At 43.7% G+C, this 144,179-nt stretch overlaps 4 protein-coding genes across 7 annotated transcripts in view; 3 read left to right on the forward strand and 1 right to left on the reverse strand.

The window, feature by feature from the left end:
• The first annotated feature begins 2,518 nt into the window (after nucleotides 1-2,518).
• Nucleotides 2,519-10,349, forward strand: LOC124023107 (protein lifeguard 2-like). 2 transcript variants are annotated; one of them, XM_046337652.1, is made up of 12 exons: nucleotides 2,519-2,771; nucleotides 3,792-3,912; nucleotides 4,017-4,126; nucleotides 5,803-5,867; nucleotides 6,599-6,652; nucleotides 6,743-6,793; nucleotides 6,917-6,956; nucleotides 7,123-7,160; nucleotides 7,560-7,647; nucleotides 7,807-7,902; nucleotides 8,159-8,212; nucleotides 9,817-10,349. In XM_046337652.1, the coding sequence occupies exons 1-12, from the start codon at nucleotides 2,757-2,759 to the stop codon at nucleotides 9,967-9,969; spliced, it is 885 nt and encodes a 294-aa protein (XP_046193608.1). In that variant the 5' UTR covers nucleotides 2,519-2,756; the 3' UTR covers nucleotides 9,970-10,349. The 2 variants fall into 2 exon arrangements, with proteins under 2 accessions (XP_046193608.1, XP_046193610.1); XM_046337654.1 differs by having other exon boundaries at nucleotides 4,020-4,126.
• A 5,047-nt stretch (nucleotides 10,350-15,396) lies between these two features.
• On the forward strand, nucleotides 15,397-38,340 carry LOC124032263 (sentrin-specific protease 1-like). 3 transcript variants are annotated; one of them, XM_046344523.1, is made up of 17 exons: nucleotides 15,397-16,028; nucleotides 16,430-16,494; nucleotides 16,629-16,840; nucleotides 17,108-17,192; nucleotides 17,320-17,515; nucleotides 17,760-17,910; nucleotides 18,298-18,416; nucleotides 23,823-24,103; nucleotides 25,131-25,194; nucleotides 25,282-25,320; nucleotides 25,507-25,591; nucleotides 25,817-25,960; nucleotides 27,636-27,767; nucleotides 35,846-36,049; nucleotides 36,288-36,452; nucleotides 36,562-36,657; nucleotides 37,233-38,340. In XM_046344523.1, the coding sequence occupies exons 1-17, from the start codon at nucleotides 15,886-15,888 to the stop codon at nucleotides 37,293-37,295; spliced, it is 2,244 nt and encodes a 747-aa protein (XP_046200479.1). In that variant the 5' UTR covers nucleotides 15,397-15,885; the 3' UTR covers nucleotides 37,296-38,340. The 3 variants fall into 3 exon arrangements, with proteins under 3 accessions (XP_046200479.1, XP_046200481.1, XP_046200480.1); XM_046344525.1 differs by having other exon boundaries at nucleotides 23,823-23,962; XM_046344524.1 differs by lacking the exon at nucleotides 27,636-27,767.
• A 3,580-nt stretch (nucleotides 38,341-41,920) lies between these two features.
• Nucleotides 41,921-76,615, reverse strand: LOC124032264 (RNA-binding motif, single-stranded-interacting protein 2-like). Its single transcript, XM_046344527.1, has 13 exons — nucleotides 76,491-76,615; nucleotides 63,132-63,304; nucleotides 54,406-54,464; nucleotides 53,817-53,908; nucleotides 49,274-49,431; nucleotides 48,820-48,899; nucleotides 48,507-48,616; nucleotides 47,041-47,087; nucleotides 46,831-46,924; nucleotides 45,018-45,071; nucleotides 44,711-44,821; nucleotides 44,455-44,535; nucleotides 41,921-44,352 (listed from the first exon to the last, which is right to left on the reverse strand). The coding sequence occupies exons 1-13, from the start codon at nucleotides 76,560-76,562 to the stop codon at nucleotides 44,296-44,298; spliced, it is 1,188 nt and encodes a 395-aa protein (XP_046200483.1). The 5' UTR covers nucleotides 76,563-76,615; the 3' UTR covers nucleotides 41,921-44,295.
• A 36,324-nt stretch (nucleotides 76,616-112,939) lies between these two features.
• The window catches only part of LOC124032265 (low-density lipoprotein receptor-related protein 1-like), a 265,328-nt gene continuing 234,088 nt past the window's right edge, over nucleotides 112,940-144,179 (forward strand). The window contains exon 1 of the mRNA XM_046344528.1: nucleotides 112,940-113,507. Coding sequence (XP_046200484.1) covers nucleotides 113,411-113,507 — 97 coding nt within the window. The 5' untranslated portion in view covers nucleotides 112,940-113,410. The remainder of the gene's footprint in view (nucleotides 113,508-144,179) is intronic.

Genomic DNA, 144,179 nt, shown 5'->3' on the forward strand with positions numbered 1-144,179 from the left:
TTGTTCAGGGTGTACCTCTCAGCCAGGGCAGAACAAGGCTTCCATCACTAGTACAGCTGCTTGCTCCAGCAGAAATATCACCCACTCTAATATCACATAACAAGTACTTCAGTGTATCAATTCAGTTTCAGCTGTAACTTTGCAATCAATTGACATTACACATTGTCAGTGTAAGGAACATACACTGCTCAAAAAAATAAAGGGAACACTAAAATAACACATCCTCGTTCTGAATGGATGAAATATTCTTATTAAATACATTGTTCTTTACATAGTTGAATGTGCTGACCACAAAATCACACAAAATGATCAATGGAAATCAAATTCATCAACCCATGGAGGTCTGAATTTGGAGTCACACTCAAAATTAAAGTGGAAAACCACACTACAGTCTGATCCAACTTTGATGTAATGCCCTTAAAATAAGTAAAAATGAGGCTCAGTAGTGTGTGTATGACCTCCCTACAACGCCTGGGCATGCTCCTGATGAGGTGGCAGATGGTCTCCTGAGGGATCTGCTCCCAGACCCGAACTAAAGCATCCGCCAACTCCTGGACAGTCTGTGGTGCAACGTGGCGTTGGTGGATGGAGGGAGACATGATGTCCCAGATGTACTCAATTGGATTCAGGTCTGGGGAATGGGCTGGCCAGTCCATAGCATCAATGCCTTCCTCTTGCAGGAACTGCTGACACACTCCAGCCACATGAGGTCTAGCATTGTCTTGCATTAGGAGGAACCCAGGGCCAACCGCACCAGCATATGGTCTCACAGGGGGTCTGAGGATCTCTTCTCGGTACCTAATGGCAGTCAGGCTACCTCTGGCGAGCACATGGAAGGCTGTGCAGCCCCCCAAAGAAATGCCACCCCACACCGTGACTGACCCACCGCCAAACCGGTCATGCTGGAAGATGTTGCAGGCAGCAGAACGTTCTCCACGGTGTCTCCAGACTGTCACGTCTGTCACATGTGCTCAGTGTGAACCTGCTTTCATCTGTGAAGAGCACAGGGCGCCAGTGGCGAATTTGCCAATCTTGGTGTTCTCTGGCAAATGCCAAACGTCCTGCACGGTGTTGGGCTGTAAGCACAACCCCCACTTGTGGACGTCGGGCACTCATACTACCTTCATGGAGTCTGTCTCTGACCGTTTGAGCAGACACATGCACATTTGTGGCCTGCTGGAGGTCATTTTGCAGGGCTCTGGCAGTGCTCCTCCTGCTCCTCCTTGCACAAAGACAGATCTAGCGGTCCTGCTGCTGGGTTGTTGCCCTCCTACGGCCTCCTCCACGTCTCCTGATGTACTGGCCTGTCCTGGTAGCGCCTCCTGCTCTGGACACTACGCTGACAGACACAGCAAACCTTCTTGCCACAGCTCGCATTGATGTCCCATCCTGGATGAGCTGCACTACCTGAGCCACTTGTGTGGGTTGTAGACTCCGTCTCATGCTACCACTAGAGTGAAAGCACCGTCAGCATTCAAAAGTGACCAAAACATCAGCCAGGAAGCATAGGAACTGAGAAGTGGTCTGTGGTCAACACCTGCAGAACCACTCCTTTATTGGGGGTGTCTTGCTAATTGCCTAGAATTTCCACCTGTTGTTTATTCCATTTGCACAACAGCATGTGAAATTTGTCAATTAGTGTTGCTTCCTAAGTGGACAGTTTGATTTCAGAGAAGTGTGATTGACTTGGAGTTACATTGTGTTGTTTAAGTGTTCCCTTTATTTTGAGCAGTGTATATTATGAATGGTTTGTTGTGGAGCAATATCAGATAATTTCATCATGATTTCCTTTTTTTTCAATAGCTGTTATAGAAACAGAACTTGTATGGGGCTTGTCAGACCTGAATACATCTTGGAGAGGCATTGGTATTTGCCTTATTCTTAAATCCTTGTCCTCTAGAACCTTCAGTAAAACAGGACATGTTGTAAATATCTAATAAATAAGATTTTAATACCCTCTGACATTTTGTGGTCCTTTGAATTGCAGTGATGATGTGGGTTAGACTGATTTGTCATCATCCACATAGATAACATCAATACATATTCTACAGTCTTACATGAATGTTTTACAAGTAGGAGATTCTAGTATTTTCATGAATGTAGTAGTCGTTCAGGAATGAAATGTAGGGTGCTGAATCATTGCATTACCTAAAAATAGACCATTTTAAACTTTGTTTTTTTCTTGCTCTTAATTTACTGCAGAAAAATATGAATGCTGTTTTTATTTATAGCCTGCTGCTATAAACTGCTTCTGACAGGGATGTAGAGGGTCAACACAACTTTCAGAACATGTAATACCATCTACGTCATCCTATATATATATTTTTTTACTGCAGACCAAATATTCCAGTTCTCTCTGGCCCTTTCCTCACTTGACTCACACAATGATACATCTGTACCTTCCCCTTTTTGCCAAGCATATTGGTACAGTCCAATCTTCCCACAGCACTGCTGCTTCACCTGGATGTTGCTAGAATGTTCCTTTTTGGGTAAGGGGAGGGGGGGGGTCTGTGAGAATCCTAACTGCGTGGCTGTTGGATTAAGAAACTGCAGCATCAGAAAGGGTTTAATCTAAGAGAAGCAACAGCAAAGCGCGACCTAGTGTCAGTCCTTTTATTTTGACTGCAAGTACGACTGGGCAACAAGGATACATATAAGAGGATACAGTAACAAAAGGAAAGCAGAGCTTCTTTGACTGGAGCAGAGAGATAAATAAACCATTGTTGTATCTGCTGCAGACACCAAACACAGCCATTATGACCCAGGGCAAGGTAAGGGCCTTACAGACACATCCTACAGATCTCATTCTATGCTCTATTCATTCCATGCTCATTCTGCTGCAAAAATATAGTAAAATAAGTTTCTTGGCTTCTTTCCATTTTAATGTGTTTGGTCCAGTGTCTTCCATTGTCATTGTGGCAGCATGTACACAGGCTGTGTGTCTCTGCCATCCTCGCATGTGCCTCTATTCAGGAGCTCATCTCATTGTGTTGCGCAGTAATGGTGCAAGGTCTGTTCCGCAGCAGATACTAGTATTGTCATCAGAGAATGAATAGAGGAAAATAAAATAACAGCTATTAACTAGATTGTATGGTGATAGAGACAAAGGTAGTCTTTAGCCTGCGTCACTACCTTCATTCAGAGACGTACTACTCCTTTCTCACGTTGCTATTTCTCTCACAGCCAAGTGCTAAATTTCAAATCTGAAATGTTGCTGTTATGCATTGACTGGAGGCTGATGAAATTATAGAAATATATTTAGCCTACTTAAACCAATTACTGTAAACTAGCTCATAAGACTGCTAATTGTATTTCTTTGCAGGAAATATGGAGGTACAGAGAGACAGAAGTTGGATATTCATATTCTTTGGTACATTAGCTCAGGGCCAGATAAGCCATCTGGACAGTTGTGTAATGTCTAATTTGCTGATTCTGGAACAGTCTGGGGTTCTGGAGCTATGCTACAGCAGAGGGCTCATCTAAGAACTGATCACAGTCCACATCTTACAGTCAGCAATCAGAGAATCAGATAAAATTTCAAATTCACCTCAAATTGTGAATGGAAATTATTTGTGTTTTCTGCTTAAAATGTGGATTGTTTTTGTTGTTAAAAATGTACATTTTCAAAGCAAATTCAATGAACTTGGATTCACAAGTTGGGGCTAATTTCAGATCAAGTATCACTTCTTAGTTGGTTAGATTGGCTCATAGGAATTCTCTTTCAATTATTAAAAAGTATTTACAGACAGCTATTATGTCCTGATTGGGGATCTTATGTTATTTACCCCCAGCTTTCAGTCGCAAACAAAGCTGCTGAAGCAGGAGAGAAGCAGTATGGCACTTCAAGTGGAGAAGTAGGAGGGCCACCTGCCCCTCCCACCTATGAGGAGGCCACTGGCACAAGTGAGAAAGGTATGTTTGTGTCGCAAAAACAACCGCCGTCTCTCCACCCCTCTATCAATGAAAGCGAGAAAAATAACTGCCCATTTACTGTTTGTGTGTGTTGTTCTTGTCAGCAGGCCTCAGCGGCAGCCCCTGTTACGGTAGGGCTTGTCCTAGTGAGGAGGAGATGCTAACAGAATTCAGCTGGAGTGATAAAAACATCCGGCGGATCTTTATCCGCAAGGTAGGCGATAATTAAAGCTATTCCCACCACATTACTACCAATATTACTACCAATATTACTACCACATTACTACCAATATTACTACCACATTACTACCAATATACAGAAGATAGCCCTGTTTGGTAAAAGACCAAGCCCATATTACGGAAAAAAACAGCTCAAATATGCAGAGAAAAGACAGTCCATCATTACTTTAAGACATGAAGGTCAGTCAATCTGGAAAATATCAAGAACTTTGAAAGTTCCATCATGTGCAGTCTCAACAACCATCAAGCGCTATAATGAAACTGGCTCTCATGAGGACTGCCACAGGAAAGGAAGACCCAGAAGTACCTCTGCTGTAGACGATAAATTCATTAGAGTTAACTGCCCCTCAGATTGCAGCCCAAATAAATGTTTCACAGAGTTCAAGTAACAGACACATCTCAACATCAACTGTTTAGAGGAGACTATGTGAATCAGGCCTTCATGGTCGAAATGCTGCAGAAAGAAACCACTACTAAAGGACTTGCTTGGGCCAAGAAACACGGGCAATGGACATTAGACCGGTAAAAATCGGTCCTTTTGGTTTGATGAGTCCAAATGTGAGATTTTTGGTTCCAACCGCCGTGTCTTTGTGAGACGCAGAGTAGGTGAACGGATGATCTCCGCATGTGTGGATCCCACCATGAAGCATGGAAGAGGAGGTGTGATGGTCTGGGGGTGCTTTACTGATGACAGTGTCAGTGATTTGTTTAGGATTCAACTTACACTTAATCAGCATGGCATCCACACCATTCTGCAGCGATACGCCATCCCATCTGGTTTGCGCTTAGTGGGACAATCATTTGTTTTTCAACTGCACAATGACCCAACACACCTCAAGGCTGTGTAAGGGCTATTTTAACAAGAAGAGAGTAATGGAGTGCTGCATCAGATGACCTGGAGTGCTGCATCAGATGACCTCCACAATCACCTGACCTAATAATAATAATAATATATGCCATTTAGCAGACGCTTTTATCCAAAGCGACTTACAGTCATGAGATGGTTTGGGATGAGTTGGACCCCAGCGTGAAGGAAAAGCAGCCAACAAGTGCTCAGCATATGTGGGAACTCCTTCTAGACTGTTGAAAAAGCATTCCATGTGAATCTGGTTGAGAGAATGCCAAGATTGTGCAAAGCTGTCATTAAGGCAAATGGTGGTTACTTTGAAGAATCTAAAATATGAAATATCTTTTGATTTGTTTAACACTTTTTTGGTTATTACATGATTCTTCCATATGTGTTATTTAATGGTTTTGATGTCTTCACTATTATTCTACAATGTAGAAAATGGTAAAAATAAAGAAAACCCTTGAATGAGTAGGTGTATCTAAATTTTTGACTGGTACTGTCAACCTATTGACGCTTCAAGAATATAACTTATCAATGCCTCATGAGCTTATTTTAACTGTTTAACACCCCATCAGAGCCCAAAATAAAAAAAGCTTGTTTTACTCCAACATTTGTAAGCATTGTAAATGTGAACAACTACTATATAGCCTCAAAATATGCTTAAAACTATCATTTTTGATATCTTGCATGGTCAGTTCTTGCATCCAGAGCTCTGTCTATGACTGTCATAGTGGTTACATTTCTCCATACCCATCCTTCAGCTTTTACCACAGTTGTGTTTTTTTGGGGCCTCCTTTTAGGTTTACTCCATCTTGATGATCCAACTTCTTGTCACTCTTTCCATAGTGGCTCTCTTCACATTCTGGTAAGTCTTCTAATACCTCTGAATATGGATGCTACTTTTCACCCTTCAATAGTTCTATCTGGTCAGGCCTGGTCAGTCCTATACTTTGATACAGTAATGCTCCATCACTCTGTGAACCAGACATTAACCATTCAGAATGCTCCATCACTCTGAGAACCAGACATTAACCATTCAGAACACTCCATCACTCTGTGAACCAGACATGAACCATTCAGAACACTCCATCACTCTGTGAACCAGACATGAACCATTCAGAACACTCCATCACTCTGTGAACCAGACATGAACCATTCAGAACACTCCATCACGCTGTGAACCAGACATGAACCATTCAGTAATGCTCCATCACTCTGTGAACCAGACATGAACCATTCAGAACACTCCATCACTCTGTGAACCAGACATGAACCATTCAGATCACTCCATCACTCTGTGAACCAGACATGAACCATTCAGAACACTCCATCCCTCTGTGAACCAGACATGAACCATTCAGAACACTCCATCACTCTGTGAACCAGACATGAACCATTCAGAACACTCCATCACTCTGAACCAGACATGAACCATTCACAGGAACTAGATAGGAAGTTGCAAGTTTTGAGATGACTCATATGGAACGTTTAATATAATAGGAAGAAAACACATATACCAAACACTTTGAGGGAAATGGACTGTAATACAGCAGACAAACGTCCCATATTTACAATTCTTTGTGCTTCCTTCATCAGTGAACCAGTGAAGATCTACATTCAGTCCAACCCTGGATGGTACTGGGCTTCTTAGTAAGTCACAGCTTTGACCTTGCGTACATCATCATTACTATGTTGATTTCATTCTGAAAGTACTAACATATGTTTTATTTCTTTACACAGTGCTGTATTCTTTGTCACATACATTACACTCATCTGCTGTCCTGGACCAAGGTGTGTTTAACACTTTAATGTGTGTGATTAACGCAACTTCAGTTATTACGATAATAGAGAATGTATCATTTTAGCAGAATGTAGCGACGGTACTTACTATGTTTTATTTTCTATTTCCGATAGGAGACAGTTTCCATGGAATCTGATCCTGCTCGCCGTCTTTGTAAGTATCATGTAGTGTTTGAAACAATAACATTTATACACATTTATACACATTGTCTAAAGACAATACCTCACATAATTCAGACTCACATGCTTTTCCTTTGAGTGTAACCTACAATAGGTTTTCTCAGTAATGTCTCTTTACTTTGTAATCTCTCCTGTTGCAGACCCTCTCTCTCTCCTATATGACAGGGATGCTATCCAGGTACAGTCTTTCATAGCTGTGTCTACAGTTGGTTTGCCTCTGCTGTCTTACTTCTCACTGTGTCTGTCTCGTCCACTATGCTATATGGCTAGAATGATGGCTAGAATGATGTTTTTTGCAGCCAGGTAAACTGCTCATGTAATATTAAATCCAGCTAGTCAAGGTCTTGGTGAGCTAATCAGGTATACTAAATTAGGGTTGTACTGAAAGGAATGTAGATCTCCAGGAAGAGGGTTAGGCAGCCATGCATGAAACTGTCAGTGTCAATCAGTTATGCCAAAGGTATACATGGTCTTACTAACAGGGACTTGCCATATGTCAACATATCACTGTTGCACTGTTGTAGGTAACTAAATACTTGTCAACTCATTTGTCTAACATATATTTCCCCTTTAATAGTTACTATAACACCAAGTCAGTGGTGATGTGTCTGGGTATTACTGCTATGGTCTGTCTTACGGTCACTCTCGTCAGCTTCCAAACTAAGGTCAGTCTGCCTGAACGTTCCTCCAGCGAAAAAGGAACTTCTACAATTTAAAATAAAGATACTATGAATGACAAATTGTTATTTTGTAAGTTGTTATTTTTAACTCGTGAGCAAGTTACCTTCTCTTTTCTCTTCTATCTTCTCTTCTGTCCTATTCAGTTTGACGTGACCTCATGCCAAGGCGTATTGTTTACCTTCTGCATGGTCATGATGGTGTCTGGACTGGTCTTGGCCATCGCCCTGCCCTACAAATATGTAAGATAATAATACACTTTCTTTGTAGAGCACATTGTCATACAGGAAGACTGCTAATCAAAGTGCTATACATAGTAAGAAGTTAAACTACCCTAATCAGAACCTATATAATGAATTAGATGAATAAATTAATGCAGATGGAGACTAACATGAGGAACTAGACAGAGGTCTCTACCAAGCCTAAAGCTGGGTCAGATGTAATTGAATGTGTTGGATATGATATTTCATAGATATAATATCACGTCATGTGCTGCAGGTGCCCTGGGTGCATGGGGTCTATGGTGTCTTGGGAGCGTTACTGTTTACCATGGTAAGTGTAAAACCGATATAGTCTGATTTACTACACAGTCTATCAATGACAACTATCAAAGAGAGATGTACAGTCGTGGCCAAACGTTTTGAGAATGACACAAATATTAATTTTCACAAAGTCTGCTGCCTCAGTTTGTATGATGGCAATTTGCATATACTCCAGAATGTTATGAAGAGTGATCATCTGAATTGCAATTAATTGCAAAGTCCCTCTTTGCCATGCAAATGATATGAATCACCCAAAAACATTTCCACTGTATTTCAGCCCTGCCACAAAAGGATCAGCTGACATCATGTCAGTGATTTTCTCGTTAACACAGGTGTGATTGTTGATGAGGATAAAGCTGGAGATCACTCTGTCATGCTGATTGAGTTTGAATAACAGACTGGAAGCTTCAAAAGGAGGGTGGTGCTTGGAATCATTGTTCTTCCTCTGTCAACCATGGTTACCTGCGAGCTGTCATCATTGCTTTGTACAAAAAGTGCTTCACAGGCAAGGATATTGCTGCCAGTAAGATTGCATCTAAATCAACCATTTATCGGATCATCAAGAACTTCAAGGAGAGGACCGTCTCCTAAAGTTAATTCAGCTGCAGGATCGGGGCACCACCAGTACTGAGCTTGCTCAGGAATGGCAGCAGGCAGGTGTGAGTGCATCTGCACGCACACTGAGGCGAAGACTTTTGGAGGATGGCTTGGTGTCAAGAAGGGCAGGGTTAGGGTTAGGGTTAGGGTTAAAAAGACATCCTGGACAGACTGATATTCTGCAAAAGGTACAGGGATTGGACTGCTGAGGACTGGGGTAAAGTCATTTTCTCTGATGAATCCCCTTTCCGATTGTTTGGGGCATCCGGAAAAAAGCTTGTCCGGAGAAGACGAGGTGGGCGCTACCATCAGTCCTGTGTCATGCCAACAGTAAAGCATCCTGAGACCATTCATGTGTGGGGTTACTTCTCAACCAAGGGAGTGGGCTCACTCACAATTTTGCCCAAGAACACAGCCATGAATACAGATGGTACCAACACATCCTCTGAGAGCAACTTCTCCCAACCATCCAGGAACAGTTTGGTGATGAACAATGCCTTTTCCAGCATGATGAAGCACCTTGCCATAAGGCAAAATTGATAACTAAGTGGCGTGGGGAACAAAACATTGATATTTTGGGTTCATGGCCAGGAAACTTCCCAGGCCTTAATCCCATTGAGAACTTGAGGTCAGTCCTCAAGAGGTGGGTAGACAAACAAAATCCCACAAATTCTGACAAACTCCAAGCATTGATTATGCACGAATGGGCTGCCATCAGTCGGGATGTGGTCCAGAAGTTAATTTGACAGCATTCCAGGGCGGATTGCAGAGGTCTTGAAATAGAAGGGTCAACACTGCAAATATTGACTCTTTGCATCAACTTCATGTAATTGTCAATGAAAGCCTTTGACACTTATGAAATGCTTGTAATTATACTTCAATATTCCATAGTAACATCTGACAAAAATATCTAAAGACACTGAAGAAGCAAACTTTGTGGAAATTAATATTTATTTCATTCTCAAAACATTTGGCCACGACTGTACTAACGCTTCAATTGTTTGCTTCTCTGTTTAGTTTTTGGCGTTTGACACACAGCTACTGATGGGGAACAAGCGCTACACAATAAGTCCAGAGGAATATGTCTTTGCCACTCTCAACATCTACCTAGATATTATCTACATCTTCTCCTTCTTCATGTCCCTGTTCGGAACAGAGAGAACAAACTGATTCCACATCCAGGCCAGCATCGCAGATCACCATCTACACAGGATCCGTATTCATAGTCTCAAACTGCATTTACACATGTAGCCAAATTCAGATAATTTTTTCACTAATTGCTATTTTGACCAATCAGATCAGCTCAAAAAAATGTCTGATGTGAAAAGATCAGATGTGATTGGTCAAAATACCAATTAGTGGAGAAAGGTCTGAATTGGGCTGCAGCCTCAGAGTAGTAGTGTTGATCAAGGATTTGCCATTTAGATCATCAAATCAAATGTATTTATATTGCCCTTCTTACATCAGCTGATATCTCAAAGTGCTGTACAGAAACACAGCCTAAAACCCCAAACAGCTAGCAATGCAGGTGTAGAAGCACGGTGGCTAGAAAAAACTCCCTAGAAAGGCCAAAACCTAGGAAGAAACCTAGAGAGGAACCAGGCTATGAGGGGTGGCCAGTCCTCTTTTGGCTGTGCAGGGTGAAGATAACAGAACATGGCCAAGATGTTCTATTGTTCATAAATTACCAGCATGGTCAAATAATAATAATCACAGTAGTTGTCGAGGGTGCAACAAGTCAGCACCTCAGGAGTAAATGTCAGTTGGCTTTTCATAGCCGATCATTAAGAGTATCTCTACCGCTCCTGCTGTCCAGAGAGTTGAAAACAGCAGGTCTGGGACAGGTAGCGTGTCCGGGGAACAGGTCAGGGTTCCATAGCCACAGGCAGAACAGTTGAAACTGGAGCAGCAGCATGGCCAGGTAAACTGGGGACAGCAAGGAGTCATCATGCCAGGTAGTCCTGAGGCATGGTCCTCAGAGAGAGAGAGAATTAGAGAGAGCATACTCAAATTCACACAGGACACCAGATAAGACAGGAGAAGTATTCCAGATATAACAGACTGACCCCGACACATAAACTACTGCAGCATACATACTGGAGGCTGAGACAGGAGGGGTCAGGAGACACTGTAGCCCCATCCGATGATACCCCCGGACAGGGCAAAACAGGCAGGATATAACCCCATCCACTTCGCCTAAGCACAGCCCCCACACCACTAGAGGGATATCTTCAACCACCATCCTGAGACAAGGCCGAGTATAGCCCACAAAGTATCATAGTATTATATACAGGGGGATCTGATCCTAGATCAGCACTATCAGCTATAAATGCAGGCTCTGATCTCACCATCATTATGTACTGTACAAAACCCATTGATCCTTGATCCACCACCTCCTCCTACAGTCTCTGCCCCCTCTAGCATGATATGGACCTACACTACTGTACCAGTATTGAGTTTTTAGCCTGTCTATTAAGCTGTTGATCTCAGCACTAATTAATGTACAGCAGTTTTCACCCATAGGGCCACAGATCTATAGATTTACATTGCTCGCAGTAGACAGATGTGAAAGAAAAAATAACATGCAAAAATACTGAGTCAAATCTATAACTGACCGTAGGTGTTTGCGTCATGCAGATGTGATGTAATTGTTTTCTCCTATCTTTTAACAACAGTCATCTATGACACTGCTCTAAAGGGGATCCCCTCTTATCACTCCTGAACACATGAATATCAGTTATGAAAATCAAATTCAACAATAGCAATACTGTTTTCATTTCGACTTTTGCATAAAAAGCAGCTCAAACAAAAAATGTAAAATTAAATATAGCCATTGAAATCTACCATGCAAATATACTGTGCATTATAGGGAAATAATGCACACTCTAGAATGCCCTTCAAGCCAATCGGAAAGGAGACTTTTCACCACCATTTTACTGAATCAGGGTATATTTACATGTATATTTAAATGTAGTTGGCGAATAAAGGTGATTCTCTAATACTAATGGTTTGAGCGTTCTCTGGCACTCCAGGATGGAATTCCACTTGAGTCTTTGCATGTCAAAAAAGATACACGTCAAAGGTGTCAAATAATACTATTGCATTGGTGCTAGCTAGGTACCAAGCTAAAGCTAGCTAGCTACCCCAGAAGCTGCAGTCGAACAAATAATACTATTGCATTGGTGCTAGCTAGGTACCAAGCTAAAGCTAGCTAGCTACCCCAGAAGCTGCAGTCGAACAAATAATACTATTGCATTGGTGCTAGCTAGGTACCAAGCTAAAGCTAGCTAGCTACCCCAGAAGTTGCAGTCGAACAAATAATACTATTGCATTGGTGCTAGCTAGGTACCAAGCTAAAGCTAGCTAGCTACCCCAGAAGCTGAAGTCAAACAAATAATACTATTGCATTGGTGCTAGCTAGGTACCAAGCTAAAGCTAGCTAGCTACCCCAGAAGCTGCAGTCGAACAAATAATACTATTGCATTGGTGCTAGCTAGGTACCAAGCTAAAGCTAGCTAGCTACCCCAGAAGCTGCAGTCGAACAAATAATACTATTGCATTGGTGCTAGCTAGGTACCAAGCTAAAGCTAGCTAGCTACCCCAGAAGCTGCAGTCGAACAAATAATACTATTGCATTGGTGCTAGCTAGGTACCAAGCTAAAGCTAGCTAGCTACCCCAGAAGCTGCTAATAACAGCTGTATCAAAGATATTTGCAAACAATTTTGATTCTAATCTAATTTCAAATGCTCACACAGACGTTTTCCCATTCGGTCGAACAAATAATGACGTATTACCAACGCAGTATTGTACAGCTTTGACAGTGATCGTAATGGTGGCGCTTGGCTTGCACGTGCAAATTCAGCACACACAACATTCCATAATGGAATTGTGTTATTTGAAGTGTCAAATTAAAAGCTTATTTGACCATGTATATTTTTTTGACACAGACCCAAATGGCGTTCCATACTCCAGAGTGAATTTACAAACGCACCCTACATCAGTGTTATTACATTTACATTGAACCTTTATTTAACTAAGCAAGTTAGTTAAGAACAAATTCTTATCTACAATGACGGCATACCCTGGCCAAACCCAGACAACGCTGAGCCAATTGTGCGCCGCCCTATGGGACTCCCAATCATGGCCAGATGTGATACAGCCTGGATACTGGTACTCAAAGCTCTTTACACAGTGGAGAGGAACCAGAGACTGTCGTGACACCTCTTACACTGAGATGCAGTGCCTTAGACCACTGCGCCACTTGGGAGCACATCGAGTACAGATGTAGGATCTTAATTTGATCACTCTGTTGCAGGAGAACTTTCCGATAATGCAGAAAATGTAAAACTTGTAGTGTGTTTAAGTTTTAAAATGTATTTGGGAGTTTGTCATTTGAAAATTAATGTCCATTAATTATAATCCTCATCATAATTCACATTTCCTGTTGCTGCATGACTATTTTACTGCTGCAGCAAACTGGCACCTGTGCACAGTATGTCTGTGGTTTGTTGTTTTTCTAATGCCTGTCCTCCGATCTGTCAGCTCTTAGCCTACTGGTTTAAATCTCAAACGAACATAAGATCCAGAGTATGCAGGCAATTGAATCCAATTCTGAATAAATTTGCATGTGGGCTAATTGCTTGGCTTTCCATGACTGCTTTAAATCAAGTTGCACTTAAACTGGAGATGCAATCCTGTCTATATGATGAGCCATAGTCCAATGATGTCCGTAGGGGTTTCACCACTCAACCCTGGTTGGCTGCTATGAAGTTCTAATTTATTTACAGATGGTCTAAACCAATGACTTCATACCCATTCTTTGCTGAGCATGTTTTGGGGGTCAATCTGGACAACTTTTATGTAGGGTTGTGGTAAATGTATTTGCTCCAGATGTTATATATTCATGACTGAACTTGGTGGTTGTTACTGTTTTTATAGAGACCGAAATATTTGTTATATTTTGTAAAATCATTTTTTTAAATTATTGTAAAAGTTAATCGTTTTGAATATTGTAACTAAAAATAGTTAATCATGCTGGCAACATGTCTGATATGTACATGACAAAAATAATAGCATATTGTATTCGACCTGAAAAAATAGGAAACATACAGTACCAGTCAAAAGATTGGACACACCTACTCATTCAAGGGTTTTTCTTTATTTTTTACTATTTTCTACACTGTAGAATAATTGTGAAGACATCAAAACTCTGAAATAACACATATGGAATCATGTAGTAACCAAAAAAGTGTTCAACAAATCAAAATATATTTTAGATTCTTCAAAGTAGCCACCCTTTGCCTTGATGACAACTTTGCACACTCTTGGCATTAACTCAACCAGCTTCACCTGGAATGATTTTTCAACATTATAGAAGGAGTTCCCACATGTGCTGAGCACTTGTTGGCTGCTTTTCCTCCACTCTGCGGTCCAACTCATTCCAAACCATCTCAATTGGGTTGAGGTCGGGTGATTGTGGAGGCCAGGTCATCTGATGCAGTACTCCATCACCCTCCTTCTTGTTAAAATATGCCTTACACAGCCTGGAGCTGTGTTGGGTCATTGTCCTGTTGAGAAACAAATGATATACCCCCTAAGGGCAAACCCAATGGGATTGTGTATCGATGCAGAATGGTTGGTTTTGCAGCAATTCGACCATGAAGGCCTGATTCACGCAGTCTCCTCTGAACAGTTGATGTTGAGATGTGTCTGTTGAACTCTGTGAAGCATTTATTTTGGCTGCAATCTGAGGTGCAGTTAACTTTTACCAAATAGGGCTATCTTCTGTATACCACTCCTACCTTGTCACAACACAACTGATTGGCTCAAACGCATTAAGAAGGAAAGAAATTCCACAAATTAACGTTTTACAAGGCACACCTGTTAATTGAAATGTAGTTCAGGTGACTACCTCATGAAGCTGGTTGAGAGAATGCCAAGAGTGTGCAAAGCTGTCATCGAGGTGAAGGGTGGCTACTTTTAATAATTTCAAATATAACATATATTTTGATTTGAACACTTTTTTGGTTACTACATGATTCCATATGTGTTACTTCATAGTTTTGATGTCTTCACTATTATTTTACAATATAGAATAGTAAAACATTAAGAAAAACCCTGGAATTAGTAGGTGTCTCCAAACTTTTGACAAGTACTGTATTTGCTTACATAACACCCTGAATGGTTCATATATGTGTATGAAATTTGTGGCCTTGGAATAGTCTTATTTGCATGTGTAAATATGTGCCTCTTGGCTAAGTGCATTGTGTGTTATTCCATATGAATGTGTTAGAATTATTATTATTTATTTTTACAATTCTTGCTGTACATAATACATATGTATTTATTAGAACGGGAATGTGAATGTTTATTGCATTTACCTCTAAAATAAAATTTAAAAAATGGACTCACCAATCTTCCATTTTTTTTGTATCTCAGACTCTAAATAGAATACAACAGAAAAATCCGTGTAGAATATAATATGCGTGTCGAAATCTGTGAACATCAAAATTGCGCCATAAAAAAAGCAAGCCAATCAGCCAATCACGTTTCAGAATACTTTGATCTACTCGAGATGCTCATCCAATGAAAACGTTTCATGGTACAATTTCGAGCTCAGCCATGTTGTGGTTTTGAATGAGGAAGAAGCGGGAGAGGTTATCGTTTAGTGAGTTTATACACCGTATTTTTGTATTTGAAGTATTACATTGCGTTATTTTTGGCCCCTTGATTAATTAAGAAACATCAATTGCATTGTAGAATGTGGTACTAGTGATTAAACTCAGTCAAGTGCGGATTAAAATCCTAGTAGCTAAAGCCACATACAACAAGCTTGTTAGCTAGCTAGTTTAGCTAACCAGTTTTCAACCTGGTTAGCTGTGCGAGCTAAATAACTAACTCATTTCAAGGGAAGGGGAAGGTAACCTGATTAGTAGTGTTGGTCAACTAGCTACGATTTACTTGCCCCGGCCGAATGACGTTGGGTGGCTTTATGTGCTTTTGGCTGCGCTGGCAGGCAGGTTGGAAGCAACCATATGGATACCTTTTTTTCGCGGGCGGGAGGTTTTAAACTTCTCTAGCTAAACATGTTCAATAAATTTTACGAATGGATTGGAACGGGCTTCGCTAATCTCCGCTACGGTCTGCCAGCTCCCGACCAACAGGATAACGTTGATACACATGGAATACAACAACGGCGTCCGATCAGGAGAAAAAGACCCATCGAATGGTAAGTTAAGGTTAATATTAGCTATAATAGCTGACTAACGTTATCTGTTATTATATTTGTTGTTTAGAAAGTTAGTTAAATAATTTAGTTTAGTTTCAGTTGGTGGTGACAAGGGATGACCAGTCAGTTTGTTTTATGACAACTAGTTGTCTGTTAGTTATGTCTGAGTTGTAAATTTGCTGTCTAGTTCATTAGAAATTGTGATGAGATGCTAGCAGGTATGGCACACATTGTCTGACTTGCTTACTCAACAACCCCTATGTATGGAGTGGATTGTAACAGGTCGCTGTCTAATGTGAATGTAGTTAACTAGCTATGAGAGTTCTAATGACAATACCCGCTATCACTGACTGGGTCTCTGGCTTATTCTCATTTTGAATGTTTTCCCCTTTTTCTCAAAGTTTGGAGGACAGAGAGGCTGTTGACCATGATGACCAAGCCCTAGCAGTGAAGAAATTCCAGATGGGTAAGCTTTGCTGCAGCCATGGCCATGCAGTCATAAGCATATATCTTGTCTAACATGTTCTTGGCACTGTGTATACTGTGATCTATAAACAAACCATGGCTCCCTGTCTTAGACTGCATGTATGTCTATTACAGGGGATCTTGTTGATACAGTAAAGACTGCGGCTGAAGGGGTGAAGAGCCATAGTGCCGATGTGGCTTCGTGGGTACGGAACAGTGTGACCCCTACCTTGAGGAACATACTGCCTGCTTCCCCTGGTCCTCTAGAAGAACACCCAGGAGAAGAGCCCCAACTGGAGCCCTCAACCTTTGCACCCCCTCCCTCAATTGTCTGGGAAGAAACTGAGGTATTGGAGCTCTGTTTCAGGGCCCATAATTTGCAAACCATCTCGGAGTAGGGTGTGCTGATCTTGGATCGGCTTTGACTTTTAAATCATAATAAATACGAGGGGGGACCTGATCCTAGATCAGCACTCCTTCTCTTAAGATACTTTTTAAATATAGGCCTAGTAGTAGATTTCTACGCATTCATTACTCCAGTTTACTGCAGTCCAGAACTTTGTTATATTCATATTGAACATTAATATCCTGTGTTTTAATGGTGGTGTTTTCAGGTCCTCGAGGTGAGGAACTCTACTCCTCTGGATGGGACTGTTGTTGCTCCCTCAACAACTCTGAAATGGAAAAGCTCTAAATCAGGCAAGACTGTTGTACATTTTCTAAACTCTATTCTAAGAATGTCTTTGCCGGCTGGAAATGTCACGAATGTCGCACTCTATGCACTCACTCTAAATGGACACTCTATTTCCTCCTTTCTTCACTGCAGAGTCCTATATATTTGAGAAGTCGATGGTGGGATCGACGGTCTGCAGACGGAAAGTTTCCATGGCTCTTACACATCGTGAAGCACCCAAAACAAATGGGCACTCTGTCAGTCAGCCTCCTTCCTCCAGCAGCACCTCTAAGCCATGTCCCTCTCCCCACCTGGGAAGGACCCACTTCAGAACACCTACATCAAATAGGTATGCTCATATTGTCCATAGATATAGGCCTTACTTTTTTCATCAGTGAGAAATTAATTCTGCTATTAATTAATCAAGCATTGTATGGGTGCTTGAAAACCTCAAATTAGATTGATTTTGAACCGTACCATTTCAAGGTTGTGAAAGTGTTTGAGTTTCAGAAAGTGCTTAAAAGTGCTTTATTTTCTGTGTGTGATAGTGTTCCATTCACAATAATGTAATTGAATTCTTTGTCTGTCCACAGGCGGTTTACCTCAGCAGGGTTAGGTACAGGAAGCGGCTCCATCACCAGCATGCATGAGAAGACCTTCCCTATCCGCGTGGTGCAGAGTCCTTCACACGGCAGCTCCTCCTACCGCCTCCTCAGAGCCAGGGCTCGCTGCACTGCACAAGAGGTCAGATACCACCTACCAGTATTTTTATGGATCCCACTCGCTGCACCGTTTGCTGAACTTTTGCTATTGGGCTGTTTTGGATGAACTTTTGCTATTGGGCTGTTTTGGATGAACTTTTGCTATTGGGCTGTGCTGGATGAACTTTTGCTATTGGGCTGTTTTGGATGAACTTTTGCTATTGGGCTGTTTTGGATGAACTTTTGCTATTGGGCTGTTTTGGGTGAACTTTGTTATATTACTATTATTCTGCTTGTCAGCCAAGATAAACCTGGATAGATACAATATAATAACTTTCCCCAGAGGGAAGTTTGGTTAAGACGTAATGTTGCATCTTTTCCATATCAAAGCCCCATTTATAATAGTTTTGGGTCCTCTGGGTGTCTCCAGTCTGTCCGTGAGGAGGAGAAGGAGGTGTACAGACAGCTACTGGCCATGGTCTCAGGTGGACAGTCCTCCTCGTGTCACAACGGCAGCTCCCATGGCTTTCCGCACTCACACAGAGACTTGTGAGTACAACAACCACAAAGCCAATACTACAGTCCTCTCACTTCCCTAGTCGACACAGACAATTTCAAAGCCAATGTTTATTGGCCACATATACACATTTTTAACAGATGATGTTGTGGGTGTAGTGAAATGCTTGTGTTCCTAGCTCCAACAGTGCAGTAATATCTAACAACTCACAACGATACACAAATCTAAAAGTAAAATAATAGAATTAAGAAATGTATAAATATTAGGACAAGCAATGTCGGAATGGCATATTCTAAATTACAGTAGAAATAGAATACAGTAAACATATGAGATGAGTAAAGCAGTATGTAAACATTATTAAAGTGCCTAGTGTTTCATTAAAGTGACCAGTGATTCCATGTATATGGGGCACCAGCATCTAAGGTGCAGGGTTGAGTAACTGGGAGGTAGCCAGCTAGTGATGGCTATTTAACAATCTGAGGCCTTGAGATAGATGCTGTTTTTCAGTCTCTCAGTCCCAGCTTTGATGCACCTGTACTACGTTCTAATATTTTTTATTGAACAGACAAGAATGGTGTATAGGTATAAAAGACAAGTATGCAATTCTTATTTAAATATGAAAGAGCGGACAAAAACAACAAGAGTTCTAGGTACAAAACAAATAATACAAGACATGCAGAACCAGGACATGTAGAAAGAAAGAGGGTAGATGTCACCCCTCTCCAACTGCTCAGGTGCCGGGGCAAGCACATGCTGCCCAAAGGTAGATTAAAATATTACAATTGAGAGTGCGTTAAAATGTACAAATTCACAGCGCCGACTGGTCCAAGCAAGAGAGAAAAGGCTGTCAGATTTGATAAAATGTTGATAAGTTATTGTTCAGAATATCTGTTGGTCCTTCTGTAGCTCAGTTGGTAGAGCATGGCGCTTGTAACGCCAGGGTAGTGGGTTCGATCCCCGGGACCACCCATACGTAGAATGTATGCACACATGACTGTAAGTCGCTTTGGATAAAAGCGTCTGCTAAATGGCATATATTATTATAAATGGCATATATATCTAATTCTTTCTAAGTGTAGACTGTTTGCCAATTCGCTGAGCCATAATTTGGTAGAGGGAGCTTCCCTCCTTTTCCAAAACTGCAAGATAGTCTCATTTCGGCAAAGAAATGTAAGTGATGAGTTGTTTTGGGGGTTTGGTTAATCCGTTTTGGGAATCAGACACTCTCAGGATTATCAGAAGCGGGTCTGGGTCTATTGAAGTCTCTAGAACTTCAGAGAGGATCCTAAAAATTACACACCAATAACCATACAAGTTAGTTAGAGCATAAGGCAAAGCAGTGGAGTAGTGTACCCTGCGCAGCCTGACATTTATCACACATAGGGGATGTATCAGGAAATATCCTATGCAGTTTAGTTTTGGAATAGTGTAATCTGTGTAATACCTTGACTTGTATGAGACGATGTCTGGAGTTAATGGGAGCAGGTGTGTATATACTCCAAGCTCTCTTCCCAGTCTGTCACAGAAATGTCCCTAGTTCTTCCTCCCATTTTGCCTTAATGGCATCTGTAGGTGTGCTAACAGATTGAAGAGTGTCATATTGACCAGATATCAGTTTGTCTGAGGTGGGGCATATTTTTATGCATCTGTCAAACATGGAAGGTTTAGCATTCCCAAATGTCGGGAGCTGTTTTCTAATTTAGTCTAATCTGTAGGTATCTGAAAAAGTTACTTCTGGGAAGAGTATACATTTCCTTCAGCAATGGAGGCAAAGGTCCCTTCTATATATAGATCCCTTATGGTATTTATCCCTAGCTCTCCCCGTCGCTTAAAGGTGTTATCAAGGTTAACGGTGGAAAAGGAGGGATTCCTCGCAACAGGAAGCATGAATGCTATTGGTCTAAGATCAAAATGGACTTTAATTAGCTTCTAGATTTGGACTGCTATGTATATTATGATTGTTACTATAACGTGACATCTCCAAATTGACAGGGGACAAAATCACAGCGCCAATAGAGAAGGGGTGACACTCCTCACGCTCCATACTAAACCAGCTGGATGATGGCAGGATACACCTGTACTGACCTCACCTTCTGGATGGTAGCGATGTGAACAGGCAGTGGCTCGGGTGGTTGTTGTCCTTGATGATCTTTATGGCCTTCCTGTGACATCGGGGTGGTGTAGGTGTCCTGGAGTGTAGGTAGTTTTGCCCCAGTGATGCAGACCTCGCTACCCTCTGGAGAGCCTTACGGTTGTCGGCAGAGCAGTTGCCGTACCAGGTGGTGATACAGCCCAACAGGATGCTCTCGATTGTGCATCTGTAAAAGTTTGAGTGTTTTTGGTGACAAGCCACATTTCTTCAGCTTCCTGTTGCACCTTCACCACGCTGTCTGTGTGGGAGGACCATTTCAGTTTGTCCGTGATGTGTATGCCGGGGAACTTAAAACTTTCCACCTTCTTCTTTTACTGTCCCCATCTATGAGGATAGGGGGTGCTCCCGCTGCTGTTTCCTGAAGTCCACCATCATCTCCTTTGTTTTGTTGACCTTGAGTGTGCGGTTTTTTTTCTGACCCTCACCACCTCCCTGTAGGCCGTCTCGTCGTTGTTGGTAATCAAGCCTACCACTAGTGTCGTCTGCAAACTTGATGATTAAGTTGGAGGTGTGCATGGCCACGCACTCATGGCTGAACAGGGAGTATATGAGAGGGCTGAGAACGCACCCTGCTATGGCCGGCTATGGTTTTGTCTGCAAACTTGATGTTACGAGTTGGGGTGTGTGTGAACATGGAGTACAGGAGGGGGCTGAGTATGCACTCTTGTCGGGCCCCAGTTTTGAGGATCAGCGAAGTGGAGATGTTGTTTCCTACCTTTACCACCTGGGGGGGGGTTGTCAAGAAGTCCAGGACCCAGTTGCACAGGGTGGGATTCAGACCCAGGGCCCCGAGCATGATGATGAGCTTGGAGGGTACTATGGTGTTGAATGCTGAGCTGTAGTCAATGAACAGCATTCTTACATGGGTATTTCTCTTGTCCAGGTGGGATAGGCAGTGTGCAGTGCAATGGCGATTGCATTGTCTTGTGGTTATATTGGGGCGGTAAGAAAATTTAAGTGGTTCTAGGGTGTAAGGTAGGGTGAAGGTGATATGATCCTTAACTCGCCTCTCAAATCACTTCATGATGACAGAAGTGAGTGCTATGGGGCGATAGTCATTTAGTTCAGTTACCTTGGTGTTCTTGGTTACAGGAACAATGTTGGACATCTTGAAGCAAGTGGGGACAGCAGACTGGTATAGGGAGTAGAAGTCGACCGATTATGATTTTTCAACACTGATACCGGTTGTTGGAGGACCAAAAAGGCCTATACCGATTAATCGGCCGTTTTTTACATTTTTATAAATATATTTGTAATAATGACAATTACAACAATACTGAATGAACACTTATTTTAACTTAATATAATACATCAATAAAATCAAATTAGCCTCAAATAAATAATGAAACATGTTCAATTTGGTTTAAATAATGCAAAGACAAAGTAAAAGTGCAATATGTGCCATGTAAGAAAGCTAACGTTTCAGTGCCTTGCTCAGAACATGAGAACATATGAAAGCTGGTGGTTCGTCTTACCATGAGTCTTCAATATTCCCAGGTAAGAAGTTTTAGGTTGTAGTTATTATAGGAATTATAGGACTAGTTCTCTCTATACCATTTGTATTTCATATACCTTTGACAATTAGATGTTCTTATAAGCACTTTAGTATTGCCAGTGTAACAGTATAGCTTCCGTCCCTCTCCTCGCCCCTACCTGGGCTCAAACCAGGAACACATCGACAGCAGCCACCATCGAAGCAGCGTTACCCCTGCAGAGCAAGGGGAACAACTACAAGAAGGCTCAGAGCGAGTGGCGTTTGAAACACTATTAGCGCGCGCTAACTAGCTAGCCATTTTACTTCGGTTACACCAGCCTCATCTCGGGAGTTGATAGGCTTGAAGTCATAAACAGCGCAATGCTTGACGCACAACAAAGAGCTGCTGGCAAAACGGACGAAAGTGCTGTTTGAACAAATGTTTATGCGCCTGCTTCTGCCTACCACCGCTCAGTCAGATACTTAGATACTTGTATGCTTGTACACGATATCTAGTAATATCATCAACCATGTGTAGTTAACTAGTGATTATGATTGATTGTTTTTTATAAGGTAAGTTTAATGCTAGCTAGCAACTTACCTTGGCTTACTGCATTCGTGTAACAGGCAGTCTCCCTGTGGAGTGCAACGAGAGAGAGGCAGGTCGTTATTGCGCTGGACTAGTTAACTGTAAGGTTGCAAGATTGTATCCCCCGAGCTGACAAGGTGAAAATCTATCGTTCTGCCCCTGAACGAGGCAGTTAACCCACCGTTCCTAGGCCGTCATTGAAAATAAGAATGTGTTCTTAACTGACTTGCCTTGTTAAATAAAGGTATAAAAAAATATATATATAAATCGGTTGCCCAAAAATTCCGATTTCCGATTGTTATGTATACTTGAGATCAGCCCTAATTAATCGGTCGACCTCTAATAGGGAGAGATTGAATATGTCCATAAACACACCAGCCTGCTGGTCTGCGCATGCTCTGAGGACGCAGCTAGCAATACCGGCAGCCTTGCGAGGGTTAAAACGCTTAACTGTCTTACTCACATCAGCCATGGAGAACAAGAGCCCACAGTACCTCTGGGGCTCTTGTTCTCCAGGCCGCGTCGATGGTGTTGTGTTATGCTCAAAGTGGGCGAGGAAGGTGTTTACCTTGTCTGGCAGCAAGACATTGGTGTCCGTGACATTGCTAGTTTTCCCTTTGTAGTCTGATTGTCTGTAGACCCTGCCACATGTCTTGTGACTGAACTTTTGAATTGCGACTCTACTTTGTCTCTGTACTGAAGTTTTGCCTCGTTGATTGCCATTGTTTGTATTCAACCATGTTCCCAGTCATCTTGCCATGGTTAAATGCTGTGGTTCAAGCTTCCAGTTTTGAGCGAATGCTGCAATCTATCAACTGTTTCTGATTTGGGCTGTTTTTAATAGTTCCAGTGGGATCAACATCCCCTATGCACTTCCTGATGAACTCAGTCACCGTGTCTGTGTATACATCAATGTTATTATCCGAGGCTACCCGGAACATGTCCCAGTCTGCGTGATCAAAACAAATCTTGAAGCATAGATTCCGATTGGTCAGACCACCATTGAATAGACCGTAGCATGGTTATTTCCTGTTTGAGTTTCTTTAGTCATGCTCAATGACATGTACTGGCAAGTTGATGCAAGTGCACATGTTTTCTACTTCTCCTTGGGGTTTATAATCCTACTTTTAGTCCATACATTTTTGTGTACTGGTGCTCCATTCTAGTATTCTCCTCCCCTTAGTTCTGACCTGTGTCCGTCTCTCGCCCTCACTCACTCTCAGCACCAGCTTCCTGAATACCAGCAGACGTCTGGTCCAGTGTTCGTCCCCTGCCGGGTCAGGCGATGCCTCACGGGGCCCCAGTCGACCCCCAAGCCCCCGTCCAGAGTCCAGCCAGGGGTACAGCAACGTCCCCAGCCCAGGTGAGGGCTCCTCCAGTGGGGCAGGGGACCAGCCATGGGCCTCTGACTCAGACCTCAGCCCCAGGGGACAAGAGCCAGTACAGTCTGCCCCTTTCCCAGTTACCATACTGGACACCTGTTCTCAGGACTCACAATCATCAGGTAATGCATGAGACAATCATTTTTCACTTCCTGAAAATGGGAAAATATATCCATGCGCCACTTCAACCAATTGTTAAACGTGAACCACATTAAATGGGGCCTAGGTTGCAATACCTACAGCTTCCACACGATGTCAACAGTCTTGTCATTTGCCTACTATTTGTTTCTTGGTCAAACAGACACAAGGCAGCACAGTTCTTCCAGTCTCCGACCGGATATTTTGGTTGAGATTTACCCGGACATTATTTCCAGACGTACAGCTATAGAATATACATCGCCTCGTGATCAATTTGATCGCTTATTAACGTTTACTAATACCTAAAGTTGCATTACAAAAGTATTTCGAAGTGGTTTGTGAAAGTTTATCGTCGACTTTTTTCATTTGAAAAAATTACGTTACGTTATAAAACGCTATTTTTTTCGTTGATCACACAGTCTTCATAGATCGATATCTAGGCTATATATGGACCGATTTAATCTAAAAAAAGACCCAATAGTGATGTTTATGGGACATCTAGGAGTACCAACAAAGAAGATGGTCAAAGGTAATGAATGTTTTTTATTTTATTTGTGCGTTTTGTGTAGCGCCGACTGTGCTAATTATTTTGTTTACGTCCCCTGCGGGTCTTTTGGGGTGTTACATGCTATCAGATAATAGCTTCTCATGCTTTCGCCAAAAAGCATTTAAAAAATCTGACTTGTTGCCTGGATTCACAACGAGTGTAGCTTTAATTCAATACCCTGCATGTGTATATTTTAATGAACGTTTACATTACATTACATTTAAGTCATTTAGCAGACGCTCTTATCCAGAGCGACTTACAAATTGGTGCATTCACCTTATGACATCCAGTGGGACAGTCACTGAGTTTTAACGAGTGCTATTAGCATTTAGCGTAGTGCATTTGCATTTCCAGATGACTAGATGGGACGCCTGCGTGTCAGGTAGGAGCAAGAGGTTAAACTCTACCTGTTTGTCTCCTCACCGTCATGTAGTTGTGGTCACCTCTTGTCTTGTTCTGTACAGCTCATGATGGGGACTCCATAATCATTGTGAAAGAGCAGAAGGGCAAAAGGCCAGACAGTTCAAGGTAAGCATTTTGAATAGTTTGTTTCTATTGTGTGTGTGTGTTGTTGTCCCCATCTAGCCTGGTTACTTTCTATCTCTTTCTCTGCAGCGTACCATGCTTCCAAGCTGAGCTCTGGATCAAAGAATTGTAAGTTCCCCGATTCCTTACACTCATGATTGGTACTGTTTTTGTTTCTTGGTAGATTCATAGTTAGCTGTATATCGCCATGCACCAGTGCATACTAGATGCTACGTAGAAATAAAAATGAAACTCTCTTCTAACCCATTACAGAAGTCCTTTCCTCAAGTCAATTTGAGTGTCTGTGTTTCCCAGGTCTAGCATGTACGACTTCCGTGCCCGGGAGAGACTGAGGCAGATAGAGGGGCAGGAGGCTCTAACTGCTCAGCTGCTGCGACAGGTACTTTCTCTGTCCTTCTCATTGGTCTGATGTCGCTCGTCATTTCAATACATAATCCTACACATACCTCAGCCGTGGTCCACAGAAATAACTTCTCCCTCTAGGATTTATTCATCATTGCATAAGAATATGAAATGAGATGCTCTTTTACCACTGAAATAAACATTCACCTCTGTGGCGATAGCTCTGAACCTAACCCTCTTCTGCTGTGGTCTGGGGGTCCAGCGTATCTCGGATGACGGCCAGCTGGGCCACAGGGCTGTGGAGCTGCATGTTAGAGTCCCTCTGGAGAAGGAGGTTCCTCTGGCTCCCTTCATAGAGGAACCCAAACCCACAGAGGAGAAACCAGAGTTCCCTGAGCTCACTGAGGTACATTCACTGTCTTTTAGTTTTGTCTATTGTGCGAAAGAGCATTGCCAATAAAATGCAACTTGTTATGGCTGCAACCCTTTGTTCTCAATTTCCGCCTGAAGACATACCCAAATCTAACTGCCTGTAGCTCAGCCCCAGAGACAAGGATATGCATATTCTTGGTATCATTTGAATGGAAACATTCTGACGTTTGTGGAAATGTTAATTAAATGTAGGAGAATATAACACAGTAGATCTGGTGGAAGAAAAGAGAAAGAAAGAGCATACATTTTCTGTTTTTTATTGTTGTAGTACCATCTTTCACATGTACTAGAATAGCCACACAGTCAGATAGGATGCTGGAGATAATTGTGATGGATAACACAAGAGGGCAACTGTAGGTGTGCAAAGTTTCAGACTGATAACTTCAGGAATGGGTGGAGCTACATGACATTTAGCATGAAGTCACCCAGGTGTCCCACACAAGTTGCCCAAATGTACCCAAGTGGCCGAATTGGTGAAATGACCTATAACTATATACAGCAGTGCAAATAACTATATATAACATATCAAAAAGCAATTCTAACACACACACACAAAAATGTTTTTTTAAATATATATTTTTAAACTGTACACACCCCTTGGAAGTCCTCGTCATAATATTTTGCTGCCTGTGCCATGTCCCATAGCAGTCTCTTTCTGATGTAAAGCAGAGGCAAACTGAACAAGTGGTGCATTTCATGCGACACAGAACACAACGACGCCTCCATGCTGTGCCCTTTTGGCAGCTTGGCACCGGGGCCTCCCAGTCGGAGTCGCTATCACTGTGAAAGAAAACATTAAAAAAATATTTGTATTGTATGAGCCTTTTATTATCACATAAAATAAACATATGTATTGATTGTATAGAGCAGAGGGAACAGTCACTAAGGTGTTCCATTCAACTCCGGCCATTTTTGTGTATGTATATGTATATATATATATATATATATATATATCTCAACACACACAAACTACACATTTCATTGCAACATTTTTTAAATATTTGATTACTCTTCTCAAACAAAAGCAAGGGATTTGTTGTCTGTAATAGCTATTTTAAATTGGAAAACGTAGTTTGATTACCAAGATTCTAATCTTTTGAGGGGTGTAAGACACTTGCATTTTCAAGAATGTTTAATGTTACGAAATTGTATTTTTAGTTGTCACTCTGAAATTTCCCCCGATGTTGATCCCTGTACAGGGACAGCAGCCATAACAGGTGAAGTACATTGAGGTGTTTTAAATGTAATTTCAAATTGACTTGATTGCTGTGCGCATCAGGAATGTACATAATAATAATAATAATAGATTGGATTTATATAGCACTTTTCTACCAACTGAGGTTTTTATTTAATTTAAGTAGGCAAGTCAGTTAAGAACAAATTCTTATTTACAATGACTGCGAAACCTGGACGACACTGGGCCAATTGTGCGCTGCCCTATGGGACTCTCCATCACAGCAGGATGTGATACAGCCTGGATACTGGTACTCAAAGCTCTTTACATAGCAGGGGAAAACTCACCTCATCCACCACAGTGACCATTTCTGTGCCAGAACGCTCACCACACATCCGCTATCAGGAGGTGAGGAGTGATATATGCCATTTAGCCTTTAGCTCATCCGTCTTGATTGTTTGTCCGTGCCATCCAGGATATGGAGGGGGAGGTGGGCCGGGCGCTGACGGTAGGCAGCCAGGATGAGGTGCTTAGTGAAGGCTTCAGACTCACCATCACACGCAAAGACCTCCAGACCCTCAGCCACCTCAACTGGCTCAATGATGAGGTGAGCTCATCACACTGCTTCTGTTTGTCATGCTGCTGCCTGATCATTTTTCTGTGCCTAATGGGAGTTGTTCTTATTTTAGTGTGTGAGTGACAATTGAGTGTACTGGACACGTGTCTGTAGTGTACTGGACACGTGTCTGTAGTGTACTGGACACGTGTCTGTAGTGTACTGGACACGTGTCTGTAGTGTACTGGACACGTGTCTGTAGTGTACTGGACACGTGTCTGTAGTGTACTGGACACGTGTCTGTAGTGTACTGGACACGTGTCTGTAGTGTACTGGACACGTGTCTGTAGTGTACTGGACACGTGTCTGTAGTGTACTGGACACGTGTCTGTAGTGTACTGGACACGTGTCTGTAGTGTACTGGACACGTGTCTGTAGTGTACTGGACACGTGTCTGTAGTAGAGGTCGACCGATTCTGATTTTTCAACTCTGATACTGATTATTGGGGGACCAAAAAAAGCCAATGCTGATTAAACTACCAATTATTTAATTTATTTTTGTGTGTATTTATGCATACAGTTGGAAGTCAGAAGTTTACATACACCTTAGCCAAATGCATTTAAACAATTCCGGACATTTAACCTGTATTGACGCCCAGCCCGTGAACGGGACCGTTATAATCATCTGACACTAATTAGCATAACGCAACGGACATAAATCTTCCTAGAAAATATTCCTATTCATGAAAATCACAAGTGAAATATATTGGAACACATCTTAGCCTTTTAACTTTTTGGATATGGGGTGCGCTCTTTTAATTTATGGATAAAAAAACGTTCCCGTTTTAAACAAGATATTTTGTCACAAAGATGCTCGACTATGCATATAATTGACAGCTTTGGAAAGAAAACACTGACGTTTCCAAAACTGCAAAGATATTGTCTGTGAGTGCCACAGAACTAATTCTACAGGCGAAACCAAGATGAAATTTAATACAGGAAGTGCCCCAGATATTGAATGTGCTGTGTTCCAATGTCTCCTTATATGGCTGTGTATGGGTCACAAATGAGCTTAGACTTTCTATCGTTTCCCCAAGGTGTCGACAGCATTGTGACGTATTTGTAGGCAAATCATTGGAAGATTGACCTTAAAACCTCTTAAGGTTACCCCTTACTTTTTCAAACATTCTGTTAAAAATCGCGCAACATTTCAGCGTCCTGCTACTCATGCCAGGTATATAGTATATGCATATGATTAGTATGTGTGGATAGAAAACTCTGACATTTCTAAAACTGGTTAAATCATGGCTGTGACTATAACAGAGCGTGTGTTTCATCGAAAAAGCGCAAGAAAAACTGATCACGAAAGCTGGGAAAAATATCCATGCGCCACTTACATGTATTGTCTATGGGAAACCAAATTACATGGGGCTGAGATTGCAAGTCCTACAGCTTCCACACGATGTTGCCAGTCTTGTCAATTGCCTGGGCTTTGTTTCTTGGTCAAACGAGTAAGAGAGAGCCCATTCCTTCCGGTCTCCGACAGGATGTTTTGGAGGGTACATTTTCGACCATGATTTCAAGACGTGGAGCTATTGAATACACATCGCCCCGTGATCAATTTGATAGATTATTAACGTTTACTAATACCTAAAGTTGGATTACAAAAGTATTTCGAAGTGTTTTGTGAAAGTTTATCGTCGACTTTTTTAATAAAAAAAAAAAATGATGTTGCGTTTTAAAACAGTGTTTTTTCCTGGATCACACGCTTTTCATAGATCGATATTTAGGGTATATATGGACATATTTAATTTTTAAAAAAGACCCAATAGTGATGTTTATGGGACATCTAGGAGTGCCAACAAAAGCTTGTCAAAGGTAATCAATGTTTTATATTTTATTTCTGTGTTTTGTGTAGCGCCGGCTATGCTAATTATTTTGTTTACGTCCCCTTCAGGTATTTCGTGGTGTTGCATGCTATCAGATAATAGCTTCTCATGCTTTCGCCGAAAAGCATTTAAAAAATCTGACTTGTTGGCTAGATTCCCAACGAGTGTAGCTTTTAATTCAGTACCCTGCATGTGTGTTTTAATGAACGTTTTAGTTTTAACGAGTGCTATTAGCATTTAGCGTAGCGCATTTGCATTTCCAGATGGCTAGATGGGGCGCCTGCGTATCGGGTGGGCTTAAGAGGTTAAGAGACTACATCTACCAGGTGGCCGCTTGGTGTCCTCCGTTGCAATTATTGCGTAATCTCCAGCTGCGTGTATTTTTAGTTTGCTTTGCTGCCACGAATGATTTATCATCGAATAGATATGTGAGAAACACCTTGAGGATTGATTCTAAACAACGTTTGCCATGTTTCTGTCAATATTATGGAGTTAATTTGGTAAAAAGTTTGGCGATGTAGAGACTGCGTTTTCGGATTTTTTTCTTAGCCAAATGTGATGAACAAAACAGAGCGATTTCTCCTACACAAGTAATCTTTTTGGAAAAACTGAACATTTGCTATCTAACTGAGTCTCCTCATTGAAAACATCTGAAGTTCTTCAAAGGTAAATTATTTTATTTGAATGCTTTTCTTGTTTTTGTGAAAATGTTGCCTGCTGAATGCTAGGCTTAATGCTATGCTAGCTATCAATACTCTTACACAAATGCTTGTGTAGCTATGGTTGAAAAGCATATTTTGAAAATCTGAGACGACAGTGTTGTTAACAAAAGGCTAAGCTTGTGAGTGAATATATTTATTTCATTTCATTTGCGATTTTCATGAATAGTTAACTTTGCGTTATGGTAATGAGCTTGAGGCTATAATTACACTCCCGGATACGGGATTGTTCGACGCTAGAGGTTAATCACCCTGTCATCTCAGATTTTCAAAATATGATTTACAGCCAACGCTAGACGAGCATTTGTGTAAGTTTAGCATTATGCCTTGCTAGCAGCAGGCAAACTTGTCACGGAAATCAGAAAAGCAATCAAATTAAATCGTTTACCTTTGAACTTCGGATGTTTTCACTCACAAGACTCCCAGGTAGACAGCCAAAGTTCATTTTTTCCCAAAATATTATTTTTGTAGGCGAAATAGCTCCGTTTGTTCTTCACGTTTTGGCTGAGAAATCGCCTGGAAATTGCGGTCACCACAACGCCGAAAAATATTCCAAATTAGCTCCATAATATCGACAGAAACATGGCAAACGTGGTTTAGAATCCATCCTCAAGGTGTTTTTCTAATATCTATTCGATAATGTATCCGTCGGGACAATTCCTTTTTCTCTAGGACAGATTGGAGTAATGGCTACCTCTGCACTTTACGCGAGAATCTCTCTCGGAGCCACCATGTGACCACTTACGCAATGTGTCCCCATACGGCTATTCTTCAACAGAAATGCATACAACTATGTTACAATGCTGTAGACACCTTGGGGAATATGTAGAAAGCGTAAGCTCGTTTATGGTACATTCGCAGCCATATAGGGAGTCATTGGAACGCAGCGCTTTCAAAACCTGGGGGGGGGCACTTCCGGATTGGATTTTTCTCAGGCTTTCGCATGCACATCAGTTCTGTTATACTCACAGACAATATCTTTACAGTTTTGGAAACTTTAGTGTTTTCTATCCAAAGCTTTTTTTTCAAAAATGAAAATACTGCCCCCTAACACCAAGAGGTTAATCCTAGTAAAAAAAATCCCTGTTTTAGGCCATTTTGGATCACCACTTGATTTTAAGAAAGTGAAATGTCAGAATAATAGTAGATTTATTTCAGTTGTTATTTATTTAATCGCATTCCCACTGGGTCAGATGTTTACATACACTCAATTAGTATTTGGTAGCATCAAACGTGTCGGGTAGCCTTCCACAAGCTTCCCACAATAATTTCGGTGAATTTTGTCCTATTCCTCCTGACAGAGCTGGTGTAACTGAGACAGGTTTGTAGGCCTCCTTGCTCGCCCACGCTTTTTCAGTTCTGCCCACAAATTTTCTATGGGATTGAGGTCAGGGCTTTCCTCACTCATGATGCCATCTATTTTGTGAAGTGCACCAGTCCCTCCTGCAGCTAAGCACCCCCACAACATTATGCTGCCACGGTTGGGATGGTGTTCTTCAGTTTTGAAAGCCTCCCCATTTTTCCTCCAAACATAACAATGGTTATTATGGCCAAACAGTTCTATTTTTGTTTCATCAGACCAGAGGACATTTCCCCCAAAAGTACGATCTTTGTCTCCATGTGCAGTTGCAAACCGTAGTCTGGCTTTTATATGGTGGGTTTGGAGCAGTGGCTTCTTCCTTGCTGAGCGGCCTTTCAGGTTATGTCGATATAGGACTTGTTTTACTGTGGATATAGATAATTTTGTACCCGTTTCCTCCAGCATCTTCACAAGGTCCTTTGCTGTTATTCTGGGATTGATTTGCACTTTTTGCACCAAAGTACATTCATCTGTAGGAGACAGAGCGCGTCTCCTTCCTGAGTGGTATGAAGGCAGCGTGGTCCAATGGTGTTTATACTTGCGCACTATTGATTGTACAGATGAATGTACTTTCAGGCGTTTGTAAATTGCTCCCAGGGATGAACCAGACTTGTGGATGCCTACAAAATGTATTCTGAGGTCTTGGCTGATTTCTTTTGATTTCCCCATGATGTCAAGCAAAGAGGCACTGAGTTTGAAGGTAGGCCTTGAAATACATCCACAGGTACACCTTCAATTGACTCAAATGATGTCAATTAGCCATGTCATAATTTTCTGCAATTTTCCAAGCTGTTTAAAGGAACAGTCAACTTAGTGTATGTAAACTTCTGACCCACTGAAATTGTGATTCGTGATTTTTTAAAGTGAAATCATCTGTAAACAATTGTTGAAAAAATTACTTGTCATGCCCAAAGTAGATGTCCTGTCAGACTTGCCAAAACTATAGGTTGTTTAACAAGAAATTTGTGGAGTGGTTGAAAAACGAGTTTTAATGACTCCAACCTAAGTGTATATAAACTTCCAACTTCAACTGTATGTGTATAGTGGGGCAAAAAAGTTATTAGTCAGCCGCCAATTGTGCAAGTTCTCCCACTTAAAAAGATGAGAGGCCTGTCATTTTCATCATAGGTACACTAGTGAATGACCTGCAGAGAGCTGGGACCAAAGTAACAACGCCTACCATCAGTAAGACACTATGCCGCCAGGGACTCAAATCCTGCAGTGCCAGGCGTGTCCCCCTGCTTAAGCCAGTACATGTCCAGGCCCGTCTGAAGTTTGCTAGAGAGCATTTGGATGATCCAGAAGAAGATTGGGAGAATATGATATGGTCAGATGAAACCAAAATATAACTTTTTGGTAAAAACTCAACTCATCTTGTTTGGAGGACAAAGAATGCTGAGTTGCATCCAAAGAACATCATACCTACTGTGAAGCATGGGGGTGGAAACATCATGCTCTGGGGCTGTTTTTATGCAAAGGGACCAGGATGACTGATCCATGTAAAGGAAAGAATGAATGGGGCCATGTATCGTGAGATTTTGAGTGAAAACCTCCTTCCATCAGCAAGGGCATTGAAGATGAAACGTGGCTGGGTCTTTCAGCATGACAATGATCCCAAACACACCGCCTGGGCAACGAAGGAGTGGCTTCGTAAGAAGCATTTCAAGGTCCTGGAGTGGCCTTGCCAGTCTCCAAATCTCAACCCCATAGAAAATCTTTGGAGGGAGTTGAAAGACCGTGTTGCCCAGCAACAGCCCCAAAACATCACTGCTCTAGAGGAGATCTGCATGGAGGAATGGGCCAAAATACCAGCAACAGTGTGTGAAAACCTTGTGAAGAATTACAGAAAACGTTTTACCTCTGTCATTGCCAACAAAGGGTAATTAACAAAGTATTGAGACACTTTTGTTATTGGCCACATACTTATTTTCCACCATAATTTGCAAATAAATTCATTAAAAATCCTACCATGTGATTTTTCTGGATTTTTTTTCTCATTTTGTCTGTCATGTTGAAGTGTACCTATGATGGAAATTACAGGACTCGTCTTTTTAAGTGGGAGAACATGCACAATTGGTGGCTGACTAAATACTTTTTTGCCCCACTATGTGTAATGACAATTACAACAATACTGAATGAACAATGTCCATTTTTTATTTTAACTTAATATATAAAAAAATATACATAAAATCTATTTAGTCTCAAATAAATAATTTAAACATGCTCAATTTGGTTTAAATAATGCAAAAACAGTGTTGGAGAAGAAAGCAATGATGCAATATGTGCCATTGTAAAAAAGCTAACGTTTAAGTATCTAACTCAGAACATATGAAAGCTTGTTGTTCAATATTCCTAGTTAAGAAGTTTTCGGTTGTAGTTATAGGAATTATGACGCGTCTACGATTTCTCTCTCTCTATAACATTTGTATTTCTTATACCTTTGACTGTTGGATGTTCTAATAGGCACTTTAGTATTGCCAGCCTAATCTAGGGAGTTGATAGGCTTGAAGTCATAAACAGCGCAGTGAATCAAGCATTGCAAAGAGCTCCTGGCAAACGCAGTAAAGTTTGAATGGATGCTTACGAGCCTGCTGCTGCCTACCACCGCTCAGTCAGACTGCTCTATCAAATGTCAAATCATAGACTTAATTATAATATAATAAACACAGAAATACGAGCCTTTGGTCATTAGTATGGTAAAATCCGGAAACTATAATTTCGAAAACAAGACGTTATTCTTTCAGTGAAATACAGAACCTTTCTGTATTTTATCTAACGGGTGGCATCCATCAGTCTAAATATTTCTGTTACATTGAAGGCTGTGCAATGTTATGTCATAATTATGTAAAATTCTGGCAAATTAGCTTGCAACGAGCCAGGCTGCCCAAACTGTTGCATATACCCTGACTCTGCGTGCAATGACCGCAAGAGAAGTGACACAATTTCCCTAGTTAATATTGCCTGATAAAATAAATTAATGTTAACTAAATATGCAGGTTTAAAAAATAAAAAAAACTTCTGTGTATTGATTTTAAGAAAGGCATTGATGTTTATGGTTAGGTACATTGCGAATGCGCTTTTGTTAAATCATCACCCCTTTGGCGAAGTAGTCTGTGATTCGATGATAAATTAACGGGCACCTCATTGATTATATGCAACGCAGGACAAGCTAGTTAACTACACATGGTTGTTGATATTACTAGGTTAACTAATGATTATGTGAAGATCGATTTTTATAAGATAAGTTTAATTCTAGCTAGCACCTTACCTTGGCTCCTTGCTGCACTCTCATAACAGATAGTCAGCCTGCCACGCAGTCTCCTCGTGGAATGCAATGTAATCGGCATCCAAAAATGCTGATTACCGAGTTGTTATGAAATCTTGAAATCGGCCCTGATTTAAATCGGTCAACCTCTAGTCTATAGTGTGCTGGACAGGTGTGTAGAGAATCTCAACCAGTGGGTTGCAAAAAATAATAATATTGTTTTAATGTAAATTACTTAAACTATGTAGAAAGTGTGTAGAAATTATAATGAACTTACATTTAATATATTTATTCAATATGGAGAGATTAGCAGCATTCTGTATGGTTGTTTTGTGGTCTCAAGCCAGTGAGTTTAACATACATCAAGAATATGGGCAAAAGTGTATTATTGACAATGAAAAACTAACCATATAATTTATACATTTACTATCAATATAGCATTAAATTGTTTTCCAGATTGTATTTTGGTGATTCTTTTTCGAAATGTGAGTTGGGTCGTGACAGAGAACCTGGTTGGGTCTTGAGGAAAAACCAGTTGAGAACCACTGCAGTAGTGTACTGGACACGATATTTACAGTAGTGTCTGCAGTGGTGTACTGGACGGGGTGCGTACGCAGTGGTGTACTGGACGGGGTGCGTACGCAGTGGTGTACTGGACGGCGTGCGTACGCAGTGGTGTACTGGACGGCGTGCGTACGCAGTGGTGTACTGGACGGCGTGCGTACGCAGTGGTGTACTGGACGGCGTGCGTACGCAGTGGTGTACTGGACGGCGTGCGTACGCAGTGGTGTACTGGACGGCGTGCGTACGCAGTGGTGTACTGGACGGCGTGCGTACGCAGTGGTGTACCTATGTTGTATTTTCTTCATCCGTTGCCTCTCCTTTTTACTCTGCAGGTGATCAACTTCTACATGAACCTGCTGGTGGAGCGCAGTAAGGATCCCAGCCTGCCGACGGTCCACACCTTCAACACCTTCTTTTTCCCCAAGCTACGCAGCGCAGGCTACTCTGCCGTACGCCGCTGGACCAAAAAGATGGACATCTTCTCAATGGACGTCATACTGGTGCCTGTCCACCTGGGGGTGCACTGGTGCCTCTCTGTGAGTACTGAACAGCAGCCCTGTTATAACTAACTATTATACTGCAACTCTTCTCCAGTCAGCAATGCCTGATTCCATCTAAAGAGCAGAGCTGTACTGGGCTTGCCTGGAACCTTTCTGGAAAGGACGGTGTCAAAACAAAATATCAGAGCCAGGACAGTGTGGTTCAGTTCGGCCCTGTAGTGTGAATCACACGATCTGAAGTGTGATGTGTATTTTAACATCCTTCTCTTCGCAGGTAGTGGATCTCCGTAAGAAGAGTATCACATACTTTGATTCAATGGGAGGGAACAATGACGAAGCCTGCAGGATACTGCTGCAATATCTGCAGCAGGAAAGCAAGGACAAGAAGGGCAAAGACCTGGATACCGCAGAATGGACTGTGCAGAGCAAGAAACGCCATGTGAGTGTTATATATCTAACAGGGATCTCGGTCAACTCAACATTCCTTAACACATCACTGACGGATGTTGCCATCTTTTAACATTTATCTCAAATATTTCTCCCATTAGGAGATTCCTCAGCAGATGAACGGAAATGACTGTGGAATGTTCACATGTAAATATGCAGAGTACGTCACCAAAGACAAGCCAATCACATTCACACAAGTAAGTACTGTAAAACTTCAATAAATATCCCAGGAGCCAAGCTGCCCCTGTGTCTGTTAGAGACAGGCTTGTATTGGAGGCCAGTGTTTAATACAGTCTGTGTGCAAAGCCCGGATCACCCTGTTATGATTCAGTTTTCTCACTCATGTAATGTTCTATCACCAATAGCCCTGTTTGATATTCAGAACACTGGTTGCATATGGAATGCACTGCATCTGTTTCAAACGGGATGAATTGATTAGTATTTTTCACTGGTTACATGGACAGACTTGCGTTTTGACAAGCAGGGATCAATCATTTAGCGTGAGGTAGAGATTCTGAAATTCTACTGGAGCAGACTGGCCTAAAGCGTGCACGCATCGTTTTACAACCGGCACTTGTAAGAGACTGCCGTTTATTTGCTCAAATGTGAAGTGATGGCCGGTTACTATGAGACCGCGACGTGCTGGAGACTCTGGGTTTAATGGAAGTGTTACGGTAAGCATGAGCAGTCCTGCCAGTACAGGAATGTCCTACAATCCAATGACTTGACTATGAGTAACTAACTCAATATTTCCCTTCCCTCCAATTGACAGAAACACATGCCCTACTTCAGGAGACGCATGGTCTGGGAGATATTGAATCGGAAACTGTTGTGATGAAATCGTGGAGAGATTTTTGAACTGATAGCTACAGTTTGCTCAAGGGGAGGTGTCTGCAATGATGATGGTGCCTAAGACGCTGTGGCTGTTAAGCTGGAGGAGGATTCAGCTGGTCCACTCCTGGGTGGGAAAGACTCAGAACAGGGACCTATGACATTAATCTGGTGGCGCTCTGACCCCCTCCCCCCACACACAAGTCCAATCCAGTGGAGGATTTGACTTGAAAGGAGGAATGGAATGGAAAAGCACTACCTCATCTCAGTGCTTTATGTTGTGGTCCACTCTCACAAGTTGGGAAGTCTGGGGTCATTTTGTATCACCCAGCAACGTTTGAGTTGGTGTTGTTTTCAATAACCAATCATACTCATCAGAACTTCTGTCTAGTGAAGTTGGACCAACCAGTATTTTGTCACTGATATTTTTGTAAACGACGTAAGTACAGCTCAAAGAAAGATTGGTGTTCTGACGCTGACACCTTATTTTTCTATAGTGTATGGTTCACACCCATACCTGGTTCACACCCATACCTGGTTCACACCCATACCTGGTTCACACCCATACCTGGTTCACACCCATACCTGGTTCACACCCATACCTGGTTCACACCCATACCTGGTTCACACCCATACCTGGTTCACACCCATACCTGGTTCACACCCATACCTGGTTCACACCCATACCTGGTTCACACCCATACCTGGTTCACACCCATACCTGGTTCACACCCATACCTGGTTCACACCCATACCTGGTTCACACCCATACCTGGTTCACACCCATACCTGGTTCACGGTTCACACCCATACCTGGTTCACGGTTCACACCCATACCTGGTTCACGGTTCACACCCATACCTGGTTCACGGTTCACACCCATACCTGGTTCACGGTTCACACCCATACCTGGTTCACGGTTCACACCCATACCTGGTTCACGGTTCACACCCATACCTGGTTCACACCCATACCTGGTTCACGGTTCACACCCATACCTGGTTCATGGTTCACACCCATACCTGGTTCACGGTTCACACCCATACCTGGTTCACACCCATACCTGGTTCACACCCATACCTGGTTCATGGTTCACACCCATACCTGGTTCATGGTTCACACCCATACCTGGTTCATGGTTCACACCCATACCTGGTTCACGGTTCACACCCATACCTGGTTCACACCCATACCTGGTTCACGGTTCACACCCATACCTGGTTCACGGTTCACACCCATACCTGGTTCACGTTCACACCCATACCTGGTTCACACACCCATACCTGGTTCATGGTTCACACCCATACCTGGTTCATGGTTCACACCCATACCTGGTTCACGGTTCACACCCATACCTGGTTCACACCCATACCTGGTTCACGGTTCACACCCATACCTGGTTCACACCCATACCTGGTTCATGGTTCACACCCATACCTGGTTCACGGTTCACACCCATACCTGGTTCACGGTTCACACCCATACCTGGTTCACACCCATACCTGGTTCACGGTTCACACCCATACCTGGTTCACGGTTCACACCCATACCTGGTTCACGGTTCACACCCATACCTGGTTCACGGTTCACACCCATACCTGGTTCACGGTTCACACCCATACCTGGTTCACGGTTCACACCCATACCTGGTTCACACGGTTCACACCCATACCTGGTTCAATAAACTGGTTCAATCAGAGAACAGATGCGGTGACATTCTTTGATTTATATCTGGACACCCACATTTGATTGTTTTTAGCTAAATTGAAAATATGCAACTGATTACGGTACGTGTACCATTACCTCAGAGTATAATTTGTAAAGTGGTTGCTGTTATATTGTACTTTTATTTTACCTTTTATTTAACTAGATATGTTAGTTAAGAATAATTTCTTATTTACAATGATGGACGATGCTGGGCCAAATTGTGCGCTGCCCTATGAGACTCCCAATGACGGCCGGATGTGATACCGCCTGGATTCAAACCAGGGTGTCTAGTGACGACTCTAGCACTGAGATGTAGTGCCTTGTGCCACTCGGGAGCCCCATAGTTGAGGTGACACGAATATCTTCATTGGTACGTGGACCCCAAAACAGATAAGCTGCAGTGATGCTTCCTTGTTCAAGAGACCTACAGTTCCAAGACTAAATTGTAACTTGAAGTTTATTCTATTTTGCTTAAATAAGCAAAGCAACAAAAAAACAGTTTAGGGCTTTTGTCAGGATATTTTCAACACTGTACGTACAGTTTCTTGGATAATGTGTTTAATATACAGTTTGTACCTCGATCAATATTTTTTTTAAATAAATCAAGTATTGTGTATATGCCTCTGTTTGGAAAGGTGTACTGTACATGAACATACAAAGTAATAAAAGGCAGATGGACAAAAACTATTTTATTTTAAAAAACCACCAAGTTAAAAAACATCAAACCAAAAAAACCTCTTAAAGCTGTGTTTGTCTAGAACAGGACAATTAAGACCTGCTAGTGTGGCACATAAGTGAATAAAAGTACAATCACTAGAACCCACTTCTCTGCAAACCTTCAAATCCTAAATTGCAGCAAGATGTTTCAAGTGGAAGTGGGACTCTTCATGTAAATCACGTGTCACTCATTCCACGGAGGGCAGAGAATCTGCAGGTTTTTCGCTCTTCCAACTTGATTGAAGAATTAAGGTCACTGATTAGTAACTCCTCACCTGGTTGTCATTTGGAAAGTATTCAGACCACTACCCTTTTTTCCACATTTTATGTTTCAGCCTTATTCTGAAATTTGAAGATTTTTTCCTTGTTAATCTACACACAATAACCCATAATGACAGGTTTTTAGACATTTTTGAAAATGCTTTTACAAAAGTCTTCAGACCCTTTACTCAGTAGTTTGTTAAAGCACCTTTGGCAGCAATTACAGCCTCAAGTCTTCTTGGGTATGACGCTACAAGCTTGGCACACCTGTATTTGGTGAGTTTCTCCCATTCTTCTCTGCAGATCCTCTCAAGCTCTGTCAGGTTGGATGGGGAGCGTCGCAGCACAGCTATGTTCAGGTCTCCAGATGTTCAATCGTGTTCAAGTCCGGGCTCTGGCTGGGCCACTCGAGGACATTCAGAGACTTGTCCCAAAGTTCAGTTTGGCCAGGTTTCAAATTTCTTCCATTTTAAGAATGATAGAGGCCACTGTGTTCTTTGGGACCTTCAATGCTGCAGAAATGTTTTTGCAACCTTCCGGTTACTAGTCCAACGCTCTAACCACTAGGATGTACTTTGCTACGTTCATCTTTCCCTCGATCCTGACTAGTCTCCCAGTCCCTGCTGCTGAAAAACATCCCCAAAGCATGATGCTGCCACCACCATGCTTCACCGTAGGGATGGTGCCAGGGTTCCTCCAGATGTGAAGCTTGGAATTCAGGCCAAAGAGTTCAATCTTGGTTTCATCAGACCAGAGAATCTTGTTTCTCATGGTCAGAGTCCTTTAGGTGCCTTTTGGCAAACTCCAAGCGGGCTGTCGTGCCTTTTTAATGAGGAGTGGCTTCCGTCTGGCCATTCTACCATAAAGGCCTGATTGATGGAGTGCTGCAGACATGGTTGTCATTCTGGAAGGTTCTCTCATCTCCACAGAGGAACTCTGGAGCTCTGTCCGAGACACCATCGGGTTCTTGGTCACCTCCCTGAACAAGGCCCTTCTCCCTCAATTGTTCAGTTTGGCCAGGTTTCAAATTTCTTCCATTTTAAGAATGATAGAGGCCACTGTGTTCTTTGGGACCTTCAATGCTGCAGAAATGTTTTGGTACCCTTCCCCACGTCTGTGCCTCGACACAATCCTGTCTTGGAGCTCTACAGACAATTCCTTTGACGTCATGGCTTGGTTTTTGCTCTATCATGCACTGTCAACTGTGGGACCTGATATAGACAGGTGTGTGCCTTTCCAGATCATGTCTAATCAATTGAATTTACCACAGATGGACTCCAATCCGGTTGTAGAAACATAAAGGATAATCAATGGAAACAGGATGCACCTGAGCTCAATTTTTAGTCTCATAGCAAAGTGTCTGAATACTTATGTAAATACATTTTTCTTGTAAAAATCTTTATTCACTTTGTCATTATGGGGTATTGTGTGTAGATAAGGAAAACATGTTAATGAATCCATTTTAGAATAAGGCTATAACGTTGAAAAGTGAAGCGGTCTATATACTTTCCGAATGCACTGCAGGTCTTAATTGAAAGGAGAACCAGCAGACGCTACTAGGCCCTTAATGGAGTGACACTGACACTCCTGAATGAATATCTGAACTATGGAAAAGAGCGTTTTGACATTTCAAACTAAGGCTGAACATTTTGAGTTAAACAACAATCTGGAATGATGACGGCCTCAAAATAAATATGACGGATAGTTTATCAAACATTGAATTGTGGTTTCCTAAAACTGATACTAATCTAAGAAAAGTATTCCTGTTTATCAAACATTTGCAGACAATGGATGAATGTTTCCAGATAGTAATGTAGTGTGTAGCACTCTTTAAATCACCTCTTGATGAAATCTAAGGCATTTCTGTGATTCTTACTTCCTACCACAAATGAATGAATGATTCATAGAGATTATTACTAGTGTCAACAAATCAATGGAACGGAACAAGATAAAACAAATGACAGATTTATTCTACAGCATTGATCACTTAGAAGAAGTGTTCAAATACCTACCGGAAGTCGTCTTTGGTAACAAACAAAACAAATCTACCAATATTTGGTTAACCAACAACAATAAGGACCCTATCTGGCTGGACAAGGTAGTCTGTATCCCATTGTTAGATGGTGTGAGGCCTTTTGCAAGATAGCTGAGGGATTTGCTCCAATCTCATGAACCATTCCCTTTTATGCAGCCATCTCACTGTCATTAGATGAACAATGAGGCTGATAGTCGTACAACTAGAGGTTTTGGATTAAGTTCAAGTCAAATGAAAGCCACTGATAGCAGAATGATACATTTGTGTTTCAAAAGTCACTATTGACAAACAGTCCATTGTTGTCACCTGAAATAAGTATTGCATTATTGTAAACAATAAATTAATTGCATAGATCACTGGCCATTTTGAGAAATAAAAGTCGGATTAGAGGTTTGACTTTGGATGGTGGCCTAGTTTCTGAACATAGGACAGAAGAGTGAGGATATGGACACAGTACCTGCTGTGACTGCCGCCTTGAGAACCATGGAAGTTGTGACCTCATAAAACATCTCAGAACCTTGCACATTAACATTGTGCAAGGTTCTACATTGCTCTAGGAGGTAATATAACTTTTCAGACACTGCATTCCCTAACCACTGACTGAATGATTACAATTTGGGACACATTCGGAAATGATTTGTAAGAGGTATAACAGATAATTATCTTGGACTGATGAGCAGTAAGCACACCAGTGTGAAATTGCCAAAACCTGTTGACACAGATGGATTGGAAATCTCAAACATTTAAAGCCTTTTCCATGTGATTGAAAATAAAACCAGAGATGGATGAAAAACAAACACACAGTTCTCACTAGCAGGAGTACTGCTATGACTGGAAGTGCCTTCTTCCTATCAGGTTAGGATCATTATCGTGGCGGGTTAGGGGTTAGGAAAAGGGTTAGGGGTTAGGAAAAGGGTTAGGGGTTAGCTAAAATGTTCTAAGCTGCTAGGACAATTCCGGCCGTAGCTGTATTCCTTGTAGTCACAACCCAAAACACAAACGACAGTAATGGTAGACACTATTTCAAAAGAAAAAGACAACATATATGTTTTTTACTTGAATCTACTGTCCAAAGAAACAAGTACCTACTCAATGCACACTACCAAAAATAACATTGATCAATCTTAAAAGTACAAAAAAAACATTTTTTTTTTTTAAATCAAGAAAACTTTCTTTAAATAAACAAAATTTTCACTCATCAAAACAAACAAACAGAAACAGAGGAATCACCAGACCGAGAGAAAGCTGGAATCAAAAAGACACGGCAATGTATCTCAGTACTGGCCATACTTTTTGGATCTCTAATTTACTTCTTTAAACTACTAGCTCAACACTCAATGATATGAACTCCTAAGAACAATGTTGGGTCTGTTTAAACGGTAGCAGCTTAACCCACTAAAACCAAATTGAAAGACTTATGTTGTTGAGTAGCATTGGAGCAATACATTCACAAAATATAACCAACAACTAAATTACTCTGTCAAATTTTATTGTGCGTATATTTTTCATTTTCCCTGTATAATTTTATTATAATTAGCCAGAATCTGGAAATAATTATTTCAATATATTTGATTGTCTTAAGCGTTCTTTCTAAATATCTATTTAAATTGTGACAATTTTAACAAGGGACCCAAGTGCTAAAAACAGTAAGACCACTTTCAATAATGTTTCATTCTCCTGCAATACTTGTCCCTTTAGAGAGAAAACAGGTGATACCACCAGATGACACACATCTAAGTAACTTGAGCAGTTTGTTCAGCCTTCTCTCTTCAAACAATTAAAACAAGCAGCGTGAAGTGAACAAAAACAATGGTATTGTGAAATTAAGAAACAAATCATTGATCATTTACTTTTTGAATCTGTGCAACAAAAACAAACTGATGAAAAGCTTAAAAATAACATGACCAAAAAAAATCTGCATATAAAAAATGTCAAACTAAAGGACGACGACTAAAATGACACATGGTGGTGTAACTTATATTGCTGGTTTTCATTCTCCCCAGAATAGTGTGAGAGCTCATTTAATACGTGCACAGAAAATAATGTGTGGTGTGTTTTTCTCTTTCTTCGACAAAAGTCATGTTCTGTTATTAAAATAGATGTTCCACGTGTCCAACAGTTTACCATAACCTCTGATTTGAAAATATCCTTTTGTCTTTAGTGTGACAGTCTGGTCTGTATTCGTCTGTCTGGTGTGTACTGCCCAGAGCCACTATGAGCTGAGCTGTATGGGCGGCAGGTTGCCCAGGAGACAGACTCTAGTAAACCCACCAGTGTCTCCTCTTCACTTGCTGTGCTGGTAGGAGTAGTCTGGGTGTTCTGTGGGCGTCTCCAGGGCAACCTGTTGTAGGACGGCAAGTTCCTGTTAATATATTGAAGAGGTGAGGAGGATCAATCGATCATTGAACCGTCAGTGAAGTGACTGTAGGAGGGCGTTTCTTACCTCGACTGAAACGTTGCTTTGAGGCACTTGGGTGTACTGAGGGATGTAGGTCCCTTGCATTGATGTGTTTGCCGGCATATACTAAAATACAGAGGAGAAACATCTTAGAAAGTCATAATTTTAGAATCTATTCATGTGTCTGAATAAAACTGTCTTTATGGGGGGATGGAAATTGGCATTAGGAATTACACTGCGAACACAATGTCTTTGTCCAATGTATGCATCTGTGTCTATGGTTGTGTTCTGTGGGACTGACCGTGCCACTGCTGCCCATAGAGAGGTGGCTGAGCTGCTGTGTGGGAGGCCCCATCATAGAGGTGGGCTGGATGGACATGGTGTGGTCCATGCCCTGTGTCAGGAGTTGGCCCTAAAGACACACACAGAGTTGTCATACACACAGTCAAACAGAAATGCATGTATGCACAGGTGTCTCAGCTCAAACATCACAGAGAGCATTTGTTTATCCTTAACAGGTGTGTCTCTCTCAAACAGAGACGGATCACACTGATTCACTAATAGGCAGTAACAGACCCACAATAACAGTAGCGGTGGGTACAACTTACTGAGGTCTGCATGAGGTACGACTGATGATGCATCCAGGACTGTGGACTGTGGATCTGTAACAGAGTGAAGACACAACAGAAGATTGATTTTTGCAGATTTTCAAAATAAGAAATAGAACAGACTGTACTGATCAAGTAGTTATTTACAGGAGAAATACAACAGACTGTGTACTGACCAAGTAGGTATTTACAAGAGAAATACAACAGACCATGTACTGACCAGGTAGGTATTTACAGGAGAAATACAACAGACCATGTACTGACCAGGTAGGTATTTACAGGAGAAATACAACAGACCATGTACTGACCAGGTAGGTATTTACAGGAGAAATACAATAGACTGTGTCAGGGGCGTAGCCACACCCACCACTGGGGAGCCAGGGCCACCCAATCAGATTGAGCATTTTTTTAATGCTTTTTATTTGTCAGTGTTTTACCTAAACATGCAAACACCATCAGACAGATTCCTAGCAAGCAGGGCACTGGGTTGGTCAGATATATATTTAATCATAACAGAACAGTTGAACTGGAGTGACATTCACTTTCACAGTATTGGTTGCCAAAAAGAACTAACTGAAAGCCAAACCCATAATAGCCACTAATATGACCACACTGAGACATATGTCACTGTGCTTCTATTGCTATCTGCACCATGCCACTGCCTACTTCAGTTGTTCATTTAGCAAACAAGACCGTTCATGATCCAGTGCCTTTATCACAGTCAACACACCTATATTTAAGCTTTAATTAGCTTTACAAATGCTACATTTTCTCTCAGTCTTATGTACAAATGTGTAGAATAGCAGGAAATTAGGTTAAAACAACATTTTCTCTCTGCCTCATTGCAAAAAGTGTAGAATAGCATGAGATTTGCTATAAAACAGCACATTTTTCTCTTTGACCCAGACCCATGTAAAAATGTGTAAGATTACATGAAGTTAGCTGCTTCCCTCCCCCAAAACAGACAGTGTACAGAGCTTTTGTGTATTTATAGGGGAAATACATACACATTTTATTCATTTAGCAGACACTCTTGTCCAGAGCAACTTACAGTAGTGAGTCCATACTTCTTTGTACTGGTCCCCTGTGGGAATCAAACCCACAACCCTGGCATTGAAAGCACCATGCTCTACCAACTGAGACACATGGGACAACTGACAGTGTACTGACCTGGTAGATACAGTATTTTCAGGAGAGATACAACAGACTCCTGACCTGGTAGGTACAGTATTTACAGGAGAGATACAACAGACTGTCCTGACCTGGTAGGTACAGTATTTACAGGAGAGATACAACAGACTGTCCTGACCTGGTAGGTATTAACAGGAGAGATACAACAGACTGTCCTGACCTGGTAGGTATTAACAGGAGAGATACAACAGACTGTCCTGACCTGGTAGGTATTAACAGGAGAGATACAACAGACTGTCCTGACCTGGTAGGTATTAACAGGAGAGATACAACAGACTGTCCTGACCTGGTAGGTATTAACAGGAGAGATACAACAGACTGTCCTGACCTGGTAGGTATTAACAGGAGAGATACAACAGACTGTCCTGACCTGGTAGGTATTAACAGGAGAGATACAACAGACTGTCCTGACCTGGTAGGTATTAACAGGAGAGATACAACAGACTGTCCTGACCTGGTAGGTATTAACAGGAGAGATACAACAGACTGTCCTGACCTGGTAGGTATTAACAGGAGAGATACAACAGACTGTCCTGACCTGGTAGGTATTAACAGGAGAGATACAACAGACTGTCCTGACCTGGTAGGTATTAACAGGAGAGATACAACAGACTGTCCTGACCTGGTAGGTATTAACAGGAGAGTGCATGTAGGGGGGGAGGGAGGTCTGAGCGATCATTCTGTTAGGGGCCATACTGTAGGGAGCTGAGTAGAACCTGGAGACACACACAGACAGAGAGAAGAAACCCATCAGTATCCAACACATACTGCTTCCCCTGCAGTACATATGTCTAGGATTATCTCTGAGGTTTAGTGGAGTATCTGAACTCACCCATTCTGTAAGGCTGTGGTGGGGTCATAGGTCAGTGTCATTCCTCCCTGTGGTCAAACAGATACATGCAGTAAGCACACATACATTATTACATTATATATTTTCTTTTCTTTAACCTTTATTTAACTAGGCAAGTTCAGAACAAATTCTTAATTACGATGATGGCCTACCCAGGCCAAACCCTCCCCTAACCCGGACGACGATGGTCCAATTGTGTGCCACCCTATGGGATCAAATCAGGGTGACACCTCTAGCACTGCAATGCAGTGCCTTAGACTGCTGTGCCACTTGGGAGCCCCTGCATTTGACTGAGAAATACCTAACCAGATAGAAGTTGGAACAAGACAGACATTTTAGCTTTAACATTATTGTACTTGATAGAGTAGAAAATGACCTGAATAGCCTTGTTAAAATGACCTGAACAGCCTTGTTAAAATGACCTGAATAGCCTTGATAAAATGACCTGAATAGCCTTGTTAAAATGACCTGAATAGCCTTGTTAAAATGACCTGAATAGCCTTGATAAAATGACCTGAACAGCCTTGATAAAAATGACCTGAACAGTCTTGTTAAAATGACCTGAACAGCCTTGATAAAATGACCTGAACAGCCTTGATAAAAATGACCTGAACAGCCTTGATAAAAATGACCTGAACAGCCTTGATAAAAATGACCTGAACAGCCTTGTTAAAATGACCTGAACAGCCTTGATAAAATGACCTGAACAGCCTTGATAAAAATGACCTGAACAGCCTTGATAAAAATGACCTGAACAGCCTTGATAAAAATGACCTGAACAGCCTTGATAAAAATGACCTGAAGAGCCTTGATAAAAATGACCTGAACAGCCTTGATAAAATGACCTGAACAGCCTTGATAAAAATGACCTGAACAGCCTTGTTAAAATGACCTGAACAGCCTTGATAAAAATGACCTGAATAGCTTGATAAAATGAGAAGCTACGGGGACTATAGCAGACTGTTTACTGTCTCAATGAGAGGCTACGGGGACCATAGCAGACTGTTTACTGTCTCAATGAGAGGCTACGGGGACGATAGCAGTCTGTTTACTGTCTCAATGAGAGGCTACGGAGACCATAGCAGACTGTTTACTGTCTCAATGAGAGGCTACGGGGACCATAGCAGACTGTTTACTGTCTCATGAGAGGCTACGGGGACCATAGCAGACTGTTTACTGTCTCAATGAGAGGCTACGGGGACGATAGCAGGCTGTTTACTGTCTCAATGAGAGGCTACGGGGACCATAGCAGACTGTTTACTGTCTCAATGAGAGGCTACGGGGACCATAGCAGACTGTTTACTGTCTCAATGAGAGGCTACGGGGACGATAGCAGTCTGTTTACTGTCTCAATGAGAGGCTACGGAGACCATAGCAGTCTGTTTACTGTCTCAATGAGAGGCTACGGGGACCATAGCAGACTGTTTACTGTCTCAATGAGAACTCACCGTTTCTCCATCTCTTGTCCAGGGACGGCCATGCTGCAGGTACTTTCCCTGGCTCTGTCTCTTCTTCTGTCCTCCGTCTGCAAACTTACATAACAGGGGTTCCGAGGGCACTGTGGTGGGGAGGAGAGGAAGAGGGTTGAGTGACTGTGGAACTCTGAAGGGGCTATTCTGTGTGTATATTGTTTATTAAAATAGGACAGTGAATCCAGATACTGTGGAAGAGCCTTTCTGTTACTCCTGACCTGCTCCTTAGCTTCATACAGAAAGAAGTGTCTGATTAAAAATAACACCTGTTCAGACAGAGATGTCTCACCTGGAACTCCAGGTGGAGTCTTGATATATTTGCCGTTGAAATGTTGAATGATAGTCTCACATTTCTCTGTTGACTCCATCCTGAAAAGAAAGTGTGATTTTAAAGGATGATGTGATGTACTATCGCCAATGACCAGCAGAGGGTCCAGCAGATAGTTGAGTTCACCTGGCAAGCCAGCTATGCCTTAACCTGACGAAGCAGGCGTAAAGAAACATCTGAGCGAGGTCTACAGAAATCGGAAGCATTAGGTTCTCAGGCTCCGCCTCTTCCTCTATGCTTTTGCCCTAAACCGGGTGCTTCCGGTTTCAGTCGGTCCCGCTGAGGATGGCCACGCGTTGACAAGGCATATGAACCCATAACATTGCATTTGTCACTGTTTAAATATGGAGGTACGCATTACTCAGCACGAGAGAGTCTGTTTATGCTTCTCCTACATAGCTGTGAAATTGTTTACCTGGCAAAGCCCACTCCTCTGCTGGTGCCATTGGCGTCTCTGAGGATGCGTGTAGAGATGACCTGACTGAAGGGCTTCAGCATATTCTCCAGCTCCTGCTCATCCAAAGACACAGGCAGGTTGGAGATGTACAGGTTAGTGGGGTCCTGCTCCTGTTGCTGTGGGGAGAGGGAGAGAGAAAGGGAGGGGGGTACAGGGTTAAATCTGCTCATCCAAAGACACAGGCAGGTTGGAGATGTACAGGTTAGTGGGGTCCTGCTCCTGTTGCTGTGGGGAGAGGGAGAGAGAAAGGGAGGGGGGTACAGAGTTAAATCTGCTCGTCCATAGACACAGGCAGGTTGGAGATGTACAGGTTAGTGGGGTCCTGCTCCTGTTGCTGTGGGGAGAGGGAGAGAGAAAGGGAGGGGGGTACAGGGTTAAATCTGCTCGTCCATAGACACAGGCAGATTGGAGATGTACAGGTTAGTGGGGTCCTGCTCCTGTTGCTGTGGGGAGAGGGAGAGAGAAAGGGAGGGGGGTACAGGGTTAAATCTGCTCGTCCATAGACACAGGCAGGTTGGAGATGTACAGGTTAGTGGGGTCCTGTTGCTGTGGGGGGATGGAGAGAGAAAGGGAGGGGGGTACAGGGTTAAATCTGCTCGTCCATAGACACAGGCAGGTTCGAGATGTACAGGTTAGTGGGGTCCTGTTGCTGTGGGGGGATGGAGAGAGAAAGGGAGGGGGGTACAGGGTTAAATCTGCTCATCCATAGACATAGGCAGGTTGGAGATGTACGGGTTAATGCATAGGGTCTTGTTTTTGTTGCTGGATTACAGACAGAGAGATGAAAGAGAGTGAGAGGCCTTTAACGGCATACACACCTGAGGCAGGGCTAGGCTACAGCATTCAGTTGCCTTTCTATACTTGAGGAAATCCTACGTGGGTGATAAATGGGAGCTGAAGGAGGGAAACGGGAAGGTAGAGGTAAAAGAGGGGGATGAAGTGGAGATCTAGAGAAAGACAGTCTGGCTGGACTTCATCTGACCTCACTGAAGAGAGGGTTCTTTCTCTCTTACCTCTCTCTCTGCCTCTCTTCCTCTAACCACCTCTCACTCACTCACCTCACTCACTCCCTTCCTTCCTTTAACCCCTTCTCTTGCTCTGCCTCTAACCACCCCTCGGCCTCACTCCCTCTCTCTCTGCCCCCCTATCCCTATCCTCAACACGTTATTAGACAGCCAGTCACTGAGGAGAGAGAAAACAGGTCCATTGTGTTAGACTAGCTGTGTTAACAGGACAGAGGGTTCATGCATCTGTCAGGTAATATCATATCACAGTATAATTGCTATGCAATGGGCTCTGAGTCTCCACAGATATTCTCTACAATGATTGTGTGATCTTTGGACAGATATCTTCAGATTTGGACAGAGATCTACAGACTTTTGGAAATCATTCTGATTCATTTCTATGGCTCCACACACCATCCTATTCCCAATGGGGATCTGATCAGGGCATGACAAAATGTGTCAGTCACATGCATAATCCTGACCTTGAATTCATATGCTCTTCTGGCTTGCATATATCAGTAAAATTATGGTTACTGGCCCAACGCTCTTCAGCTATGACAAATGCCATCTGAAACTCAGAGTCAAGAAGTCCTCGGAAAAACTGAGTTTTTCTTGAAATACCTGAATTATGATTTTGATTAATTCAAGTGATTTCCACTTCTACTCCGTATGCTACCTGCCTGCCCAAACTACCTGAATTGGAATAACAGCAAAGTAAGATAGCCGTATGATATTGTATCTGAATCTCAACCATAACGGTTTTGCATATTCATTAGTGTGTCGATGTGAATAAAACACTATAAATGCATTTCAGATTAATCTACATCATGAATTATGTATAGTTTAATCACTGTGACCTGTATTGAAGGTGATTCCTCTCAACGACGAACACAGACAGGAACACACACACACAGCCCATGGGGAACACACACACACAGCCCATGAGGAACACACACACACACAGCCCATGAGGAACACACACACACACAGCCCATGAGGAACACACACAGCCCACGAGGAACACACACAGCCCACGAGGAACACACACACACAGCCCATGAGGAACACACACAGCCCACGAGGAACACACACACACAGCCCACGAGGAACACACACACACAGCCCACGAGGAACACAGCCCACGAGGAACACACACACACAGCCCACGAGGGACACACACAGCTAACGAGGGACACACACACAGCCCACGAGGGACACACACACACACAGCCCACGAGGAACACACACACACACACACACACACACACACACACACACACACACACACACACACACACACACACACACACACACACACACACACACACACAGCCCACAGGATCAGAACAAAGCAGAGGATAATTTCACCAGAAATGACTCACGAGGGCCTCCCCAGTGGCGCAGTGGTCTAAGGCACTGCATCGCAGTGATAGAGGCGTCACTACAGACCCAGGATTCGATCCCAGCCTGTGTCGCACCCGGCCATGATTGGGAGAACCATGAGGCGGCGCACATTTGGCCCAGCGTCGTCCGGGTTAGGGGAGGCTTTGGCCCAGCATCGTCCAGGTTAGGGGAGGCTTTGGCCCAGCATCGTCCAGGTTAGGGGAGGGTTTGGCCCAGCGTCGTCCGGGTTAGGGGAGGCTTTGGCCCAGCATCGTCCAGGTTAGGGGAGGCTTTGGCCCAGCATCGTCCAGGTTAGGGTAGGGTTTGGCCCAGCGTCGTCCGGGTTAGGGGAGGGTTTGCACGCTGACACGGTCGCCAGGTGTACGTTGTGTTTCCTCCAACAAATTGTTGCGGCTGGCTTCCGGGTTAAGTGAGTAGTGTGTCAAGCAGCAGGGCGGCTTGGCAGGGTCGTGTTCCAGAGGAAGCACGGCTCTCGACCTTCGCCTCTCTCAAGTCCATACGGGAGTTGCAGCGATGGGACAAGACTAACTACCAATTGGATACCACGTAATTGGTGAGAAAAAGGGGTAAAAAGTACAAATAAAAATGACTCAATAGGTTGTAAACCTCCCAATGAACAATGAGGTTGTAAACCTCCCAATGAACAATGAGGTTGTAAACCTCCCAATGAACAATGAGGTTGTAAACCTCCCAATGAACAATGAGGTTGTAAACCTCCCAATGAACAATGAGGTTGTAAACCTCCCAATGAACAATGAGGTTGTAAACCTCCCAATGAACAATGAGGTTGTAAACCTCCCAATGTACAATGAGGTTGTAAACCTCCCAATGAACAATGAGGTTGGAAACCTCCCAATGAACAATGAGGTTGGAAACCTCCCAATGAACAATGATGTTGGAAACCTCCCAATGAACAATGAGGTTGTAAACCTCCCAATGAACAATGAGGTTGTAAACCTCCCAATGAACAATGAGGTTGTAAACCTCCTAATGAACAATGAGGTTGTAAACCTCCTAATGAACAATGAGGTTGTAAACCTCCTAATGAACAATGAGGTTGTAAACTTCCTAATGAACAATGAGGTTGTAAACCTCCTAATGAACAATGAGGTTGTAAACCTCCTAATGAACAATGAGGTTGTAAACCTCCTAATGAACAATGAGGTTGTAAACCTCCTAATGAACAATGAGGTTGTAAACCTCCTAATGAACAATGAGGTTGTAAACCTCCTAATGAACAATGAGGTTGTAAACCTCCTAATGAACAATGAGGTTGTAAACCTCCTAATGAACAATGAGGTTGTAAACCTCCTAATGAACAATGAGGTTGTAAACCTCCTAATGAACAATGAGGTTGTAAACCTCCTAATGAACAATGAGGTTGTAAACCTCCTAATGAACAATGAGGTTGTAAACCTCCTAATGAATGCCAGGCAAACATACTGAAATAATACATGTGATTTATTCGGTATGCGAGAACTATGGTTGCAAAATAGGAATGCCGGAACAAAGAGAACATCCGGTATCCGCAAATCAAGATTTCTGGAAAATCAGTGAATGTATTGAAGTTCCCGCAATTTTGCAACGCTAGTGAGAACCCTTTTGTGAATGTCAGTGATCCAGCCCAAGCTTCTCTGTGGGGTTTGGCGTGTGACGGTGATGGTGATGGTTGGAACAGTATGTGTGTGGTTTTAAAGTGTGTGTTTGGTGTGTGTGGTTGATGATGTGGCACTGAGGCGGAGGTTGGAGCTGTGTGTGAGAGTTTATGGTTGCCAAATGTGTGGTTTGAGATTGTGCCGAGGGGCTGGCCGGTGGGCCGAGGCTCATGGGCTGGGCCCTGGTGACTGGGCTGGGAAGGCTGGGGGAGAAAGCTGCTCAGACAGTGACGCAGCCTCCTGCCTCACCACCAAGGAGAACAGGCTAGCCCTTTGTACAGGGTGCTGAGGAAGCAGTAGCTGCCTGCCTGGGACACACTACCCAAGCACCTCTCTAAGAGACACACCACTCGGTGCACACACACATACATACATACAAAAGTCCTCACACACACACTCATAGGCAGGAGACGAGTTAGGGAGGAGGAGACGTCCTACCTTAGCCATCTGAGCCTGGACTCCACCAGCCTTCAGTGCTGTCACTGCTTTCTGTGCCGCTGACGGACTGTCAAAGTCTACAAAGCCATAGCCTGCAGACAAAGACAGACATACTTTGATTTGTGACACTGAGAAATACACAATGTGGCAACAGTCTAGGGGCAGGAGTTTTGTGAAAACTTCAGGCACTGATTAGACTGTAGCTAGTGCCCAGAGTTGTTCCTGGACAGGTGAAGGGTCACGATAATGAAAATCTCCTGGCCCTTTAAAGTACTATCTTATCTTATGCCTGAAATCAACTTCTGGAAGCACTACTGTGATGTACCAGGTAAATGTACAGTACGCTTTGAATGGAGGGCAAACAGCAGGCAGGTTTGGGATCATGTTGAAGAACAGAAAAACTCTACCGTGGTCAGATGTGGAGTTATGTAACCAATGCTCCCGCTGTCCAAAGTGGTGTTCTGGTTACATCATGACACACATGCTGAGAATAAACAGACAGGTGCCCTCTGGGACGTTGGAGCTTTGTGTGCCATACAGCGACATGTAGGTGCAGTGTGGGTGTTTGTCACAAAACACCTCTCCTCACCTTTGCATGTGTTAGTGGTCTTGTCCAGGATGGCTTTTGTGGACACAATTTTCCCATACCTGTAAAACACAACGGTGGATGGATGGTCAGGGTTTCTAGGGACCAAACAAGGCTTCTACTCTACAGACCATTTTTTTCATTACTATCATCATATCATGTTAGCAACGTTGACAGGATTGAAGTATTATACTGGCTTTGGGTTGTAATCTAGTTCGAAGTCATTACGGTATGTGAATTGAACAAATCGATCTGTGGAGATAAATGTTTTGAGAGGTGGAATGTGGTAGAGAGTAGAACCAGGGGACTAATTATCTTAAGGAATCCCACATTCTACTGGAATGCGGTTTTAACCAATCAGCATTCAGGATTAGACCCACCCGTTGTATAAAATCCAACATCACTCCATCAATGTCTATGAGGTGCATCATAAACCTGTCATGTCAAGATGGAGAACACAGTGAATTGGAGTATTGTTGTGCTAAAAATGAACAGACATGCAGTCCTGTGATTCAGACAGAATCACAGGACTGCATGTCCTGAATGGAAATTGTAGATGAGCAATGACACACTGTTTAGTTGTGAATATAAATAAACTCATACGATTTCCCTCTGTTGCTGAGCAACCAGACTTTGCTGTATAACTAACTCATCTTACTCATTGCAATTCCATGGTAATGGAAGTACGCTGCCACTCAGATTTTTCACATTAAAAAGTATACCAAACAAAAAACATTGATTTCAAAGTTGAACAAACTATAGAACTCTATGCACAAAGACTACTTTTAACAAGAATCCACAGACATGTTTACTTAACCATCTACATTTCAGGAGGAACATATAGGGTCTGTACATTGCTGTCTAGTAACGTTGCAGACCTACAGTAGCTATACAGAGGAACATAGGCTATATAGCTATTGCTGTCTAGTAATGAATAGACCTAGCTTGTAAAAAATGCATGATTGATCATTAGTTTGTTGTAGTTGGAATGCTGTCTAGTAACTCTTGGTACTGTAGACCTAGCTATACCATCTCCCCTGTTTCTGAGCCAACACTGCAGCAGGGTGCCATCAGCTCCCTGCATCTCTCTAGACATGTGCATGTTCTCCTTGCCTTGCCTTGGCTTGGCTGTGCTGTTCTGGTACATGGTATCTCTCCTTGCCTTGGCTGTGCTGTTACCTGGTATCTCTCTCCTTGCCTTGGCTGTGCTATTCTGGTACCTCTCTCCTTGCCTTGGCTGTGTTGTTATGTGCTGTAGAAGCAACCCTGGCTGGCTGAGATCCACAACCACACTCTCTCTGGGCAACACAACAGCCAGAACAGAGCCTCGTCTCTGGGTCCTACTGCCCCTCTATCTACCTAGCATAGCTGTCCGAGTGCCACTGAAGGGTATAGCAACACATTAACTAAAGGAGTAAGGGCTACCCTTGCTCGCTCTCAGCACCGATTTTACTACAGTAAATGAACATCATACCTGTTAAGGAGACAGGTTTTTTGAAAATCCATATAGCTGATGATGTTATTGTAGGATTGATATAGTGAATCTATGAAGAATAGAACCAGTGGTAGTAGTGTGATAGTCCCTGGGAGCATTTGAGAGAGTGTGATAACCCAGGTGTTGATATACTTGTGAAACAAACCTCTCATTGTCTCTCAACGTGCACTGTGCTAACAGAGCCAGACAGAACAGGAAGTAGAGCCCCCCTTGTCTTTTTATGTAGACTTTTCTCCAACTGTATATATATATATATACAGACATATATTTTAAATATGTTACTAAAATATCCTATTCTGTATATACTACAATGGTGGTTTGATTGAATCAACCCTGTGTCTACAATTCCAAACAACTCTAGAGAATTGGCTAAAGAACATTCTCCAACATACTGTATTGTGTTTTATAGCACATTTGACCTCCAATGTAACATGACTATTTGACATGACATTTCCTGATCTACGCAGGATGCCATCAGTAACATTATTCTTTGGCATAACATATCCATTATGTTCTAGTGACATGAACAATACGTTCATTAGTTCTTTATGGATAAACATACCTTTTTTAATTGCAGCCCCTGTTCATGCAGGGAGCCTTTTGCCTCTTGGTAGTCTGTCATTGTAAATAAGAATTGGTTTGTAATTTACTTCAATTAAGAACATTTAAAAAACAATTGATAGTATTGCTCTGTGTGCACATGAAAAAAAGCTGCATGGGGGCAAGTTAAAGGCTGGTCATGGCTCACATCAATGCCAATACCCCAGAAACCCTAGACCCACTCCAATTTGCATACCGCACCAACAGATCCACAGATGATGCAATCTCTATTGCACTCTACACTACCCTTTCCCACCTGGACAAAAGGAACACCTATGTGTGTCACGTCCTGACCATAGAGAGCACTTGTTTCTCTATGGTGTAGTAGGTCAGGGCGTGACTAGGGGTATTCTAGTTTATACTATTTCTATGTTGTGTTCTAGTTTATATTTTCTATGTTGGTGTTTTGTATGATTCCCAATTAGAGACAGCTGGTAATTGTTGTGTCTAATTGGGGATCCTATGTAAGTAGCTATTTTTCCCACCTGTGTTTGTGGGATATTATTTTCGTTTGTGCATCACGTAGTCACGTTCCGTTGTTTGTTTATTCGATTTATTGTTTTGGCTTATGTTTCACTTTGGAATGAATATGTGGAACTCAATCTCCGCTGCGCCTTGGTCCCGTTCTTACGACAACCGTGACAATGTGAGACTCCTGTTCCTGTTTATAAGCTAGGACAGAGTACAGTGTGAGCAGAGTACAGTGTCCAGCGCCAATGGTCAGCTGGAGCCAGGCCAGAGCCAGTCAGCCACCAAAAGAAGCGCTCTGCAGGAGGCAGAACCCCCAGAGCTGGGTTCAAACAGTATTTTAAATATTTTTTCTGTGCTTAATTAGGCTGGCCTGGTGTAATGGAACCAATGGAAGTCTCATAAGTGCACATCTGGCACAGAATTGGTATGTGCAATCACGCATTCAAATTATTTGGATGAAAACAAATACTGTTTGAACCCAGCTGGGAGTTCTGCCCTAGCCCCCGCAGAGCGCTTCTTTTGGTGGCTGACTGGCTCTGGCCTGGCTCCAGCTGACCATGGGCGCTGTGCTACACTGGACACTGTACTCTGCTCTCTCACACATGGCTGAGTCTCCTGCCCCTCCAACCTCCCTCTCTCCACATTATATAGCTAGGGAGTCAGACCTCCCAGCTGAATGCAATAGTAGACAGACAGACATCTCTCCATTGCGCAAGTAAGGATTACCCCATCAGAGCTCAGAGCGCTTTACCTCGCATGGAGAAACTGGAAAGTTAGTGAGTTATGTCAGCTACACATTGGGGGAGAGGGCTGTGCTTTCTCCTGATAAGCTGTGAGCCCTGTTTCCTGTGGTTTTCACTTCATCATTCATTTCATGACTTTTATTCAGGGTCTTCCCTGTATCACCAAGCTCTCTATGTTAACATATATACAGTAGACATTACTGCTCTCTATATTAACATATATACAGTAGACATTACTGCTCTCTATAAAAATATATACAGTAGACCTTACTGCTCTCTATATTAACATATATACAGTAGACCTTACGGCTCTCTATATTAACATATATACAGTAGACATTACTGCTCTCTATATTAACATATATACAGTAGACATTACTGCTCTCTATAAAAATATATACAGTAGACCTTACTGCTCTCTATATTAACATATACACAGTAGACCTTACTGGTCTCTATATTAACATATATACAGTAGACCTTACGGCTCTCTATATTAACATATATACAGTAGACCTTACTGGTCTCTATATTAACATATATACAGTAGACCTTACTGGTCTCTATATTAACATATATACAGTAGACCTTACTGCTCTCTATATTAACATATATACAGTAGACCTTACTGCTCTCTATATTAATATACACTGCTCAAAAAAATAAAGGGAAAACTTAAACAACACAATGTAACTCCAAGTCAATCACACTTCTGCGAAATCAAACTGTCCACTTAGGAAGCAACACTGATTGACAAATTTCACATGCTGTTGTGCAAATGGAATAGACAACGGGTGGAAATTATAGACAATTAGCAAGACACCCCCTAATAAAGGAGTGGTTCTGCAGGTGTTGACCACAGACCACTTCTCAGTTCCTATGCTTCCTGGCTGATGTTTTGGTCACTTTTGAATGCTGACGGTGCTTTCACTCTAGTGGTAGCATGAGACGGAGTCTACAACCCACACAAGTGGCTCAGGTAGTGCAGCTCATCCAGGATGGACCATCAATGCGAGCTGTGGCAAGAAGGTTTGCTGTGTCTGTCAGCGTAGTGTCTAGAGCATGGAGGCGCTACCAGGAGACAGGCCAGTACATCAGGAGACGTGGAGGAGGCCGTAGGAGGGCAACAACCCAGCAGCAGGAGCACTGCCAGAGCCCTGGAAAATGACCTCCAGCAGGCCACAAATGTGCATGTGTCTGCTCAAACGGTCAGAAACAGATTGATGCTATGGACTGGCCTGCCCGTTCCCCAGACCTGAATCCAATTGAGCACATCTGGCACATCATGTCTCGCTCCCATCCACCAACGCCACGTTGCAACACAGACTGTCCAGGAGTTGGCGGATGCTTTAGTCCAGGTCTGGGAGGAGATCCCTCAGGAGACCATCCGCCACCTCATCAGGAGCATGCCCAGGCATTGTAGGGAGGTCATACAGGCACGTGGAGGCCACACACACTACTGAGCCTCATTTTGACTTGTTTTAAGGACATTACATCAAAGTTGGATCAGCCTGTAGTGTGGTTTTCCACTTTAATTTTGAGTGTGACTCCAAATCCATACCTCCATGGGTTGATAAATTTGATTTCCATTGATAATTTTTGTGTGATTTTGTTGTCAGCACATTCAACTATGTAAATAAAAAAGTATTTAATAAGAATATTTCATTCATTCAGTTCTAGGATGTGTTATTTTAGTGTTCCCTTTATTCTTTTGAGCAGTGTTTATACAGTAGACCTTACTGCTCTCTATAGTAACATACAGTACCAGTCAAAAGTTTTACCAACTCATTCAAGGGTTGTTCTTTATTTTTACTATTTTCTACATTGTAGAATAATAGTGAAGAAATCAAAACTATGAAATAACACATATGGGATCATATACTAACCAAAAAGGTGTTAAACAAATCAAAATATATTTGTTATTTGACATTCTTCAAATAGCCACCATTTGCCTTGATGACAGCTGTGCACACTCTTGGTATTCTCTCAACCAGCTTCATGAGGTAGTCACCTGAAATACATTTCAATTAACAGGTGAGCCTTGTTATAGGTTAATTTGTGGAATTTATTTCCTTCTGAATGCAATTGAGTCAATCAGTTGTGTCGTGACAAGGTAGAGGTGGTATACAGAAGATAGCCCTATTTGGTAAAAGACCAAGTCCATATTATGGCAAGAACAACTCAAATAAGCAAAGAGAAACAACAGTCCATCATTACTTTAAGACATGAAGGTCAGTCAATATTATTTGACCAAGAAGGAGAGTGATGGAGTGCTGCATCAGATGACCTGGCCTCCACAATCACCCGACCTCAACCCAATTGAGATGGTTTGGGATGAGTTGGACAGCAGAGTGAACGAAAAGCAACCAACAAGTGCTCATCATATGTGGGAACTCCTTCAAGACTGTTGGAAAAGCATTTCAGGTTAACTTGTTTGAGAGAATGCCAAGAGTGTTCAAAACTGTAATCAAGGCAAAAGGTGGTTACTTTGAAGAATCTCAAATATAAAATATATTTAGATTTGTTGAACACTTTTTTGGTTACTGCATGATTCCATATTTGTTATTTCATCGTTTTTATGTATTGACTATTATTCTACAATGTTACTATAGATTTTCCTCCACTGGAACTATGAAAAACAGCCCCAGACCATTATTCCTCCTCCACCAAACTTTACACTTTGGCACTATGCATTTGGGCAGTTAGCGTTCTCCTGGTATCCACCAAACCCATATTTGTCCGTCGGACTGCCTGATGAAGTGTGATTCATCATTCCAGATGGTCCAATGGCGGCGAGCTTTACACGACTCCAGTCGACGCTTGGCATTGCATAGTGATCTCAGGCTTGTGTGTGGCTGCTCAGCCATGGAAATTAAAGGTCAGTGAGAGCCAGAAATCTTGCTTTTTTGTAGGTGACCAAATACTTATTTTCCACCATAATTTGAAAATAAATTCCTTAAAAATCCTACAATGTGATTTTCTGGATTTTTTTTCTCCCTCATTTTGTCTGTCATAGTTGAAGTGTACCTATGATGAAAATTACAGGCCTCTCTCATATTTTGTAAATGGGAGAACTTGCACAATTGGTGGCTGACTAAATACTTTTTTGCCCCACTGCATAGTAGACTTTGCTTATCAACATGCATTCCTGTTTTATTGCCTTTTTTAAACATAGCATATTTTCATCTCAGTAATGGTACACAAAACTGTATACTTTTTAAAGCTCTCCCCTACTCAAAAACAAATTTCATGCAGTGATTTGATCTACTCTGTAAAAACCACAGTAGAAACCTAACTACCCAACCATAGCTCCCTATATTCCTCTGTCTGATTATCCCGCCCTCTCTTCCTCCACCCCCACCTCCCTCTCTCTCTCTCTCTCCCCCCCCCTCCCTCTTCATGCCATTGGTCTTGTTTGTCTTTCCTTTTCCCCTGGGCTCGGGGTTTCCTGTAGGGTTGGGCAGCTTCATGTGAGCCATATCTTCCAGACAGCTGTAAAATAGCAGGCCTCACTCCCTTTCCTTCTCTCCTGCCCCAACTCTCTCTCTGAATTATTCCCTCCCTCTCTCTACTTCCCAACCTTTATTGCTCTCTCTCTCGCTCTCTCCCCACCCTTTCTTGTTCTCCTTCATTCACTCTCACCTCCCCCTCTCTCTCGCCTCCTTTGTGGCCTCCCCGCTCTCTCACCTCCCCTCTGTCACTCTCTCGCACCTCCCCCCTCTCTCTCTCGCCTCCCTCTCTTGCTTCCCCCTCCCTCTCGCTCACCTCCCCCACTCTCACCTCCCCTCTGTCTGTCTCTCGCTCTCTCTTTCCCATCCTTTCTCGCTCTTCTTCATTCTCTCTCGCCTCCCCATCTCATATATATATAAATATCTCACTTTCCATTCATTCTCCCCTCCACCCTCTTTCCTTCCCTCTCTCTCTCCTTCCTTCCATCTCTCTCCTCTCAATGTCTTTCTCTCTCTCTTTCCACCATTTTGTTTCTCACCAGGCTCCAGTTTTCAGAAGCCAGCTCATTCATCTTTACCCAACGGTCCCTTTCCTCTGTTTCCCTGAATAACTAACAAACACAGACCAAGTGACTCTGGTATTCTGTTCATGTTATCACTGTTGTGTGTATAATGCATATTGATATATCAAGGTAAAGCACATGTTTGACTGCAGTCATGTGGGTTGTATTATTCAGAGATACCAACCAGTCCAACCACTGGAAGCTAAGTGAGCCCATTCAGTCCAGTCCAACCACTGGAAGCTAAGTGAGCCCATTCAGTCCAGTCCAACCAGGGAATGAGCCCATTCCCTGGTGATGGCAGGACCATCATACAGAGATGAAGCACCAGGGAGAATAGCTAGCAGATGTCTGTGTCCAGTTGCAGGTGGTTACTTTTCATTTAGAAAAATGCTCAGTTATAAAAAATAAATAAATGTTTTGCTCCATGAAGGAATCCAAAGATGTGTACGTGGCCATCTTGTCTATTTCATCATGGCGGCACACACATCATTAGATTCCTTCATGGAGCAAAACATCTATTTATTTTAATAACGGAGCATTTTCCAAATTCAAACGAACCTCCTGCAACTGGTCACAGACATTTTAGAAGATACAATCTTCATTCTCGATTCGGCCAAACATGTATCACCAAGTTAATTAATTGTCTGGGCTACACCAAACAGTACCTATCCTGTAACAGTTAGACCTGCAGTACATTAGCCCATTACAATCTACTAACTACAGGGAGAGAGACAAAACATGCTTAGTAAGCTCGCTGTTGGAAAGTCTCCCCTCAATTCAAGCCATTCACAGATGCTAACTACCTTTAGCGCCTATTGACGATAGTATCACCTGGCCGGGGGAGTTTTGTTAAGAGCCTCGTCGCACTTTCTGAACTTTCAAACGCATCACTTGCGGTATAGTTTTGGAAACATAAGGAACGTATATTTCATATCAGTGAGAAATGATTTCCAAAAAACAAAACACCTGTGTGTAAACAGAAGACAGATGCAGGCCACAAACATGTTGTCACTGAAAAATACTGTCGGCTGCAACTGTGTTAAAACCAGTTAAAACAGTCTACAGTAAGTGTAGATTTTGCATTTGTGAAATTAAAGTAGAGGGGTTTATGTTTGTAGAACCGTGCCACAATTGAGAAGGGATTCATGTTTAGATGGAGTATTTGTCTGTTTTGGCTTCCAGAGACAATTGGCCTCTAAACAGAACATGTAAGGCCCTTGGACAATACGAAGTGGTGCCACTCTGAAAGGTTTGAGGTTGCAACCCAAGCTCCTGTTGATCTTTCCACAGACCACAGACTTGTGCACCCACTTCTTGCTCTTTTCAGCTTAAGCATTATTTCAGGCCCCCATAGATTTATTGTGAGGTGTTGTGTGGTGGAAGAGTAGTTTGTTGATGAGCTACTCACGGCTGACACAGTTTGGCCAGGTCCTGATCTGTGGTTCCCGGGTGGAGGCCGCGGATGTAGAGGTTAGTTTTGCTCAGCTGCTCTCCACTGAGGCTGCCGCTACTACTGCTGCTGGTGGTGGTGTGGTTGGGGCTGGGTGGAGCCATCTGGTGGCTGGAGGACACATACGTCGGCTGGGGCAAGACAGAGACAGGATATGACATCAACAACATGATATGATGACATTGGGTAGTAGCTGGACAGCATGTTACGGGAGATTTGGTTCTGGGTGAGATTAGATATCTGGTGGTAATGTAATAGGGGAGTTTGGTAAAACAAATTTGCGTGTAGAGTAGGCTAACCTTGCTTGAGTTGAGATTTTATGCCTATAGGCTTTAGCTCAGAAGGCTAAGATGGGCATGAGACACAGATTTAAATGCCAAACTGGCACAGTGCAATCCTACAATCCTCTACAGTCCACCATCCTGAAAAGGCACAACCATTAGATAAAATCAGTGCTGTTATCAGTCAACTCTCCAGGGGCCTCATTTATCAATATTGCATAGAAACTATTTAAAAATACTACTTATGAATGGAATTTAGAATGGTCGTACACATAGAAAGTGTAATTTATCAAACAATCCTACGAGCGTCATACACACACCGCTAGGAGATAATCATTGGTAAATACCAATTGTTCTCAGCCTCAATTCTTGTGCACGACCTTTGCTGTTTGCATGTCGAAACACCCCTAACTATCCATATACTGTATGGTCAAAATCATCTCTTTAAAACCTGTGGGGAATATGACTACCGGCTCTCACAGTCTACATCAGAATTAGATCATCCATTTATTTCAAATGTCAAATTTTGAAGTTATTCTACATGTTAAATTTGGAAGAGTTTAAGTTTAGGCATTAACTCAGAATTGTTAAGGTTAAGTTCAGGCTTTAACTCCAAATTATTAAGGTTAGGCATTAACTCTAAATGGTTAAGATAAGTGTTAAGGTTTGGAATAGGCTTATAAGAAAAATATCAAAAACAACTTTGTATTGCAGGAATTGAACTTGCAACCTTTGGAATCAGGGGCAGATGCTTACGTCCATCCCGGTCCACAAAACTGACACCAACATGAAGGTAACAGCGCTCACTATTGCTTCTAGTGGGCGGTTTCCACGTCATGGCCTGACATCCGTAGACATGGATGGACGTTGAATACTGACTTGTATCACAGGTGACGTGGCTGGAATATACAATGCTGTGTCATGAAATACAATGGCGCTAAGAGAGGAAAAACAGTTTCAGAGACTGAAGTAGACGTGCTAGTGTCAGAGATTGAGTACAACCAAAAGGTTATATTTGTCTCACTCAGTTGTGGCCTGACCGGTAAAAAACATAGCTACAAAGAGAGGACCATTAGGACAACTAAAGATGCTTTAGCAATGGCAAAGTATACTTAAAACGGGTAGGTAACTCTCATCCACTCTCAACAGCTCCCTCCTGTAGGAGTATAGGCCAACATTGCTGTTCTGCAGATTGATTGACTTGGGCATTCCACCTGGTCACCACATTCAGCAGTGTCTTTTGTACATCACATAACCTATCACCTACACATTAAGTGTAGAGTCCTATTCTGTTCACATAGTTGAAATCGTTTTGGAATGGTGATTTTATGGCAACGTGGGGGCCATTTGTATTTGGGAACCCATTGATGGCATCATGGTAAAGAAACCCCTGTTGTTCAATGGTGTATGGACATTGTATGTGCTACTCTTCGTTTAGCTGATTTTAAAATTTATTTTAACTAGGCAAGTCAGTTAAGGACAAATTCTTATTTACAATGACGGCCTACTCCGGCCAAACCTGGGCCAATTGGGCGCTGCCCGATGGGACTCCCAATCACGCCCGGCATGATCCAGCCTGAATTAGAACCAGGTACTATAGTGAAGCCTCTTGCACTGAGATGTAGTGCCTTAAAACGCTGCACCACTCTGGAGCTGATGATTGCGTCCAAAACTTTGGCTCATTGAGGGCTGTGAGATGCCGATGGACAAGCTCCCACTGAAACGTGCCAGTTGCCAAAAACCAGAGGGTGGATAGGACTTGGATGTGCACCGGAATGGCATGTGTTCAACTTTTTAAAGTAGGTCTTAAAGCTGCAATATGCAACTTTTTTCGGGCGACCCGACAAAATCTTATAAGATTGGTTTTGGGAAACAATATCTGATGAGCCAATCTGTACTTTCTGCAAAAAAAAGTCCCACCTGTCTCTAAAAAAGCGTTCTCTGTGAAATGCAGCATGTGCCAAATCTAACAACAGAGCAAGATCAGACATCTCATTCGATTTCTCATTATCTCAGACTTTTGTGGTCAGATTATATAGCATGTCAATATGTTGCATCAATTCACAATGGAAATACAATGAACTGATTTGGTCAGATTATATAGCATGTCAATATGTTGCATCAATTCACAATGGAAATACAATGAACTGATTTGGTCAGATTATATAGCATGTCAATATGTTGCATCAATTCACAATGGAAATACAATGAACTGAAACATTCTTATATATTATTGCTCTCACAATTTCACACATTTTCAATATATACAGTATTTTCCCCATTCTACTCTTGCAGTTCCCTTATTTCACCACTTGACACTGTGTGTATGCATAGTCATGTCTGTGAGTAAATTTACCACACTCTCAAGCAAACGTTCATCTTGATAAACCTCACACTTTGCGTGGAAATGATCCCACGCATGGTTTACACATAGATTTGTGTCTACGCATGATTGATGAATGAGGCCACAGGCTTCTCATGGCCCCACTGAGTGTAGCCTAATTTACACAAATCAATGAAGAAAACAATTAGCAAAAAGGCAACATTTCAAAATGGTACCCTACAGCTCTGGGGTCAGGGCTGACAAATCAATAGCAATTTGCTTAGGGTGGTAGGTAGCCTAGCAGTTAAGAGTGTTGGGCCACTAATCAAATGATCATTAGTTCAAATACCTGAGCTGACAAGGTGAAACATATGTCAACGTGCTCTTGAACAAGGCACTTAACCCTAATTTGCTCCAGGGGCGCCATACTACTATGGCTGACCCTGTAAAACAACACCTATCATACTACTATGGCTGACCCTGTAAAACAACACCTATCATACTACTATGGCTGACCCTGTAAAACAACACCTATCATACTACTATGTCTGACCCTGTAAAACAACACCTATCATACTACTATGGCTGACCCTGTAAAACAACACCTATCATACTACTATGGCTGACCCTGTAAAACAACACCTATCATACTACTATGTCTGACCCTGTAAAACAACACCTATCATACTACTATGGCTGACCCTGTAAAACAACACCTATCATACTACTATGGCTGACCTTGTAAAACAACACCTATCATACTACTATGGCTGACCCTGTAAAACAACACCTATCATACTACTATGGCTGACCCTGTAAAACAACACCTATCATACTACTATGGCTGACCCTGTAAAACAACACCTATCATACTACTATGGCTGACCCTGTAAAACAACACCTATCATACTACTATGGCTGACCCTGTAAAACAACACCTATCATACTACTATGACTGACCCTGTAAAACAACACCTATCATACTACTATGGCTGACCCTGTAAAACAACACCTATCATACTACTATGGCTGACCTTGTAAAACAACACCTATCATACTACTATGGCTGACCTTGTAAAACAACACCTATCATACTACTATGGCTGACCTTGTAAAACAACACCTATCATACTACTATGGCTGACCCTGTAAAACAACACCTATCATACTACTATGGCTGACCCTGTAAAACAACACCTATCATACTACTATGACTGACCCTGTAAAACAACACCTATCATACTACTATGGCTGACCCTGTAAAACAACACCTATCATACTACTATGGCTGACCTTGTAAAACAACACCTATCATACTACTATGGCTGACCTTGTAAAACAACACCTATCATACTACTATGGCTGACCCTGTAAAACAACACCTATCATACTACTATGGCTGACCTTGTAAAACAACACCTATCATACTACTATGGCTGACCCTGTAAAACAACACCTATCATACTACTATGGCTGACCTTGTAAAACAACACCTATCATACTACTATGGCTGACCTTGTAAAACAACACATTTCACTGCACCTATCTGGTGTATGTGACAATAAAACAGTTTTTGTAATCTAATTACACTGCCTGCTAGATAGGCTTTCAGTGTAATTAAATGTCTGCTAGATAGGCTTTCAGTGTAATTAAATGTCTGCTAGATAGGCTTTCAGTGTAATTAAATGTCTGCTAGATAGGCTTTCAGTGTACTTAAATGTCTGCTCGATAGACTTTCAGTGTAATTAAATGTCTGCTAGATAGGCTTTCAGTGTACTTAAATGTCTGCTCGATAGGCTTTCAGTGTACTTAAATGTCTGCTAGATAGGCTTTCAGTGTAATTAAATGTCTGCTAGATATGCTTTCAGTGTACTTAAATGTCTGCTAGATAGGCTTTCAGTGTACTTAAATGTCTGCTAGATAGGCTTTCAGTGTAATTAAATGTCTGCTAGATAGGCTTTCAGTGTAATTAAATGTCTGCTAGATAGGCTTTCAGTGTAATTAAATGTCTGCTAGATAGGCTTTCAGTGTACTTAAATGTCTGCTCGATAGGCTTTCAGTGTAATTAAATGTCTGCTAGATAGGCTTTCAGTGTACTTAAATGTCTGCTCGATAGGCTTTCAGTGTACTTAAATGTCTGCTAGATAGGCTTTCAGTGTAATTAAATGTCTGCTAGATATGCTTTCAGTGTACTTAAATGTCTGCTAGATAGGCTTTCAGTGTAATTAAATGTCTGCTAGATAGGCTTTCAGTGTACTTAAATGTCTGCTCGATAGGCTTTCAGTGTAATTAAATGTCTGCTAGATAGGCTTTCAGTGTACTTAAATGTCTGCTAGATAGGCTTTCAGTGTAATTAAATGTCTGCTAGATATGCTTTCAGTGTACTTAAATGTCTGCTAGATAGGCTTTCAGTGTACTTAAATGTCTGCTAGATAGGCTTTGAGTGTACTTAAATGTCTGCTAGATAGGCTTTGAGTGTACTTAAATGTCTGCTAGATAGGCTTTCAGTGTACTTAACTGTCTGCTAGATAGGCTTTCAGTGTACTTAACTGTCTGCTAGATAGGCTTTGAGTGTACTTAAATGTCTGCTAGATAGGCTTTCAGTGTACTTAAATGTCTGCTAGATAGGCTTTCAGTGTACTTAAATGTTTGCTAGATAGGCTTTCAGTGTACTTAAATGTCTGCAAGATAAGCTTTCAGTGTACTTAAATGTCTGCTCGATAGGCTTTGAGTGTACTTAAATGTCTGCTAGATAGGCTTTGAGTGTACTTAAATGTCTGCTAGATAGGCTTTGAGTGTACTTAAATGTCTGCTAGATAGGCTTTCAGTGTACTTAACTGTCTGCTAGATAGGCTTTCAGTGTACTTAAATGTTTGCTAGATAGGCTTTCAGTGTACTTAAATGTCTGCAAGATAAGCTTTCAGTATAGGAATACCCTGATCTGCTAATAGGGCAATATTACCATAAACATTACCATCTTGACCAATAAATCACCAGACCATAGATACACTTCTAGACAGAGAACTCTTCACATTAATCACATTTCACATGAATTATATTTCAGTTGAGTCAGCACTTTACAGGCTGCTATAGCATCAAGTCAATTTATATCAATACTGAGCTAACCGTGCTTTGGAGTGGAAATCAGTTACTGTTCCAACCAATGACAGGCCCCTGTGAATCAATGCTGTCAATTTGGTGGAAAAAGAGATTGCACATACAGTGGGGCAAAAAGGTATTTTGTCAGCCATCAATTGAGCAAGTTCTCCTACTTAAAAAGATGAGAGAGGTCTGTAATTTTCATCATAGGTACACTTTAACTATGACAGACAAAATGAGAAGGAAAAAAAATCCAGAAAAATCACATTGTAGGATTTTTTATTAATTTATTTGCAAATTATGGTGAAAAATAAACTTTTGTTATTGACCAAATACTTATTTCAATCCTTTGTAATATATCCTTTGTTGGCAATGACAGAGGTCAAACGTTTTCTGTAAGTCTTCACAAGGTTTTCACACACTGTTGCTGGTATTTTGGCCCATTCCTCTATGCAGATCTCCTCTAGAGCAGTGATGTTTTGGGGCTGTTGCTGGGCAACACGGTCTTTCAAATCCCTCCAAAGATTTTCTACGGGGTTGAGATCTGGAGACTGGCTCGGCCACTCCAGGACCTTGAAATGCTTCTTACGAAGCCACTCCTTCGTTGCCCTTGCGGTGTGTTTGGGATCATTGTTATGCTGAAAGACCCAGCCACGTTTCATCTTCAATGCCCTTGCTGATGGTAGGCTTTGTTACTTTGATCCCAGCTCTCTGCAGGTCATTCACTAGGTCCCCCCGTGTACTGGGATTTTTGCTCACCGTTCTTGTGATCATTTTGACCCCACGGGGTGAGATCTTGTGTGGAGCCCCAGATCAAGGGAGATTATCAGTGGTCTTGTATGTCTTCCATTTCCTAATAATTGCTCCCACAGTTGATTTCTTCAAACCAAGCTGCTTACCTATTGCAGATTCAGTCTTCCCAGCCTGGTGCAGGTCTACAATTTTGTTTCTGGTGTCCTTTGACAGCTGTTTGGTCTTGGCCATAGTGGAGTTTGGAGTGTGACTGTTTGAGGTTGTGGACAGGTGTCTTTTATACTGATAACAAGTTCAAACAGGTGCCATTAATACAGGTAACGAGTGGAGGACAGAGGAGCCTCTTAATGAAGAAGTTACAGGTCTGTGAGAGTCAGAAATCTTGCTTGTTTGTAGGTGAACAAATACTTATTTTCCACCATAATTTGCAAATAAATTCATTAAAAATCCTACAATGTGATTTTCTGGATTTTTTTTCTCATTTTGTCTGTCATAGTTGAAGTGTACCTATGATGAAAATTACAGGCCTCTCTCATCTTTTTAAGTGGGAAAATTTGCACAATTGGTGGCTGACTAAATACTTTTTTGCTCCACTGTATATACACTACATGGCCAAAAGTATTGTATTAGATACAGTAGAAGGTGAAAGCAAGCAGTGTGTCTCAAAATGGATGAAGCTCAGTTAGCCTAATGAGCTTCATTCCAGCCCTCTGTAGTCACCTCCCACTCTGTTAATAACCCCCAGCTCCACTCTGCTCCAGTACTGACCTTGTGGTGTCCAACTAGCTGGGACCGTTGTTTCCTTTGCTCGTGATTGGTGACCTGCTCTAATGAAACAATTCCTCCTCTTTCCCCTCCTCCTCCCCCTCTCTCTCTAACAACTTACATCCTTCCCCAAACCACTGTTCTTGTCACACCCTGATCTGTTTCACCTGTCCTTGTGATTGTCTCCACCCCCTCCAGGTGTCGCTTGTTTTCCCCAGTGCATTTATCTCTGTGTTTCCTGTCTCTCTGTGCCAGTGTATTTATCCCTGTGTTTCCTGTCTCTCTGGGCCAGTGTATTTATCCCTGTGTTTCCTGTCTCTCTGGGCCAGTGTATTTATCCCTGTGTTTCCTGTCTCTCTGGGCCAGTGTATTTATCCTGTCTTTCTACTCCTCTACCTTTCTGTCTTCGCTCAGTTTTGTATTCAACATGGCCTTCAAAACATCCAGCAGCACCGAGCCTTGAACCCCTCCATAAATCAGAGGAGTTTTACTACCCCTTCATTTATCACTGTTACTCTCACAGAGCCTCTTCTTTCACCATGCCCATTCTACACCTCTAATCTGCCTCTCTTCAGCATCAATAGTAAGCAGTGCATTGTTTGTTTCCTACAATCACAACCTCTTCCTGTCTGGAGACCCTATCAGGAGGGATGCAGCTGCCTGGGTACTGGGTAGATAGGATCTGTACATGGCTGGTGAATGGGAGCTGGGACTGGGGATGGCTATAGAATCTGTATGATACTGGATGGAGATGTATGGAGCCTGGTGGTGGACAGGAATTGTATGTTTAATAGTTATATAATCTGTTTGCTGGAAGGAGCCTAAGCCTAGATGAGGCCTGTCTGGATCTGTCTGTTGGTTGGATGATGGGGCTGGATAGATGGGCCTGGGCCTGCCTATAGGATTTGTGTGATGCTTGACAGAGGATGGAGCCTGGGCTTGGTGCTGAATAGAGCTGTGTGCTGCTGGATGAGGCCTGTCTGGATGGGGCTGGATGGATGGGCGTGGGCCATTGAGACCTGTCTGCATCTATGTGTTGCTGGAGGAAGCCTGTCTGGATGGATGGGCGTGGGCCATTGAGACCTGTCTGCATCTATGTGTTGCTGGAGGAAGCCTGTCTGGATGGATGGGCGTGGGCCATTGAGACCTGTCTGCATCTATGTGTTGCTGGAGGAAGCCTGTCTGGATGGATGGGCGTGGGCCATTGAGGCCTGTCTAATTGGAGATGTGAGCTGGTTAGCGGAAGGCGCTAATCCCTCTCATGTGCTCTCCGGTCAGAAGGTACTGACTCATTAAGGCTGCTCTGCTATGCTATGTTCATTCTGAGAAAAGGAAGATGGCAGAGAATCAGATGGATCCATACCCACTAGGCTCCCACCTGCCCCAATCCTGCCTGTTGCCTGCCTGCCTGCTACCTGCTGCCTGCCTGCCTGCCTGCCAGTTACAGGTATTATCTTCTGACACACAGTACAGCAGGGCTCCCATGAAAAAGAGATAAACAATCCTGACCTGGCATGTGCCTGTGTCCACAATGTACAGTATGTAACTGTACGGCTGCACATGGAGTTTTGCTCAAACAACTCGCACATGAGGTGAAGCTCAAAAGTAGTCTTCTCGATTCCTCGAATCCACTCTACTTGCCTCCTTCTCAAAGCTTCATAGGGAAGCAAGGAAAGCCTTTGAGAAGAAGATCCAAGGAGTGAAACGATCCTAGTGTCATTTATACTCAGTTCTCAATAAAACACACTTTCTAAATCTGTCAACATTTGCCACAAATAAATCAAACATTGCACATCTATTCAATTTCTCCAAAAAGTATTCAATTGTTTTATCTTAGACTTCTATCTGAAAAGGCAAAGGGTTACCTGCTTGGCACAAGTGATTTTCAGAGGCACTGTACAAAATATAATGTTTCTGAAAATACACAAGCTCTCTATTTGCTGCCTGGTACTGTATTCTGCTACAGTGTGCAGAAAAGGTTTTGGGAAAAACAAAAGATGGTGGCCTTCTGATACTTCTACTGCAACCTGCAACCTCACCAACAAGTTAGAGACAACTGGTGAGGCTTCATTCTTCTCTCCCTTTCTAAGTCAATCTAGTTCTACATTCAAAAGTGCAAAAAACCTAAACCAGCAAACTGTTGTTTTAGATATGCAAAAAAGACATTGAAGAAAGACATGGAAAGACACTGAAGAAAGAGGAACACCCAGGGTTTGAGAAAAGGGGTTAACTTCAGTCTGTACAGAGAAAGGAAATATTTGCTGGCTCCCTTGTCCATGGGAACAGAACCACTAACAGCCAAAGAAGTCAAGGTATGTAAAACAGAGTGTGGAAAAAGAAGAAAATGGGAGAAGAGAGAAGGGGAAGGGATTGGTGTGTAATCAAAAGCAGGAGAAAGAAAGAGAGAAAATCTGTGAATTCTTCTCTTTGCTGGACCCTTTTTTCTCGTAGTAAAAAGACACAGAGCAGAGTTTACCACTTGACGTTGGTTTTACAAGTTTTCCCTCGGTAACTTTTGAGCTCTCACAATGAGACTAAACGTTTTCCTGGCAAAAAAAGGCTTGAGTTTGCAAAAGCAGAGTAACAGACACCCCTTCTATCCTGAAATGAGCACATTGTTTGAAACCAGAGGTAGCGTCCCAAATGGCACCCTACTTCCCATGTAGTGCACTGCTTTTGACCAAGGCCCATAGCACTCTGGTCAAAAGTAGTGCACTATAGGGAATAGAGTGCCATTTGGGACATAAACAGAATTCCATGAATTCCAGGTCATTAATCTGAGCAATCTGAATTCCTGCCAACCATGAGGCAGGGAAAGGAATAACACAGCCCGGGAGGAGGGAGCTAGTGTTATGTTTCACAAAAGTTAAACACTACCTAGGCCTGTTTCAGCAATGTTCAGAAACAAGTGACAGGTGAAAACATCAGGATGAAAACTAGGATCACAAAAAAGTTAATTCTAATTCTGAATTGTACAATTACCTGTGGAAAAATATATGCTTTATAGTTTCTTCATTAAAATTCCCTTAATACCTCACCGTCTAACACCTCATATTCAACTTCAGCATTATATTCTGTTCTTTGGATGTTCCATAGCAAAATCATCAGAGTACATCTTTAAAGTGTTAATCAGCAGATGAAACGATAACAAAGCATCTTTCCCACCACTATTTCTGTAAAAAGATGCCGATGAGGCTGGAGAAATGTAACCACCGTCAAATTCATAGACAGACAGAGCTATGGATGCAAGGACGGACCATCCATGATATCAAAAGGATAGTTAAACCATGTTTTGAGGCTATACAGTGTTTGTTTACATTTACTTTGTTTACTAACATTGAAGTAAAACAAGCTTACATTTTGTGTTCTGATGGGGTACGACAGTTGAATTAAGCTCATGAGGCATTTATACTTCAAGAATCAATGGGTATATATAATTAATTTATAAGTCAAGAATTGGATGTAGCACCTGCAGATTGCACTTTTAAATAGTTAATTTTTAAATAAAATACATCTTATCAACTACCAATCAACATCATTATCATTACAAACTGCTTCAGCTGTTGCAAATATGTTACATAATATCCCATCAGCATATTAAATTGAACTATTTCAGTAGGCTACAGTATTTACAGCTGTGCACTAGCATTTTACATTCAGACACCTCTAATGTGGATGCAACATTAGATAATTACTGGTTACTAATGCCAATAGTAGATCTATATACACTACCGGTCAAACGTTTTAGAACACCTACTCATTCAAGGGTTTTTCTTTATTTTTACTAATTTCTATATTGTAGGAAATTAGTGAAGACATCAAAACTATGAAATAACACATATGGAATCATGTAGTAACCAAAAAAAGGGTAAACAAATCCAAATATATTTTATATTTGAAATTCTTCAAATAGCCACCCTTTGCCTTGATGACAGCTTTGTACACTCTTGGCATTCTCTCAACCAGCTTCATGAAGTAGTCACCTGGAATGCATTACAATTAACAGGTGTGCCTTGTTAAAGGTTAATTTGTGGAATTTCTTTCCTTCTGAATGCATTTGAGCCAATCAGTTGTGTTGTGACAAGGTAGGGCTATTAGTCCATATTATGGCAAGAACAGCTCAGATAAGCAAAGAGAAAAGACAGTCCATCATCACTTTAAGACATGAAGGTCAATCAATGCGGAAAATGTAAAGAACTTAGAAAGTTTCTTCAAGTGCAGTTGCAAAAACCATCAAGAGCCATGATGAAACTGGCTCTCATGAGGACCGCCACAGGAATGGAAGACCCAGAGGTACCTCTGCTCCAGAGGATAAGTTCATTAGAGTTACCAGCCTCAGAAATAGAAAGCCTCAGAAATAAGCCCAAATAAATGCTTCAAGAGTTCAAGTAACAGACACATCTCAACATCAACTGTTCAGAGACTGTGTGAATCAGGCCTTCATGATCAAATTGCTGCAAAGAAACGACTACTGAAGGACACCAATAAGAAGAAGAGACTTGCTTGGACCAAGAAACACGAGCAATGGACATTAGACCGGTGGAAATGTGTCCTTTGGTCTGGAGTCCAAATGAGAGATTTTTCGTTCCAACCGCCAATCTAAAATATATTTTTATTTGTTTAACACTCTTTTGCTTACTACATGATTCCATATGTGTTATTTCATAGTTTTGATGTCTTCACTATTATTCTACAATGTAGAAAATAGTAAAAATAAAGAAAAACCCTTGAATGAGTAGGTGTTCTAAAACTTTTGACCAGTAGTGTATATTGATTCAAAAATATAAATGCAACACGTAAAGTGTTGTTTCCATGTTTCATTAACTGAAATTAAAGACCCCAGAAATGTTCCATACACACAAAAAGCTTATTTCTCTCAAATTTTGTGCACAAATTTGTTTACTTCTCTGTTAGTGAGCATTTTTCCTTTGCCAAGATATTCCATCCACCTGACAGGTGTTGCATCTCAAGAAGCTGATTAAACAGCATGATCATTACACAGTTGCACCTTGTGCTGGGGACAATAAAAGGCCACTCTAAAATGTGCAGTTTTGTCACCCAGCACAATGCCACAGATGTCTCAAATTTTGAGGGAGCGTGCAATCGCCATGCTGATTGCAGGAATGTCCACCAGAGCTGTTGCCAGAGAATAGTATGTTCATTTCTCTACCATAAGCCACCTCCAATGTAGTTTAAGAGAATTTGGCATTACATACAACCGGTCTCACAACCGCAGACCACTTGTAACCACGCCAGCCCAGGACCTCCACATCCGGCTTCTTCATCTGCGGGATCATCTGAGACCAGCCACCCAGACAGCTGATGAAACTGTGCCCCTACCCAGTCATGTGAAATCCATAGATTATGGCATAATGAATGTATTTCGATTGTCTGATTTCCTCATATGAACTGTAACTCAGTAAAATCATCGAAATTGTTGAATGTTGCGTTTATATTTTTGTTCGGTATATATTCAGCATTTCTATATCTGTAAGAGTAACTGTTTTATATTAGGAAAACAAAGCCAACGTTCCCAGCCATTTCAAGGGGTGGAGCAAATATTTACGCGTAAAGAAAGCTATTATATTTGGTTAACTTACGTTGTGATCTTTTCAAAGAGAGACCTTATTCTCATCAATATGTAAAACTGATTTGACACATCCAACAATTGTTCGTTGGGTTTACAATTAGCCTTTTGTATTAAACCCGAGAATGAGCGCAAAATGATCTCTGGGATATTCGTAGCGCAAATTTAATCCGTGCATTGACTTTCTCTGTGCCTATCAATAAAGAGAGGAAGAACACTAACGTTCGGATCGCCCCCGACGCATAGACTATAATTAATTAATTATACCGGTATTCTATTCTAATATCTTTTCCCAATCTTATTTGGAGAATAGAAAACAGTTCAAAACAATGTTAAATCTACAAAATAGACTACAGTTAATTTCTATATGGTCCACTTTCAAGGACACTGCAGTTTATAGCCGAGCAACCTAACTGCCAAAGCCGATCCAGGAATGATAGCGGCATATACTATACACTACCATTGGCATAACATTCAGATGGAGTAAATAGAATACAGTATCGCTTTACCTTTTTACTAAGTCTGCTGGTATAGCCGTTGTATGGGTTGAATCCTGTCCTTGGCGGCACAGAGAGCAGCATTTTTACAGCACTATGTCCGGAGCGGAGAGCACGGCCAAGCAGGCAGTCATCAGCTGACGTCAGCCAAGGAAATTCAGATTGGAAACTGACTGGGGTTGTGATTTGAGTGGCGCTCTCCCAGCTCTCAGCCATTGGTGTAGCGGCAGCCTATGTATATGTGCGTTGAAGAGCGCGCTTTTCTGTGTTCCCTTTTCCATGTATGGCTATTTAGTAAACCTGGACACCACCAGACAGATAACATGTAGGCTTTAGACGTAATTACTTTTTAATGTTCCTGTTAAGTATAAATGTCTGTACACACATTTCACTTTCATTTGTATTGTATAAAGGCTTTTATAGTCCTCAACAAGAGTATACACTATAAATACATATCATTAAATGATATCTAACATTTGGACTAAAAGTCTAATAGGCCTATAGGTTACTAATATTGACCATGGCTGATATTTTAGCAAAGGTGCGAGGCATTACACCATCACAATCACTATAAAGTATGGCAGTGGGTCATGAATGATCTCCAAACCTTTATGTCATGTTCAGGACACTGATGTATTGGGTTGGCTCTTATAATTATGTAATGACTGTTTTTATAATCAACTGCAAGTCGCTTGGCAACACAGTCAGTCCCTCAACCCTCTCTCTGCCTTGGCTCCTTGTGTATCTACCCTGATTAGCCCTCAAGGGTGCACAACATGCGTATGCAAGTGTTCACTTTCATCTACATAGTAGTATGAGTGTGAATAGAACAGAACAGAATCAAATCAAATAGAATAACTCCATTTTTTCCAGAGAGAACTTCGGTTGCGGCATTGGGATTAGATAGTAAACACATAACAGCAACAATGAATTAATTCACGACAGATTCAACTACAAATGTTCTTTCGGATACTGAAATACACCGCAACAAATGACAGTTCAAAACTCCTTTAAAGCCCAGTTTAGGCCAGTTTGGACTAGGCAGAACACAGAAATAGGCTCCCATTTATCTCATTGACATATTAGGAAAACTGGGATTTCACCCAGATTTCATCATAGTGTCTAGTCAGACAGAGTAGAAGCAGAGCGGAATGTATAATAAATGTGTTGCGTCTGTAACGTTCAGATTTCATCATAGTGTCTAGTCAGACAGAGTAGAAGCAGAGCGGAATGTATAATAAATGTGTTGCGTCTGTAACGTTCCAGGACAGTGAGAGTAAAGTCACTTATACCAAGTCAAGGAAATGTTGTTACCGGATGGGTGCAGGAGCATTGCAGTTTGATCTGAGTTATAGTTTGGACTTGAATGAACACAGAAACATTGAGCATATTTTAGAGGATATTGTTTTATTTTCATGGGGGGACATGTAGGCAATAACAATTGTAAGCAGACTAATGTTGTTATTACCACAGACAATATAACAATGTTCGACATCTATGGTGGTTAAATTGTAACTACTGGCAACCATGTAAATACACAGGTTTTTGACACCTGTTGTGAGCTGAAGAGGGGCCAGAACTGTAGGTTTGGACACTTGTTGTAAAGTGAGGCCAGAACTGTAGGTTTTGACACTTGTTGTAAAGTGGGAACAGAACTGTAGGTTTGAACACTTGTTGTAAAGTGAGACCAGAACTGTAGGTTTGAACACTTGTTGTAAAGTGAGGCCAGAACTGTAGGTTTGGACACTTGTTGTAAAGTGAGGCCAGAACTGTAGGTTTGGACACTTGTTGTAAAGTGAGGCCAGAACTGTAGGTTTGGACACTTGTTGTAAAGTGGGACCCGAACTGTAGGTTTGAACACTTGTTGTAAAGTGAGGCCAGAACTGTAGGTTTGGACACTTGTTGTAAAGTGAGGCCAGAACTGTAGGTTTGGACACTTGTTGTAAAGTGAGGCCAGAACTGTAGGTTTGGACACTTGTTGTAAAGTGGGACCAGAACTGTAGGTTTGGACACTTGTTGTAAAGTGAGGCCAGAACTCTAGGTTTGGACACTTGTTGTAAAGTGAGGCCAGAACTGTAGGTTTGGACACTTGTTGTAAAGTGAGACCCGAACTGTAGGTTTGAACACTTGTTGTAAAGTGAGGCCAGAACTGTAGGTTTGGACACTTGTTGTAAAGTGAGGCCAGAACTGTAGGTTTGGACACTTGTTGTAAAGTGAGGCCAGAACTGTAGGTTTGGACACTTGTTGTAAAGTGGGACCAGAACTGTAGGTTTGGACACTTGTTGTAAAGTGAGGCCAGAACTGTAGGTTTGGACACTTGTTGTAAAGTGAGGCCAGAACTGTAGGTTTGAACACTTGTTGTAAAGTGGGAACAGAACTGTAGGTTTGGACACTTGTTGTAAAGTGAGGCCAGAACTGTAGGTTTGGACACTTGTTGTAAAGTGGGAACAGAACTGTAGGTTTGGACACTTGTTGTAAAGTGAGGCCAGAACTGTAGGTTTGAACACTTGTTGTAAAGTGGGAACAGAACTGTAGGTTTGGACACTTGTTGTAAAGTGGGAACAGAACTGTAGGTTTGGACACTTGTTGCAAAGTGAGGCCAGAACTGTAGGTTTGGACACTTGTTGTAAAGTGAGGCCAGAACTGTAGGTTTGGACACTTGTTGTAAAGTGGGATCAGAACTGTAGGTTTGGACACTTGTTGTAAAGTGGGACCAGAACTGTAGGTTTGGACACTTGTTGTAAAGTGAGGCCAGAACTGTAGGTTTGGACACTTGTTGTAAAGTGGGACCAGAACTGTAGGTTTGGACACTTGTTGTAAAGTGAGACCAGAACTGTAGGTTTGGACACTTGTTGTAAAGTGAGGCCAGAACTGTAGGTTTGGACACTTGTTGTAAAGTGAGGCCAGAACTGTAGGTTTGAACACTTGTTGTAAAGTGGGAACAGAACTGTAGGTTTGGACACTTGTTGTAAAGTGAGGCCAGAACTGTAGGTTTGGACACTTGTTGTAAAGTGGGAACAGAACTGTAGGTTTGGACACTTGTTGTAAAGTGAGGCCAGAACTGTAGGTTTGGACACTTGTTGTAAAGTGGGATCAGAACTGTAGGTTTGGACACTTGTTGTAAAGTGAGGCCAGAACTGTAGGTTTGGACACTTATTGTAAAGTGGGAACAGAACTGTAGGTTTGGACACTTGTTGTAAAGTGGGAACAGAACTGTAGGTTTCGACACTTGTTGTAAAGTGGGACCAGAACTGTAGGTTTGGACACTTGTTGTAAAGTGGGACCAGAACTGTAGGTTTGGACACTTGTTGTTTACATTTACATTTAAGTCATTTAGCAGACGCTCTTATCCAGAGCGACTTACAAATTGGTGCATTCACCTTATGACATCCAGTGGGACAGTCACTTAACAATAGTGCATCTAAAACTTAGGGGGGGGTGGGGTGAGAGGGATTACTTAACCTATCCTAGGTATTCCTTAAAGAGGTGGGGTTTCAGGTGTCTCCGGAAGGTGGTGATTGACTCCGCTGTCCTGGCGTCGTGAGGGAGTTTGTTCCACCATTGGGGGGCCAGGGCAGCGAACAGTTTTGACTGGGCTGAGCGGGAGCTGTACTTCCTCAGTGGTAGGGAGGCGAGCAGGCCAGAGGTGGATGAACGCAGTGCCCTTGTTTGGGTGTAGGGCCTGATCAGAGCCTGGAGGTACTGAGGTGCCGTTCCCCTCACAGCTCCGTAGGCAAGCACCATGGTCTTGTAGCGGATGCGAGCTTCAACTGGAAGCCAGTGGAGAGAACGGAGGAGCGGGGTGACGTGAGAGAACTTGGGAAGGTTGAACACCAGACGGGCTGCGGCGTTCTGGATGAGTTGAAGGGTTTAATGGCACAGGCAGGGAGCCCAGCCAACAGCGAGTTGCAGTAATCCAGACGGGAGATGACAAGTGCCTGGATTAGGACCTGCGCCGCTTCCTGTGTGAGGCAGGGTCGTACTCTGCGGATGTTGTAGAGCATGAACCTACAGGAACGGGCCACCGCCTTGATGTTAGTTGAGAACGACAGGGTGTTGTCCAGGATCACGCCAAGGTTCTTGGCGCTCTGGGAGGAGGACACAATGGAGTTGTCGACCGTGATGGCGAGATCATGGAACGGGCAGTCCTTCCCCGGGAGGAAGAGCAGCTCCGTCTTGCCGAGGTTCAGCTTGAGGTGGTGATCCGTCATCCACACTGATATGTCTGCCAGACATGCAGAGATGCGATTCGCCACCTGGTCATCAGAAGGGGGAAAGGAGAAGATTAATTGTGTGTCGTCTGCATAGCAATGATAAGAGAGACCATGTGAGGTTATGACAGAGCCAAGTGACTTGGTGTATAGCGAGAATAGGAGAGGGCCAAGAACAGAGCCCTGGGGGACACCAGTGGTGAGAGCGCGTGGTGAGGAGACAGATTCTCGCCACGCCACCTGGTAGGAGCGACCTGTCAGGTAGGACGCAATCCAAGCGTGGGCCGCGCCGGAGATGCCCAACTCGGAGAGGGTGGAGAGGAGGATCTGATGGTTCACAGTATCGAAGGCAGCCGATAGATCTAGAAGGATGAGAGCAGAGGAGAGAGAGTTAGCTTTAGCAGTGCGGAGCGCCTCCGTGATACAGAGGAGAGCAGTCTCAGTTGAATGACTAGTCTTGAAACCTGACTGATTTGGATCAAGAAGGTCATTCAGAGAGAGATAGCGGGAGAGCTGGCCAAGGACGGCACGTTCAAGAGTTTTGGAGAGAAAAGAAAGAAGGGATACTGGTCTGTAATTGTTGACATCGGAGGGATCGAGTGTAGGTTTTTTCAGAAGGGGTGCAACTCTCGCTCTCTTGAAGACGGAAGGGACGTAGCCAACGGTCAGGGATGAGTTGATGAGCGAGGTGAGGTAAGGGAGAAGGTCTCCGGAAATGGTCTGGAGAAGAGAGGAGGGGATAGGGTCAAGCGGGCAGGTTGTTGGGCGGCCGGCCGTCACAAGACGCGAGATTTCATCTGGAGAGAGAGGGAGAAAGAGGTCAGAGCACAGGGTGGGGCAGTGTGAGCAGAACCAGCGGTGTCGTTTGACTTAGCAAACGAGGATCGGATGTCGTCGACCTTCTTTTCAAAATGGTTGACGAAGTCATCTGCAGAGAGGGAGGAGGGGGGGAGGGGGCGGAGGATTCAGGAGGGAGGAGAAGGTGGCAAAGAGCTTCCTAGGGTTAGAGGCAGATGCTTGGAATTTAGCGTGGTAGAAAGTGGCTTTAGCAGCAGAGACAGAGGAGGAAAATGTAGAGAGGAGGGAGGGAGTGAAAGGATGCCAGGTCCGCAGGGAGGCGAGTTTTCCTCCATTTCCGCTCTCGGCTGCCCGGAGCCCTGTTCTGTGAGCTCGCAATGAGTCATCGAGCCACGGAGCGGGAGGGGAGGACCGAGCCGGCCTGGAGGATAGGGGACATAGAGAGTCAAGGGATGCAGAGAGGGAGGAGAGGAGGGTTGAGGAGGCAGAATCAGGAGATAGGTGGGAGAAGGTTTGAGCGGAGGGAAGAGATGATAGGATGGAAGAGGAGAGAGTAGCGGGGGAGAGAGAGCGAAGGTTGGGACGGCGCGATACCATCCGAGTAGGGGCAGTGTGGGAGGTGTTGGATGAGAGCGAGAGGGAAAAGGATACAAGGCAGTGGTCGGAGACTTGGAGGGGAGTTGCAGTGAGGTTAGTGGAAGAACAGCATCTAGTAAAGATGAGGTCGAGCGTATTGCCTGCCTTGTGAGTAGGGGGAAGGTGAGAGGGTGAGGTCAAAAGAGGAGAGGAGTGGAAAGAAGGAGGCAGAGAGGAAAGAGTCAAAGGTAGACGTGGGGAGGTTAAAGTCGCCCAGAACTGTGAGAGGTGAGCCGTCCTCAGGAAAGGAGCTTATCAAGGCATCAAGCTCATTGATGAACTCTCCGAGGAACCTGGAGGGCGATAAATGATAAGGATGTTAAGCTTGAAAGGGCTAGTAACTGTGACAGCATGGAATTCAAAGGAGGCGATAGACAGATGGGTAAGGGAGAAAGAGAGAATGACCACTTGGGAGAGATGAGGATCCCGGTGCCACCACCCCGCTGACCAGACGCTCTCGGGGTGTGCGAGAACACGTGGGCGGACGAAGAGAGAGCAGTAGGAGTAGCAGTGTTGTCTGTGGTGATCCATGTTTCCGTCAGTGCCAAGAAGTCGAGGGACTGGAGGGAGGCATAGGCTGAGATGAACTCTGCCTTGTTGACCGCAGATTGGCAGTTCCAGAGGCTACCGGAGACCTGGAACTCCACGTGGGTCGTGCGCGCTGGGACCACCAGAGTAGGGTGGCGCGGCCACGCGGTGAGGAGCGTTGTATGGTCTGTGCAGAGAGGAGAGAACAGGGATAAACAGACACATAGTTGACAGGCTACAGAAGAGGCTACGCTAATGCAAAGGAGATTGGAATGACAAGTGGACTACACGTCTCGAATGTTCAGAAAGTTAAGCTACGTAGCAAGAATCTTATTGACTAAAATGATTAAAATGATACAGTACTGCTGAAGTAGGCCAGCTGGCAGTGGGTGCGTTGTTGACACTACACTAATCAAGTCATTCCGTTGAGTGTAATAGTTTCTGCAGTGTTGCTATTCGGGGGCTAGCAGGCTAGCTAGCAGTGTTGTTTACGTTACGTTGCGTTAAAAGAACGACAATAGATGGCTAGCGAACCTAGAAAATCGCTCTAGACTACACAATTATCTTTGATACAAAGACGGCTATGTAGCTAGCTAAGTAGCTAGCTACGATCAAACAAATCAAACCGTTGTACTGTAATGAAATGAAGTGAAAATGTGATACAACCTGTGAATGCGACCGGGTAGTTGAGTTCTATACAGAAGACGTTGGCTAGCGTTGGCTAGCTGTTGGCTAGCTAGCAGAGTCACCTACGTTAAGGACGACAAATAGCTGGCTAGCTAACCTCGGTAAATTAAGATAATCACTCTAAGACTACACACTCTAAACCTAAACAACACAATTATCTTGGATACGATGATACGATGATACGAAGACAGCAAAGACAGCTATGTAGGTAGCTAACACTAAACTAATCAAGTCGTTCAGTTGAGTGTAAAAGTTTCTCAGTGCAGCTAATCAGTGGACGTTAGCTAGCTGGCTAGTGAAGACTACGTTAGGACGGCGAAATACGATAATTACGCAATTATCTTTGATACAAAGACGGCTATGTAGCTAGCTGAGAAGAAATTGCTAAGATAAGACAAATCAAACCGAGATATAATGAAAAAGTTATACTACCCGTTGGAGCGACGTGCAGATGCGACCACTCGCTCCAACCGGAACCGGAACTGTAGGTTTGGACACGTTGTAAAGTGAGGCCAGAACTGTAGGTTTGGACACTTGTTGTAAAGTGGGACCAGAACTGTAGGTTTGGACACTTGTTGTAAAGTGAGACCAGAACTGTAGGTTTGGACACTTGTTGTAAAGTGAGGCCAGAACTGTAGGTTTGGACACTTGTTGTAAAGTGAGGCCAGAACTGTAGGTTTGAACACTTGTTGTAAAGTGGGAACAGAACTGTAGGTTTGGACACTTGTTGTAAAGTGAGGCCAGAACTGTAGGTTTGGACACTTGTTGTAAAGTGGGAACAGAACTGTAGGTTTGGACACTTGTTGTAAAGTGAGGCCAGAACTGTAGGTTTGGACACTTGTTGTAAAGTGGGATCAGAACTGTAGGTTTGGACACTTGTTGTAAAGTGAGGCCAGAACTGTAGGTTTGGACACTTATTGTAAAGTGGGAACAGAACTGTAGGTTTGGACACTTGTTGTAAAGTGGGAACAGAACTGTAGGTTTCGACACTTGTTGTAAAGTGGGACCAGAACTGTAGGTTTGGACACTTGTTGTAAAGTGGGACCAGAACTGTAGGTTTGGACACTTGTTGTAAAGTGGGACCAGAACTGTAGGTTTGGACACGTTGTAAAGTGGGACCAGAACTGTAGGTTTGGACACGTTGTAAAGTGGGACAAAAGTGGACCTGCAGTGGTGATGTTCAGTCCTGACCAGACAGGGTGTGTTTCCTTCTGCCCAAGAACAATTTGTAGAGTGACTCAGTCAGTTTGTGTCAGGGCCAGCATACAGCCCGCACTGGGTATGGTTCCAAAAGGCACCCTATTCTCTATATAGTGCACTACTTTTGACCAGAGCCTACAGGGCCTACAGAGCTCTGGGTACCATTTGGGACGCAACCTGTGACTTCAGCAGAAGTGTCCTCATCACCAGTAACGGGAACGTATTCAAGAAAGGGGCCTAGCTACAGTGACTGAGGTCAGGATGGAGGGTAAAGGTTAGGACACAAATTCCAGACGCAGACTTATTCATAAAAAATGTTTTTCAGTCTTTGGGCAAAACTCTGTTGTGTTGTGTAATGATGTACTTTTTACATTCACCCCTCAATATACAATTTTGGCTTTTCCCCAAACACATTCCATTCAGACTTGTACCAAAGTAATGTCATTACATGTACCAACAAGTTGTGTGTATTTTACAGGTAATCTATGAATTCTGTGAAAGCGAACAGAGTGCGATGTCGAGGAGGGGTTGAGAGAGGTAGGGAAAGGGGAGAGAGTGGAGCAGGGAGGAAGTGAGGGGTTGAGAGAGGTAGGGAAAGGGGAGAGAGTGGAGCAGGGAGGAAGTGAGGGGGTGAGTGTAGGGAGGGAAAAAAGGTTGAGTGTAGTGGAAGGAGGTGAAGGGATACCAGTGTAGTGGAAGGAGGTGGAGGGATACCAGTGTAGTGAAAAGGAAGTGGAGGGATACCAGTGTAGTGAAAAGGAGGTGGAGGGATACCAGTGTAGTGAAAAGGAGATGGAGGGATACCAGTGTAGTGAAAGGGAGGTGGAGGGATACCAGTGTAGTAGAAAGGAGGTGGAGGGATACCAGTGTAGCAGGAGAGGAGGTGGAGGGATACTAGTGTAGTGAAAAGGAGGTGGAGGGATACCAGTGTAGTGAAAAGGAGATGGAGGGATACCAGTGTAGGGGAAGAGGAGCTGGAGGGATACTAGTGTAGGATGAGAGGAGGTGGAGGGATACCAGTGTAGAGGAGAGGAGGTAGAGAGATACCAGTGTAGGGGAGAGGAGGTGGAGGGATACCAGTGTAGGGGAGAGGAGGTGGAGGGATACCAGTGTAGAGAAAATGAAGTGGAGGGATACCAGTGTAGGGGAGAGGAGGTGGAGGGATACCAGTGTAGGGGAGAGGAGGTGGAGGGATACCAGTGTAGGGGGAGAGGAGGTGGAGGGATACCAGTGTAGTGAAAAGGAGGTGGAGGGATACCAGTGCAGTGAAAAGGAGATGGAGGAATACCAGTGTAGGGGAAGAGGAGCTGGAGGGATACTAGTGTAGGATGAGAGGAGGTGGAGGGATACCAGTGTAGAGGAGAGGAGGTAGAGAGATACCAGTGTAGGGGAGAGGAGGTGGAGGGATACCAGTGTAGGGGAGAGGAGGTGGAGGGATACCAGTGTAGAGAAAATGAAGTGGAGGGATACCAGTGTAGGGGAGAGGAGGTGGAGGGATACCAGTGTAGGGGAGAGGAGGTGGAGGGATACCAGTGTAGGGGGAGAGGAGGTGGAGGGATACCAGTGTAGTGAAAAGGAGGTGGAAGGATACCAGTGCAGTGAAAAGGAAGTGGAGGGAATACCAGTGTAGTGAAAAGGAGGTGGAGGGATACCAGTGTAGTGAAAAGGAGGTGGAGGGATACCAGTGTAAGGGGAGAGGAGGTGGCTGGGTACCAGTGTAGGGGGAGAGGAGGTGGAGGGATACCAATGTAGTGAAAAGCAGGTGGAGGGATACCAGTGTAGGGGAGATGAGGTGGAGGGATCCCAGTGTAGAGAAAAGGAGGTGGAGGGATACCAATGTAGGGGAGATGAGGTGGAGGGATACCAGTGTAGAGAAAATGAAGTGGAGGGATACCAGTGTAGGGGAGAGGAGGTGGAGGGATACTAGTGTAGGGGAGAGGAGGTGGAGGGATACCAGTGTAGGGGGAGAGGAGGTGGCTGGGTACCAGTGTAGGGGGAGAGGAGGTGGAGGGATACCAGTGTAGTGAAAAGCAGGTGGAGGGATACCAGTGTAGGGGAGATGAGGTGGAGGGATCCCAGTGTAGAGAAAAGGAGGTGGAGGGATACCAATGTAGGGGAGATGAGGTGGAGGGATCCCAATGTAGGGGAGATGAGGTGGAGGGATACCAGTGTAGAGAAAATGAAGTGGAGGGATACCAGTGTAGGGGAGAGGAGGTAGAGGGTTACCAGTGTAGGGGAGAGGAGGTGGGGGGATAGCAGTGTAGAGAAAAGGAGGTGGAGGGATACCAGTGTAGGGTAGAGGAGGTGGAGGGATACCAGTGTAGAGAAAATGAAGTGGAGGGATACCAGTGTAGGGGAGAGGAGGTGGAGGGATACTAGTGTAGGGGAGAGGAGGTGGAGGGATACCAGTGTAGGGGGAGAGGAGGTGGAGGGATACCAGTGTAGTGAAAAGGAGCTGGAGGGATACCAGTGTAGTGAAAAGGAGGTGGAGGGATACCAGTGCAGTGAAAAGGAAGTGGAGGGATACCAGTGTAGTGAAAAGGAGGTGGAGGGATACCAGTGTAGTGAAAAGGAGGTGGAGGGATACCAGTGCAGTGAAAGGGAGGTGGAGGGATACCAGTGCAGTGAAAAGGAAGTGGAGGGATACCAGTGTAGTGAAAAGGAGGTGGAGGGATACCAGTGTAGTGAAAAGGAGGTGGAGGGATACCAGTGTAAGGGGAGAGGAGGTGGCGGGATACCAGTGTAGTGAAAAGGAGGTGGAGGGATACCAGTGTAGTGAAAAGGAGATGGAGGGATACCAGTGTAGTGAAAAGGAGGTGGAGGGATACCAGTGCAGTGAAAAGGAAGTGGAGGGATACCAGTGTAGTGAAAAGGAGGGGGAGGGATACCAGTGTAGTGAAAAGGAAGTGGAGGGATACCAGTGTAGTGAAAAGGAGGTGGAGGGATACCAGTGCAGTGAAAAGGAAGTGGAGGGATACCAGTGTAGTGAAAAGGAGGTGGAGGGATCCCAGTGTAGAGAAAAGGAGTTGGAGGGATACCAGTGTAAAGAAAAGGAGTTGGAGGGATACCAGTGTAGGGGAGAGGAGGTGGAGAGATACCTGTGTAGGGGAGAGGAGGTGGAGGGATACCAGTGTAGGGGAGAGGAGGTAGAGGGATACCAGTGTAGGGGTGAGGAGGTGGAGGGATACCAGTGTAGAGAAAAGGAGGTGGAGGGATACCAGTGTAGGGGAGAGGAGTTAGAGGGATACCAGTGTAGGGGAGAGGAGGTAGAGGGATACCAGTGTAGGGGAGAGGAGGTGGAGTGATAGCAGTGTAGAGAAAAGGAGGTGGAGGGATACCAGTGTAGGGGAAAGGAGGTGGAGGGATACCAGTGTAGGGGAGAGGAGGTGGAGGGATACCAGTGTAGGGGAGAGGAGGTGGAGGGATACCAGTGTAGGGGAGAGGAGGTGGAGGGATACCTGTGTAGGGGGAGAGAAGGTGATGTATTACAAAGGGGATGTATTACAGACTTAAATACTCCTCAGGTTCATCACCTGTCCGGATGGTTTCAGATGATCCCGCAGGTGAAGAAGCCAGAAGTGGAGGTCCTGGGCTGGCGTGGTTACACATGATCTGTGGTTGTGAGGGTACTGTCAAATTCTCTAAAACAATGTTGGAGGAGGCTTAGGGTAGAAACATTTACATTCAATTCTCTGGCAACAGCTTTGGTGGAGTTTCCTGCAGTCAGCATGCCAATTGCACACTCCCTCAAAACTTGAGACATCTGTAGCATTTACTGTCCCCAGCACAAGGTGCACCTGTATCATGCTGTTTGATCAGCTACTTGATATGCCACACCTGTCAGGTGGATGGATTATCTTGGCAAAGGAGAAATGTTCAATAACAGGGATGTAAACAAATACGTTTTTTGTGCGTATGGAACATTTCTGATATATTTTATTTCACCTCATGAAACATGGGACCAACACTTTACATGCTGTGTTTATACTTTATAGCTAGTGAAAGGTGTGTGTGTGTGTGTGTGTGTGTGTGTGTGTGTGTGTGTGTGTGTGTGTGTGTGTGTGTGTGTGTGTGTGTGTGTGTGTGTGTGTGTGTGTGTGTGTGTGTGTGTGTGTGTGTGTGTGTGTGTGTGTGTGTGTGTTTGTCTTGCAGGTATCTAGCCTGGTAAAGGGAGTCTGCTGTTATCACTGAGGTAATTATTTAGCAGGCTGACAACACCTGAGGAATGTAGAGCATGCACCCACCAGCAGAAAGACTTCTCCCTACCACCCTATAAATTTGTTTTTTTTTCTGATGAGTCCAAATTTGAGATATTTGGTTCCAATCGCCGTGCCTTTGTGAGACGCAGAGAAGGTGAACAGATGATCTTCACATTTGTGGTTCCCGCCGTGAACCACGGAGGAGGTGGTGTGATGGTGTGTGGGGGTGCTTGCTGGTGACACTGTCTGTGATTTATTTAGTATTCAAGGTACACTTAACCAGCATGGCTGCCAATGAGTAGGTGTGTCCAAACATCTGACTGGTATTGTACATTAACTGCTGTCACGACTCTTGTCGTCGGTGGAAGAAGTGGACCAAAGTGTTCATGATTTATTGTCAAAACACTTGAACAAAATAACACCGAGCAAAACGACAATGAACAGTTCTGTCAAGTCCAGAAATACAAAACAGAAAATAATTACCCACAAACACGTGGGAAAGGCTGCCTAAGTATGATTCTCAATCAGAGACAACGATAGACAGCTGTCCCTAATTGAGAACCATACCCAGCCAAAACATACAAAACCTAGAAATATAAAACATAGAATGCCCACCCAAATCACACCCTGACCAAACCAAATAGAGACATAAAGAGGCTCTCTAAGGAGGGATACCAGAGCCCCCCCCCCTCCTCAAAGGTGAGGATTTCCCACTTCCGAGCTTCCAGTTGTTATGAAAGCTGGAATGACAGCATGGTCAATGTATTCAACATGTTCTGGCCAATCGTGTTGCACTTATAAGAATATTTTGAAGATAAATACACAAAGGGAGTTTTTTCTTTAATAGGGGATTAATGCAGAGACATGGGAGGAATGTGTCTATATATTGAGTTTGAAATAGGATGCGTGTTATTTGGCCATTGGCACAGTTTTATTGCATGGAATTCTAATTGGTCAACCACAGGCTAGGGCTGGGTTATAAACTACATCCTGTTCATTTGTTCTGTGGGGAGGACACGGGAGCATGAACATCTGCCATCTACCTCTCAGCATAATATCTTTGATTTATCCTATTTGAATAAACCAATTTTCCTCCTCCTGATTTGCTTTGGGGTCAGTGTAATAAAAGAATAACATCAGCTGCTAATATTTGGTGTCGTGACCGTGTGAATTGGTCTGAACAACAAGAAAACCCCAACGGTGTGTTGATCCAGAAGAAAGAGTGAAGGCTGAGCACCACCCACCTTGGGAGAGTCAACTCTTAATCTCCTGATTGATGGCAGAAGTGCTGGGTGAGTCTAGACCAATATAAGTTTAAAATATCCACATTAGGTTAAAATAAATGCATGGAATAAGTGATATATATATCTGATGTATATGGGTTTGAGTCCTCTATATAAGGGTTGAGTCCTTTTGTTAAATCCAGTGATGTATAGGGGTTTGAGTCCTCTATATAAGGGTTGAGTCCTTTTGTTAAATCCAGTGATGTATAGGGGTTTGAGTCCTCTATATAAGGGTTGAGTCCTTTTGTTAAATCCAGTGATGTATAGGGGTTTGAGTCCTCTATATAAGGGTTGAGTCCTTTTGTTAAATCCAGTGATGTATAGGGGTTTGAGTCCTCTATATAAGGGTTGAGTCCTTTTGTTAAATCCAGTGATGTATAGGGGTTTGAGTCCTCTATATAAGGGTTGAGTCCTTTTGTTAAATCCAGTGATGTATAGGGGTTTGAGTCCTCTATATAAGGGTTGAGTCCTTTTGTTAAATCCAGTGATGTATAGGGGTTTGAGTCCACTGTTTTATTTGTTCTCTATTATAGGGGTTCAAGTTCTCTATTAAAAGGTTTATATATACTAGTTTTTCAACCACTCCACAAATTGTGAACAAACTATAGGTTTGGCAAGACGGTTAGGACTTAATTTATAAAGTAATTTTTCCAACAATTGTTTACAGACAGATTATTTCACATATAATTCACTGTATCACAATTCCAGTGGGTCAGAAGTTTACATACACTAAGTTAACTGCGCCTTTAAACAGCTTGGAAAATTCCAGAAAAAGATGTCATGGCTTTAGTATCTTCTAATAGGCGACTTGACATCATTTGAGTCAATTGGAGGTGTCCCTGTGGATGTATTTCAAGGCCTACCTTCAAACTCAGTGCCTCTTTGTTTGACATCATGGGAAAATCAAAACAAATCAGCCAACACCTCAGAAAACATTTTGCAGACCTCCATAAGTCTGGTTCATCCTTGGGAGCCATTTCCAAACACCTGAAGGTACCACGTTCATCTGTACAAACAATAGTATGCAAGTATAAACACCATGGGACCACGCAGCCGTCATACCGCTCAGGAATGAGACGCGTTCTGTCTCCTAGAGATGAACGTACTTTGGTGCGAAAAGTGCAAATCAATCCCAGAATAACAGCAAAGGACCTTGTGAAGATGCTGGAGGAAACAGGTACAGAGTATCTATATCCACAGTAAAACGAGTCCTAAATCGACATAACTTGAAAGGCCCTCAGCAAGGAAGAAGCCACTGCTCCAAAACTGCCATAAAAAAAGCCAGACTACGGTTTGCAACTGCACATGGGGACAAAGATCGTACTTTATGGAGAAATGGTCTCTGGTCTGACGAAACAAAAATAGAACTGTTTGGCCATAATGACCATTGTTATGTTGGAGGAAAAAGGGGGAGGCTTGTAAGCCGAAGAACACCATCCCAACTGTGAAGCATGTGGGTGGCAGCATCATTTTGTGGGGTGCTTTGCCGCAGGAGGTACAGGTGCACATCACAAAATAGATGGCATCATGAGAGATGAAAATCATGTGGCTATATTGAAGCAACATCTCAAGACTTCAGTCAGGAAGTTAAAGCTTGGTCGCAAATGGGTCTTCCAAATGGACAACAATCCCAAGCATACTTCCAAAGTTGTGGCAAAATGTCTTAAGGACAACAAAGTCAATGTATTGGAGTGGCCATCACAAAACCCTGACCTCAATCATATCGTAAGATTATCATGTAAGATTAAACATCTTACAACAGAATTTGTATGATTCTAAATTTGGGTAAAACAAAATACATGTTACAAACATGTCATTGTTACATTGGCTGGACATACTATAGAGCAAGTTAAAGTCTACAAATATTTGGGTGTGTGGGTTGATGATAAGCTGAGCTTCACTGGGCATGTAGAGAACTTGATAAGGAAGCTCAAGCTGAAAATAGGATTTTATTACCGGCATAAGGCTTGTTTTTCTTTTGAGGCCAGGAAGGAGCTGGTACAAGGTGTATTACTGTCGGCTGGTCATCATTGACCTTGTGTAGGCTTAAACACTGGTATACACTGATTTATAAGGCCATTTTGGTTAAAAATGCCATTTTATCTCTGTTCTTTTTTAGTCAGGTCAGTAAATAAATATAAATTACGGTCCCATTCTGATTTGCTTCTAAAAGTACCAAAAATGAGAACTGGTAATGGTAGAAATAGTTTTAGTTTTAGCACCGTGGTCCTTGAATTCTCTCCTGAACATTTTAAAATTGTCACGTCCTTAGTTCCTTTTTTATGTCTCTATTTTGGTTTGGTCAGGGCGTGAGTTGGGATGGGCATTCTATGTTTTTAATTTCTATGTTTTGTTCTGTGTTTTGTATTTCTATGTGTTTGGCCTGGTATGGTTCTCAATCAGAGGCAGCTGTCAATCGTTGTCTCTGATTGAGAACCATACATATATATATATATATGTATATATATGCCATTTAGCGGACGCTTTTATCCAAAGCGACTTACAGTCATGTGTGCATACATACTTAGGTAGTCTGTTCCCACCTGTGTTTGTGGGTAGTTGTTTTCTTTTTTGTACCTTGAAACTGTTCGTTTGTTGTTTTTGGTCAAGTGTTCATATTTATTAACCGCATGTTGAATAAATACCACGCTGCACCTTGGTCCTCTTCTCCTTCTCCCAACGACATTCGTTGCAAAAATGTGATGATCTAGTTTCATTGATGGAGTTTAAACACTTGATCGATGTATATATCATAGAATATTGTAATTGTTTTTAAGCCAGCTTTTTTTAGTTAAGATGTTTGTGTTTTTAATGTAATATGTAATTGTTGTACTGTATGTGTGTTTATAGTTTTGTTTAATGTTGTGTTAGTGTATGTAGGTTGTTTTTTCTGAAATGTTGTTCCCCCTGCTGCTATTGGACCAGGTCTCTTTTATAAAAGAGATATTATCTCAATGAGAAAAAACCTGAATAAATAAAGGTAAAATGTTTTTATTTATTTATTCTGATATATAAAAAGCTTGGGGAAAAGTACAGAGAATGTCTAATTCCTTGACAACGACACAAAGGTCTTTAACTGTATTAGCCGAAGTAAGAAACCGGGATGAGAAATTATTTCTGGAGAATCATGACAGGACATTGCAGAGAGATAAAGAAGGTTTGGAAACTCTTGGTGGACAGATCAAAACCTTGAAAGAAGAAATTCAACAATTACAGGCAAGGGTCATAAAACCAGACTTGGCTCCAACATGTGGAGGACCCTTTGTTCCTTCAATCCACCCTAAGGCTGAGTTGCTCAAGGATGATCGGGTTTCAAGCATCTGGTCAGCACTGCCTGGCTTTGAGTCAACAGATACTGACAGCGGTGACGAACGATGTCTTAGGCCAACCAGAACACTGGCTGTAAAAGGTGGTAAAGACAAACCCACCGGTGACAGTAATCACACATAAATCAGCATCTCCAAAACAGTAGGATGGTCAAAATCTTTGAAACATCCCTGAAAAGTGGGTATGAAAACGTGGGACCATTTGAAGTGTTATAAGAAACTCTACAATCTACATCCGTATGATGGGTTACAGTTCTTAGCCATTGTTTTGAACAACCGTGAACATGGTGTACTTGAAGAAAAGGTTTATAGAGCTGTGGGTGGTGAAGAGCAAGATGTGGCCAATGGATGGAGAGCCATACATGTTTTCATTAAGGGTCCGACCAATGCAACGACCAATTGGGGAGAAAAAAACCAAACAAACCGTTTGTTGAATTTGAAGAAAGGTAGAAAGCAGAGGTGGTTAGACACAGTGGGTTACCTGACATGGAAGATGAAGACACAGTGGGTTACCTGACATGGAAGATGAAGATACGGTGGGTTACCTGACATGGAAGATGAAGATACGGTGGGTTACCTGACATGGAAGATGAAGATACAGTGGGTTACCTGACATGGAAGATGAAGATACGGTGGGTTACCTGACATGGAAGATGAAGATACAGTGGGTTACCTGACATGGAAGATGAAGATACAGTGGGTTACCTGACATGGAAGATGAAGACACAGTGGGTTACCTGACATGGAAGATGAAGACACAGTGGGTTACCTGACATGGAAGATGAAGATACACTCAATTCCTCCAAAAATGGGGCCATCACTCATCAGCTGATGCAATCCATACATGATGATTTGCGAAAAACTTTTGTTTCCACAACTAATGACTGGGAGAGACAAAACTACGGCAACATCATCGACAGGTTGTCACTACTGGACAGAGACATCAATCAACATAATAAACCGGCTGTTATCAGAGTTGTGCAGGCTCTGAGTGAAACCAACAACATTATTCATTCAGCAGAAGAGAAACCTGGTGTTTGTCATTATTGCAGGATTTCTGGTCACTGGCAACGAGAATGTCGGAAAAGAAAACGTGTTCTTATGAGGAATGGCCAGGAGAAGCAAGGTCCGTCTAAGGGAAAATAATTGTTTTGGTAGCTACTATCTTGTCTCATCGCTACAACTCCCGTACGGGCTCAGGAGAGACGAAGGTCGAAAGCCATGCGTCCTCCGAAACACAACCCAACTAAGCCGCACTGGTTCTTAACACAGCGCACATCCAACCCGGAAGCCAGCCGCACTAATGTGTCAGAGGAAAAACAGTGCACCTGGCAACCTGGCCCGCCACAGGAGTTGCTAGAGACAAATGAGACAAACCCTACCGCCCAAACCCTCCCTAACCCGGACGACGCTAGGCCAATTGTGGACCTCCCGGTCACGGCCGGCTGCAACAGAGCCTGGGCTCAAACCCAGAGTCTCTGGTGGCACAGTTAGCACTGTAATGCAGTGCCCTAGACCACTGCGCCACCCGGGGGGCCCCCCAATGACACAATGTTGATGCAGAAATTTAAGAAGCTCTCCGCGGCTCAGCATCCAGTTTGCTGGATTCTGTGGAGGGAAACTAGTAGACCCCCTCTTACGTCCCATCTCAGCTGGTGTAAATATGAAATTGGATGAAATATATGTGAACATGATGGTTAACAACTTTGCAGTATATTCTTTAGTATCTACGGGTGCTGAAGTCACTGTATTGCCCATATCTTATGCAAAACATATATGTCCTCAGCACACGGCAAGAAGATGAGAGCAACAGGAGTGGTGGGGGGGGGGTGTATGGAACAAACCAAACCATTATCAATTTCAATTTCTATTTGTCCAATGACAACTGGTGCAGGGGTGTGGATAGGCTCATTTGAACAACCTATTTTAGGCTTTGATGTTATTTGGACTACAAAGAAAAATGAGTGTGGAACTTTGGATATGGAACCAGTGTGCTAGCAAAGAAAGCTATGGCTGCTACTAAAGTAGTGGAGGCTCCTTACATCATCATACAACGTGGCACACCATGTAATCCAGCTACTCTGATGCTTCCTCCAGATACCACATTACTTTAACACGACTGTTGTGAGTTGGTTTAGGATCTGCTCTCTGATGGGTTTACTAAGAGTCATCCATTGGAAAACCCAGAGTTGATCTTTTACACAGACGGTTCAAGCATTTTAGAGAGGGGTGTGAGGATGGCAGGCTGGACAGTTGCTACAATGGACAATGTGATAGTGACAGGCACGTTATCTGCAGGAACATCAGCACAGGTTTGCAGAATTGGTGGCTTTGACAGAAGCATGTAAACAAGCTGAAGGAAAAACAGCTAATATCTACACAGACTCAAGGTATGCTTTTGGTGTTACCCATTATTTTGGAAAAATATGGAAAAACAGAGGATTCATAACATAACTGGGAGCTCTTGTGAAGAATGGACCAGAGGTGATGGCTCTACTGAATGCTTTTCTGTGAATAATGGACCAGGGGTGATGGCTCTACTGAATGCTCTCCAGTTACCTGGACAAGTTGCAATTTTAAAATTGGAAGCACATGGAAGAATCTTTACAAATGAGACTAAAGGTAATGATTTGGCTGACAGAGCTGCCAAGGCGGCTGCCAAGAGAACACTGTCACCTAAACTGATTAGGAGATACCACTTGGACAGATTGCAACACATTAGAGATATGCAAAGCAGTGCACCAAAATATTAACTGTGGGAATGGATGGCTGCAGGATGCAAACTCAGTGAAGAAGGTGTGTGGAAATACAACCTGAGATGTGTAGCACCAAATGCACTCTTACCCTACTTGGTGACACAGATCCACTCTTTGGGACACATTGGTGGAATCCAGGTGTGTGGAAAGAGGCTAAGGCTGTTGAGGTGAATTGCAACGTTTGTATGGAAAACAACACCAAGGGACTAGTGAAAGTACAGACATGACGAGCGCCTGCCCCACCAGGACCCTTCAGACATCTACAGCTTGATTACATCATGCTGCCCAAATGTAAAGGAAATGAAGATGTCCTTTACATGAATAGTTTATTTGAATAGTTTCTCATGATGGGTTGAAGCCTACCCTACTAAGAAAGGAACTGCACAACACACAGCTAAAATTCTGATTTGAGAAATCATTCCCCGATGGGGATTTCCGGAACAAGTAGATTCTGACCAAGGCACTCATTTCACAATCAGGACGTAGCTCATCTTCTGAACATAGACTGGCAACTACACTGCCCTTATCATCCTCAATCTAGTGGACAGGTAGAACGCACCAATTTAGTTTTGAAAGAGAGACTTTCAAAGAAAGATCAAGAAGGGATGGCATGGCCAGATGCATTGCCTACCATATTATGTATTATACGGACAACACATAATACAACCACAGGATTGAGTCTGTTTGAGATTGTCACAGGTCGAGCAATGCCACTACCAGATACGTTATACTTGAGAAAAGCAACTCACTAATGTAGTAGGGGAAGCAGACAGACAAGTAAAAGAAGCCAGGGAAATAAGTCCCGAGAGGAGGACATGACGTAGTACCAGGAAAGTCGGTGATGGTAAAAAAATATGTAACAGACACATTAGGGACAAAATGGGAAGGTCCTTATCAAGTTTTGCTCATAACGAGGTCAGCAGTAGAAGTCAGGGAAACATCACGATGGATACATGTTTGCAAGGTTGCCCATTTTGATGACAAAGCAAAGCTTGGAGAATAAAGAACTGATTGATTAGCAATCGGGGGCCAATCTCTGGTGAAGAAGCATAGTAAGATGATCAGAACCTGATAAGCTTCTATGTTGTACATTGCAGTCATCATATTATGGATATCTAGGTGAAATGTCCAACTTTTTCCTGAAGATTAGGACATGCTTACTTAGGGAAATCTATGTGAAATGTCCAACTTTTTCCTGAAAATTAGGACATGCTTACTTAGGGAAATCTATGTGAAATGTCCATGTTATGCAGGTGAGTGAGGACCCAAAAGTGACTTACCAGAAACTGAGTTTATTAAAGTCCAAACAGAGATAACATAATCCTCAATCCTTCACAGGAAATGTCCAAACGGGGAAAACATAAATCCTCTAGTTGTTGAGGGGAATTGCAGGATAAGCGGCAACAGACTGCAGGTCCCTTCGGGTAGGCGCGGGCCGTAGCGGACAGAGACACCTGCTCACACGCAGCATCTGAAGATAAGGCAAAACACGACAGGACGGAACAAGGACACAGCAAACAGCAAACAAGAATCCGACAAGGACAGAGGCAGAAACCGAGAGAGAAATAGAGACCTAATCAGAGGGCAAAATAGGGGACAGGTGTGAGAGAGTAAACGAGGTCGTTAGGAGAATGAGGAACAGCTGGGAGCAGGAACGGAACGATAGAGAGAGAGAGGGATAGAGAGAGGGAAAGAAACCTAATAAGACCAGCAGGGGGAAACGAATAGAAGAGAAAGCACAGGGACAAGACATGACAATATATGACAATACATGACAGTCCATTTCTCCTGAAGATTAGGACATGCTTACTTAGGGAAATCTATGTGAAATGTCCATTTCTCTTGAAACCAGGACATGTTGCGTTCACGTTTCCTTCGTTACAGGTTATGAGAATCTACAGTCTGAAGCTGAAGCAATATCCTTCGATTCAAGGACTGGACCTGAAACGATACCAGATCACTGGTGAAGTGCAACCAGTGGAACGGAAGAATTCTTCACTACTTGCAGACTGTCAGAACATAATTTCTAATAGTTATCTATATGAGACTGATACTGATGTGGAGGAGCTGGTCACTTTTATTTTTTTTGTGAGCTTCCTCCTAATACAGGATGTGGTAGTAACTGTAAGGGACATCATTATTACACCTGTTAATACTTATTTTCTATAACTTTGATTGACAAATATTTATTATCGTAAAAGCAAGTAGAATATGCCCTTTGTGTTTTATAGAATTATTTTATGCTTACTGCTAACCTTTTTTAGACTGTCTATTTTTTTATGTTTTCAATTGTTTTCTAAAAATATGTTTTAAGTATATTTATTTTTTAAATGGTCTAGGGGGTGTATAAGAATATTTCAAAGATAAATACACAATGCAGAGACAGAAGACCACAAGTCAATGGAGTACTAACCATCAATGGAAATAGTGTTTTTTCTGTAATAGGGGATTAATGCAGAGACATGGGAGGAATGTGTCTATATATTGAGTTTGAAATAAGATGCGTGTTATTTGGCCATTGGCACAGTTTTATTGCATGGAATTCTAATTGGTCAACCACAGGCTAGGGCTGGGTTATAAACTACATCCTGTTCATTTGTTCTGTGGGGAGAATCACTGAGAGAGAATCACTGAGGACAGGGGAGCATGAACATCTGCCATCTACCTCTCAGCATAACATCTATGATTTATCCTATTTGAATAAACCTACTTTCCTCCCCCTGATTTGCATTGGGGTCTGTGTTATTTAAGAATAACATCAACTGCTACCACATGTGAATGTTTATCCTTTTAAGTTTGGAAAAGAGACCCTTAAACCCAGACTTGGACCACACACCCTCTCCACTGAATAGCAGGCTAGTGATTGCTTTGCAACACTTGCAGTTTGCCACTGATTCCTTCCAAACCACTCATTGTTGAATTTGCGATTTCCAACTTGTTATGTAATGTTTATGTCCAATGGCTGATGAGCACCGATACGTTTTATGCATAATTTCTCCTCATATGACAAGAATTGAAAAGGATTTGCCAGTAGATTGTCGACTTGATTCATGATGATGACTGCTTGTCTAACTTGCTAGCTAAGATTTTGAAAGTATGATGTTGACATCAGTCCAATCAAAGCAACGGTAGATATAACGTGATTTTAAGTAATTTTATCTATGGCCAATGACCTTGAGTCTTCTTGGATAGGCACTTCTAATATAAATCTATGGCAGCACCCAAGGGACTTGAATTTTCTTATACACCCGGTAGATTTTTCAGCGATGTTGTGTCCCCATGAGTGACAGAACATTGAGCCAATCACCGCACAACTTGAGAACATTACCAACCCCTACACGTTGTATTTTGCACTGGCTGCCCCACCACCACAGATAGCACTGAGCTAGGCTGAAACACCTGCATTTTGGAGCTGCCTTGCCCAAGAAAGCAAAAAGCATAATGTTTGTATGCGGTTTTATTAACTCAATGATTTGTTTTAACATTGTTTGCGAACTAATATGTGACACGTATTAATGCCAAAATAACATGCAAAACAGACCCCAAAACCCTGACTGATGGGTCGCCTCTGCCACTACCTCTTACTCAGTTGCTGTGGAGGAAGGAAACCACTCAGGGATTTCACCATGACACCAAAGTTGACATTAAAACAGAGTTTAATGGCAGTGATAGGAGAAAACTGAAGATGGATGAACAAGATTGTAGTTACTCCACAATACAAACCTAAATGACTGTGAAAGAAGGAAGCCTGGACAGAATAAAAAATATTCCAAAACATGCATCCTGTTTGCAATAACGCACTAAAGTAAAACTGCTAAGAATATGGCAATAAAATGTCCTGAATACAAACCATTGTTTGGGGCAAATCCAACACAACACATTATTGAGTACCGCTCATATTTTCAAGCATGGTGGTTTCTGCATCATGTTATGGGAATGCTTGTCATCGGCAAGGACTAGGGAGTTTTTTACGATAAAAAGAAACGGAATTGAGCTAAACACAGGCAAAATCCTAGAGAAAAACCTGCTTTCCAACAGACACTGGGAGAGACAAATTAATATTTCAGCAGGACAATAACCTAAAACACAAGGCCAAATATACAGTGGAGTTGCTTACCAAGAGACAACCCTGAATGTTCCTGAGTGGCCTAGTTACAGTTTTACTTAAATCGGCTTGAAAATCTATGGCAAGACTTGAACATGGCTGTCTAGCAATGATCAACAACCAACTTGACAGAGTTGAATTTTAAAAATAATAATGTGGATAAAAGTAGAAATCAAATCAAATCAAACTTTATTGGTCACATACAATGTTATTGCAGGTGTAGCGAAATGCTTGTGTTTCTAGCTCCAACAGTGCAGTAATATCTAACAAGTAATATCTAACAATTTCACAACATATACACAATACAAACAAGTCTAAGAAAATTAATGGAATTAAGAATATATAAATATATGAACGAGCAATGTCAGAGACTAAGATACAGTAGAATAGAATAGGATACAGTATATACATATGAGATGAGTAATGCAAAATATGTAAACATTTTTAAAGTGACTAGTGTTCCATTTATTAAAGTGGCCAGCCAACGCAAGTAGAGGTGTTTTAGTATTTCGTTTTCCCAACATTTGCAAAAAAATCTAAAAACATGTTTTCACTTTGTCATTATGGGGTGTGTTGTGTAGATGGTGAGATTTTTTAAAAAATGTAATGAATTTTGAATTCAGGCTATAAGACAACATAACATGGAATGGGTCAAGGGGTATGAATTATTTCTGAAGGCACAGACGCTTTTATCCAAGGCGATTTACAGTCATGCGTGCATAATGTTTTTTTCATATGGTTGGTCCAGGGAGTCAAACACACTCTCCTGGTGTTGCAAGCACCATGCCAACTCCCTCCATACCTAGACCATCCCCGTAGACTCCCTCCATGTCTAGACCATCCCCCCTAGACTCCCTCCATGTATAGACCATCCCCCTAGACTCCCTCCATGCCTAGACCATCCCCGTAGACTCCCTCCATGTCTAGACCATCCCCCCTAGACTCCCTCCATGTCTAGACCATCCCCGTAGACTCCCTCCATGTCTAGACCATCCCCGTAGACTCCCTCCATGTCTAGACCATCCCCCTAGACTCCCTCCATGTCTAGACCATCCCCCTAGACTCCCTCCATGCCTAGACCATCCCCCTAGACTCCCTCCATGCCTAGACCATCCCCCTAGACTCCCTCCATGTCTAGACCATCCCCCCTAAACTCCCTCCATGCCTAGACCACCCCCTAGACTCCCTCCATGCCTAGACCACCCCCTAGACTCCCTCCATGTCTAGACCATCCCCCCTAGATCGTCCCCCTAGACTCCCTCCAGGCTTAGACCATCCCCCTAGACTCCCTCCATGCCTAGACCGTCCCCCCTAGACATCCCTCCATGCCTAGACCATCCCCCTAGACTCCCTCCATGCCTATACCATCTCCCCTAGACCGTCCCCCTAGACTCCCTCCATGCCTAGACCATCCCCCCTAGACTCCCTCCATGTCTAGACCATCCCCCTAGATGCCCTCCATGTCTAGACCATCCCCCTAGACTCCCTCCATGTCTAGACCATCCCCCCTAGACATCCCTCCATGCCTAGACCATCCCCCCTAGACTCCCTCCATGTCTAGACCATCCCCCTATACTCCCTCCATGTATAGACCATCCCCCTAGACTCCCTCCATGCCTAGACCATCCCCGTAGACTCCCTCCATGTCTAGACCATCCCCCTAGACTCCATCCATGTATAGACCATCCCCGTAGACTCCCTCCATGTCTAGACCATCCCCGTAGACTCCCTCCATGTCTAGACCATCCCCCTAGACTCCCTCCATGTATAGACCATCCCCCTAGACTCCCTCCATGCCTAGACCATTCCCGCTAGACTCCCTCCATGCCTAGACCATCCCCCTAGACTCCCTCCATGTCTAGACCATCCCCCTAAACTCCCTCCATGCCTAGACCACCCCCTAGACTCCCTCCATGCCTAGTCCACCCCCTAGACTCCCTCCATGTCTAGACCATCCCCCTAGACTCCCTCCATGTATAGACCATCCCCGTAGACTCCCTCCATGTCTAGACCATCCCCGTAGACTCCCTCCATGTCTAGACCATCCCCCTAGACTCCCTCCATGTATAGACCATCCCCGTAGACTCCCTCCATGTCTAGACCATCCCCCTAGACCCCCTCCATGTCTAGACCATCCCCCTAAACTCCCTCCATGCCTAGACCACCCCTAGACTCCCTCCATGTCTAGACCATCCCCCTAGACTCCTTCCATGTCTAGACCATCCCCCCTAGACTCCCTCCATGTCTAGACCATGCCCCTAGACTCCCTCCATGTCTAGACCATCCCCCTAAACTCCCTCCATGCCTAGACCACCCCCTAGACTCCCTCCATGCCTAATCCACCCCCTAGACTCCTCCATGTCTAGACCATCCCCCTAGACTCCCTCCATGTATAGACCATCCCCGTAGACTCCCTCCATGTCTAGACCATCCCCGTAGACTCCCTCCATGTCTAGACCATCCCCCTAGACTCCCTCCATGTATAGACCATCCCCGTAGACTCCCTCCATGTCTAGACCATCCCCCTAGACCCCCTCCATGTCTAGACCATCCCCCTAAACTCCCTCCATGCCTAGACCACCCCCTAGACTCCCTCCATGTCTAGACCATCCCCCTAGACTCCTTCCATGTCTAGACCATCCCCCTAGACTCCCTCCATGTCTAGACCATGCCCCTAGACTCCCTCCATGTCTAGACCATCCCCCATTACTCCCTCCATGCCTAGACCACCCCCTAGACTCCCTCCATGTCTAAACCATCCCCCTAGACTCCCTCCATGTCTAGACCATCCCCCTAGACTCCCTCCATGTCTAGACCATCCCCCTAGACTCCCTCCATGTCTAGACCATCCCCCTAGACTCCCTCCATGTCTAAACCATCCCCCTAGACTCCCTCCATGCCTAGACCATCCCCCTAGACTCCCTCCATGTCTAGACCATCCCCCTAGACTCCCTCCATGTCTAGACCATCCCCCTAGACTCCCTCCATGCCTAAACCATCCCCCCTAGACCGTCCCCCTAGACTCCCTCCAGGCTTAGACCATCCCCCCTAGACTCCCTCCATGCCTAGACCGTCCCCCTAGACATCCCTCCATGCCTAGACCATCCCCCTAGACTCCCTCCATGCCTAGACCATCCCCCTAGACCGTCCCCCTAGACTCCCTCCATGCCTAGACCATCCCCCTAGACTCCCTCCATGTCTAGACCATCCCCCTAGACTCCCTCCATGTCTAGACCATCCCCCTAGACTCCCTCCATGTCTAGACCATCCCCCTAGACATCCCTCCATGCCTAGACCATCCCCCCTAGACTCCCTCCATGTCTAGACCATCCCCCTAGACTCCCTCCATGTCTAGACCATCCCCCTAGACTCGCTCCATGCCTAGACCATCCCCCCTAGACTCCCTCCATGCCTAGACCATCCCCCTAGACTCCCTCCATGCCTAGACCATCCCTCCTAGACTCCCTCCATGCCTAGACCATCCCCCCTAGACTCCCTCCCTCTCTACTCTCATGTCCTCCCCTGTCCACTCCCCTTGGCTGGGTCAGTAAAGCAGAGGGATTGACTGTGTGCTGCTGCAGATGTACAGTCTGGAGAGAGGCCAGGTTGCCTTGCCTGGGATAACATGTGGTCATGGACTATTTACCCTGGCACCCTTTCAGACTGTCTCCCACACACCATGCTGTGTCCATGCCAGATTCACAGTACTATGGCTGAACACCCTGTCTACTTCCTCTAGGGGGATTATCAGGATGAGAATTTCAGGTTGAGATTATCAGGTTGAGTTGTTACCAAGTATAATTGATGATTAATTGTATTGACAGAACAAATTCATACTTAATAAGATTCTATGTCTCTAAAAGTAATTCAAGTATATACAAACTGAACATAAAAGCCAGTCAGATATATTGCTTTGTAATGAGGTTCATCCACTTCAATTTACCCAACCTTGTTAATTCTCAGCTAAGGGCTGAAGAGTGATTGTCTAGACATTCTGCTGGTGTCTAGGTATACCCAGATGCTGTTTTTCAGATTCTCCACGACATTACGCTTCTGTCTCTTATTAACAAACATCTACACTCTCAGTGTTCTCAGTCAACTTACCTGGTTAAATCATGGATAAATAAAAACATGTAAAAATACCTCTGTGGAAGGGATCAAGATGAAACCCAGAAGGGTTCTACCTGGAACCATAAAGGGTTATCCTATGGGGACAGCGAAATAACCCTTTTTATGTTCTAGATGGCGTGGTTTTTCTAAGAGTGTATGTTGGAAGACTTCTGCAGGCTGGGGTGTTTTCTGAACCAAACACTGAAAACTAACATCCGTACCCTGCAGCTTTTGGTTGTGAGAGGAAGCTCAAATGTAACATTTGAAAGCTGCAGCAAACACTACACGGTTCCGGTTGGAGCGAGTGGTCGCATCTGCACTTCGCTCCCGCGGGTAGTATAACTTTTTCATTATATTTCATTATAGCACAACGGTTTGATTTGTCTAATCTTAGCAATTTCTTCTCAGCTAGCTACATAGCCGTCTTTGTATCAAAGATAATTGCGTAATTGCGTAATTATCGTATTTCGCCGTCCTAACGTAGTCTTCACTAGCCAGCTAGCTAACGTCCACTGATTAGCTGCACTGGAGAAACTATTACACTCAACTGAACGACTTGATTAGTGTAGTGTTAGCGTGCTACATAGCTGTCTTTGCTGTCCTCGTATCATCGTATCCAAGATAATTGTGTTGTTTAGGTTTAGAGTGTGTAGTCTTAGAGTGATTATCTTAATTTACCGAGGTTAGCTAGCCAGCTATTTGTCGTCCTTAACGTAGGTGACTCTGCTAGCTAGCCAACGCTAGCCAACGTCTACTGAATAGAACTTCCGCACTCAACAACCCGGTCGCATTCACAGGTAGTATCACATTTTCACTTCATTACAGTACAACGGTTTGATTTGTTTGATCGTAGCTAGCTACATAGCTAGCTACATAGCCGTCTTTGTATCAAAGATAATTGTGTAGTCTAGAGCGATTTTCTAGGTTCGCTAGCCAGCTATTGTCGTTCTTTTAACGCAACCTAACGTAAACAACACTGCTAGCTAGCCAGCTAGCCCCCGAATAGCAACACTGCAGAAACTATTACACTCAACGGAACGACTTGATTAGTGTAGTGTCAACAACGCACCCACTGCCAGCTGGCCTACTTCAGCAGTACTGTATCATTTTAATCATTTTAGTCAATAAGATTCTTGCTACGTAGCTTAACTTTCTGAACATTCGAGACGTGTAGTCCACTTGTCATTCCAATCTCCTTTGCATTAGCGTAGCCTCTTCTGTAGCCTGTCAACTATGTGTCTGTTTATCCCTGTTCTCTCCTCTCTGCACAGACCATACAAACGCTCCACACCGCGTGGCCGCGGCCACCCTACTCTGGTGGTCCCAGCGCGCACGACCCACGTGGAGTTCCAGGTCTCCGGTAGCCTCTGGAACTGCCAATCTGTGGTCAACAAGGCAGAGTTCATCTCAGCCTATGCCTCCCTCCAGTCCCTCGACTTCTTGGCACTGACGGAAACATGGATCACCACAGACAACACTGCTACTCCTACTGCTCTCTCTTCGTCCGCCCACGTGTTCTTGCACACCCCGAGAGCTTCTGGTCAGCGGGGTGGTGGCACCGGGATCCTCATCTCTCCCAAGTGGTCATTCTCTCTTTCTCCCCTTACCCATCTGTCTATCGCCTCCTTTGAATTCCATGCTGTCACAGTTACTAGCCCTTTCAAGCTTAACATCCTTATCATTTATCGCCCTCCAGGTTCCCTCGGAGAGTTCATCAATGAGCTTGATGCCTTGATAAGCTCCTTTCCTGAGGACGGCTCACCTCTCACAGTTCTGGGCGACTTTAACCTCCCCACGTCTACCTTTGACTCTTTCCTCTCTGCCTCCTTCTTTCCACTCCTCTCCTCTTTTGACCTCACCCTCTCACCTTCCCCCCTACTCACAAGGCAGGCAATACGCTCGACCTCATCTTTACTAGATGCTGTTCTTCCACTAACCTCATTGCAACTCCCTCCAAGTCTCCGACCACTACCTTGTATCCTTTTCCCTCTCGCTCTCATCCAACACCTCCCACACTGCCCCTACTCGGATGGTATCGCGCCGTCCCAACCTTCGCTCTCTCTCCCCCGCTACTCTCTCCTCTTCCATCCTATCATCTCTTCCCTCCGCTCAAACCTTCTCCCACCTATCTCCTGATTCTGCCTCCTCAACCCTCCTCTCCTCCCTCTCTGCATCCCTTGACTCTCTATGTCCCCTATCCTCCAGGCCGGCTCGGTCCTCCCCTCCCGCTCCGTGGCTCGATGACTCATTGCGAGCTCACAGAACAGGGCTCCGGGCAGCCGAGCGGAAATGGAGGAAAACTCGCCTCCCTGCGGACCTGGCATCCTTTCACTCCCTCCTCTCTACATTTTCCTCCTCTGTCTCTGCTGCTAAAGCCACTTTCTACCACGCTAAATTCCAAGCATCTGCCTCTAACCCTAGGAAGCTCTTTGCCACCTTCTCCTCCCTCCTGAATCCTCCTCCTCCTCCCCCCTCCTCCCTCTCTGCAGATGACTTCGTCAACCATTTTGAAAAGAAGGTCGACGACATCCGATCCTCGTTTGCTAAGTCAAACGACACCGCTGGTTCTGCTCACACTGCCCTACCCTGTGCTCTGACCTCTTTCTCCCCTCTCTCTCCAGATGAAATCTCGCGTCTTGTGACGGCCGGCCGCCCAACAACCTGCCCGCTTGACCCTATCCCCTCCTCTCTTCTCCAGACCATTTCCGGAGACCTTCTCCCTTACCTCACCTCGCTCATCAACTCATCCCTGACCGCTGGCTACGTCCCTTCCGTCTTCAAGAGAGCGAGAGTTGCACCCCTTCTGAAAAACCTACACTCGATCCCTCCGATGTCAACAATTACAGACCAGTATCCCTTCTTTCTTTTCTCTCCAAAACTCTTGAACGTGCCGTCCTTGGCCAGCTCTCCCGCTATTTCTCTCTGAATGACCTTCTTGATCCAAATCAGTCAGGTTTCAAGACTAGTCATTCAACTGAGACTGCTCTCCTCTGTATCACGGAGGCGCTCCGCACTGCTAAAGCTAACTCTCTCTCCTCTGCTCTCATCCTTCTAGATCTATCGGCTGCCTTCGATACTGTGAACCATCAGATCCTCCTCTCCACCCTCTCCGAGTTGGGCATCTCCGGTGCGGCCCACGCTTGGATTGCGTCCTACCTGACAGGTCGCTCCTACCAGGTGGCGTGGCGAGAATCTGTCTCCTCACCACGCGCTCTCACCACTGGTGTCCCCCAGGGCTCTGTTCTTGGCCCTCTCCTATTCTCGCTATACACCAAGTCACTTGGCTCTGTCATAACCTCACATGGTCTCTCTTATCATTGCTATGCAGACGACACACAATTAATCTTCTCCTTTCCCCCTTCTGATGACCAGGTCGCGAATCGCATCTCTGCATGTCTGGCAGACATATCAGTGTGGATGACGGATCACCACCTCAAGCTGAACCTCGGCAAGACGGAGCTGCTCTTCCTCCCGGGAAGGACTGCCCGTTCCATGATCTCGCCATCACGGTTGACAACTCCATTGTGTCCTCCTCCCAGAGCGCCAAGAATCTTGGCGTGATCCTGGACAACACCCTGTCGTTCTCAACCAACATCAAGGCGGTGGCCCGTTCCTGTAGGTTCATGCTCTACAACATCCGCAGAGTACGACCCTGCCTCACACAGGAAGCGGCGCAGGTCCTAATCCAGGCACTTGTCATCTCCCGTCTGGATTACTGCAACTCGCTGTTGGCTGGGCTCCCTGCCTGTGCCATTAAACCCCTTCAACTCATCCAGAACGCCGCAGCCCGTCTGGTGTTCAACCTTCCCAAGTTCTCTCACGTCACCCCGCTCCTCCGTTCTCTCCACTGGCTTCCAGTTGAAGCTCGCATCCGCTACAAGACCATGGTGCTTGCCTACGGAGCTGTGAGGGGAACGGCACCTCAGTACCTCCAGGCTCTGATCAGGCCCTACACCCAAACAAGGGCACTGCGTTCATCCACCTCTGGCCTGCTCGCCTCCCTACCACTGAGGAAGTACAGCTCCCGCTCTGCCCAGTCAAAACTGTTCGCTGCCCTGGCCCCCCAATGGTGGAACAAACTCCCTCACGACGCCAGGACAGCGGAGTCAATCACCACCTTCCGGAGACACCTGAAACCCCACCTCTTTAAGGAATACCTAGGATAGGATAAGTAATCCCTCTCACCCCCCCCTTAAGTTTTAGATGCACTATTGTAAAGTGACTGTTCCACTGGATGTCATAAGGTGAATGCACCAATTTGTAAGTCGCTCTGGATAAGAGCGTCTGCTAAATGACTTAAATGTAATGTAAATGTAAACTTATATTCAATCTTTTAAAATGAATCTCTGCTATTATTACAATGATTAAATGGTTATTGTGCTTTTAAATGAAATAACCCCAGTAAACATAAGATGTCTAAATATTAGTTAATAATTTGTCAACAATAATAATTTATCCTATATACACTCAGCAAAAAAGAAACGTCCTCTCACTTTCACCTGCGTTTATTTTCAGCAAACTTAACATGTGCAAATATTTGTATTAACATAACAAGATTCAACAAATGAGCCATAAACTGAACAAGTTCCATAGACATGTGACTAACAGAAATGGAATAATGTGTCCCTGAACAAAGGGGGGTCAAAATGAAAAGTAACAGTCTGGTGTGGCCACCAGCTGCATTAAGTACTGCAGTGCATCTCCTCCTCATGGACTGCACCAGATTTGCCAGTTCTTGCTGTGAGATGTTACTCCACTCTTCCACCAAGGCACCTGCAAATTCTCAGACATTTCTAGGGGGCAGAACACTGATTCCTGTATTGCAGGAAATCACACAGAGAATGAGCAGTATGACTGGTGGCATTGTCGTGCTGGAGGGTCATGTCAGGATGAGCCTGCAGGAAGGGTACCACATGAGGCGGCAGGGTAGCCTAGTGGTTAGAGCATTGGAATAGTAACCGAAAGGTTGCAAGTTCAAATCCCCGAGCTAACAAGGTACAAAATCTGTCCTTCTGCCCCTGAACAGGCAGTTAACCCATAGCCGTCATTGAAAATAAGAATTTGTTCCTAACTGACTTGCCTAGTAAAATAAAGGTAAAATAAAAAAATGAGAGAGAAGGATGTCTACCCTGTAACGTACAGTGTTGAGATTGTCTGCAATGACAACAAGCTCAGTCCGATGATGCGGTGACACACCTCCCCAGACCATGACGGACCCTCCACCTCCAAATCGATCCTGCTCCAGAGTACAGGCCTCGGTGTAACGCTCATTCCTTCAACGATAAACGCAAAACCAACAATCACCCCTGGTGAGACAAAACCGCGACTCGTCAGTGATGAGGACCTGCCTTACAACAGGCTTACAAGCCCTCAGTCCAGCCTCTCTCAGCCTATTGCGGACAGTCTGAGCACTGATGGAGGGATTGTGCGTTCCTGGTGTAACTCGGGCAGTTGTTGTTGCCATCCTGTAACTATCCCGCAGGTGTGATGTTTGGATGTACTGATCCTGTGCAGGTGTTGTTACACATGGTCTGCCACTGTGAGGACGATCAGCTGTCCGTCCTGTCTCCCTGTAGCGCTGTGTTAGGCGTCTCACAGTACGGACATTGCAATTTATTGCCCTGGCCACATCTACAGTCCACATTCATCCTTGCAGCATGCCTAAGGCACATTCATGCAGATGAGCAGGGACCCTGGGCATCTTTCTTTTGGTGTTTTTCAGAGTCAGTAGAAAGGCCTCTTTAGTGTCCTACGTTTTCATAACTGTGACCTTAATTGCCTACCGTCTGTAAGCTGTTAGAGTCTTAACGACCGTTCCACAGGTGCATGTTGATTAATTGTTTATGGTTCATTGAACAAGCATGGGAAACAGTGTTTATACCCTTTACAATGAATATCTGTGAAGTCATTTGGATTTTTACTAATTATCTTTGAAAGACAGTGTCCTGAAAAAGGGACGTTTCTTTTTTTGCCGAGATTATCTTGATGGTTGATACTTGATATACAGTACATTGACAGTCTAACTCTATACTACAACAAGCATTCCATTTACACCATGTTCAGGGTTCAGTGCCCTCTACAGGTTTGGAAGGGTTAGATCATTTTAGTTTCTGGTTTTCATTCTAAAATCAACTACTATAAGCTGTCTATCTAAAATCCAACAGAAGGCATGATATCATGTAAGGTCGCGATAGAAGTACCTTTTTGAGTCATGTACTTTTGAAGTTTCATATTGTAGTTTGACTATAGCAACGAGCCAGGTCAATCCCTGTGCACAGAAGTCATCACTGAAGGCATATAAAAGATGTGTGTTGTGGATGATCTGTCCTCTGTATGCCTCTCTGGGTTGAATGTACTGTGCTATCCAAATCCCGCAACTCCATATTTGTAATAGTTGCTTATTACTTACAACAGTAGGAATCAGCCTTATATTGTCTGCTTCCCAAATGGCTCCTTATTCCCTACATAGTTCACTACTTTTGACCAGAGCACTATATAGGGAATAGGGTGCCCTTTGGGATAATAAATTCTCTCAGAGGGAGATCTAGATAGGATCTTTGTTTGTACTCGGACTTCCCCTCTCCTCAGGCCTTTGAAAACACACCAAATCCCTCTCTATGTTTTCTAAGTCTGTGATAATGGATTATGGGCCAAAGTTTGTTAGATCGATATACGTTTTGACAAACCGTCCATGTGTTTTAGACTCATAGGGAGACTTTTAATTGCATACTCCTCGCGTCCTCGCTCCTCGTCTCCAGCTGTGTGTGCACCCATTGGATGAGAAAGCTAGAGGACCCTCCTCCCTGACTATGTCACTCACAGTCTTCTTAAGTATCAGTCTTCACACTAGAGTGAGGGAGGGAGGGGGTGGGAGTACGGAGAGAGGGTGAGAGAGGGAGGAAAGAGAGAGAGATTTAAGAGAGAGGGGAGATTTAGGAGAGATTTAAGCCAGCCTCAAATCTCTGTCCCTCTCTGAGGGGTCACAGACAGTTTCATTGTCTTACTGCTCCAGATGAAAAACATCTTACTACCCCAAGCCTTGTCTACTTCCCAACTAGCACCCTATTCCCTATGTACAGTATTGCACTACATTTGACCAGGGCCCTAAGATATCCTTATGATAGGAATCCCTGTGACAAGGAACTGGTCAAAAGCAGTGCACTATAGATAATAGGGTTCCATTTGTGACTCACTTGGAAACAAAGCTATAATACAACTCCGCTGCTTTGGGAAGAAAACAGAGCTTTTTACTATGCAGCAATGTGAACTGAGCTTACATTCATAGGATGAGAATCCATATGTCACAGATGATTTGATCAGGAAGTCAGGTTTCATGTCAGAGTCCAGAGTCCATTTGTAATGTGCAGTTGGGCTATGGCTGGGTCTTTCATTGACTTTGTCTAAAGTCAATGAAATGTGTCAACTATTTTATAGCCTAACTCATAGGCTATTATGTGCATATGAATTGCATTGCGTAAAGTTATTGTTCAGTACATTTGCCTAAAATGCTGTATTTATTTTTTTGCATTCATTTCCCCCCCCAGCCCATATACTCTACAGTTATTATGAGATGTTGCCATGTTAGACTATTGCGATGCGCCTACTAGGAAAACTCTGTGCTACTACTGTTGAGTTTATATGCCATGTCCTTCATTTACCACAAGAGGAGGTTCTCTCCTGAGAAATGCAGTGGAATGGGTTCAATTATGTATATAAACCCTCGATTACTGATGCTATATATTGGCATTTGAGAGTATGCAGAGTCCTCCATAGGAATTAATGGAATTCTATTTCATTTCAATTAAAGGACAAAATGATTTAAGTATTTTTTGTTGTAGTAGTGGGTTGTACTACATTTAATTGAAATACTATAGTATTCCATTCATTCCTATGGAGTACTGCTCCTACAGGGGAGTACCACTGCCAATATGGCCAACCGGTGGCTTCAAAACGTCTCAATGGCACAAACATATCATCAGCAATCAAGGGTTTACACACATCATTGGTCTGAGTCAGAGAATGTTCTCTGAGCGGGATGTCATAGAAAGTCCAAAAACCTGTTTTGAATATAGCCCATCCTTCCTCTCTGGAACCCTGGCTGGGACACATCTCATGATCTCATCTGTCATCATAGTAACATAGAAGCATACTGGTATGATTCTTGGGAGCTCTACCGTGCATACCTATCAATACTGAAGTTAAAAGCAGCTGTGTGTGTACAAAGCTAGGGAAAAGCTTCCAGTGTTGGAAGACCCAGTGTGGCATTCTTTAAAAAGTTTTTAAATAAGGACGTTAAATAAGTTCTGTGTTATGTACAGTAGGCCAATGTGTTATAATATTTCGGACCTGTTCAACTCTAATGACAGACAGATTTGAGGGTGTACACTTGTCAATCAAATTGAAACTGCAGAAAACAACTGTCCTTGTGCCAATATGGTTGGTGTATGGGCGCCAGTTTAGTGCGCAGAAAAGGGTCTCCGCGCTTGCGCAAAGGGAGCTTGCCGCGTAGTTTTTCGGTTGTCTGTAAGAATTGAATTGGTGACGTCATCCACTGGTTCCAGAGTGCTGTGTGTGTCGGCGCTTCACACTCACCGCCATCCACTCAACGTGTTGTAACCACCAGTAACAGAGGCGGTGGAGCTCCCAAAGAAAAAGGCGCTTTTATTTTATATTTTATGGCATGGGTTATTTTCAACACTGCTGCAGTGACGGAAATCCGAGGAGATTGTGAACTAGTGGGACATTTCTAGATGAATGGTGTTCACAATATATTTTCATTTGAAAAATAGTGTGTGGGCTTATATGGATCACGCATGCTGATACTGTATAAAACATATACATGACTGCATGAGAACAACTCGTAGGCTCACTAGGTTGTAGCAAGCCTTTCAATGTTTCTACATTTGTATCCATTGCCTACTTCTGCCAGTGAAGCTACCTTAGCTATTCTCAGTGCGTGGTTGCAGGGCGCAAAGAGAACGGACAATCGCACCGGACTATTCGGGGTGTTCGGATGAGGTGTTTGAATATATTTTTTGATCTTAGAATTCTAGCCAACGTTATATCCAGTATTTTATATATATTAAACAAGCAATGACATCTGGCATTGCAAAGGTGTTGGCAATGAGGTTGTTCTTCGTGGGATTCCTGCTCAGTTTGGAGATCCTATCTCCTACAGCAGCTATTAATGGTAAGTGACAGTCCAGTGTGTTGTAGCCTATTGCTTTGTGAAACTGCATGCCCACTCTTTAGCAATATAGGTCTAACATGGAATGTAGGCTATTCACCACATAGCCTACTATTGGCCCAGGACAAATGTCTCCATACCACCTATAGGCTTTAGACTCAACCAGTCTGCTAGTGATCGATATGAACAATAGGGCTGATCATATAGGTGCCATGTTTGTGAGACAGACTTCATAGGATATATAGGCTATCTCGCCTGCTCACCTTTTGTCAAATGAGCATTTCATAACCACCTGTCTGTAGCCTGGCATACCTGATTAATTTAGGGTGTTATTGACATAAAACCACTGTCAACTAAACTACAGATGTGTTGAGCTTCATATGGGTTCATGTTTTCTTAAATCAAAGGGGATTCAAAGCCATGCATGGCTACACGGACAGTGTTGTAATGCCAGCAACTCGGTTTGATTCCCATTCACAGATGAGATGTAGCCCCACGGATGATTCAAAATACTGTATGCCCTTTGTTCTCGTGCTGTTGTTGACTTGCTCGTTCAATGTTGTCTTGTAAGGTTATTCAGCAGGTAGACGATACATATATCACAGCACATGCGTGAAAGGGAAAGGCCTGCGTGTCTCCAGTTCTAGGTAGGCTAGACAGACACGGCAGTACACTTTTCCTTGGATCGATCAGTAGGCTAATACGGACCCGATCAATATGCCTATGGCGTATTTATGCGTGTGACTCATTTATGGGTCAGAATCTATATGGCTGTAGGCTAAGGATTTTGTTTTGTTGCGGTGATCAGGTTACACCTTCGCGGGTTCACTTCAAACCAAATCCTATTGAAATATCCGTTTTCATGTTTGTTTTGAGCTGCATGCGCTTAGAATGTAAAAACAACTATGTTGCGGTTGGTCAGTTGTAATCTTTATAAATATAGGCTATTGTCGTGACTTGTCCGCACGAGCAGCCTAAGTTTAGAATGTCTTGGAAACTATACATTCATCACAACATCACATACCTACTCACTTGATGACAGTCAGATAGCCCATAGAGAACTGATTTAAATAATCGAGTAATTTTCGAGTAATTGACTATAATGATCAGCTACATTCTAAAGTGCATTCTTGCAACAGTTATACTATCTCGTGCCATGCACGTTCAGAGCGAGAACATTGTAGACAATGATTTGGAACGTCTGGCAACATTGTTGCTATACAGTGTCAAATAGAACAGCATTTGTCATATAGTGTCACTGGCATAGTTAATTTGACTTAAAGGGAATGAATAGGCTGCTCTTGTATTATAGGTAACTCATACCATATTGGCTATCCAGATATTGGACTGACTAGTTTTTCTCATGAACATTTTGTTGTGATAGAGATATGGACTTTACTTGTTTTGGTGTTTTAAAACCTAATGTCACTCAATAGTGCAGTACTAAGGCAGCACAACGTGCGTTACAAAATACACTCTAACTAAACAAGCCACTATTGCAAAAATACCCCAAATTATTTTGAGTGATGCTCATAAATAATGCATTGGGTTTCCAAGGCATTGAAGGCATGTTTATAAAGGTCCCTAAGCAACCGATTTGAATAATACAGTTGGCCTACATCCACTCATTTAGTTCTTGAAACTAGGGATACTGAGATAGCAGTAGGTTTCCTTCTATTCACCTTCATAATCCTCCATATAATCCATATTGTTCAAATGTAGACTTCTCCATAGTAGAAGTTAACAATGATGCTCTGGTATGAACATTAAAGAAAGAGACAATACTTCAGTCAATCAGTGCAGGCTCACAATTTGGGGACTGTTGGGAAACATTGGACAGTACTAAACAGTACAGCAGCTGATCTTGTTGCTAGCACTCGCTTCTGATGGGGAAATGCACACTTTACCAGCAGCAGAGGTGGAAAAAGTACTCAATTGTCATACTTGAGTAAAAGTAAAGATACGTTAATAGAAAATGACTCAAGTAAAAGTAAAAGTCACCCAGTAAAATACTACTTCAGTAAAAGTCTAACAGTATTTGGTTTTAAATATACTTAATTATCAAAAGTAAAAGATGAAGTGTAAATCATTTAGAATTCCTTATATTAAGCAAACCAGACTGCGCCAGTTGTGTTTTTTTTTTATTGCCAGGGGCACACTCCAACACTATAGACAAAGCGTTTGTGTTTAGTGAGTCCGCCAAATCAGATGCAGTAGGGATGACCAGGGATGTTCTCTTGATAAGTGTGTGAATTGGACAATTTTCCTGTCAAAATCTAACCCGTACTTTTGGCTACCATGGAAAATTTATGGAGTAAAAGATACATTATTTTATTTCAGAATTATTATTAAGTAAAAGTAAAAGTAGCCAAAAATATAAATAGTAAAGTAAAGTACAGATACCCAAAAAACTACTTAAGTAGTACTTCAAAGTATTTTTTTCACAAGTGCTTTACACCACTGACCAGCAGGAATCAATCCGTCTGGAGACCCTTGTGAGTCTCCACATGAGGTTCAGGTGACATTATGTACTGCCAGACCAGTGATGGTGAAATGTTGGGAGACACTGGACAATCACAGGACAGTACAGCATCTGATCTTAGAAATACTAAACAAACATTAGCAGCAGGAATCAAGCTCCGTTGATGTTTGGGTAACAGTATGTACCCAAACAGAGATGGCCGCCTCGTTTCGCGTTCCTAGGAAACTATGCAGTTTTTTTGTTTTTTTACGTGTCATTTCTTACATTAGAGTACCCCAGGTCATCTTAGGTTTCATTACATACAGTCGAGAAGAACTACTGAATATAAGATCAGCGTCAACTCACCATCAGTACGACCAAGAATATGTTTTTCGCGACGCGGATCCTGTGTTCTGCCTTACAAACAGGACAATGGAATGGATCGCATGCAGCGACCCAAAAAAACAACTCCGAAAAAGAGGGAAACGCGGCGGTCTTCTGGTCAGACTCCGGAGACGAGCACACCGTGCACCACTCCCGAGCATTCTTCTTGCCAATGTCCAGTCTCTAGACAACAAGGTTGATGAAATCCGAGCAAGGGTAGCATTCCAGAGGGACATCAGAGACTGTAACGTTCTGTGCTTCACGGAAACATGGCTCACTGGAGAGACGCTATCCGAAGCGGTGCAGCCAGCTGGTTTCTCCACGCATCGCGCCGACAGAAACAAACACCTTTCTGGTAAGAAGAGGGGCGGGGGCGTGTGCCTTATGACTAACGAGACATGGTGTGATGAAAGAAGCATACAGGAACTCAAATCCTTCTGTTCACCTGATTTAGAATTCCTCACAATCAAATGTAGACCGCATTATCTACCAAGAGAATTCTCTTCGATTATAATCACAGCCGTATATATCCCCCCCAAGCAGACACATCGATGGCTCTGAACGAACTTTATTTAACTCTTTGCAAACTGGACACCATTTATCCGGAGGCTGCATTCATTGTAGCTGGGGATTTTAACAAGGCTAATCTGAAAACAAGACTCCCTAAATTTTATCAGCATATCGATTGCGCAACCAGGGGTGGAAAAACCTTGGATCATTGTTACTCTAACTTCCGCGACGCATATAAGGCCCTGCACTGCCCCCCTTTCGGAAAAGCTGACCACGACTCCATTTTGCTGATCCCTGCCTACAGACAGAAACTAAAACTAGAGGCTCCCACGCTGAGGTCTGTCCAACGCTGGTCCGACCAAGCTGACTCCACACTCCAAGACTGCTTCCAGCACGTGGACTGGAATATGTTTCGTATTGCGTCAGATAACAACATTGACGATTACGCTGATTCGGTGTGCGAGTTCATTAGAACGTGCGTTGAAGATGTCGTTCCCATAGCAACGATTAAAACATTCCCTAACCAGAAACCGTGGATTGATGGCAGCATTCGCGTGAAACTGAAAGCGCGAACCACTGCTTTTAATCAGGGCAAGGTGTCTGGTAACATGACCGAATACAAACAGTGCAGCTATTCCCTCCGCAAGGCTATCAAACAAGCTAAGCGTCAGTACAGAGACAAAGTAGAATCTCAATTCAACGGCTCAGACACAAGAGGCATGTGGCAGGGTCTACAGTCAATCACGGACTACAGGAAGAAATCCAGCCCAGTCACGGACCAGGATGTCTTGCTCCCAGGCAGACTAAATAACTTTTTTGCCCGCTTTGAGGACAATACAGTGCCACTGACACGGCCTGCAACGAAAACATGCGGACTCTCCTTCACTGCAGCCGAGGTGAGTAAGACATTTAAACGTGTTAACCCTCGCAAGGCTGCAGGCCCAGACGGCATCCCCAGCCGCGCCCTCAAAGCATGCGCAGACCAGCTGGCCGGTGTGTTTACGGACATATTCAATCAATCCCTATACCAGTCTGTTGTTCCCACATGCTTCAAGAGGGCCTCCATTGTTCCTGTTCCCAAGAAAGCTTAGGTAACTGAGCTAAACGACTACCGCCCCGTAGCACTCACTTCCGTCATCATGAAGTGCTTTGAGAGACTAGTCAAGGACCATATCACCTCCACCCTACCTGACACCCTAGACCCACTCCAATTTGCTTACCGCCCAAATAGGTCCACAGACGATGCAATCTCAACCACACTGCACACTGCCCTAACCCATCTGGACAAGAGGAATACCTATGTGAGAATGCTGTTCATCGACTACAGCTCGGCATTCAACACCATAGTACCCTCCAAGCTCGTCATCAAGCTCGAGACCCTGGGTCTCGACCCCGCCCTGTGCAACTGGGTACTGGACTTCCTGACGGGCTGCCCCCAGGTGGTGAGGATAGGTAACAACATCTCCTCCCCTCTGATCCTTAACACTGGGGCCCCACAAGGGTGCGTTCTGAGCCCTCTCCTGTACTCCCTGTTCACCCATGACTGCGTGGCCATGCACGCCTCCAACTCAATCATCAAGTTTGCGGACGACACAACAGTGGTAGGCTTGATTACCAACAACGACGAGACGGCCTACAGGGAGTAGGTGAGGGCCCTCGGAGTGTGGTGTCAGGAAAATAACCTCACACTCAACGTCAACAAAACTAAGGAGATGATTGTGGACTTCAGGAAACAGCAGAGGGAACACCCCCCTATCCACATCGATGGAACAGTAGCGGAGAGGGTAGCAAGTTTTAAGTTCCTCGGCATACACATCACAGACAAACTGAATTGGTCCACTCACACAGACAGCATCGTGAAGAAGGCGCAGCAGCGCCTCTTCAACCTCAGGAGGCTGAAGAAATTCGGGCACTCACAAACTTCTACAGATGCACAATCGAGAGCATCCTGGCGGGCTGTATCACCGCCTGGTACGGCAACTGCTCCGCCCTCAACCGTAAGGCTCTCCAGAGGGTAGTGAGGTCTGCACAACGCATCACCGGGGGCAAACTACCTGCCCTCCAGGACACCTACACCACCCGATGTTACAGGAAGGCCATAAAGATCATCAAGGACATCAACCACCCGAGCCACTGCCTGTTCACCCCGCTATCACCCAGAAGGCGAGGTCAGTACAGGTGCATCAAAGCTGGGACCGAGAGACTGAAAAACAGCTTCTATCTCAAGGCCATCAGACTGTTAAACAGCCACCACTAACATTGAGTGGCTGCTGCCAACACACTGACACTGACTCAACTCCAGCCACTTTAATAATGGGAATTGATGGGAATGATGTAAATATATCACTAGCCACTTTAAACAATGCTACCTTATATAATGTTACTTACCCTACATTATTCATCTCATATGCATACGTATATACTGTACTCTATATCATCGACTGCATCCTTATGTAACACATGTATCACTAGCCACTTTAACTATGCCACTTTGTTTACATACTCATCTTATATGTATATACTGTACTTGATACCATCTACTGTATCTTGCCTATGCTGCTCTGTACCATCACTCATTCATATATCCTTATGTACATATTCTTTATCCCCTTACACTGTGTATAAGACAGTAGTTTAGGAATTGTTGGTTAGATTACTTGTTGGTTATTACTGCATTGTCGGAACTAGAAGCACAAGCATTTTGCTACACTCGCTTTAACATCTGCTAACCATGTGTATGTGACAAATAAATTTGATTTGATTTGATTTGAGCAATGATGGGAAATGTTGGGGACAGAATCTGATCTCATGTTGCAAGCAGCATGATGATGACCAATGGCACAGATGTCCAGATGCAAAGTCAGAGGCATGGGAGGGGGGTGAGCTATGCTCCAGTTCAGGAGAGAGTTGAAGGGGGATGATTGAGTAAGTGGATGCTATGCTAGTCCAGGGGAGAGAGAAGGGAGGGAAGGGGGGTGAGTGGATGTTATGCTAGTGTCCAGGGCAGAGAGAAGGGAGGGGGGGGGTTGAGTGTGTAAGTGAGTAAGTGAGTGGATGCTATGCTAGAGTCCAGAGGAGACAGGAGGAAGGGGATGAGTGTGTGAGTGAGAGAGTTATGCTGCTATGCTAGAGGCCAGGGTCAGGCACTTAAGCTGAAACACAATCCGGATCACCACTGGGCTCGGCTGGCTGGACGCAGCGTGAATTAGGGATTTAGGAAAAGAGGAGATTGAGGAAGCCAAGGTCAGAGGTCAGAGTTTAGGGCTAACCACTGTTCTGGTCTGGAGATGGTTTATTTTGAGTTGTTCTGTTCCAGGACGATCCTGGCTAGCTGGAGATGATTTATCTTTAGTTGTTCTGTTCCAGGACTATCCTGGCTAGCTGGAGATGATTTATCTTTAGTTGTTCTGTTCCAGGACTATCCTGGCTAGCTGGAGATGGTGTATCTTTAGTTGTTCTGTTCCAGGACTATCCTGGCTAGCTGGAGATGGTGTATTTATCTTTAGTTGTTCTGTTCCAGGACTATCCTGGCTAGCTGGAGATGATTTATCTTTAGTTGTTCTGTTCCAGGACTATACTGGCTAGCTGGAGATGATGTATCTTTAGTTGTTCTGTTCCAGGACTATCCTGGCTAGCTGGAGATGATTTATCTTTAGTTGTTCTGTTCCAGGACTATCCTGGCTAGCTGGAGATAGTTCATCTTTGGTTGTTCTGTTCCAGGACTATCCTGGCTAGCTGGAGATGATTTATCTTTAGTTGTTCTGTTCCAGGACGATCCTGGCTAGCTGGAGATTATTTATCTTTAGTTGTTCTGTTCCAGGACGATCCTGGCTAGCTGGAGATGATTTATCTTTAGTTGTTCTGTTCCAGGACGATCCTGGCTAGCTGGAGATGATCTATCTTTAGTTGTTCTGTTCCAGGACGATCCTGGCTAGCTGGAGATGATTTATCTTTAGTTGTTCTGTTCCAGGACGATCCTGGCTAGCTGGAGATGATTTATCTTTAGTTGTTGTGTTCCAGGGCGATGCTGGCTAGCTGGAGATGATTTATCTTTAGTTGTTCTGTTCCAGGAAGATTCTGGCTAGCTGGAGATGATTTATCTTTAGTTGTTCTGTTCCAGGACGATCCTGGCTAGCTGGAGATGATTTATCTTTAGTTGTTCTGTTACAGGAAGATCCTGGCTAGCTGGAGATTATTTATCTTTAGTTGTTCTGTTCCAGGACGATCCTGACTAGCTGGAGATTATAATCTTTAGTTGTTCTGTTCCAGGACTATCCTGGCTAGCTGGAGATTATTTATCTTTAGTTATTCTGTTCCAGGACGATCCTGGCTAGCTGGAGATGATTTATCTTTAGTTGTTCTGTTCCAGGACTATCCTGGCTAGCTGGAGATGATTTATCTTTAGTTGTTCTGTTCCAGGACGATCCTGGCTAGCTGGAGATGATGTATCTTTAGTTGTTCTGTTCCAGGACGATCCTGGCTAGCTGGAGATGATTTATCTTTAGTTGTTCTGTTCCAGGACTATCCTGGCTAGCTGGAGATGATTTATCTTTAGTTGTTCTGTTCCAGGACGATCCTGGCTAGCTGGAGATGATTTATCTTTAGTTGTTCTGTTCCAGGACGATCCTGGCTAGCTGGAGATTATTTATCTTTAGTTGTTCTGTTCCAGGACGATCCTGGCTAGCTGGAGATGATTTATCTTTAGTTGTTCTGTTCCAGGACTATCCTGGCTAGCTGGAGATGGTGTATCTATCTTTAGTTGTTCTGTTCCAGGATTATCCTGGCTAGCTGGAGATGGTGTATCCATCTTTAGTTGTTCTGTTCCAGGATTATCCTGGCTAGCTGGAGATGGTGTATCTATCTTTAGTTGTTCTGTTCCAGGACTATCCTGGCTAGCTGGAGATGGTGTATCTATCTTTAGTTGTTCTGTTCCAGGACTATCCTGGCTAGCTGGAGATAGTTTATCTTTGGCTGTTCTGTTCCAGGACTATCCTGGCTAGCTGGAGATGATTTATCTTTGGTTGTTCTGTTCCAGGACTATCCTGGCTAGCTGGAGATGATTTATCTTTAGTTGTTCTGTTCCAGGACTATCCTGGCTAGCTGGAGATAGTTCATCTTTGGTTGTTCTGTTCCAGGACTATCCTGGCTAGCTGGAGATGATTTATCTTTAGTTGTTCTGTTCCAGGACTATCCTGGCTAGCTGGAGATAGTTCATCTTTGGTTGTTCTGTTCCAGGACTATCCTGGCTAGCTGGAGATGATTTATCTTTAGTTGTTCTGTTCCAGGAAGATCCTGGCTAACTGGAGATGATTTATCTTTAGTTGTTCTGTTCCAGGACGATCCTGGCTAGCTGGAGATTATTTATCTTTAGTTGTTCTGTTCCAGGACGATCCTGGCTAGCTGGAGATGATTTATCTTTAGTTGTTCTGTTCCAGGACGATCCTGGCTAGCTGGAGATGATCTATCTTTAGTTGTTCTGTTCCAGGACGATCCTGGCTAGCTGGAGATGATTTATCTTTAGTTGTTCTGTTCCAGGACGATCCTGGCTAGCTGGAGATGATTTATCTTTAGTTGTTGTGTTCCAGGGCGATGCTGGCTAGCTGGAGATGATTTATCTTTAGTTGTTCTGTTCCAGGAAGATTCTGGCTAGCTGGAGATGATTTATCTTTAGTTGTTCTGTTCCAGGACGATCCTGGCTAGCTGGAGATGATTTATCTTTAGTTGTTCTGTTACAGGACGATCCTGGCTAGCTGGAGATTATTTATCTTTAGTTGTTCTGTTCCAGGACGATCCTGGCTAGCTGGAGATTATAATCTTTAGTTGTTCTGTTCCAGGACTATCCTGGCTAGCTGGAGATTATTTATCTTTAGTTATTCTGTTCCAGGACTATCCTGGCTAGCTGGAGATAGTTTATCTTTGGTTGTTCTGTTCCAGGACTATCCTGGCTAGCTGGAGATGGTGTATCTATCTTTATTTGTTCTGTTCCAGGACTATCCTGGCTAGCTGGAGATGATTTATCTTTAGTTGTTCTGTTCCAGGACTATCCTGGCTAGCTGGAGATGATTTATCTTTAGTTGTTCTGTTCCAGGACTATCCTGGCTAGCTGGAGATGATTTATCTTTAGTTGTTCTGTTCCAGGACGATCCTGGCTAGCTGGAGATGATTTATCTTTAGTTGTTCTGTTCCAGGACGATCCTGGCTAGCTGGAGATTATTTATCTTTGGTTGTTCTGTTCCAGGACTATCCTGGCTAGCTGGAGATGATTTATCTTTAGTTGTTCTGTTCCAGGACGATCCTGGCTAGCTGGAGACGGTTTATCTTTAGTTGTTCTGTTCCAGGACTATCCTGGCTAGCTGGAGATGGTGTATCTATCTTTAGTTGTTCTGTTCCAGGACTATCCTGGCTAGCTGGAGATGATTTATCTTTGGTTGTTCTGTTCCAGGACTATCCTGGCTAGCTGGAGATGATTTATCTTTAGTTGTTCTGTTCCAGGACTATCCTGGCTAACTGGAGATGGTGTATCTATCTTTAGTTGTTCTGTTCCAGGATTATCCTGGCTAGCTGGAGATAGTTTATCTTTGGTTGTTCTGTTCCAGGACGATCCTGGCTAGCTGGAGATGGTGTATTTATCTTTGGTTGTTCTGTTCCAGGACTATCCTGGCTAGCTGGAGATGGTGTATCTATCTTTAGTTGTTCTGTTCCAGGACTATCCTGGCTAGCTGGAGATGGTGTATTTATCTTTAGTTGTTCTGTTCCAGGACTATCCTGGCTAGCTGGAGATGATTTATCTTTAGTTGTTCTGTTCCAGGACTATCCTGGCTAGCTGGAGATGGTGTATTTATCTTTAGTTGTTCTGTTCCAGGACTATCCTGGCTAGCTGGAGATGATTTATCTTTAGTTGTTCTGTTCCAGGACTATCCTGGCTAGCTGGAGATGGTGTATCTATCTTTAGCTGCACAGTCAAACAACTCTGTTTAGATATCAAAGATGCAAATCCAGAAACATCGGACACTTGATGATCACATGTTAATGTTGTAATCGTGGCTAAAGGTTTTTAGCAAATAGCAACTGTATCATGTTGCATTTGATCCCGTATGTTATTAAGGGAGAGGATATACGGTAGCCTATGTGTAGTGGTCTTCTTTCTCTGTGGGTTTCTAGTTCATTTCACCACCACTAAAACCACATAGCACTCCTCGTACTGTATGACTCATATCTTACAGAAAAAGATACAGATGGGATGCCTCTTACAGATCAACCCATCATGTGTAGGATGTACAGAGTTTCTATTTCCCTTTGACATTGAGCAGACTTACATGACCACAACAAAGGTAAAGGCTCAGATCAGCCAACTATTGGTCAGCTGTGGAGACTTGGTTCACAAGGTGAAGAGCGAGGGTAAATTCCAGAGAAAACTGTATACCCAAGCCTTTAAAGGGGCACTTCACCACTTTTTTTTTTACATCATATTGCTTATCTCCAGCACCATAATAGTGGAGATGCAATTTTCTCTACACTTTTAAAACCTGCGATTTTCTCTACACTTTGATTGTCTATGTTTTGTAGTAAAAAAGATAAGAAGAAAAGGTCCTAAGGTCCCTATGATCATCCATGGTCATTTTCTTTTGATGTTTTCTGTGGGTCAAGAGGTGAAGAGAGAGGGTGAATTCCAGAGGTGCCTAGACTCTGTTTTCCTGACCCTATAATGGGCCCTGTTTCAAGGCCGCTCCTCAGAACATTCATAACCAGCACTGGAAACATCTACCAGAAACATTCTAGAACATTCTGCATCCTCCACACACATTCAACAGGTCATATATTTTTACATTACTCTCTTTAGACTCTATCTTAGCCTGGATGCCATTTTGTTTCTGCTCTCTTACCCTCTCCTTATGGAATTGTCATGTTTGACTGGACAATGTCAGCAATGGAGTTGGCAAGATCACAAAGACATCTGGGACCAGGTTATCTCTACCATGGCTAGCCTATCACTAGCAATGGTCATCAAAATGGTTTGTTTTTCTAATAAAAAATCATTCTAATCAGTTGGACAATTGATGGAGATTATCCAAACGTTTTCAGTTTTTTAAATCCAGATATTGACAGAATTATAGCACCTAAAACATTTTACTGGCATGGACTGGGATTCTACCGATGGTATTGAGGAGTATACCACATCAGTCACTGGCTTCATCAATAAGGGCATCGATGATGTCGCCCCCACAGTGACTGTACGTACATTCCCAAACCAGAAGCCATGTATTACAGGCAACATGCGCACTGTGCTAAAGGGTAGAGCTGCCGCTTTCAAGGAGCAGGACTCTAACCCGGAATCTAATAACAAATCCTGCAATGCCCTCCGACGAACCATCAAACAGGCAAAGTGTCAATACGGGATTAAGATTGAATCGTACTACACCGGCTCCGACGCTCTTCAGATGTGGCACGGCTTGCAAAGTATTACAGACTACAAAGGGAAGCAGAGCTGCGAGCTATCCAGTGACACGAGCCTACCATACGAAATAATTTCTATGCTCGCTTCGAGGCAAGTAACACTGAAACATGCATGAGAGCATCAGCTGTTCCGGACGACGGTGTGATCACGCTCTCCGTAGCCGACGTGAGTAAGACCTTTAAACAGATCAATATTCACAAGGCTGATTACCAGGACGTGTACTCCGAGCATGCGCTGACCCACTGACAACCTATCCTTGACTGAGTCTGCAATACTAACATGTTTCAAGCAGACCACCATAGTCCCTGTGCCTAATAACACTAAGGTAACCTGCCTAAATGACTACCGACCTGTAGCACTCACGTCTGTAGCCATGAAGTGCTTTGAAAGGCTGGTCATGGCTCACATCAACACCATTATCCCAGAATCCCTAGACCCACTCCAATTTGCATACTGCCCCAACAGATCCACAGAGGATGCAATCTCTATTGCACTCCACACTGCCCTTTCCTACATGGATAAAAGGAACACCTACGTGAGAATGTTATTCATTGACTACAGCTCAGCGTTCAACACCATAGTACCCTCAAAGCTCATCACTAAGCTAAGGATCCTGGGACTTAACACCTCCCTCTGCAACTGGATCCTGGACTTCCTGATGGGCTGCCTCCAGGTGGTAAGGGTAGGTAACAACACATTCGCCATGCTGCTCCTCAACACGGGGCCCCTCAGGGGTGCATGCTCAGTCCCTTCCTGTACTCCCCGTTCACCCATGACTGCATGGCCAGGCACGACTCCATCACCGTCATTAAGTTTGCCGATGACACAACAGTGTTCACCGACAACGATGAGACAGCCTATAAGAGAGCAGGTCAGAGACTTGGCCGTGTGGTGCCAGGACAATAACCTCTCCCTAAACGTGATCAAGACTAAGGAGACTACAGGAGAAGGAGGACCAAGCACGCCCCATTTTCATAGACGGGGCTGTAGTGGAGCAGGTTCAAACACACCAAGACAGTCGTGAAGAGGGCACGATAACGCGTATTCCCCCTCAGGATACTGATCCTATGATCCTCAAAAAGTTCTACAGCTGCACCATGGAGAGCATCCTGACCGGTTGCATCACTGCCTGGACCAGCAACTGCTCGGCCTCTGACCGCAAGGCACTGCAGAGGGTTAGTGCGTACGGCCCAGTACATCACTGGGACAGAGCTGCCTGCCATCCAGGACCTCTATTCCAGGCGGGGCCAGAGGACGGCTCTAAAAATTGCCAACGACTCCAACCACCCTAGTCATAGACTGTTCTCTCTGTTACCGCACGGCAGGCGGTACCGGAGCACCAAGTCTAGGTCCAAGAGACTTCTTAACAGCTTCTACCCCCAAGCTGAACAGCTAATCAAATATTTTTTTACCTTTATTTAACTAGGCAAGTCAGTTAAGAACAAATTCTTATTTTCAATGACGGCCTAGGAACAGTGGGACGACGGTGTAACTGCCTGTTCAGGGGCAGAACGACAGATTTGTACCTTGTCAGCTTGGGGATTTGAACTTGCAACCTTTCGGTTACTAGTCCAACACTCTAACCACTAGGCTACGCTGCCGCCGGTGTCTAAAATGTCTACCCAGATTGTTTGCACCACCCCCCCCCTTTTACGCTGCTGCCACTCTCTGTTTATTGTCTATGTATGGTCACTTTAACTCTACCTACATGTACATATTACCTCTATTAACTTGACTAACCGGTACCCCCTCACATTGACTCTGTACCGGTACCCCCTTTATATCGCCTCGCTATTGTTTTTTTACTGATGCTCTTCAATTATTTTTTACTTTTATTTTTAGTAGTTTTTACATATCTATTTTGTACTTAAAACTTTTTTTCTTCTTCAAACTGATTTGTTGGTTAAGGGCTTGTAAGTAAGCATTTCACTGTAAGGTGTATGTGACAAAATAACATTTAATTTAATTTTGATAAATCATGAATGGATTTAGGGATGTTTTGGGGAATTCAGGTACTCAATTTATCGTAAATAAAAGTGTACATATACAGTGGGGCAAAAAAGCATTTAGTCAGCCACCAATTGAGCAAGTTCTCCCACTTTAAAAGATGAGAGAGGCCTGTCATTTTCATCATAGGTACACTTCAACTATGACAGACAAAATGAGAAAAAAAAAATCCAGAAAATCACATTGTATGATTTTTTAATGAATTTATGTGAAAAATCTGGTGGGATATTTCAGGTATTCAATTTATTGTAAATAAAAGTCTATATATACCTGTACATTGGTGCAACGATAGTGCTTTTTAAATCATCACCAGTTTGTTGAAATCGCCTGTGATTCAATGAGAAATTAACAGGCACCGCATCGATTATATGCAATGCAGGACACGCTAGATAAACTAGTAATATCATCAACCATGTGTAGTTAACTAGTGATTATGTTAAGATATATTGTTTTTTAATGCTAGCTCGCAACTTACAGTACCTTGGCTTCCTGCTGCCTTTGCGTAATAGGTTGTCAGCCTGCCACGCAGGCTCCTCGTGGAGTGCAATGTAAGGCAGGTGGTTAGAGCAATGGACTAGTAACCGGAAGGTTGCAAAAACGAATTCCCGAACTGACAAGGTAAAAATCTATTGTTCTGCCCCTGAACAAGGCAGTTAACCCACCTTTCCTAGGCCGTCATTGAAAATAAGAATGTGTTCTTAACTGACTTGCCTGGTTAAATAAAGGTGTAAAAAAAACGTCATCGGCAAATCGGTGTCCAAACATACCGATGACCGATTGTTATGAGAACTTGAAATCGGCCCTAATTAATCGGCCATTCTGATTAATCGGTCGACCTCTACACGCAACGTCTAACAAATTCCACAGCAAAACCTAATGCACACAAACTAGTAAAGGAACGGGATAAGAATATATAAGTATAAAATATATGGATCAGCAGTGACAGAGCGGCTAAGATGCAATAGATAGGAAGAATAGATAGTGAAGGATACATTATATTTACATTTACATTTACATTTAAGTTATTTAGCAGACGCTCTTATCCAGAGCGACTTACAAATTACATATGAGATGAGTATTGTGAGATATGTAAACATTATTAAAGTGACTGGTGTTCCATTTATTAAAGTGCCATTATTAAAGTGACTGGTGTTCCATTTATTGAAGTGTACAATGATATCAAGTCTATGGTTAGGCAGCCGTTTCTCTCTGCTACTGGTGGCTGTTTAACAATCTGATGGCATTGAGATAGAAGATGTTTTTCAATCTCTCTGTCCCAGCTCTGATGCACCTGCACTGACCTCGCCTTCTGAATGGAAGTGGGGTGAACAGGCAGTGGCTCGGGTGGTTATTGTCCTTGATGATATTTTCTGCCTTCCTGTGACATCGGGTGTTGTAGGTGTCCTGGAGGGCAGGTAGGTTGCCCCCGGTGATGCGTTGTGCAGACCGCACCACCCTCTGGAGCGACCTGCGGTGGTGGGCGGTGCAGTTGCTGTACCAGGCGGTGATACAGCACGCCAGGATGCTCTCAATTGTGCACCTCTAAAAGTTAGTGAGGGTTTTTGGTGACAAGCCACATTTTTTCAGCCTCGCTGTTGCCCCTTCTTCACCACACTGTCTGTGTGGACAATTTCAGTTTGTTGGTGATATGTACACCGAGGAACTTAAAACTTTCCACCTTCTCCACTGCTATCCTGTCGATGTGGATGGGGAGGTGCTCCCTTTGCTGTTTCCTGAAGTCCATGATCATCTCCTTTGTTTTGCTGACATTGAGTGAGAGGTTATTTTCCTGACACCACATTCCTTCCTGTATGCCGTCTCGTCGTTGTTGGTAATCAAGTCTACCACTGTAGTGTCGTCTGCAAACTTGATGATTGAGTTGGAGGCGTGCATGGCCACGCAATCGTAGGTGAACAGGGAGTACAGGAGAGCGCTGAGAACCACCCTTTTGGGGCCCCAGTATTGAGGATCAGCGAAGTGGAGATGTTGTTTCCTACCCTCACCACCTGGGGGGCGGCCCGTCAAGAAGTCCAGGACCCAGTTTCACAGGGCGGGGTTGAGACCCAGGGTCTCAAGCTTAATGATGAGTTTTGGAGGGTACAATGGTGTGGAATGCTGAGCTGTAGTCAATGAACACCATTCTTACATTGGCATTCCTCTTGTCCAGATGGGATAGGGCAGTGTGCAGTGTGATGGCGATTGCATAGTCTGTGGACCTATTGGGCCAGTAAGCAAATTGGAGTAGGTCTTGGGTGACGGTAAGGGAGAGGTGATATGATCCTTGACTAGCCTCTAAAAGCACTTCATGATGACAGAAGTGAGTGCTGCGCGGCGATAGTCATTTAGTTCAGTTACCTTAGCTTTTTAGGGAACAGGAACAATGGTGGCCCTCTTGAAGCATGTGGGAACAACAGACTGGGATAGGGATTGATTGAATATGTCCGTAAACACACCAGTCAATTGGTCTGCGGCTAGGGATGCCGTTTGGGCCGGCAGCCATGCGAGGCTTAACACATGTAAATGTTTTACTCACGTTGGCCACAGAGAAGAAGAGCCCACAGCCTTTGGTACGGGCCGTGTCGGTGGCACTGTTTTGTCCTCAAAGCACGCAAAGAAATTGTTTCATTTGTCTGGAAGCAAGACGTCGATGTCCGCGACGGAGCTGGTTTTCTTTTCGTAATCCGTGATTGTCTGTAGACCCTGCCACATACGTCTCGTGTTTGAGCCCTTGAATTGCGATATAATTTTGTAATGATATCAAGTATTTACAAAATATTTTGTGTTAAAAGAAAGACAATTATACGTGCCTCATTTGCATCAATACACCCATCAAACTAAAGTTATCTTTCTTCTCTTTCTTGTGATGCGTTAAATTCCAGATGATGCTTTAGCAGTCTTATAGATGCCGCGGAAAGACAATGTATTCCACTGAGCCCATTTCCGCCATTAAAGGGGTATTTGACAGGTCATTACTAACATTTCCTTGGTGGTAACGTTAAAGGGAAAAACCAGAAGACACAAGCAAGAGTATGAAAGAGTCACAAGTGTAAAATGAAAGCAATCAATCCAGCGAGATTTAAGTGACAAGTGGATTTTGCACCCATCAAACACAGGAAATAGATGTCTGAAAGAAAACAGATCCTCAGGTGGGAGGGACATGTGCACTGATACAGTCACAATGGCCATTGATTGTGATGCTGCCTGGCCTGCAGCAGCTGCCAACTGAAGCACTTAGTTAGTCAGCCTTTACACTCTCTCAGGTGGCACACCAAGTTCTCTGCAATAATTTTCTCTGTAGTGAGATTTGAGAAAAAGTGATGTATAATTCCAACTTAAGTACCGTATGTGAAGTGTAGGGAAGTGGAGCTGTGCCCTTTGGAACTAACATGCAAACAGGTCTCCATGTTTTCACAAAGTAGCAGTCTTTGAATGGCTTGTAATAAAGAGCTTATGGCGGTGGGTGTTAACTAATACTTCCTTTCGGGAGACAATGCAGCTTGAACATTAACAGAACTATTAGTGAAATAATCATGCGGAGACAGCCTTGACAATAACTTTATAAAATCCTTTCCTGTATAGCATTGTAGATTCAGCCTGAGCTGAGACTGGAGGCTAGAGGCAGGGTGTTTCCCAAGTGGCACTGGCATAATGCACTACTATCTCCCCGTACGAAAGCTTGAGGCTCACAGATGAGTGTTTGTTGATGGTGAGTAGAAGGGGTGTGTTCTAATTGGTGTTTTCTGGTAGCAGCTACACAACTGTTTACTCTATAAGACCTGGAAGGGAGCAGATCGGTTTCTTGAACAGAATGGGGGTAACAACTGTGTGGGTGTTGATGTGGAAGGGAAGGATAGAAGATGTCTTGGATATCTCTTTAGGTTATAGAAACTAGGCTTTGTCTCTCTTTTTCTTTCTGCCTCAATGTTTTGGTTGTCAGTTGTGGTATGCTTCATCATTGCCTAAACCACAAATAACAACATTCTCAGCCAGTTCTTTTTAAATTGACGCATACTTGATTTGATCCCAGAAAAAAACGCTAGAGCTAGACATGTAAACAAGTATACAACCCATTGCTTCCTAATTCCGATAAATGAAATGCTTCTCTGTCTTTTCCATGCATTTTACACAAGGAGTAAGCATAACTGGTTGTAACGTTTGCCTGACATTCGGCACAAACGTGTGAATCCTGGCTTTGTGACTGAACATTGTCTTGTAGTTTTACTATCTCTGATGGAGAACTTTTCACCTAGTGCAGGAGCTGGTTCTGAAGCTGGCCCGAGGGGTTCAGTGAGGCAGACAGGCCGCTGGACCACGTTGATCTCTGGTGACGTTACTCTGAGCACTCGTCCAGTCTTCCCGTTTTGCAGTCTTCCAGTCTTCCAGTTTTGCAGTCTTCCAGTCTTCCACTCTTCCAGTCTTCCAGTCTTCCAGTCTTAGTTCCCACTCCAGAAACACCCAGGCTGTTCCAAGGCTGTGTGTGTTTGCGCTCAATTGGATAATCAATTTAACAGGAGGCCCCAGGTTCCTCCACTCTGCTGCCTGCTTTCACACCTGGCCATATGAGGAGAGAGGTAGCTGATGTGACTGCTGCCACCTGTCAAACCTGTCTGCTTTTGTTAGTCACAGCTGTTGAACTCAGATTCATGATGTGTCCGAAATCCCCTATCTAATGCACTACTTTTGACCCTGACCGGAGCCCTATGGGGAATATGGTTCCATTCGGGACATAACCACTCTGTGATAAGAGGCTTGGCTGGCTATGCATGTGGCACACATTAGGATCAAAATGAATCACTATCCTAGTACTGAGCTCTTTGATGAGGAGGTGGTGGGCAATGTAGACTTCACAGAGGTGATTCCTGCCTTTTAAAAGCCTTTTGTTTAGATATCCTTGACTGGGCATGCATGTGCAGCTACACTTTGTCAGAATACTTTGTCAGGGACAACTTGATCACTTTTTCATCTTTACAAAGCAAGTCTTTGTATTTAACCAAGGGAAAGAAGAATATCCATTTAAATGTAGGTTGCAGCCCATTTATACATTGTTTATTGTTAATTCCTGGCTATTATTGAGCCAGACACACTCACTCCTCTCAACCTACACCACTTTAATGTGATTCTGAGTGGTTTGGGCTAGCAGAGATCCAGAGAAATGTCTACACATTAAACAATATAAACCTTGAATACAAAGAGAATCCTTTGAACTGAAAGAAGTTCTCTTGTTTTTGTAAACATACACTACCGTTCAAAAGTGTCACGCCCTGATCATAGAGAGCCCTTGGTTCTCTATGTTATTGTAGGTCAGGGTGTGACTAGGGGGGTGTTCTAGTTTTCCTATTTCTATGTTGGTGTGCTTGGTATGTTTCCCAATTAGAGGCAGCTGATCGTTGTCTCTAATTGGGGATCATATTTAAATTCTCCATTGTTCCCACCTGGGTTGTGTGATATTATTTGTGTATGTGCTTGTAGCACCACTGAGGGTACGTTTCATTGCTTGTTAATTGGTTTTTGAGAAGTTTCACTGCAAATAAAGATGTGGAACTCAACCCACGCTGCGCCTTGGTCCCGTCCTTATTACGAACGTGACAAAAAATTTGGAGCCACATAGAAATGTCCTTGTTTTTGAAAGAAAAGCGCATTTTTTGTCCATTAAAATAACATCAAAGGTCTTTGTTTCTGTCCATTTTGAGCCTGTAATTGAACCCACAAATGCTGATACTCCAGATACTGAACTAGTCTAAAGAAGTCCAGTTGTATTGCTTCTTTAATCAGTGCAACAGTTTTCAGCTGTGCTAACATAATTGCAAAAGGGTTTTCTAATGATCACTTAACCTTTAAAAATGATAAACTTGGATTAGCTAACACAACGTGCCATTGGAACACAGGAGTGATGGTTGCTGATAAAAGGCCTCTGTACGCCTATGTAGATAGTTCATTAAAAATCAGCCGTTACGAACTGCAATAGTCATTTACAACATTAACCACGTCTACACTGTATTTCTGATCAATTTAATGTTATTTTAATGGACAAAAAATGAGCTTTTCTTTCAAAAACAAGGACGTTTTTAAGTGACCCCAAACTTTTGAACGGTAGTGTATTTCTAAAACATTTGCTATATAATTCCTCCCACAGTCTTTGTTTGCTGATTTGGTTTCAGAAGGAATAAGTCAGCCATGCTGTGAGGCTTTTGTTTATGGCTTTTGTAGAGTTGCAATGAATGAATGCCTCAGTTCCATTTATGTGGTCTAGAGTTGGTTCATTTCGTGGCACCCATGTTCTGTTTTCATAACAGCTGAATCTTGGTTGGCTTTTCCCCCTGTGGAAGGCAGTGTAGTGAAGTGTAGCCTGCTGTGCTGTGTTACGTATGCAGGGGCTGCTGGGGAGAGTGAGTTGACAGCAACTCGTAATCATTTTAGGCTCCTCTCTGTATGTCTATCAATTTCCTTATCTCTTTCTATTTCTCTCCCTCCCCCTCTCTCCCCCCAGCTGTTGTTTGTATGCATGTTCAACTACTTTGAAAAATGACTGCTGTTAGGCATTAGAATGAGCTTGAATGACCCATGGATATTGTCTGGGGGCAGTAAACTGGTTAATTCTGCCCAGCTAGATAGCTGCAGTCAGGTACTGCATGGCCAGAGGTTTCTCAGCTTCTTTAGCACAAAGCTAAGGGGCCGTTCCTTTTGGCTGGGCACTGCACAGAGCCTCCATTGAATAAGTTGGGACCGAGGGTTTGGTAGTGTGTGTGCGTGTGCGTGCGTTCTTGTGTGTCCGCTTGGATATAAGTCTGAGTATGTACGGTGTGTTGCAGTGTCTTTGAGTCTAATTTTCCCTAAATATTTTCACCCTTCTTGGTAACACTTTAGATTAAGTTGCTCTTATACCTGTGTAGTAACACTATTTTTATTTTTTATTTTACCCCTTTTTTCTCCCCAATTTCATGGTATCAAATTGTTGTAGTAGCTACTATCTTGTCTCATCGCTACAACTCCCGTACGGGCTCGGGAGAGATGAAGGTTGAAAGTCATGCGTACTCCGATACACAACCCAACCAGCCATACTGCTTCTTAACACAGCGCTCATCCAACCCAATTGTCGGAGGAAACACCGTGCACCTGGCAACCTTGGTTGGCACGCACTGCGCCCGGCCCGCCACAGGAGTCGCTGGTGCGCGATGAGACAAGGACATCCCGGTCGCGGCCGGTTACGACAGAGCCTGGGCGCAAACCCGTGCACCTGGCAACCTTGGTTGGCGCGCACTGCGCCCGGCCCGCCACAGGAGTCACTGGTGCGCGATGAGACAAGGATGAGACAAGGACATCCCGGTCGCGGCCGGTTACGACAGAGCCTGGGCGCGAACCCAGGGACTCTGATGGCACAGCTAGCACTGCAGTACAGCACCCTTAACCACTGCACCACCCGGGAGGCCCTAGTAACACTATTATTAACCAAATGACTTTATAGTTAATGTATAGTAGAAGAACAACTAAAAGTGTTACATGACATCCGATTGAACAAGAAAAACATAAAGCATTGGACAAGTGTTCTGACACAACACTTCCTGTTGTAGAACCTCTTCCTTACATCTTGTTCTTGCTCTCACAGTCTCACATAATACCCAGGGATAACATATAGCTTCTCTGCACCCTTCCTCTCCTTCTCTCGGTTCTCTCTCCTGCTCCTTGTTTGGTGTTGATTGTTACTTTCAAAGCGAACGATTCTTTTGAAATATTTCTGCTTAACTGAGCAACAGAGAAATGACTTCAAACAGGACAACAGAGGTCTAATTACATACCAGTGGTTGGTTTAGTCTGTGTTTGGAACTCTGTAGAACTGCATGGAACTCTGTGGAAGTTCAAAATTCCATATAATGGAGAAGTCGGGAAGGAGAGAAGTGATATGTGGGAAACTGCTGTCTTTCTCTCCCTCCCGCAGAGCCCTCCACCTCTCTGTCACCCCTACACACACACACACACACACACACACACACACACACACACACACACACACACACACACACACACACACACACACACACACACACACACACACACACACACACACACACACACACACACACACACACACACACACACACACACACACACACACACACACACACACACACACACACACACACACACTCCAAGAACACAGAGTACTCTGACTCCGTTCATTTCAGATTCCCATTTGGACTGTTATCTTGTAATACTGTGTAATAGAATCCAATCACTATCGCCAGGCCTGGGAAACGAGCCACTGGGAAATAGGAAGGTTAACATGCTCCACTTGGGTGAGCTCAGTGATAGAACATGTGGAAGTGTTTCTAGCATTTTAGTGTGCTCATTTGCGCTGTCTCTCTTAAGGCTGTGTTCTAGTTAGGGGACAATTGCAACCTTTCCTTGGCATGATGGAACACTTTTGACTGATTTTGATGAATTGAAATCAATTAACTGGGTCGTAATCTATGGATTTCACTTGACTGGGCAGAGGTGCAGCCATGGGTGGGCCTGGTGGGCCTGGGAGGGCATATGTCCACCCACTTGGGGTGAGTTTTCTTCCCACAAAAGGGCTTTATTACAGACAGAAACACTTCTCAGTTTCATCAGCTGTCCTGGAGGCTAGTCTCAGACCATCCTGCAGGTGAAGAATCTGGATGTGGAGGTCCTGGGCTGGCGTGGTTACACGTGGTCTGAGGTTGTGAGGATGGTTGGACTTACTGCCAAATTCTCAAAAAAACATGTTGGAGGCAGCTTATGGTGGAGAAATTAACATTCAATTCACTGGCAACAGCTCTAGTGGACATTCATGCAGTCAGCATGCCAATTAATCGCTCCCAAGACATCTGTGGCATTGTGTTATGTAACAAAACTGCACATTTCAGAGTGGCCTTTTATTGTACCCAGCACAAGGTGCACCTATGTAATGATTATGCTGTTTAATCAGTTTCTTGATATGCTACACCTGTCAGGTGGATGGATTATCTTGTCAAAGGAGAAATGCTCACTAACAGAGATGTTAGTGCACAAAATTTGAGAGAAATAAGCTTTTTGTACATACAGAACATTTCTGGGATCTTTTATTTCAGCTCATGAAACATGGGACAAACACTGTACATCTTGCGGTTATATTTTTGTTCAGTATATGCACCTTATTTACATAAATATTCAGACCTTTTGCTATGAGACTCGAAATTGAGCTCAGGTGCATCCTGTTTCCATTGATCATCCTTGAGATGTTTCTACAACTTGATTGGAGTCCACCTGTGGTAAATTCAATTGATTGGACATGATTTGGAAAGGCACACACCTGTCTATATAAGTTCCCACAGTTGACAGTGCATGTTAGAGCAAAAACCAAGCCATGAGGTCGAAGCAATTGACTGTAGACTTTTGAGACAGGATTGTGTCGATGCTCAGATCTGGGGAAGGGTACCAAAAACTGTCTACAGCATTGAAGGTCCCCAAGACCATGGTTTCCTCCATCGTTCTTAAATGGAAGAAAGATTGCAAACCAGAATAGCATGTCTATCAGCACCATCTTGTTCTGCCTCAGAGAGATAGATAAATAGTTCTATAGTGCATAGCAGAAATCATTCATTTATGGGCTGCCATACAGATATTCGATCTACTGCACAGTGGAAGTTCTACCCTCCACTGATAATAAACATGTTAGCCCCTTAGCAAACCCCTAACCAAGGTTATTCTGCCAAATTCCAAAATCTCCATGCTCCTCTTCTTTTGAAGCATGTATCTTCTCAGAGGCAGAGAGAGAGAGAGAGAGTGGAACAAAATTAGACCCAACCAAATCATGAGAAAACAAAATTATAATTACTTGACACATTGGAAAGAATTAACAAAAAAACAGAGCAACCTAGAATGCTATTTGGCCCTAAACAGAGAGAACACAGTGGCAGAATACCTGACCACTGTGACTGACCCAAATTTAAGGAAAGCTTTAACTATGTACAGACTCAGTGTGCATAGCCTTGCTATTGAGAAAGGCCGCCGTAGGCAGACCTGGCTCTCAAGAGAAGACAGGCTATGTGCTCACTGCCCACAAAATGAGGTGGAAACTGAGCGGCCCTTCCTAACCTACTGCCAAATGTATGACCATATTAGAGACACATATTTCCCTCAGATTATACAGCTCCACAAATAATTAAAAAACAAAAACAATTTTGATAAACTCCCATATCTATTGAGTGAAATACCACAGTGTGCCATCACAGCAGCAAGATTTGTTACCTGTTGTCACAAGAAAAAGGCAGCCAGTGAAGAAAAGGCAGCCAGTAAATACATTATATATATTCATGTTTATTTATTTTACCTTTTGAATTTGAACTATTTGCACAGAATTTGACATTTATAATGTCTTTATTCATTTTGAAACTTTTGTGAGTGTAATGTTTACTGTTACTTTTGATGTTTTATTTCACTTTTGTTTATTATCTAGTTCACTTGCTTTGGTAATGTTAACATGTTTCCCATCTCAATAAAGCTCTTCAATAATTGAAGAGAGAGAGAGAAGAGGAAAGTGAGAGTCAGAGAGAGAGAGAGGCAGAGAGAGATGAGAGAGAAAGAGCCCTACACTTGAAATCAATGAACAGGTTCTGGAATGTGCTGTGAGGGTCTGGTTTTGATTTATAAAGAGAGAGAGAGTGGGGATGGCAGGTTGGCCATATTGAGGGAGACAGATAGGGAGGGATGGAGGGAGACAGATAGGGAGGGATGGAGGGAGACAGATAGGGAGGGATGGAGGGAGACAGATAGGGAGGGATGGAGGGAGACAGATAGGGAGGGATGGAGGGAGACAGATAGGGAGGGATGGAGGGAGACAGATAGGGAGGGATGGAGGGAGACAGATAGGGAGGGATGGAGGGAGACAGATAAAGAGAGAGAGAAAGATAGGGAGGGATAGAGGGAGACAGATAGGGAGGGATGGAGGGAGACAGATAAAGAGAGAGAGAAAGATAGGGAGGGATAGAGGGAGACAGATAGGGAGGGATGGAGGGAGACAGATAAAGAGAGAAAGATAGGGAGGGATAGAGGGAGACAGATATGGAGGGATGGAGGGAGACAGATAAGGAGAGAGAAAGATGGGGAGGGATAGAGGGAGACAGATAGGAGGGATAGAGGTGTGGGGGATGGAGGGAGACAGATGGGGAGGGATAGAGGGGTAGAGTGATGGAGGGAGGGAGACAGATAGGGAGGGATAGAGGGATGGAGGGAGACAGATAGGGAGGGATAGAGGGGTGGAGGGAGACAGATAGGGAGGGATAGAGGGGTGTAGGGAGACAGATAGGGAGGGATAGAGGGTTGGGGGATGGAGAGATAGAGGGATGGAGGGAGACAGATAGGGAGGGGTGGAGGGAGACAGATAGGGAGGGATAGCGGGGTGGAGGTAGACAGATAGGGAGGGATAGAGGGGTGGAGGGAGACAGATAAGGAGGGATAGAGGGGTGGAGGGAGACAGATAGGGAGGGATGGAGGGAGATAGATAGGGAGGGATAGAGGGGTGGAGGTAGACAGATAGGGAGGGATAGAGGGGTGGAGGGAGACAGATAAGGAGGGATAGAGGGGTGGAGGGAGACAGATAGGGGGGGATAGAGGGTTGGAGGGAGACAGATAGGGAGGGATGGAGGGAGATAGATAGGGAGGGATAGAGGGTTGGGGGATGGAGGGATAGAGGGATGGAGGGAGACAGATAGGGAGGGATAGAGGGGTGGAGGGAAACAGATAGGGAGGGATAGGGGGGGTGGAGGGAGACAGATAAGGAGGGATAGGGGTGGAGGGAGACAGATAGGGAGGGATAGAGGGGTGGAGGGAGACAGATAGGAAGGGATAGAGGGATGGAGGGAGACAGATAGGGAGGGATAGAGGGATGGAGGGAGACAGATAGGAAGGGGTGGAGGGAGACAGATAGGAAGGGATAGAGGGGTGGAGGGAGACAGATAGGGAGGGATAGAGGGAGGGAGATAGATAGGGAGGGATAGAGGGGTGGAGGGAGACAGGTAGGGAGGGATAGAGGGGTGGAGGGAGACAGATAGGGAGGGATAGAGGGGTGGAGGGAGACAGATAGGGAGGGATAGAGGGATGGAGGGAGACAGATAAGGAGGGATAGAGGGGTGGAGGGAGACAGATAGGGAGGGATAGAGGGGTGGAGGGAGACAGATAGGGAGGGATAGAGGGATGGAGGGAGACAGATAAGGAGGGATAGAGGGGTGGAGGGAGACAGATAAGGAGGGATAGAGGGGTGGAGGGAGACAGATAGGGAGGGATAGAGGGATGGAGGGAGACAGATAGGAAGGGGTGGAGGGAGACAGATAGGAAGGGATAGAGGGGTGGAGGGAGACAGATAGGGAGGGATAGAGGGAGACAGATAGGGAGGGATAGAGGGGTGGAGGGAGACAGATAAGGAGGGATAGAGGGGTGGAGGGAGACAGATAGGGAGGGATAGAGGGGTGGAGGGAGACAGATAGGGAGGGATAGAGAGGTGGAGGGAGACAGATAGGGAGGGATAGAGGGGTGGAGGGAGACAGATAGGGGGGATAGAGGGATGGAGGGAGACAGATAGGGGGGATAGAGGGATGGAGGGAGATAGATAGGGAGGGATAAAGGGGTGGAGGGAGACAGATAGGGGGGGATAGAGGGGTGGAGGGAGACAGATAGGGGGGATAGAGGGATGGAGGGAGACAGATAGGGAGGGATAGAGGGGTGGAGGGAGACAGATAGGGGGGATAGAGGGGTGGAGGGAGACAGATAGGGGGGGATAGAGGGATGGAGGGAGATAGATAGGGAGGGATAGAGGGATGGAGGGAGACAGATAAGGAGGGATGGAGGTAGATAGATAGGGAGGGAGTGAAAGTGTGTTCATGTGTGAGTAGGAAAGTGGGTCAGTAATGGGGTGTCCCTGCTGGGCTTGGTGTCTGGAGACCTCTGTCATTTGGCTGCCTACTCTGCTGGTTAAACAGTGGATGACATACTGTACCGAACTGCCACACTACTAGTCTATACTCTGCTGTGGTCTCTTTCTGCTATGCTGCCTCGAGGTCGTTTATGCTCTCTCTCTCTCTCTAAATATCAGTAGTCTTGTTCTCTCGCTCTTTATCCCGACACACACACACACACACACACACACACACACACACACACACACACACACACACACACACACACACACACACACACACACACACACACACACAGTGATGTAATCGATGAAGCTGACTGTGGTTTTGTCTCATCCTGCCCTCTACCACCTCATTGACATTCACCAGCAGAGTGTGAAGAGCAGAGCTCTTATCTGTGATGAATTGATAATTACCTCAGATGTGCCTTATGCTTATTTGTAAATACAGCACTGACAAACCATAACATCAATTAATAGTAAGGCCACATTAACATAACATTGTATCTTGCAGTCCTACTCATAAAGTATCTCAGAGTTAGATGCTGATGTAGGATCAGTTTAGCCTTTTAGATTATAATGAATAAGATTATATGGACAGCATGGAGTTAATCCTAGATCAGCACTCTTACAGGACAGAGCACTTCCTCCTGACTGTCTAGTCACACATACTGGCATACAGTAGACTCCTGTAACCTACTCAGACAGATATGTGAAAAGCCTTCCACTGCTCAGGTATTTAATGGACAAATATTATGGCAAGTATTACAGTGGGGCCAGGCTGACTGAGAGTATTCTTCAGCTTCTAGTGTGTACTGAGAGGGGGTGGTTGAGAGAGAGGGAGAGGAGAGAGTTGAGGGGGAGAGAGGATGATAGGGAGAGGGGGGAGATTTGAGGGAGAGGGGAAGAGTTGGGGGAGTGTTGACAGAGATAGAGGGGGAGAGAGAGAGAGTTGAGGGAGAGAGAGAGAGTTGATGGAGAGCAGGAGAGTTGGGAGAGTGTTGACAGAGATAGAGGGGGAGAGTTGGAGAGTTGAGGGAGAGAGAGAGAGTTGATGGAGAGCAGGAGAGTTGGGAGAGTGTTGACAGAGATAAGAGGGGGAGAGTTGGAGAGTTGAGGGAGAGAGAGAGAGTTGATGGAGAGCAGGAGAGTTGGGAGAGTGTTGACAGAGATAAGAGGGGGAGAGTTGGAGAGTTGAGGGAGAGAGACAGAGTTGATGGAGAGCAGGAGAGTTGGGAGAGAGAGGGATAGGTGGAGAGGAGAGGAGAGGCTGGGCTTTTATATTTGAGGCTTCTCTACAGTACTACTCTCTCTCTCTCTGTCTCTCTCTCTGTGGTCACCAGAACATTCTGCAACTTCATCAAAGGTTGACATGAATAGCCTTTCTGATGCCACTGAAGGAAAATCTCCACATAAATAGATTTGAATAGTGGTTTAAAAAGGCTTCAGTGCTGTTATCAGTAGAGCTGGGACAATACCAGCATCACAATATGTTTTCCACAGCAAAAAACGTAAACACGAATCAGACTGACTCTTTGGTCCTTTAAAAGCCTGCTGTATGTAAAATATTGTGTGCTTTCGCTTGGAAAATACATAAATGTGACTCTGGATGACAACATAATGATATTTGTTTCCAACATTAAGGATCTTTTCCTAAAGAAGTTAAATCCGCTTCATGTTTTGTTTCCTTGCCACGATACTAACGAGTATCACGATACTGGTATCACGATGGTATCATCACGATACTGGTATCATCACGGTACTGGTATCACGTACTGGTATCATCACGATACTGGTATCATCACGGTACTGGTATCACGTACTGGTATCATCACGGTACTGGTATCACGTACTGGTATCACGATACTGGTATCACGTACTGGTATCATCACGGTACTGGTATCACGTACTGGTATCATGTACTGGTATCATCACGATACTGGTATCATCACGATACTGGTATCATCACAGTACTGGTATCACGTACTGGTATCATCACGATACTGGTATCACGTACTGGTATCACGTACTGGTATCATCACAATACTGGTATCATCACGGTACTTGTATCACGTACTGGTATCACGATACTGGTATCATCACGGTACTGGTATCACGTACTGGTATCATCACGATACTGGTATCACGTACTGGTATCACGATACTGGTATCATCCTGGCCCCAGTTATCAGTAGAATGGGGCTGTTGGATGTTGAATGGGGATGTTGGATGTTGAAGGGGACTGTTGGATGTTGAATGGGGCTGTTGGATGTTGAAGGGGGCTGTTGGATGTTGAAGGGGCTGTTGGATGTTGAAGGGGCTGTTGGATGTTGAATCATTGGATGTTGAAGGGGCTGTTGGATGTTGAAGGGGGCTGTTGGATGTTGAAGGGGCTGTTGGATGTTGAAGGGGTTTGTTGGATGTTGAATGAGGCTGTTGGATGTTGAAGGGGCTGTTGGATGTTGAATGGGGATGTTGGATGTTGAATGGGGCTGTTGGATGTTGAATGGGGCTGTTGGATGTTGAAGGGGGCTGTTGGATGTTGAAGGGGGCTGTTGGATGTTGAAGGGGCTTGTTGGATGTTGAATGGGGCTGTTGGATGTTGAAGGGGCTGTTGGATGTTGAATGGGGCTGTTGGATGTTGAATGGGGCTGTTGGATGTTGAATGGGGCTGTTGGATGTTGAAGGGGCTGTTGGATGTTGAAGGGGCTGTTGGATGTTGAAGGGGTTTGCTGGATGTTGAATGGGGCATTTGGATGTTGAAGGGGACTGTTGGATGTTGAATGGGGCTGTTGGATGTTGAAGGGGGCTGTTGGATGTTGAATGATGCTGTTGGATGTTGAATGGGGCTGTTGGATGTTGAAGGGGGCTTTTGGATATTGAATGGAGCTGTTGGATGTTGAATGGGGCTGTTGGATGTTGAATGGGGCTGTTGGATGCTGAATGGGGCTGTTGGATGTTGAAGGGGGCTGTTGGATGTTGAATGGGGCTGTTGGATGTTGAATGGGGCTGTTGGATGTTGAAGGGGGCTTTTGGATATTGAATGGAGCTGTTGGATGTTGAATGGGGCTGTTGGATGTTGAATGGGGCTGTTGGATGCTGAATGGGGCTGTTGGATGTTGAAGGGGCTGTTGGATGTTGAATGGGGCTGTTGGATGTTGAATGGGGCTGTTGGATGTTGAATGGGGCTGTTGGATGTTGGATGGGGCTGTTGGATGTTGAATGGGGCTGTTGGATGTTGAATGGGGCTGTTGGGTGTTGAAGGGGTTGTTGGTTGTTGGATGGGGCTGTTGGATGTTGAAGGGGCTGTTGGATGTTGAAGGGGCTGTTGGATGTTGAAGGGGCTGTTGGATGTTGAAGGGGTTTGTTGGATGTTGAATGAGGCTGTCCCATGTTGAAGGGAGCTGTCTCCCTGTTGAAGGGCTGTTGGATGTTGAATGGGGCTGTTGGATGTTGAAGGGGCTGTTCCCTGTTGATCTGTTGGATGTTGAAGGGGGCTGTTGGATGTTGAAGGGGTCTGTTGGATGTTGAATGGGGCTGTTGGATCCCTGTTGGATCTTGAATCTGTTGGATGTTGAATCCCTGTTGGATGTTGAATGGGGCTGTTGGATGTTGATCCCTCCCTGTTGAAGGGGCTGTTGGATGTTGAAGGGGTCCCTGCTGGATGTTGAATGGGGCATGGATGTTGAAGGGGACTGTTGGATGTTGAATGGGGCTGTTGGATGTTGAAGGGGCTGTTGGATGTTGAATGATGCTGTTGGATGTTGAATGGGGCTGTTGGATGTTGAATGATGCTGTTGGATGTTGAATGGGGCTGTTGGATGTTGAAGGGGGCTTTTGGATATTGAATGGAGCTGTTGGATGTTGAATGGGGCTGTTGGATGTTGAATGGGGCTGTTGGATGCTGAATGGGGCTGTTGGATGTTGAAGGGCTGTTGGATGTTGAATGGG

The sequence above is a fragment of the Oncorhynchus gorbuscha genome, linkage group LG03 (assembly GCF_021184085.1).
Source record: "Oncorhynchus gorbuscha isolate QuinsamMale2020 ecotype Even-year linkage group LG03, OgorEven_v1.0, whole genome shotgun sequence".
In the NCBI taxonomy this organism is placed as follows: Eukaryota; Metazoa; Chordata; class Actinopteri; order Salmoniformes; family Salmonidae; genus Oncorhynchus; species Oncorhynchus gorbuscha.

Bases quoted from the DNA above. Each gene is read 5' to 3' on its own strand.
- LOC124032264 (XM_046344527.1), bottom strand. From the start codon at position 76,562: ATGCTGCTCTCTGTGCCGCCAAGGACAGGATTCAACCCATACAACGGC. The intron at 63,305-76,490 runs GTAAAGCGATAC...GTCTTGCCCCAG, and splicing joins CCAGCAGACTTAGTAAAAAG to CCGACGTATGTGTCCTCCAG. The intron at 48,617-48,819 runs GTGAGACATCTC...TCCCCACCACAG, and splicing joins GACTCCACCTGGAGTTCCAG to TGCCCTCGGAACCCCTGTTA.
- LOC124023107 (XM_046337652.1), top strand. The intron at 4,127-5,802 runs GTAGGCGATAAT...GCCTCCTTTTAG, and splicing joins GGCGGATCTTTATCCGCAAG to GTTTACTCCATCTTGATGAT. The intron at 7,903-8,158 runs GTAAGATAATAA...CATGTGCTGCAG, and splicing joins TCGCCCTGCCCTACAAATAT to GTGCCCTGGGTGCATGGGGT.
- LOC124032263 (XM_046344523.1), top strand. From the start codon at position 15,886: ATGTTCAATAAATTTTACGAATGGATTGGAACGGGCTTCGCTAATCTC. The intron at 36,453-36,561 runs GTGAGTGTTATA...TTCTCCCATTAG, and splicing joins TGCAGAGCAAGAAACGCCAT to GAGATTCCTCAGCAGATGAA. The intron at 36,658-37,232 runs GTAAGTACTGTA...TCCAATTGACAG, and splicing joins AGCCAATCACATTCACACAA to AAACACATGCCCTACTTCAG.